Below are 144,179 nucleotides of genomic sequence, written 5' to 3'. Positions count from 1 at the left end.
GCCTGTCCCGATGAAATAGACACTAGTGTTTTACAGCAGTTCTCAGATGGTCTTGATAGGGTATAGGCCTAGGCATTTCAAAAGAAAACTCACACTTTGAAGAGACACAATTCCTAGCATTGCCAGCAATCAAGTTGAAGAAACGTTTCTCCTACCTACAAAAGTACCTGAAAGCCACGTTGATATTTGTTCACCTGTCCCAATGGGATTTTCTCTTAGTAAATCTGCCCTCAGGTATCTGCTATGCGGATCGATTCAAAAGTGGACGATCACTTCATGCGAGGAACTGAGGAAAGCAGGTTGGAACCAGTGACTCGGTTATTTCAAAACACCAAGAAGATAAGATTAGAAGACACAAACCAAGGAGACTTTACAAGGAGTAAAGAGACTGGCATGGGATCTTTTCCAGCAAAAGCTTGGGGTTCAGTGACATATGTTAAAGAAAGTGATGGAATAGAAATGACATGTGGAATGAACTTATCTGAACACATTACAAAGAAGCCAAAATTGCTTTTGATTAAGAGAGGCTATTGAATGAAAACTCAACCTCATTAGGAAAACTTAATCAAATGATGGAAAACTACTGCTTACATTTCACTATGTATGAATCAATTTAGCTTTTTTTTTTTTTTTTGAGGCTGCATATTCAAAAGACAGTTGCTTTAGGGAGAACGAGCCTTCCAAAATTCAAAACATATTTCTCTGTTATATTCTATCCTTCTAAAAACCGGAGTTTACTAACAATATTTAAATGGCACCAAAACATACAATGTACTTATAATGCATTTCTTTAACAACTGATAGAAAAAACAGTTCCTAGACAGTTTGATAGCAGTATTTCACACTATTTCTGGGGTACCAGTTTTGCAAATTTCCAGTTTGGGAGTTTGCACTAGGGCACTCATTTTTGCATTTCTGTTCTGCAAAAGATCAGTGCAGATAAATTTGTAAATGACTGGTAAATTACGTTATCTTCATAAGCATCTTGTATTTTAAATCTTCCTTTAAAAATGTTTTTTCCCCACATTGAATCCATTTGAGTTAGAAAATAATTGTCCCCAGGTATAATAGTTTATCCTTCAGTTGCTATCATTTTATAACACCAATAATTGCTATCCTTATTAAAATATCTAATAGTGTGAAATAGCAGTATTATCTCCAGCAATGTTAGATGAAATTAAAACTATTTTGGACAAAATAAAAAATAAAAAATAAATAAAATGTGTCTCTTGTAAACAGCATACACTTGGATCTTGCTTCTTGATTCATTTTGCAAATCTGCCTATCTATCGGAGTATTTAATACATTAACACAAGGTAATAACTGAAAAGACAGGACTTACTTTGGACATTTTGCTCTTTGCTTTTTGCATATCATATACCTTTTATATCCTGCCTTTCCTCCATTATTTCCATCCTTTTCATTTTTAAGTTCTATTGCAATGAGCCATTTGGAATGACCTCTCATAAACCTTTCTGTAGCTATTTTTCGTATTTTTGCCTTTGGTTGCCATGGGGATTGTATCTGATATCCTAAGTTTATTACAATTTAGTTTGTATTGATATCAACTTAACTTCAATAGCTAGATATACTCTGTTCCTATATACTCCACTTCCCTCTTTCCATTTGATGTTATTTTGTGAGAATTATGTTTTTAAACAGTATCCTCAATGTATAATGTATTATCCTAAATATTTGTGGTTGTTTTATGCACTTGGGTTTAAGCTATATAAAAAATAAAAGACATTATTTCAAATGAAAAAAGTGGAAAATAATATTAGCGTTTACATTAACTCACGTAGGTATCTATAATGGAGGCCTTTATTTCTTTTTATAGCTTGCAATTAATGTCTTATATTCCCTCCCCTCAATATGTAAGACTCCTTTTAACATTTATTAAAAGGCAGGTCTATTGGTAATGGACTCCCTCAGATGTGATTTATCTGAGATATCTTCATTTCTCCCTGATTTTTGAAAGACTGTTTTTCTATTTATCATATTATTGGTTGGCAATATTTTTCTTTTAGCACTTTGAATATGTCATCCCACTAACTACTGGTTTCCATGGTTTCTAAGAAGAAGCCACAACTTAATCTCACTAAGGATCCCTTGTGCATGCTCTATCACTTCTTTCTTGCTATTTTTTTAATTATCTTTTTTTAAAAGATACATAGATCACACAAAATATTACATTAAAAAATATAAGAGGTTCCCATATACCCCAATCCCCCATCCCCATCCCTACTCCTCCCACATCAACAACCTCTTTCATCAGTGTGGCACATTCATTGCATTTGATGGATACATTTTGGAACACTGCTACACATAATGGATTATAGTTTACATTGTAGTTTACTGTCTCTCCCAGTCCATTCAGTGGGTTATGGCAGGATATATCATTTCCTACATCTGTCTGTGCAATATCATTCAGGGCAACTCGAAGTCCTGAAAATGCCCCTGTATCACACCTCTTCTTCCATCTCCCTGCCCTCAGTAACTCCTGTGGCCACTGTCTCCACATCAACGATACAGTTTCTTCCATTGCTAGAGTCACAATAATTCTATAGTAGAATACCAGTAAGTCCACTCTAATCCATATTTTATTCCTCCATCCTGAGGACCCTGGGATGGCAATGTCCACTCCACCTCTCAATCAAGAGGGGGCTTAGGTAGTACATGGCTGATGGATGGGATTCTCCTGCTTGCAGTTGTATACTCTCTCGGTTCTCTGGTGTGGTGGTTGACCATACTCACCTCCCTGTTAGCTGACCTGGTTAGTCCAATGAACCAGAAAGTAGGTTTTGCTACTCTGCTGAGGCTCAGGGCCCAGCTGGCACATGAACCATCCAGAGATTCAAGTCTCCTGAGCATACACCAACCCCAGGGCCAACCACAAGTTCAGTAAAAGTGACAGAAGAGGCATGTGTAGAGAGGTCACATCTGAGTCCAACTCCATCACACTCTGGAGCACAAATTCCAAAGTACGGCCCACTGGCAAGGCACTGGACTCCAGAGCCATCTGTCACAATCGTAGGATCTGGGTGTCTCAGTAGCCCTCAGGAGCACCACTACTTGGGATTGTATCTACTTTAGCTGTCACTGAGATCCTGCTGAGATGTTCATAAAACAACCCCTCTAAAGTCCTCCTGACTCATTTTGAAGTCTCTTAGCCATATAAACACAAACTGAAGGAGTGCTGAGTTCCCATTCCAGGGAACTCTGTCCCACTCCCCAATGGAGAAGCAGCAATCTCTTGCTATTTTTAATATACTCTTTTTGTCTTTGGGCTTTGATGATTTCACTCTAATGTGTCTTGGTGTATATCTCTTCGAGTTTTTCCTGTTTGGAGATCATTGAGCTTCTTAGACTTGTATATTCGTATCTCTCATCAGATATGGGGAGCTGTCAGTCATTTCTCTAATCTTTTCCCCCATTCTCACACTCTTCTCTCTCTGGGACTCCAATGATGGGTCTATTTTCTCCATTGACGTGTCCCACAGGTTGCTCAGGCTCTTTTCATTTTTTCTTTCATCTTTATGCTCTTCGGACAGGATAATTTCAGTTGTCTTATCTTCAAGTTTACTGATCCTTTCTTCTGCATGCATCAATTGGCTGTTGAAGCACTGTCTTGAATTGTTCAATTGAATTATTGTACTTTTATGCTTCAGAATTTCTATTTGGTGCCTCTTTAGAGTTACTATCTCATTATTGAAATGATCACTTTGTTCATATATTGTTTCCCTGAAATCCTTTCATTCTTTCTTGATGATTTCCTTTACTTCATTGATCTGTTTAACTGAGTTATCTATAATCTTTGATTAGTATTTCCAGTAACTGGACTTCCTCTGTTATATTTTTTGTTGAATTCTCTTTTCCTGTGACTGGGTCATACTTTCCTGTCTCCTTGTTTTTTAATTTTTCTTGATAACTGGACATTCTGAGTATTATATTGTGGTCATTCTAGAAACCTAGTTCTTCCACTCCTCAGTCTGCCAGACCAAGAAAAAGAAAAGAAAAGGAGGGGAAAAAAGGAATGGAAAGAGAGAAAAAGAAAAAGAAAAAGAAAAAAAACTACAAAGAAACAAAACAACCCTGTGATGGTTAGGCTAATGTGTCAAGTCGGCTACGTAATGGTGCCCAGTTGTTTGGTCAAGCAAGCACTGGGCTAATTGTAATACAAAGACATTTCATTGACCTTGATCATCAGTAGTTCATTGCATAGATAGATGATTATTACTGCAATCAATAAAGGAGATTGAGGTCAGCAATGAGTGATGTCTTATCCAATCAGTTGAAGGCCTTAAAAGGGAAGTGATTTCAGCATTCAGAGAGAGCATTCCCAGCTCTACTTTGGACAGCCACCATCTCCTGGGAACTCACAAGGAGCTTCATTGGAGTCCCTGATTTGCAGCCTGCCCTGCAGAATTTGGGCTTTTGAATCCCCACGGTCATGTGAGAGAATTTTATAAAATTTCATACACTATTTACAGATCTCTCCTGTCCATTCTATTTCCCTAGAGAACACTGACTAATACAGCTTGGTGCCAGGAGTGGTTCTTGAGGAACAGAATCTTAAAAATGGGATTTCTAAAGTAGTTCTGGGAGTTTTGCAATTGGCTCTCTACTCTGATTGGATTCAAGGACAATAATGACTCCCTTTCCAATAATCAAGAGGCCACTGACAGTCCATGGCAAGAGTTGGCAATAGAGATATACAAAATATCACCACTGGATTCAGCTATTTCCATGCTTAGAAGAGGCAAGGATCTGGATGAGAGTGTTTTCAACACCGTAACAGAGTTTTGTGGAGTCAAAAGGTACAATGATGTTGGTTGGTCATTCCTAAATACTCTGTATACAGTTACAGAAAAAAAAAAAGGAATGATTAAAGCTTCAAATTTGCAACATGATTTGAAAGTTTCTATGCATGCTCTGAAAGAAAACCTTATTTCATGCAGCCACAGACTTGAGATCTCTGAAAACCAGACCCAGAGTCTCATCATACAAGTGCTGAGTTACAATGGAAACTAAATCTCAACCTCGCAGGGTGTCTGAGGGCAATGATTGGAAAAGAGTGGAATCCTGAGGATTGAGTTGGAGACATATGGGTTGATAATTATGGTAACAGTGGGGACACTGAAACCCTAAATTCTGCTGAGACTTTGCCAGATATATCTGTAATGGTCTGCCCTGTGAAGACCACTAAGTGTCAAGCTTGTATTAGACAGCCTCTAGCCTGTCCCAGGAAGTCCAGACCTCTTCCCAGCCCTGAGGCAAACCAACCAAATTCCAGCCTGCACTACCCAACCTCCACCCTGCCCTGAAGAGTCTGCCATCCAACCCCTGCCTGAAGAAATTAATCCTGTATCACCAGACAAAAATGAAAATGAATGTCCTGAAGTCAACAGCTTGCAAGACATTTCTGATCCTTCTTCTTATCCCCCCCACCACACCTCTTCTCTTCAAGACCTATTAAAAGACTAAAATCAAAACAAGTCTCCAAAGGCAAAGTACAAAGTGTGACCCATGAGGAAGTACGCTATACTCTAAAAGAACTACCTGAGTTTTCCAATTCATATAGACAGAAATCAGGGGAATATGTGTGGGAATGGATATTAAGGATATGGGATAATGGTAGAATGAATATAAAGTTGGATCAGGCTGAATATATTGATATGGGTCCACTAAGCAGAAATTCTGGATTCAATACTGTAGCTTGAGGGGTTCGGAGGGGATCCAACAGTTTATTTGGGTGGTTGGATGAAACATGGACCAAAAGATGGCCTAGGATGTCTAAGGTCAAGATGTCTGATTTACCCTGGTATACTGTAGAAGAGAGAATTCAGAGGCTTCGAGAGATTGGAATGCTAGAATGGATTACCATTTAAGACCTGTCCACCCAGGAAAGTCCAGGACACACCTTTAACCAGGACTGTGAGGAATAAATTTGTAAGAATAATTCATCTTCCCTGAAGAACTCTGTGGCTGCTTTTCTCTTTAACCCAGATATTACTGTGGGAATTGCTGTCATGGAACTAGCATCCTTCAACATTATGGGGATGATTGGATCTCTGCCTGGTGAAAGCCAAGAATCAGCAGTTAATCACCAAAGGCAAGATGGGTGTGGCTACCACAATGAAAGGCAGACTCAAAGCAGCAATCAAAAGAGTCTGAGTCACATAGAGCTGTGGTGTTGGCTAATAGAACATGAAGTATACCTAGAAGTGAAACACACGGGCAGTCTACAAAATTCCTACTTGATCTGTATAAGCAGAAGAGTTCTAGGCCGAGTGAACAAAACCTTAACTTGAACTGCAGATGCAGAGAATCATGGCCCCTAAATCAATTCCCAGACTTTACAGACACAGAGTCCCTTGAGTGAGGAAAAGACCAGGTGCCCTTGGGGAAGGTACACTGGATCTCTGACTTGTGGAGTAAGGGCTATTATGATAGAAAAGGCCAAGTGGAATCCACTAGAACTGTCCCTATCTAGCAAAACAGTAAATCAAAAAGCAACACCAGATTCCTGGAGGGATTATAGAGATTGGTGCCACCAGCAAGTATCTGAAGGATTCAGGGGTGGTGATTTCCACCACCTCACCATTCAACACTCCTATTTGGCCTGTGCAGAAAACAGATGGATCTTGGAGGATAACAGTAGATTACCATAAACTTAACCAGGTGGTGACTCCAATTGCAGCCACTGTCCCAGATATGATATCATTGCTTGAGCAAATCAACACATCACCTGGAATCTGATATGCAGCTATTGATCTGGCAAATGCTTTTTTCTCAATTGTCATTAGTAAGGACCACCAGAAACAGTCTCCTTGCAGCTGTCAAGGTCACTAATATACCTTCACTGTCCTGCCTCAGGGGTATATCAACTCTCTAGCCCTATGTCATAATATTGTACGTGCGGACCTTGATCATCTCTCCCTCCCACAAGACATCACACTGGTCTATTATATTAACGATATCATGTTGATTGGATCTACTGAGCAGGAAGTAGCAATGAGTCTAGACTTATTGGTAAAGCACTAGCATGACAGAGGATAGGAGATAAATCCAACAAAAATACAGGGCCCTCCATCTTGGTGAAATTTCTAGGTGTTCAGTGGTGTGGGGCTTGTCAAGATATCCCTTCTAAAGTGAAGGATAAGCTGCTGCATCTTGCCCCTCCTATGACCAAAAAAGAGGCACAATGCTTATTTGATCACTTTTGGATTTTGGAGACAACACATTCCTCTCACCCATTTACCAAGTGGCCAGAAAGGCTGCTAGTTCTTAGTAGGAACCAGAATAAGAGGAGCCTCTGTGACAGGTCCAGGCTGCTGTGCAAGCTGCACGGCCACTTGGGCCATAAGATCCAGCACATCCAATGGTGCTAGAAGTGACAGTGGCAAATATACATGCTGTCTGGAGCCTTTGGCAGGCCCCTATAAGAGAATCACCATGCATCCACTTAGGATTTTGGAGCAAAGCCCTACCATCCTCTACAGATAACTACTTTCCTTTTCAGAAACAACTTTTGGCCTGCTACTGGACTTTAGTAGAGGCTGAATGCTGAATCATAGGCCACCAAGTTTCCATGAGACCTGATTTGCCTATCATGAGCTGGATATTGTCTGACCCATCAAACCATAAAGTTAGACATACACAACAGCACTCCATCATAAAGTGGAAGTAGTATATACAAGATAGGGCTCTAGCAGGTCCTGAAGACACAAGTAAGTTATATGAGGAAGTGGCCCAAATGCCCACAGTCACTCTTTCCATGTTACCTTCTCTTTCTCAGCCCACAACAATGGATTCTTGGGGAGTTCCTTACAATCAGTTGACTGAGGAAGAGAAAACTCAGGCCTGTTTTACAGATGATTCTGCACAATAGGCAGGTGCCACCCAAAAAGCTGCAGTACTGCAGTCCCTTTCTGAGATGTCCCTGAAGGACCACAGTGAGGGTAAATCTTCCCAGTGGGCAGAACTTGGAGCAGTGCACCTGGTTGTTCATTTTGCTTGGAAGAAGAAATGACTGAAGGTGACTTTATACACTGATTCGTGGACTGTTGCCAATGGTTTGGCTGGATAGTCAGAAATTTGAAAGGAATATGATTGGAAAATTGGTGACAAAGAGATCTGGAGAAGAGGTTTGTAGATTGATCTTTCTGAATAGGCAAAAAAACAAAAACAAAAACAAAAACAAACCAACATGAAAATATTTGTGTCCCATATGAATGCTTACCAGAGGGTGTCTTCAGCAAAGGAAGATTTTAATAATCAAGTGGTTAAAATTACCTGATCTGTGCCTAGCACCCAGCCTCTTTCCCCAGCCACTTTTGTCATTGCCCAATGGACTCATGAACAAGGTGGCCATGGTGGTAGGGATGGAGGTTATGTATGGGCTCAACTACATGGACTTCCTCTCACCAAGGCTGACTTGGCTACAGCCACTGCCGAGTGCTCAGTCTGCCAGCAGCAGAGACCCACACTCAGCCCCTGATATGGCACTATTCCCTGAGGAGATAGGCCTGCTACCTGGTGGCAAGTTGATTATATTGGAGCCCTTCCATCATGGAAGGAGCAGTGATTTGTTCTAACTGGAATAGATACATACTCCAGATATGGCTTTGCTTTCCCTGAACATAATGCTTCCCAAACTACCATCCATGGATTTACTGAATGTCTTATCCACTGTCATGGCATCCCATACAGCATTGCTTTTGATCAAGGAACCCACTTCGCAGCAAATGATGTGGGGGGAATGGACACGTGCTCATGGAATTCACTGGTTTTACCATGGTCCCCATGATCCTGCAGCAGCTGAATTGATAGAACAGTGGAATGACCTTTTGAAGACTCAATCACAGCATCAACCAGGTGGCAATACCTTGCAGGGCTGGGGCAATGTTCTCCAGGAGGCTGTTTATTCTCTGATCACTTTATGGTGCTGTTTCTCCCACAGCCAGGATTCATGGGTCCGGGAATCAAGTGGTGACAGTGGGAGTGGCACTGCCCACTATTAATCCTAGTGATGCACTAGGAAAATTTTTGCTTCCTGTCCCTGCAACCTTAATCTTTGCTGGTCTACAGGTCTTAGTTCCAAAAGGAGGAGCGCTTCCACCAGGGAACACAATAATATTTCCACTTAACTGAAAGTTGAGACTGCCACCTAGCCACTTTGGGCTCCTCTGAATCAACAGGCAAAGACGGGAATTACTGTACTGGCTGGGTTGGTTGATCCTGACTATCAAGGGGAAACAGGACTGCACCTAAATAATGGAGGCAGGGTAGACTGCCTGGAAGGGCCTTTAGCATGTCTCTTAGTACTACCATACACTGTGATTAAAGTCAATGGAAAACTGCAACAATGCAATCCAAGCAGGGCTAAAATAGTTCAGAACCTTCAGGAATAAAAGTTCGGGTGATCCCATCAGGAAAAGAACCACAGCCAGTTGAAGTGCTTGCTGAGGGTGAAGGGAACATGGAATGGGTAGTGGAAGAAGGTAGTGAGAAATATGAACTTCAACCATGTGGCCAATTACAGAAATGAGGACTATAATGGTCATGAATCTTTCTTCCTTGTTCTGTTATGAATATGATTGTATATGTACATAAAATGAATATGTAAAAGGTTCTCTTTCCTGACCTTTTCCCTCATCATTTGGCATAAGTTATATTAGTTTCTTGTTATAATATTTAAGGATGTCAAGTTTAAGAGTGAATATTACCCAAGGACTTGCACCTTATTCTGGAGGGAATTAGTATGTTTCTGGTTGTACACAGGGCAATTGAATATTGTTGGTGGAACTATATATGTCTGCCATTGTTTTTATTTAGAGACTTAAGTATGGTTTAAGGTAATGTGTTTGGCTGCCAGGTTAACAAGTGATGGACTGTGATGGTTAGGCTAATGTGTCAACTCAGCCAGGTAATGATGCCCAGTTGTTTGGTCAAGCAAGCACTGGGCTAATTGTAGTACAATGACATTTCATGGACTCTAATGATCAATAACGTGATTGCATAGATGGCTGATTACATCTACAATCAATAAAGGAGATTGCTGTCAGCCATGAGTAACAATCTTCCCCAGACAGTGGAAGGTCTTAAAAGGGGAAATGATTTAAGTATTCAGAGAGAGAATTCCCAGCTCTACTTTGGACAGCCACCATCTCCTGGGAACTCATCAAGGAGTTTCATTGGAGCCCCTGGTTTTAACCTGCCCTGCAGAATTTGGACTTCTGCATTCTCACAGTTGCATGGTAGAATTTTATAAAATCTCTTTCTATTTACATGTCTCTCCTGTCAGTTCTGTTTTCCTACAGACCACTGACTAATACAAGCCCCCCTCCTAATTAATCTACTCCTTCTCCAAGTCTCTCAGTAGATACCAGTAGGAAACTAGAACCTGCTGTTGCATGAGCTGAAACTAAGCTAATCTGCTTGTTCTTCAGGAATCCACAAGACAAAGAAACAAAAAAGAGAAAGGAACCAATATAAAATAAAGGGGCCCTGTCTCTGTTCATCTCAGTAGATGCTGTTGGAAGACCAGAATCACTACCGGAGAGAGGGCTGAAAATGAGGCTAGCAAGTCCCTTGGAGATACACCAGACCAAGAAACAGAGAGAGAGAGAAAATGAGAGAGAGGAGAGAGGAGAGAGGAGAGAGGAGAGAGAGAGAAGTAACCAGCCAAAAGAAAAGGAAGGAGAAAAAAGGTGCACTGGCTCTTTATGACCTGATAGATGCTGGTGAGAGGTTAGAGGCTGGTTCTTTTAAGGTGACAAAAACCAAAGCTGGCATATGTGCTGGTCTCTCAAGGATCCCTAGATCAACCTCAAGCACAAACCCGAGCTGTGGAGGATGAGGTTTCCTCTGCCCACTATGGCCACAGCCAGCTGCTCCTGGAATCCTGGCTTTGTTTTTATAGCCACCACCATTTCTGCTAGCAGTGTGTCCGCTGAGGAATGGAGGCTGGTTGGAACTTGCATTTATAAAAGCTGAACTCAGAGTAGGCTTTCCCTTCATCTTTAACACCTGTGGTTATTCTAAGTGTCCAATCTGGTTCCAGGGTTACCATCTAGTTAATTCTATTCTCTTTTTCAAGCTTACTCATTTTACTGGTGGAGAGAGAAATCAGTAAACTATTCTACTTTTTTGCCCCTAATGACTCATCCTTGACTTCTTAAGGGTGGAGAGGCAGCATAAGATTCCCTAGCTACCCTTGGAAGGCAGAGGAAGAGGAGAAGCAACTCAAGTCCCTTGTGCCCCAAGATCAGGCCTCAGGATTGAGGCTGCTCTACAGGCCCCCCCCCCCATTGTTAGTCCTCTTATTTGCCATTCCAGCTGACCAGGACAGACTGCTACTGAATTCTGCAAATGGAGGGCATGCTGAGGTTGGCCAAGAACAGCCCTTGCATAGGGATATCACAAGCTCCAAGCTTGTTTGTAGCCAAAGAGGGTCAGAGGAGGCTTATGCAGACCACGGTAGACTCCTTAGCCCATGGGCCCTGTGCTCATCCAGGTGGACATGAAAGATGGGATGCCAACTGGATGAAGAAGTGCTTGGAGGGCAATGGCATCCTCCTTTTTGTGGCTGCCTGGATGAGCATGTGGCCAGGGGTGCTATCCACTACTCCAGGAAAGAGGGATTATGACCACTTAGAAGGCAGCCCCAGCACTGGAGATGGAGAGACCTGGCTGACTGGCCCCATGGCATTCAGCAAGTTGCTTCATCTCTCTGCATCACAGAGTCCCCATCAGTAAATACCTGCCTTGCCAGATTGTTCCAAGGATGAAGGTGGTTTGTAGGTAGTTTACCTAGCATGGTGACTGATGCAATATTGGAGGGTGAATATGGAGCAAACTGCCAGGGAGGCAGAGACACAGACTTTGGGAAATGGGAGGGTCCCCTGAACCAGCCATGACTCCTGGGCTCAGTCCTCCTCCCACATGCCACCAGGAGGCAGGATGTAGGGTTTATAGTGCCCCTGCTGGAAATTGGACCTGGACTCAGGTCAGGCACACCCAAAGTGCTCTGGGACCTTTTGCCCATGGATTACACAAGTCAGTTCATTTGTTAATTCCTTGACTCACAAATTATTGCTGAACATCTCTTTCAATATAATTCAGTATAACATCTCATCAGTCAATAACTGATTTAGGTAGCAAGGAGAAGGCAGTGTCAAAACCAGAAAAAGTCCCTGTCCTCATCGAGCTTTAATTTTATTGGGAGAAAATAGAAATAAATATATACTAAATACATGAGAAAAATAAACAGTGTGCTAGAGGAGGATATGAGGGGAAAACCAGGAAGAAAAGGGGGGGGGGCAGAATGCATTCTCAACCAAGAGCTGAGGTGTTACTCAAGTGTCTAGTGATCTTTGTCTACCCATTGTCATCTAAGAATGTGGCATTAAAATAAGATTGTGGCTCTGTGTGCCAGGAGCCCTTCATAATTTGTGTATTCCATGCTGGACTTTCTCAGGACTTTGGGTTTCCTGTGATACATTCTATGGGCAATGAGTACTTGCTTTCTTCACTGTTCTAGAGCCTAGACACTCCTTCCAAATCATCTCAAACTGGAAACTAGACAAGGTGTGGTGAGCTGTAGACTACTGCTTCTCATATACTTTTTCTAATTATTCTTCTTTAGGAGGTCCTTTTCACACAGGGCAAAAAGAGAAGAGGAATAAAGAGAAGTTAAGTGAACAGTGTTAACATTAGCTAGGAAAAGGAATGGTGTTATACATGGTACTAGGGACTGCCAAGGGTAAAATCTATGTTGTGGGTGGGTTTTCAGAAACTAGTTCTTTGCTATTTCTCAGATACTGGGGTAAGATCCAGAGTGTTTGTGCCTCCTGCAACGGGCAGGACAGGTGCTTTGTGACTGGAGATGGGTTCTTATCCAGGAAGTATAGCAAATGAACTGACCTGCCTGAGCCACACCTTTCTCATCTGCAAAATGAGAGTATTGCTTGGATCCTGGGGTTGGTTTGGAATTGGAAATTGTGCATGTAAAGTGCCTGGGACATAAGCACTAGTGACATTAGTGGCAGTCCTGATAGAATTAGAATAATATGTCCTTAGTTTCCTCATTGACTGCTGGCAGTTTTAGATACAGCCTAGAGGAGGCAGTAAAGAGGGTGGGGAGGAGACAGTTTCTCTTGGGTGTATGGCAACACATATAAACAGGACATTGAGAATTGTTTTAGTTTCCTCATTGCCAAATCAAATACCATACAATAGGTTGGCTTAAACAATGAATGTTTATTGGCTAATGATTTTGGGGCTGAGAGAAGTCCAAGTCAAGATGATGCTTTCTTCCCAAAGGCTGGTGTTTTGGGACTGGCTGCTTATATCTTAGATCCTGAGCTCCTCTGTCATGATGCAATGCACATGGCAGCCTCTCCTGTCTCCTGCTTCTCTTCTAGGCTCTGTTGACTTCCACCTTCTGGCTGCTCCCTTTATGGCTTTTTCTCTGTGCCCTTACCTATAAAGTCTTCAGTAATAAGATTAGGACCCATACTGGACCACATCCTACCTGAAGCAACCTCATCAAAAGGCACTGTTTGCAAGGGTTCAAACCCAGAGGAACAGATTTAGTTTAAGGAGATTTCAATCTCTGGACTGGCTATGTGCCAGCTGGGCCCTGAGCCTCAGCAGAGTTGCAGCTCCTACCCTCTGGTTTGTTGGACTTGCACAGGTCAGCTAACAGGGAGGGGAAGATGGTCAACCACCACACCAGGGAACTGAGAGTGCCTACAACTCCGAGCAGGAGAATCACATCCATCACCACTGTGGGATCTATGCCCCCCTCGATATAGAGGTGGAGTGAACATCACCATCCCAGGGTCCACAGGATGGAGGAATAAAATATGGATTAGAGAGAACTTACTGGTATTCTACTATAGAATTACTGTGACTAGTAATAGAAGAAACTGTAGCATTGATCTGAAGAAAGTGGCCATGGTATTTACTGAGGGCAGGGAGAGGGAAGAGGAGATGAGATGTGGGGGCATTTTGGGGACTTGGAGTTGTCCTAAATGATATCTCAGGGACAGATGCTGGACATTATATATACTGCCATAACCCAAGGAATGTTTTTATGGGACACATAGCGCCAAACCACCAGAAGGGTGCATGTGTTCATGGGTATGGTGTTTGCTGGAGGAGAGAGGAGGGGCCTCCAGATGGTTGGGCCCTCTGATGCGTGGCTTAGGAGAGACTTGAGCAGTCACAGATCCAAAGAGAGAGCCCAGAAGGGCACAGGAAGCCTGGGACCACCCCATCTCCATGGCACTATGCAGGTCGACAGATCTGTGGGCTTGCAAAGACCTTGAACCCTGAATAGAAACACAGATGTGAGCAGCTTCCTACCTGGCCAAAAACTTCCTTCAACCTCCTCACTCTCCTTCCAGGCAGTGAATATAACCTGGAGAAGCTTCTCCATTTGCTCAGTGGGAGAAAGAGTCTGAAAGTGGGGGCAGGAGTGGCCTGTGGCTTTCCCTGCTGGGCAGCACCTGAGGCAGCAAGGCAGTTGTCTGGGTCTCCTCCTGCTCACCCCCTGGCATTGACAGCTGGAGAACTTCCGTGCCAGGAGTGCCTGCACTGTGCAGGTGGCTAAGAAAGAAGGGAGAGAAGAAGGTCCAATCTGCCCCCCTCCCTTCTGCAACAAGGGTTCCAGAGTGAATGTCTTCTGTAAGGGGGAGGTCGGGGAGAGTCTGAAACCCAAGAATGCGAGTGTCCAGGGCAGCACGTCTGCATCAACCGTGCCGTGACCTGCTGAGCTGGGCTGTGTCCTCCAAGGGACTTTGGATGGGACTGATGCAAAAAAGCAGACACTGGGAATGGCCATTGCCAAGTAGGGGTGGACCCAGGAGAGGAGGACCTTCAGAATCCACTGGGGCTTTGCTGGCCAATCCATCGCCCCCATTCCTGGGCCTCTCGGCCCCACCTAGGGTCCACCCCTCCTTTGGCCTGGGACTGACTTGGGGAAGGCCCAGGTCCAAGAAGCTCCACTGACCTGGACAAATGGACCAGGGGTCACCCCCTGCCCTGCTCACCAGATGCGCCTTGGTGCCTGAGGGCCGCTGCTCTCCAAGGCTGTGCCAGGGAGGGAAGAGAGTGTTAGAGAAGCTGCTGGAATTGGGGGACACATAGACACTCTGCTTGCCAAACCAGTGTACCTCGTCCCCTGACCTTGCCTTTTTGTTTTCAGGTCGGGCAGTGTGAACAACAACTGGCTGGACATTTACTACTGGGTGGAAGATTTAGTGAAAAAGTTCCAGAAGTACGGCTTCTCCGAGCTGCGGGCCCCTTGGGCTGTGGGAGCTTGGCCCCGGCCAGGCAGAGCACACATCCCTTGGAGCCTCCAGGGGCCTGCACATCCCTCGGGTGGGAGCCCCGAGCCCAGGGCTCTGAACCAGAGCAGAGGACAGATGGACAGATGCAGATGCCAGTGGATGTCCCCTGTGGTGGCCAAGGGGTGGTGCCAAGGGGGGGGAGCTCAGTAAAGTCCATCCACGGCCAGGACAGGGAGGTGGTCACCAGCTCCCCAGAGGGGCTAATTGGTGGAGGAGGGAGGAGGGGAGATGGGGGAGGGGAAGGAGGGACAGAGCTGCAAGAATATCACAGTAGAAGGGAGACGCCTTAGGGACGTGAGTGCAGGTCTTGATGTCACTTTCAAGTGTGTGCAGGTGTGTGCAGGTGTGTGCAGGTGTGCACAGGTGTGTGCAGTTGTGCGCATGCATCTTCTGGGGTGTTGGGCTCTAGGGGTGGGCAGAATGCCATCCTGGCACCTGCTCTTGCGTGAAGCCTCCAAGTCCTTCACTGAATGAAGCTGTGGGCACTGCCTGGTGGGGAGTGGGCCCAGACGTGAGACGCAGTGGGGAGGGGGTGGCTGGCTGGGGGCCTGGCCTGGCTGCCTGGGTGTGCAGCTTCCAGCTGTGAGCCACCTCTCACGAGTGGGCACTTCCTCACAGCCCAAAGCTGAGGATATCCTTCATCTTGTACTCCGATCATGGCACTACCCTCTTGCCGCTCACAGCAGACAGGTAAGTGGCACCTTGCCTTCTCCAGGCAGAGGCAGGAGGAGTGGGGCTGGCGGGGCACCTGGTGGGCTGCAGGGCTCAGGGCCCTTGGGGATGCCAGTGCCTGGAGCCCCAGCTGGGCTGAGTGGGGAGCCAAAAGACTGGGGGTCATGTGGGCCTGGGGGTGGCGTGCAGAGAGCCGTGCTGGGAGGCTGGCACTGCCTCTCTGGGGAGAGGGGTTGTGTGTGTATAACAGGAATGGGGGGCTGGGGAGTGCAGGAGATGTGAGCTTGCAGGGGGGACACATCCCGGGAGCCCTGAGTCCTCAAGCAGCAGCCCTGGGGGCGTGTGGCCTGCAGCAGAGCTGGGGCAGCCTGGACTGATGCTCCCACAGGACTGAGGAGGGGTGGGGCAGAGGGGTGGGGTGGGGCCTGAAGGGTCCCTGGGCCTGGGAGCAGAGGGAGCCCGACCCCTTTGGGGGGTGTGGGGAGCGTGTGGCCACGGGCAGCAGGTGCAGGGTCCTGGAGGATCTGCTGTGGGGGCAGAGGCCAGAGCACAGGGGCTGAGCAGCCCCCGCTAGCCTGTCAGGACAGTGAGATGGGGAGGGGGAGGGGGTCCTAGGGGAAGAGGCACCTGCAGGAGGAGGGGCTTGCCTAGAGAGGCGGAGCCTGCACACCAGCCTCCAGGGGTCCCAGCCCCACCTCCTAGACTGGGTGGGCCTGTGAGGCCGCCCCCACTGCCCCCCCACCACAGCCCACGCTCCTCCCAGCTTTCAGCCTCTCTCCCCCAGCAGCCCAGGAACCCTCTCTGGCCTGTTGGCTACTTCCTCTAGCGCCTACACAGGCAGCTCCTGGGGCTGAGCCCCCCAGGGGGTTGCGGAATGGGAGGGGGAGGGCGGCCTAGAAGCAGGATGAGCTTTCCCAAACTAAACCTCCCATGGGCCGCCTGCCGGGGTCCCACAGGAGTTCGTGAAAACACCAGTCCCTCATGAGGCTGACTTGCAGCTGCACGTGCAGGGACGGTCAAAGGCAAGACCCCCTGGGACTGGGGGCCGTGGGCCAGGGACAAGCTCCGAGCAAGCCAGGCTGAGCCCATGGGGACAGCAGGGCCCTGTCTGCGTGAGATGCACCGTGTCCTTGCACGTCCACGCAGAGCGACTGTGGGAGGCCACGCCCACCTCCACTGCCTTTTCTGTTTTGTTTCAGGAAAAAAATCCAGGAAGGTCTTAAGGAACTTAAAGCTGTAGTACCTGTAGGAGCTATGTACATGGATAAAGGATTTGAAATGGTACAGACTGCTAGAGCTCAGAGAATTTTTCCAGATTGATTAAGTTTTCGGACTATTCCTTGGATCATCTAATGCCTCTCTCCCAATGTTCCTTCATTTATTGCAGGCAAATGACCAAATTGCAAAAGCCACCGCTGGAGGTAAGCCCCCTCCTGCCCTTCATGGTCTCAGGGGTCAAGGGCAAGGCCAGGCTTGGGCATCAGCGCATTCCAGGTCCCGATCCCTCCCCCACGTTCTAGCTCTGAGCTGGAGGAAGTTCCTCACGGTCTCCGAGTTACAGATTCCTCCTCTGGACAAGGAGGCTAAGTTAATACCCATTTTGCCTTTATGAGAACTAAAGTGCCTGCTTGCACCTTTGGTCTTGAGAGGCTGCAGGTGCGTCCAGGTGAGGCCACTTCCCTCTCTGACCTGCATTTGGGAAAAGAAAAGGAAGCAGCCAATGTTCCCGCACAGACGTAGGGTTTGGTTTACAGAACGTCTTCTCGATTGCCACCCTTTGCTGCCCACTGTGGCCTCTGAGCTGCACTGTGGCTTTCGGCTCTTCTTCCTTCCACCCTGTGCCTCCCTCCCTGATGGTGCTGGGTGCTGTCCTCAGACCAGGACTGACGTCCTTCCAGGTGTTACTGGATTTTATTTAGGTTCTTTGACTATGCTGCAGAAACAAATTTCAAGAACATGTCAGGGGAGTTAGGCTAGTAATTTATTCAGGTAGGGAGGAAGGAGAAGTGGGAGAAAAATAACAGATTAGGGGTTCCAGGTAGAGAGGAAGGGGCTGAAAAGTGATAAAGAGAGCTAATTTACAAGCTACACTTCCCCATTATAGATTATAAATGCCCAGGTTTACTTGTGTGGCCACATGGCAGAGGGAAAATGGTGAGATCAGTGCCCAGAGGGCAGGAACAGGTCCAGGGCCAAGAGGAGAGTAGAGAGTGAGAACATGCATTCAGGCCCCATGCCTGGCTTTTTGAACTATTAATTATTCTGCCCCTTTGCTAATGGCAGGGGAGGGGTTCCAGCTGTTTGCTCTTTTGACTGATTACCTCACTAATCAATTCCCCTGTGAGCGCCCAATGACAAAGTCCTTGGAGAATATCCGGGGCTTCTCCTGGCTTCCAGAAGAAGTCTTTGTTCTGAAAGGCAGAATCTTGGGGAGGGTCCTCCAGCAGCCGTCTTGGGGGTTACTGATGTCCACGTGGGCTTCTTGCCAGGTTCCAGACCCATCTATTGATTCCCTATCTTACGAGCCTGCTTCATACCCCCTTCAGTGAGTTTATACTGTCAATCTTAAAGGGGTGCTGAAGGGAGATGATCATTTTTCTGTAGCTACATTCTACTGGTTAGGGGCAGTAGGCTCTACCTGACAAGTGTAAAACTCCCTTGCTCTTCTATCTCAGTTGGAGGAAGATGGATCTGGCATCCTGTATGAAGCTGGATGAAATCCTCATATGGCTAACAAGATATTGATTCTGGAAGAAATAAACTTAATTAGAATTTTTAGAATATATGATCTCACTGAGAGAACACTGGACCACAGAAGTAGAAAAGGCCAGGTGTCTGTAAAGGCTGCACTTCTCTGACAGCAGTGGGTTTTATTTTGCAGGTTTTGAATACTGTTTAGGACTGTTTTAGAGTAATTAACATAGAGATGACTTTCTTCCTTAAGGAAAGGACATACTATTCCCGTGCTGTAGTTAGCATGTCAAGTGCCCTGCGATTTTGCATCACCACAGCAGCAAGAGTCTGCTTGCTGTTTTGGAGCTTCTAAGGCAAAGCTGGTTTCATTTATGATGTTAGGTAGCTCTAGGGAGTAACTAAAACAGATAATGGGGTTTGGTATAGATTGCCAACCCCAGTTTTCAATGGAGGTGGTTATGCCTAAAGCAGCCAAGAGGGAGATGAGAAGAGACATTGCCTTTTTCAAATGAAAACAGACAAGGGTTTTCTTAAGGTGATGGGTTAAAGACCCAGATGATACTTAGCTTTGTCTCTTGAAGAGGTATTTTAGGCCATCCAATGGCTGGCACTCGTATGACCCATCAGGTGCTTCTGGTGAGTCAGTACGTCCTTGGACCCCTGGCTTCACTCGGGATAAGTGTACCCAGCTGGCAATGCCTTTAACTTTAACAGCGGTGGGAGTGATTAAAACCACAAGCTAAGGTCCTCTCCAGTTAGGCTTTAATTGAGAGTGAGGCCTGTTTTCTTGCCAGGTTTTGATCAGAACCTGGTCTCCAGGTTTACTTTGGGTAAAGATAATTCATGGGTAGGAAGAATTTTGTTTCCAAGCTCCTGGATGACTTTTGATTTTTCCCTAGGTTGATAAAATATTTTGTGAGCTCTTGAATTTCTGGATCTAGTACCAGGTCCTGGATAAGGAAAGGCTGCCCATAGACCATCTCAGAGGGGCTAAGCTGAAGTGGGTCTTTGGGAGCTAAACATAGCCTTAGGAAGGCCATGGGCAGACTGGTGACCCAAGGGGATGCCGTTTCCTGGCAGAGTTTAGCTAGAATCTGTTTTAAGGTGCAGTTAAATCTCTCTGCCTTCCCTGAGTATTGGGGCCTCCAGGAGCCACGGAGATGATATTTAATTCTGAGGACAGCTGATAGGCTTTGGGTTAGTTTACTAGTAAAGCCCATTATCACTTTGGAGGGACTTAGGAAATCCAAACCTGGAACTATTTCCTTATGAGAGCTTTAGGCACCTCATTTGCTGTTTCTCTTCTAGTGGGAAAAGCTTCCACCCACCCAGTAAAAATATCTACCACTACTAAGAGGTACTTAAGCCCTGCAAGATGGCATGTGGGAGAAGTCTATCTGCCAGTCCTCTCCAGGGTATGATCCCTGCACCTGGACAGGGAGGTTTAAGGGGGGAGGATGGTGAAGCCTCCCATTGTCTGAGTTATTAACTGCACACAGGGAGCAACTCCCGGTAACTTCTTTGACTGTCTTCACCAGGCCCTGTCCTTCGAAAACCTGTTTGGCTAAGCTGGTTAGGGCTTCCCTCCCCAGACGAGTGGCTTGGTGAAGTCCATGAAGGACTTTCCACTGCACTGCTCCTGGCAGGTAGACTTGAGTATCCTTACCAAGCCACCCATCAGCCTCCAGGGTGAAGCCCAGGCTAGCTGCCCTGGACAGTGCATTACTGTTATTTCTTGAGGTAACACTATGGCTTCCAATAAGTCTAGGATTTCTTGCCTGTGCTTAATAGGTGATCCACTGTTTGTAAGCAGCTTCATTCTCACCATATAGTAGAGTGAGCATGAAGGACAAGGAAAGCATACTTAGAGTCTGTAAATATTAGCCTGTTTCCCAGCTATTAGCTTTAAACTTTGGGTAAGGGCAATCAACTCTACTTTCTGGGCTAAATTTCCAGGGGGGAGAGATTTGGCTTCTATGGTTTCAAATTGAGAAACCGCTGCATAGCCTGCCCTTTTAATTCCTTCTTTAATAAAACTGCTTCCATCTGTGAACCATTCAATGTCTGAGTTCACAAGAGGCACATCTTTTAAATCTGGCCTGCTTGCGTAGTTTTGGTTAAGAGTTTCAAGGCAGGAGTGGAGAAGGGGCCCCTCAGGATCTGACTTTGGCCGTCTACTGGTAGTAGGGTGGCTGGGTTGAGAGTCTGATCTGTTCTTATCTGCACCTTAGGGGTCTCTAGTAATCGAGCCTGGTATTTAATTAACCAAGTACCTGTAAGCCACTTGTGGCTCCGGGTCTCAAACATGTCCTTCACCTGGTGTGGGGTGAAGACTGTGAGAGGTTATCCCTAAGTTAGTTCGGTGGCTTTCTTAATTAAAAGGGCTGTTGCCCCCATTGCTCTTAGACAAGGTGGCCATCCCTGTGCTGTACTGTCCAGCAGTTTGGAGAAATAAACTACTGGTGGAGAAATTTCACCCAGTTTCTGGACTAACACTCCTAGACCCATCCCCTTCTCAGTTATGTATAGAAAGAAAGGCTTCCTTAGGTTAGGAATTCTAGGGCTGGAGGGCCAATTAAGGCTTGTGTTAGGACACGGAAGGCAGCTTCCTGGCTTGTTCCCCACTCTCAGTGTTGGTTATCAGCCTCTGTAATAGCACTGTGAGTGGCTGGGCTATCTCCCCAAACTTAGGTGTCCCCAGTCTACAGTAGAGAGCCATTCTAGGAAAGTCCTCAGCTGTTTCTTTGCTTGAGGTGGGGAAGTACTAGTGATGGCTTGAACTCTTTCTGGGGAGAGAGACCTTTCCCCTGGGGCAAGGAGGAATCTAAATAGGAGACTTTCTGCTGAGAGATGTGTGCCTTGGATGCTGACCTCCTATAGCCTCTATCAGCTAGGAAATGAAGGACTGAAAAGGTGTTGACATCAGAAACTTCCTTCATTGGACTGCAAAGCAATAGGTCATCCATGTATTGTAAAAGGACACTGCAGCCAGTGGAGATCAGCTAGGTCCTGAGCTAAGCATTCTCAAAAATATGGGGGCTGTCTTGGAACCCTTGAGGCAACACAGGCCATGTAAGCTGGCCTGGGGGCCTAGAGTTGGACTCCTGCCATTCAAAGGCAGAAAGAAATTGAGAGTCCAGGGGGAGAGGAATGCAGAAAAAGGCATCTTTCAAGTCTAGATAAACCAAGACTAGCCTTGTCTAGTTTTGGTTTAAATAGCACTGTACAGCGGCTGGGCTACTGTACACCAGTTGCAGTTTCCGGGACCTGATTTAGTAGAGTGTAATGGTTGGGTACAACTGGATGAATGGGTATTACAAAGCTATTGACTGTTCGGCTTTTTCACAGGAAGAATCAGCATGTTGCTGGGAGATTGGCAGGGAATTACTAGGCCATTCCCCAAGAACAATTTAACCGTGGGCTGGAGGCCTTTAACAGCCTCCTCCTTGAGGGGGTACTGCTTTCTATGAGGGTATGGCTGGTTAGTATCATAAGAAATGGAAACTAGGGGAACTGGAAGAACCCTTCTGGGTATCCCAGTTTCCCAGACAATAGAATTTACTCTTGATTGCCTGGGGAATAACTGCTGATGAGACACCTGATTTTGATGAGGGAACCCTGGCTAAACACAGTTCCACATTCTTCCTTTGAGCCCTGGGCTGTAGGCACCTTAGAGGTTCCATTGATCCCTCCTAGTTGAATGCAGGGTCCCAGGGTACAAAGCAAATCCTGCCCCGGTAAGGGGTTGGGACATTTAGGGACAATTAAAAATTGATGGCTTATGATTAGGTTTCCTATTTGGCAGAGAAGAGGCTCAGTGAAAGATCTCATTTTAGTTTTACTGTCAACACCCGCTACTGCATAGGTTCTGGGGGAGGGAGGTTTGGAGTAACAAGTCAGAACTGAATAGGTGGCTCCTGTATCAATTAAAAAATTAATTTCTTTTCCTGCCATGTCGAAGGTCACCTGGGGCTCCTCTAGTTCGACGTTCCATAGAGTCATCCAAGGAGCTGCTCTTTGCCCTGGGCCCCCTCAGTCCTCCATGTGGGGAGGGGGGCTGGTGCCACTAGGCCCCGGGCTGGGCGCCACCTCCCCTTCAGGATTCGGTGCTCTCCTGAGCCCAATGCCTGTTTTCCCAGACTGGGGCAGGGACTGGGGGCTCCTTACGTAGTTCAGGGCAGCTTTTCTTCCAGTGTCTTCCACAATTGAAGCAGGGTCCCAACAGTCTGGAGCCTGAGCTGGGGTGACCCTGGGATGGTCGGCTGCTCTTTATGGTAACTGCAAGTAGCTGAGCCTCCTGCCTGTCCCTCTTTGCCCTCAATTCCTCAAAAGTCTGGTCACAGTTGTCAAAGATGGAAAACGCTACTTTTAAAAGAGAATTCATTTAGGTCCCAGGACCTAGAGCTAGCTTTTGGAGTTTCCTTTTCATATCTGGAGTTGCCTAGCCGATAAAATAGGTTTCCAATACAACCTGTCCCTCCAGTGAGTCTGTATTAACTTGGGTATACTTTCTCCTAGCTTCTAGTAGTCTCCCTTGAATCAGGGCAGAATTTTCCTTTTCCATCTGGGTTATTTCCTGCAGCTTATTATAATTAACAGACTTGACAATGTACTTTTTCATTCCCTCTAGTAGGCATGCTATTGCATGGTCTCTCTTTCTTATGTCTGCTTGCCTTCTTTGGTAGTTCCAGGTAGGATCAGCCTCTGGAACTGCCACAACCCCTATAGCTTATTGCTGGGGCTGCTGGGCAGCCTTCCCATCGGCATGCCCCTGGGCTGCTTCCCAAATTCAGCAGTTTTTTGCAGGGACATAGCACAAGACTAGGATGACATGTGTGTCTCCTCACGCCAGCTCAAAATTTAGGGTTAACTTCTGGAATTCCTTGGTAAACTCATCTGGGTCTTCTGAAAATCACCCCAACTGTTCCTTACACTGAGTTAAATCTGTCATAGAGAAGGGAGTATGGACTCTAATTGTTTCTGCTTCCCTTATTGTGTAGAGGACATTTTTGCATCCCCTATTAAGGTGGAAAGATGCTCCACTTCTAGTGACTCCCACTGGGGTAGCTATAGGCACATGAGGCATGGAAGCAGGGGCTGGAGGGGGAAACTGAGGAGGGGATCATGTAAGATACTCACCCTCCTTTTCAGGGAGTGGTTTCACTTTCTGAGCATAACATAACTTACAAGATCCACTTAACCTTGTGTCCTGATATAGAGCCGTAAAAAGCTGAACATATGAAACCTCTGACTGCTTTCTTTCCTTCTCACACAGGAGGTCTGTCTGCAAAATATGGTCATAATATAGGGCACCATTTACAGGCCAAGTTTGGCCACCTTCCAGGCTATACTGTGGCCACGCAGTGTAGCAAAAGAAGATCAGTTTTTCCTTCCACCCTTCAGTTGGTAGGGTTGTCCAGTTCTCGAGAATACCCCCCACTGGGGAGTCTGCTGGTATGCTAGCAGCTGCACCCATTATTCTAGGAAGAATGAAGAAGCACCTTTTAGTCGACGGTTCTGGCATCCCAGAGTCCTAGTCTGACTAAAATGTTCACCACTCCACATAATTTGGAGCTGAAGCTCTGTCTCAGTGTCTCGAGAATTTCAATTTTCAGAGCCTGCCTGGCCTACAAGCATCCTTGTGGGCGACCTAGGTCCTGGGTGATATTTTATTCCAGATATCAAATCAATGCACCCAAGCCGAGTTGGTGGGAGACTGAACAGCAGCCCCAAATCAAAGCACCTGAGATATCTGTCTCAGGGGATATTTGACTGCTCTCTGAATGGATGGGCCCAAGGAATGGGGGCCCTTCAGTTTCCTGCTCTGGTTCTCAGCACCCCGACTTTCCAGGGCCCAAGACCCACTGCACTCGACATACCCAAGCCTTCAAAAGTCTTGGGGGACATGCAGAGTTACTTCCCACCACCCGGGGAATCAGGGGCTCTGATGCCAGACATTTCCGGGGCCACCTGGACTTGGAAGACAGATCAAATAGATCAGATGCCCTCCAAGCCCAAGAGAGCTTCCTCCTCCTCTCCTTTCAGAAGCTCAAGGCTGTCCTAGTTCTATGACTTTACTGTCTGATAGTTTCCCAGTTAAACCAGCCATCAAAAGGCCATTAAGTGATTGATGATCAATTGCTCTAGCTAACAGGCTTTGGGGCCCTGGGGCAATAGCTTCCTGGCTAGACAAAGGCACTTTCCATTTTTACTGTTTTTAAAACATTCCAAAGCATTCTAACACAAACCTGTAAAGAGAAATTCATTAGCAAGAAGTAGAAAGGTAAAACATGGGGTAAAGGTTAGATCAGGGGTATCCTGGCCTGTGGCCCCCAGGGAAGGGAAAAGCATCTGTCTTGGCTCAGCCCATCTTGGCTCAGCCCACTGCCTTCCCACTTCATGCCCCAGGTAACTGGGTGTGGCCAGATAGGAATGCCGTTGGCAAAGTTGTGGATGCACTGGGAGGGGCAAGCCCCCTGCTCCGCCACTGCCATGCACCTCCTAGGGGACAGGGCAGGAGAAGGCAAAGGCAGGCAGGCCTGAGGACAAAGACTCTGGCTGTTAAAAGGGCTTGAAAAAGAAGCTTTGCAGGACCCAGTGCTCTGCCAGAACCTCCGTCTTGGCAGGGCCATGATTTAAGCCACTGCCCTATGACACAGCCGTCCTGGCTGGGGTCAGGTGGCACAAGGCTGGGTGCGTGGCAGTGACAGAGCCCCAGTCTCTTCCCTCCAAGGATTATGTCCTGTGGGGGCTCGTAGGCAAACCCATTTAAAATGGGGAGCCCAAGGAAGGCATTAAGCAAGCTGTAGGCTGTAGCTTCACTCACCAATAAACTCTAGGACTGGCTCTGCCAAATATGTTAATGGATTTTATCTAGGTTCTTTGACTATGCTGCAGAAATAAATTTCAAGAGCATGTCGGGTGAGTTAGGCTAGTAATTTATTCAGGTAGGGAGGGAAGAGAAATAGGAGAAAATAACAGATTAGGGGGCCCGGGTATAGAGGAAGGGGCTGAAAAGTGATAAAGAGAGCTAATTTACAAGCTACACTTCCCCATTATTGATTATAAATGCCCACGTTTACTTGTGTGGCCACGTGGCAGAGGACAAACGGTGAGAGCGGTGCACAGAGGGCAGGAACGGGTCCAGAGGCAACAGAGTGGAGAGTGAGAGCACCTCAGGCCCCCCACCTGACTTTTTGAACTATTAATTATTCTGCCCCTTTGCTAATGGCAGGGGAGGGGTCCCAGCTGTTTGCTCTTTTGATTGATTACCCCACCCATAAATTCCCTGCGAGGGCCGGATGATAAAGTCCTTGGGGAACATCCTGGCTTTCTCCTGGCTTCCAGAAGAAGTCTTTGTTCTGAAAGGCAGAATCTTGGGGAGGGTCCTCCAGCAGCCATCTTGGGGGCTATTGATGTGGACTCTGCCAGGTTCCAGATATTCCTTATCTTACTAGCCTGCTTCACAGGCTTCATAAGCAGGATGCACTGGGGTTTGCAGAGCCCTTAGCTGGGCACATGGTCCCCCGTCAAAGGCCTTGGCCCCAGGGCCCTAGGACACTGGCGGGAACCCCCAGGCCTGATGGTTCACTGTCCCCTTGCCCCAAACCTGCAGCCTACCCATTACGGTAGGTCAGCCTGCAGCTCTCTTTGCTGTTCTGGAGTCTTCCACCTGTCAGGTGTATGAACCGGGTTTCCCTTCCTAGCACGGGTGTTACCATCAGGTGGGGGTGGGTGGGGCAGCCAGGCACCTGGGGCACCAGGTGGGTGCTGGGCTCAGGCCCTTCTCCCTCTGGGGTCTGCTGCAAAGCATGCAGAGTAGGGTGGCTGGCACATGTGCCTCCCTGTGAGCTGCCCACACCTTGCCTGCGAGGACTTGGTGTGGGGCCCTGGGCTGTGTCCCACATGGGCAACCCTGAGGTTCTGCCACCTGCAGCCCCCGGGTGCAACCCAGGTGCCTTTCCCATCTGGCCCCTTTTTCCTTGTCCCTCAGGTAAGAAGGTTTCCAGCATGATCATAGCCTTCACTGATGGGACGCTAGAGCCAGCCGTGTTTGCAAACACTAAGGTTGAAGTGAGTTCAAGCCACAGTCATGTGCATTTTGCTCCACATCTTTGGATGAATTGTACTTAACACCTTCTCTCTCTCAGGCTCGAAAGGCTCGGCATATGGGGGCGACTGTTTATGCTGTGGGTGTAAAAGACTTTTTGCAATCACAGGTAATCAGAACTGGAATGCAGGGGCTGCTCTTGAGCCTGGGTGGGGGAAGGTGTCAGAGGCTGCTTTCCCAGGCTAGCCCAGGGATGATTTCCTAACCCCCTCCAATTACTCACGGCCACCCCTGTCCACTGCAGAGGATGGTAACGGTGGGCTTGGGCACACCCCAGCTGAGGGTGGACGGGCCCCCCCATGAGTTCTGCTGCAGATGAGAGGATCTAGTACAAGGGTAATGGGCAGTCTGTTGCCTGTGGACCCCACAACCCTCTCGGGCCCCTGGCTGTGGGTCCCTGCCACCTCTCCTCCTCATAGCTGGAAGGGTTTGCAGACACCAAGGAGCATGCGTTTGGGGTGCTCGGAGGTTTCAAGGCCCTGCAGAGCATCACTGACAAGGTGAGTGGGAGCTGGACACGAGGAGGGGTGGACTTGAGCGGCTGTGGGAGCTGGACACGAGGAAAGGTGGGCGTGAGTGGCTGCGCTAGAGGAGGGGCCGCTCTCAGCCTGCCCCTCCACCCTGCTCTGTGTTCTAGCTGGGGGAGAAGAGCTGTATTGAGCTCAAGTCTCTGGATCCTGTTGTTGCCTGCGTGGGAGGTAAGAGCTGAGGAGTCACCGCTGTGGTCACAGGTGTGTGTGTGGAAATGCCTGTGTGTGGGTGAAAGGACATGTGTGCCCGTGGTGTGCACATGTGAGTGCTTATGTGCATTTCTGCATGTTTCTGTGTGCCTGCGTGTACAATAATGTGGCGATGTGTGCATATGTGTTCTGTGGATTGTGTGCATGTTCACATGTGCCCGCTTGTATATTTGTATTTTGTGTATACGTGTGAGTGTGTGTGTGTATGGGCATGCTCTGCCATCACCCGTCCTGGTTGTGATGCGTGTCACAAGGGTGATACCAGCCTGCTCCTCTCCCCAGGCCTGGGGCCAGCTGTGCTCCACGGGGCCCATGTTGCTCACAGCCCCTGTGGGCGCTGCACACACCCTAGGTGGACCAGTGGGGGGCAACAGAGGCAAACATGTGTGTGCCCGCAAACACCATCTGGCACAGCCCCTCCCAGCTCACTGCCTCCCCTGGAACAGCTCCTGTGGGATTTTGTCACATGTTGTCTGTGTCTGAGCCTCCTGGGTCCCCAGGCAGCCTGTGCTCTAGAGTCTACTCCCTGCATCCACCATGCGTGGGACCCACCCATGCCATGTGTGTTGGGTGTGCCCTGGAGGGTGCTTGAGGTGGGCTCTGGGCATTTGCTCTCCTGTCTGATACTGGCTGTGTCCTGGCACGGGCAGCCCTGTGGTTCTTGGGCTAGCTTCTGAAACTCACTCCGGGTGCCATTCCCAACCCAGCCACTCCTTGCTTTTGAAACCCTCTAGGGTTTTTTTTATTTTTTTTATTTTTATTTCACCCTTATTGTTGACTTCTATCCAATATTCTGTTTGGCTCCATTTTATCATTTCTATCTCTTTACTGTAACTCTCATTTGCATATTGTTTTCTTGATATCCTTCAGTTCTTGGTCCCTTTTCCTTTACTCTTTGATCATATTTAAGACCATTTTTGATGTCTTATTCTAGTATCTTCTAAGTCTGGTCTTCTTTGTTGGTGTTTTCTGATGTTTTATCTTGTTTCTTTGTATGCCTTGTAATCTTTTGTTGCACATTGTAAATTTTAATATTTCAACGTGTTGCCTCTAGAATTTAGTCACTGAGCTGTCTCTCAAGTTTGTATAGTGCTACTGATATGACAGATTACCTTGAATGTAAGGAGCTAGCAAAAACAAAGAAATGCAAAATGCACCTTTCACAGTCCTTGCAAATTAGCTCTGGGTGGGTTGGTGCTCTCCTTTAGAAATCAGTCCTCCTAAGGATGAATGATGAACGTGAAGAATAGCCCAGGGCAAAAGCGTGGAGTCTCTCCAGACTTTTCTGAGCATGCATCTTTTACTGGGCATGTGCTTGTGGCCTTAGGAACGCCTCTATTTATAGGGATCGGAATTCCCCCTCTTTTCTCTATGAAATGATCTTTCCAGTCCTGGGAACTCTAATTTATTTCTTGAAGGTGGTAATCCTTTGCCCCAGGCTGCTGAGGTTTGATTTTTGTTTGTTTGTTTGTTTTTTCAGGTGTACATAATCCTTTATTTTTCTTAATTATTTGACATACATGCACATGTAGATTCAAGTATCATGTCTTTTTATAAGCATTGGCATAAAGTTGGCCTACTGAATGGAAATTTTTTTTTCTCTTATCAATTATATATTTCACCCCAGGTTTACTTTCAATCAAGGGAATATTTAATGCTCCAATGATATAAAAAGCATATTCCAGAAGTAAACTTAACAAGTCATACCAAGAAGGTTGAAGAGCCAAAAGACTTATTAGTTCAAGAGCTCAACTGACTTGATTATACAAGTTATAGCCATGCTTGATGTATATTGGTCAATGTAGATTGCTCTAAGCCCTGAGGATTGCAAAGTGAAGCATAAAGGATGAATGCTTTCAAATGGAGTGACTTTTATAGATCCAGAATGAGTCAAACCTAACTATTCTTTTTTTATCTTCTTTTTTTTTTAAAGATACATAGATCACACAAAATAATTTTTCTTAAACTTAGTTGTCCACTGTGTGCTTCTGCATGCAGGGCAAGTTCTTGGACAGTGAGCCAGAGAAAAGAGTCCTGATTCAATTCTTCATGCTGCCACCTGATACGTTGGTATATACATACATGTACCCCAATATGCAAATAGAGGTCATTATTTCCTTTCCAGAATTGAGACAGAGAACCACACTGAGACCACGGACTATCTCCAACCTGAGCCAGGAAGTGGGTGGGGGGAGGGGTTATTGAGGATGTCAGCAGCTTTTCCTACTGTTTTTATTATTTTATTGAAACCTATTAACAAAGCATAAATCCATCCAAAATGTGTAATCAATGGTATTTGGTATAATCACATTGTGCATTCATCACTTCAATCATTATTAGAACATTTTTTGTTATTCCAATAAACAAAAAACAAACAAATAAAAACTCATCACCTCTCAATCTCTCTCTATGCTTCCCCTGCCATACATAGCTGCTATTCTGTTTCTCTCGAGTTTATTTGTGTTTATGTTTTGTAAAAGCAATGTTATATAGCTGCAATATCACCCATATTCATATTTCACATGTTTCACTATGTTATATAGCCCAATGGTATATTTTTTAGCTTTCCTTCTGGAAATATACATGTCCTTAGACTTTCCCTTTCAAACACTGTCATACCTATATAATAGCTCTGCTAATCACAGACACCATGATGTGCTCTCATAATTTCCATTCATTTACAAAGATTTACAAAAAAAAAAACTGTTCATCGATTCTGAAAAAGTTAGTCCATAGCTTTCCATTCTCTACCCTCATTCCTTTTTCTGGTGACCTATATTCAAATTAACTCCATGAGTTTACACAATATATTTAGTTCATAATAGCACAATCCTACAATATTTGTTCTTTTGTGTCTTGCTTGCGTCACTCAACATAATGTCCTCCAGGTTCATCTTTGTTGTTATATGCTCTTACCACTGCATAATATTCCATCATGTGTATACATCAAAGTTTGTTTATCCATCCCTTGGTTTCTGGACAGCTGGATAGTTTTCATCTTTTGGCAATTGTGAATAATGCCACTACGAACATTGGTGTGCAGATGGCTGTTTGTGTCACTTCTCTCAGTTCTTCTGGGTATATACCTAGTAGCAGTATCACTGGTTCACATGGCAAGCCTATATACAACTTCCATAAGAACTGCCAAACAGTCCTCCACAGTAACAATACCATTCTACATTTCCCACCAACAGTGAATAAGTGTTTCTATCTCTCCACATCCTCTCCAACACTTGTAGTTTTCTGTCTTTTTAATAGGGGTTGTTCTAATAGGTGTGCAACAGTATCTCTCACTGTAGCTTTGATTGGCATTTCCCTAATCTCTAGTGATATTGACCTTTTTTTCATGTATTTTCCCCATTTTTATTTCTTCTTTGGACAATTATCTATTCAACTCCTTTGCCATTTTTTAATTGGGTAGTTTGTCTTTTTATGATTAAGTTATAGTATCTCTTTATATTAATATATCATGGATATTAAACCCCTATCAGATATGTGATTGTGAAATATTTTTTCCCGTTGAGGTGACTGCTTTTTCACCCATTTGGCAAGGTCTTTTGAGGTGTACAAGTGTTTAATTTTGAGGAGGTCCCATTTTTCTACTTTTTCCTGTTGTTGCTTGTGCTTTGGGTGTAAGGTTTAAGAAACTACCACCTATCACAGTGTCTTGAAAATGTTTTCCTACATTTTCTTCTAGGAGTTTCATAGTTGTTGCATTTACATTTAGGTCCTTGATCCATTTTGAGTTAATTTTTGCATAAGGTGTGAGATAAGTGTCTTCTTTCTTTCTTTTGGATATGGCTATCCAGTTCTCTCAAAACCATTTGTTGAATAAACTATTTTGATGCAGGTGGGAGGGCCTGACAGACCTGTCAAAAATCACTAGACCATAGGAGAGAGGGTCTATTTCTGAGTTCTCAATTCAATTCCTTTGGTCAATCTATCAGTCTTTATGCCAGTATCATGCTGTTTTTACCACTGTAGCTAAGTAATAAGCTTTAAAGTCAGGAAGTGAGAATCCTCCAACTTCATTATATTTTAAGACATATTTGGCTATTCAGCACCCCTTACCTTTCCAAATAAATTTGCTTATTGCCTTTTCCATTTCTGAAAAAAAAAAAAAAGCTGTTGGAAATTTTATTGGGATTGCATTGAATTTGTAAATCAGTCTGGGTAGAATTGATATCTTAATGATATTTGCACTTCCAGTCCATGAAAATGGAGTGTTCTTCCTGTTATTTAAATCTCTTTGGTTTCTTTTAGCAATGTTTTATGGTTTTCTGAACATGGGTCCTTTATATCCTTGGTTAAGTTTATTCCTAAATATTTGGTTCTTTTAGTTACTATTATAAATGGAATTTTTTTTCTGATTTCCTCCTCAGATTGCTCATCAGTAGTGTATAGAAATGTTATTGATTTTTGCTTGTGAATGTTGTATCCCACCACTTTGCTGAACTTGTCTATTAGTTCTAGTAGCTTTGTTGTAGATTTTTCAGGTATTTCTAAATATTGGATCATATCATCAGCTAATAGTGAAAGTTTTACTTCTTCCTTTCCTATTTGGGTGCCTTTATTTCTTTATCTAGCCTAATTACTCTAGGTAGAATTTCTAGCACAATGTTGAATAATAATGGTGGCAGTGGGCATCATTGTCTTGTTCCTAATCTCAGCGGGAAGGTTTTCAGTCTTTTAATTTTTTATTAAGGCAGTTGTATTTTTTTTATTATCTTTTTTTTAAGATACATAAATTACACAAAAGGTTTTCAGTCTTTCGCCATTGAATACAGTGCCAGCTGTAGGCTTTTCATATTTGCACTTTACCATACTGAGAAAGCTTCCTTCTATTCCAATCTTTTGGATTGTTCTTATCAAGAAGGGATGCTGTATTTTGTCAAAAGCTTTCTGCATCAATCAAGAGGATCATGTGATTTTTCTTCTTCAATTTATTAATGTGATTGATTACACTAATTGATTTTCCTGTGTTGAACCACACTGGCATACCTGGGATAAAACCCACTTGATCATGGTGTATAATTCTTTTAATGTGTTTTTGGTTTTGGTTTGCAGGTGTTCTGTTGAGAATTTTTGCATCTATATTCATTAGAGATATGGTCTGTCATTTTCTTTTTTCAAAATATCTTTATTTTTTATCTTCTTATTGATATTTTCCTTCAATTTCTTGAGTTGATTTAGTGGCTTTCTGATTATTATTGATTAGTTGTCTTAAATACTGTTTCTCTTCAGAATATTTGTTTTGTTTCTTTGGCCTGTTCATCTCTTCCTTTTTCCTAGTATGGCTTGTAAATTTTTGCTGATGTCAAAGCATCTGAATATGTTGTTGAATTTACTCTGGTGGTCAATTCCTTTCTCTTGCCTAGTGTTTTATTCACAGCTCTTTTTTTGCTTTTTGGTTCAACTTATTCTAAGTCTTTAAAATTGCCCAGCTTAAGTTATAAAATTTAGGCCAGGGGCTCAATTAATAGGGTGCAGATTTTCTCCAGGGATGGGATAAAGGAGGAGACCTAAAAGCAGTTTTTCTCCTTGCAATATCCTGGCCAGCCAGCAGATGGCACTCATTGCTGAAACCTTTCCTCAGAAATGTTTCAATCTCTGCTTTTCCATGTCTCTGGTCTGGCCAGAATCAAGATTCAAAGCAGGATCTGCTGACTGAATTCACTGAAGAGCAGCCCTCTGCCTCACCCTCCCTCATCCCTTGTACCAGCTGACAGGGAGGAAAACATCTGCCCCCCTTGCAGTAGGCTGCAGTGTGCCAGGGGTTTTATCCAGGCCTAATGTCTCAAGCATGGGGAATGAGAGCTCTATTGGCCACCGTCCGGGTTTACTAGCTCACATTTGTTGTTTCAGGTTCTTTGTCTCTCTGTCGCTCACCATCCTGAGAGTTGGGCAGAACTGCCTGGTCTGCTGACCCCCAAAGCAGGTCTCTCAGATGGTTTTGGCTATTTATATGAGAATGTTGAGCCCTCCCTGCCTATTCCAATGCCATCTTCCTGGAACTCCCCTATTGTGCTTCTTTTTTTTTGTTTATTTGTTTTTTTAAGATTTATTTTTTATTTATTTCTCTCCCCCCCCCACCCCATTTGTCTGCTCTCTATGTCCATTTGGTGTGCGTTCTTCTGTGTCCACTTGTATTCTTATCAGTGGCACCAGGAATCTGTTTCTTTTTATTGCATCATCTTGCTGTGTCAGCTCTCCTTGTGTGCAGTGGTGCCATTCCTGGGCAGTCTGTACATTTATCACACTGGGTGACTCTCCTTACAGGCCACACTCCTTGCATGTGGGGCTCCCCTACGTGGGGGACACTCCTGTGTGGCATGGCACTCCCTGCATGCATCAGCACTGCATGCAGGCCAGTGCACCACATGGGTCAGGAGGTCCTGGATTTGAACCCTGGACCTCCCATGTGGTAGGCAGATGCTCTATCCATCGAGCCAAATCTGCTTCCCTCCCCTACTGTTTTTAAGTTGCCTTTTCTTGTTTTTGGTGCACTCCCATTTACTACAACTGTTTACCTGTTTTCCCAAACTCTGAGGAAGATGGTTTTGCCAGTTTTTGCAAGTTGTTTGAAGATCCTGTGGGGGAACAGAACTCTAGAGCATCTATGCTGCCCCCTTGGTCAGTTGGAAAGCCACCACTGTCTCTTAGCCTTGGTTTCCCTTTGAAAAAAACTGAGATAGTGACGCCTGATGTACAGTGTTGTTGGGAGGTATAGGGAGAATGTTTACAAAAAGCCCAGCACATAGGAGGTGCTCAGTCAGTAGGGAATGGTATTTTGGATGAACGTGCTAGGTACAGGCCTTGGCCTGGTAAGAGGTTTGCCCATTTATGATTTCTCTTGGGGCAGGAAGGCTCAACCTAGCTCCCTTTGCCTCATCTACAGCCTGATCTATTTGCATTCAGACAGCTAGACTTTCCCTTCTCTGGCTAACTGCAATCACTCATGCTTTATTAAATTCAGGTTCTGCCTTGCAAATTACCTCTTTAGTAAACACTCCTAGGATGTAAATGGGAAATGACCCATCCATGACACTGGGGCACATCCCTACTCAGTCTGGCCTGGGTCAGCTCTTCAAAAAGGATCTATGCAGGGAAAATAGGCCCAATGTTCCCTCCAGGGCAAGGATTGCACCTGTGAACAACTGGGGTGAAGGGACCCTTGAGGAAAGGTAGGAGTTAGGAGGCTGGGATGCAGCCAGGATGCATCGATCCAGAAGAAGCTGTGTGCCTTCCCTTCCTTGATGGGAAAGACTGCCACTGCTGAGTGACACACAACTTATCCCTGGGGCCTGCATACAGGTCTTCTCAGCACAAGCCACCAGGCTGACATGGCCTTGCCACCCACATGGCTCAGGAGCTTCCTAAGGCAGGGCCAATGCCACAGAGTACTTCCATGGGTAGGGGTAGGGTGGTGTGGGCCAGACCAAGACAATGAAGACTGACTATCCACATTAAGGCGAGTGCTGCGTCCTTCCCTGGGAAATAGTAAAAATGTATGAATGCAAATCTACTGAGGCCAGACCTTCCCATCTTAAAAAAATTCAGAAATCTGTATTATAAGATTAAATGTCCAATCACCATCCCAGGGTCCACAGGATGGAGGAATAAAATATGGATTAGAGTGGACTTACTTGTGCCCTACTATAGAACTATTGTGACTCTAGCAATGGAAGAAACTGTATCATGATGTGGAGACGGTGGCCACAGGAATTGCTGAGGGCAGGGAGAGGGAAGAAGAGGTGCGATATGGGGGCACTTTTGGGACTTGGAGTTGTCCTGAATGATATCACAGGGACAGATGCTGGATATTATATATCCTGCATTAACCCACTGAATGGACTGGGAGAGAGTATGGACTACGATGTCAACTATTAACCATGCAGTGCAGCAGTGCTCCAAAATGTATTCACCAAATGCAGTGTGCCATGATGATGAAAGAGGTTGTTGATATGGGAGGAGTCAGGGTAGGGTGGGGAGTGGGGTATATGGGAAACTCCTATATTTCTTAATATAACATTGATTGTGATCTATGTATTTTTTTTAAAAAAGGACAATTTTAAAAATTTGCTATTAAAAAAAAAGATTAAATGTCTGGGTTGCTAAAAGTGGGCCCCCATATTTTGAAGACTTCGATACCTACCAAACACATCAGCAGGCCAGCTTTGGCCCAGGAGCCCACAAGTCTCTTTCCTTTGCTGCCGGTGTTTGCACCCTCTGCCCTGGAGGGGTGGAACAGAGGGGCAGAACTCTGGGAGGCAGAAGGAATCAGAACTTCCAGGGTCAAGGTCACACCAGGGTTCAGGGGGAAAAGGCCCTCAGGTTCACTTCCCTGGAGCCCCTCAAGCTCGGGGCTGGAATTAGCGGGCCTGGGTCAGGAGGCAGTGCCGTGCAGAGGAATGGGTTTCAGGCAGACAGACCTGCGTGGAACAGCGATGGCCGGGGGACCCCCTGCCCTCCCTGCGGCTGCTGTAATGTTTGCCAGGGGCGAGGCCCCGGACGGCCCCTACGTGTCAGCCCTTCTCACACAGGGACGGATGTGCACGCTGAGCCCAGCGTGGGCTGGGGGTGGTCCCTGGTTGCCAGGGAGAGGCAGGGGCTGGTGTAGCTGACTCAGGGCTCTGCACCCAGAGCTAGGACGGGACTGCCCCTGTCACGAGGGCTTCTGAGGAGCAGGGTCCTGGGGACTTCCCTGCCGCCCTGGGCACCAAGAGGACAGGGTGAAGGAACAGCCCCTGTGTGTACAGAAGCCCATGGCTCCAGGCCTGGGGGCCCAGCTCAGGCAACCTGGGGGCCTCAGGCCTGCCTGGGCCGAGCTCTGCTCTCACCTGTACCCAAGGGGTGACTCCACCCTCTGCCAGCATCCTGTGGCTTTAGGGAGCCCCGTGGGATTTCGGGGTCAGAAGTCCCTGACTTGCCACTGGGGTTGGGTGATGGTGGAAGGAGCCTGAGGACACAGGGCCAGCCCAACCCCTCCCAGTGGAAGATGCACCTGCACGGGGTGGTTCCCACAGTGCCAGCAGCCTTACCTGAGCAGCCTTGGATGTCTGTTTTCGGGAAAGCCCACCTTGAGTGGCAAGATTAGAAGGAACTCAGCCCTGCACTCTTCCTCACACGCCTATGTCATGTTGTCCTTGCAGGCGAATACCGAGTGGTGGTTCGGGGAAGTGGCTTTCAGAACACAAGGGACAAAAGCTCAGTTATTTGCAGATTCAAGTTCACTGACAACAGCATTTTGGGTAAATATCCTCTTTGGTTCATTGGAGTGAAAGGACCCCACACAACGCTGTGTCGCCTCTCAGCCAACCTTTCCCAGCCCTCGCCCCACTCTGCACTGGGGTTAGAGGCAGCGTGGGCAAGCAGGGGGTGGGCCAGGCCAGTGGGGGGCTGGGGGCCTGGCCCCCTCCCACCCTGACTGGAAACAGACCCCGGGCACCTGGAGCAAGGCTGAGCTCCGCCTCTCAGGGTGCCCTCCCCAGGGCCAAGGACGGAGGCTGCAGGCGGCTCTGAGGGCATGGGCAGCCAGCCTGGGCCCTGCACCCTGCCTGGTCCACTGACCCCTGCAGGGAAGGTGGCTCATCCTGAGCTGAGATGAGGAGCCCTGGCCAGGCCTGGGTTCCAGAGTCCGAGGCCCAGGCCCCAGGGCCTTGGCTCCTGAGCCTGTTTTCTTTCCTGTAACACGAGCGTGCTGGTCACAAGATCTCGTACGGAGAGTGGGAGGTGCCCTTGAGGGCATAATAATTGCATGAAAATGTAAGAAGCAGCCTATTACTTGGTGGCACTGAGGTGCCAGGCATGTGGCCGAGGGTGAGTGGCCTCAGGAAGCAGAGGGCCCGGCAGGCAGCCCCCTCAGACACAAATCCCGGACATCGCTCAATTCATCTGCAAAAATTCTAATTTCTCTAAAAGAGAACTTGTTCCTGTAAAAGTTAGGGCAGTCCACACGTCCTAAGTAGATGTCCCTTCACCTCTAATTTCCATGCCTTCCCAGTTTTTTGTTGTCACAGCACTTTGCACTCTCTGACAATTATTTCATTTGTAATTTCACTTTGTTGGATCGTCTGTTTCTCTACCCAGGCCCTAGAATGTCCCTCCCTTGACAGCTCTCTGCCCGCCTTGTTTCTGTTAAATACTGTCTTAGTTTGCCACAGGGCTGCTGATGAAAAGCACCAGAAATGGGTTGGCTTTTGAAATGGGAAATTTAGTGGGATAAAACTTCCAATTCTGAGGCCATGAAACATCTACATCAAGGCACATTCCGAGACGCTTTCTCACCAAAGTCAGCCGCTGGTGAGCCCAGCACCCTGCCACGTGGCAAAGATGGTGGCCATCCCTGCTGAGGTCCCCGCCCTCCCTTCTGGGCTCACCATCTCCTCAACCTCGAGCTGCTCCATGGGCCCAGCCCCCTGGGGGTTTCGCTGCCAGCGGCCCTCGAGTCCTCTCTCATGTGGCCGGATCAAAATGGCAGAACTCCTTTTTCCTGTGTGTCTCTGTCTGTGTCTCTTTTATATAAGACCCAGAAAGAGGGCGGAGACCCAACCTGAGTCAGGCCTCACTCACGTGATGCACTTGAAAGGGTCTCACACCCACAGGAATGGATTATTTCAAGGCATAATATTTTAAGGGGTTTCACCAAATGAAAACTCACAAATACCACAGCTACCCAGCATCTTGGGCAGGGCCAGGGATCCCCAAGTGTCTCTAAGGAAATGAAGGCTGAGAGAGAGGCCAATTGTCAACGTGAGTTCAGCTTGCTGAGGGCCGCAGGAGGTGGTGGCTGGATGAGCTGGCTAGTGCACTCACCTGCTCATGGGATTTGCCTTTTAGATGAAACAGCAATCACTGTGGAAGAGAAATTCATAACTTGCCCAGGAGTAGAACTGAAGGAACCTGGAGAGTAAGTTCCCTGGTCTGGGGACCCTCGTGGCAGGAGACCAGATGGGCAGTGCTTAGGGGTCCTGGGTGAGGACACCCTCAGCTGGGGCACCCGGGGATCCCTCTGTACCTACCCTGATGGGTGGTCCTGGAGGTGGGCAGGGATCCATGTGGCCCGGCTCTGCTGGGGACAGCAGGAGGTGGAGGGTGCCTGCCTTAGTTTCCCCACTGCTGTGACATCTACCAAGCCATGGGTTGTCTTGACAAGAGGGATTTCTTGGCTGCCAGTGCTGGGGCTGGAAGCTGGCTCCCTACAGGGTGGGCAGCGCTCTGGTGCTGGCAGCCGGCAATCCTGGGGTCCCGTGGCTCCCCCACCACACGGCCACGTGCTCTCCTCTCTCTGCCGGGTTCCCAAGGACTTCCAGCGTCTTCTCCTCCAAGTGGCTTTCCCTTGAAAGCCCCCAGTCACTGCACTAAGGGCAGTCTCATTCCCCTGACTGCAGTGTAACGATGTCCTCAGAAGGTCCACTGACAATGGGTTCCCCCCCAGGACTGGGTGCAGGTCGTGAACGTGATTTTTTCTGGGGCACGCGCTTCAGCCCATCTGGTTCCAAAGGGCTCCTGCCACTCGCTGGAGCTGAGCCCACGTGCCCTGTCCACACGGAGGAGCCCAGGGAGCCCCCCCGTGGCTGCCGCTCACGTGGCACGTGGCCACACGGTAGGCAGACGATGCCAGGCTCCTGGGACCGGCCATGTCCCTCGGGGCCTCCAAGCCAGGCCAACCTCGTGCTCTGGGGAAGGAGAGCTTGCCCATTCTCTCCACTTCCCCAGTGCCTTGCTGGCAAAGTCACTGCACCCAGGAGAGCTGGGGGCCAAGGTTCAGCCACGGGGAGACCTGGTTGTCACCGGCCCACCCCCTCTGTGCTTTAGGCCCATCTTCGTTGAAATCAGCCTCAACAAAGGCATAACCTTCATCGCCAACAACCTCAAATTCAGAGGAAAGGACTGCGTGAGTACTGGGTGGGGGCACCCCCATCACGGGACCCATCGGCCCAGCCCTGATGCAGACACACTGGGGGGCAGCTGGCAGCCAGGGCAAGTGGGTGGGGCAGGGGTCCACCAAGACCAGAGTCCAGGCCTGCAGCACCCCTGGCTGTGTGGGCCCCAGGGCCCACCCCTCCAGGTCAGGGTTCAGGCAGGGGGATGGGGCAGCCTCCGCCACACATGGTGTCCATGACCCTGGGCTCTGCCGAGGTGGTCTGAGCATCTGTCCATGAACTCCTGGCCCCCCTGGGGTCCCTCAAGGTGGAGCGCCTGAGGAGAGGAAGAGGCTGGGGGTGGAATGCCAGGAGATGGGAGCTGGGAGGGGGCCACCCAGCCCCAGCCCAGCCCTCGGCCACACCTGTTCTCTGGCAGCCAAGGCTGGATGGTGACGGTGGCCCTTCCACAGGGGGAGAATCCTGCTGCCAAACCCACCGAGGACAAGGCAGGGAACCCAAGCAAGGTCAACAGCCAGCGCCTCATTGAGCAAACCCCTGAGAAAGCCCCTGAGATGCCCCTGGAGGTTGCCCCAAAAAACCTCCCTGGAAAGGCCCCTGAGCAGGCCCCTGGAAAGCCTCCTCAGAAGCCCCCCGCAAAGCTCTTCAAGCGTCTTGCAGCCAGAGCCCTCAAGTGGCTTTCCAAGTACCGCTTTCCAAGTAGTGATGTGGACAGCAGAGATAAGCGCACTGAGCAGGAGGGGAACCCTGAGGGCGGTGGCGAGGAGGCGGAGCCCCGTGGCTTGGAGATACCCTTACCACCAGTTGTCAAAAGCTTCATCAGCACCGGCAGCAGCAGCAGCGACTTCCCCTGGATCCCCGTGGTGGTTGGCGCAGCTGCCCTGCTCTTCCTCCTGTTGCTGTGCTGCTTCTTCTACCTGTGGTGTTGGGTGAGTGCCCTGCTATGTGAGCAGGCAGGTGAGTGCCCCTGCTGCCTGAGCAGGCAGGTGAGTGACCTTCTACGTGAGCAGGCAGGTGAATACCCCTGCTGCCTGAGCAGGCAGGTGAGTGCCCCTGCTGCCTGAGCAGGCAGGTGAGTTGCCCTGCTATGTGAGCAGGCAGGTGAGTGCCCCTGCTGCCTGAGCAGGCAGGTGAGTGACCTGCTACCTGAGTTGGCAGGCGAGTGCCCCTGCTGCCTGAGCAGGCAGGTGAGTGCCCCTGCTACATGAGCAGGCAGGTAAGTGCCCTGCTATGTGAGCAGTCAGGTGAGTGCCCCTGCTGCCTGAGCAAGCAGGTGAGCGCCCCTGCTATGGTGGCAGCTCCCAAGACTGACCAAGGCTCAGGCTCCGCCCCCCCTGGGGCCTAGAGGTGCCCTGGCCTCCTGCCCTGCCTGCCACAGGGTGCTCAGGGGGAGGCTGTGCATGCTGGGCCAGGCTGCTCTGGTGCCCACAGCCCTTCTAGAGGTGAACAGAGGCCAGCATGCAGCAGGGCAGCAGGAGGACAGAGAGGAGTGCTCCTGGGTTAGGAAGGAGGGGTCTTTGCGGGGCTGGAGGACCATCCTGAGGGCTGCAGGGAGGAGGAGGAGAAAGCGGGGGGGGGCAGAGAAGGAGCAGGTGGGTCCCTGACCTGGAAGCACTCGAGGGAAAGCCTGAGGGGACCATCCCACGAAGGGCTCTTGGCTTGGGGCGGCCTCAGCCTGCCTGGCCTGCCCCAGCCCTCCAGGGAGGGGCGGTGTCCCTGTGAGAAAGGAGGAAACTGAGGCTCAGAGGCAGCCGTGCTGGCCGCAGCCCTGCAGGCATCAGTCTGTGCCCCACGGCTCTGAGCAGGGTCCCCACCTCTCCCAGGGGCTGAGGCTGAGCCCAAACTGCATCTTCCAGCACAGGTTATGTCTTTTTAAAAAATATTTATTTTAAAAGAAGCTTTATATTACATAAATGCTACATAAAAAATATATACATAAGGGATTCCCATAAACCTCACCATCTCCCCCTCCCACACTTTCCCACATCAATAACAACCTTCCTTAGTGTGGCACATGTGCTAAAATTGATGAACACATATTGAGGCTTTGCTACTAACCATGGACTCTAGTTTACATTACAGTTGACACTCTGCCCTGCACAGTTTCATAGGTTATGGCAAAATCCATAATGCCCTGTACCCATCATTGCCCTGTCCTGGAGGACGACTCCAATGTCCTGAAATTCCCCTCATGTGACACCTCTTCTTCCCTCCCCCCCCCTCAGAACCTCTGGTGGCCACTGCCTTTATATCAATGATAGAAGTTCTTCCATTGCTAGAATAATGTCTATAATAGAATAGTAATAAGTCTACTTTAGTCCAGTGTTCATTCCCCAGTCTTGAGGATTTGACAATGGTGGTGCAGTTTCTGATTGAGAGGGGTCCTGTTTCCCAGGCGGTAGGTGGATGTCACTCTCTTGCTTGCAGTTGCAGACACTCTCTGTTCCTTGGATAGGCATTGTCCATCATCATCTCCTTGTTAGTTGTGCTGGATGAGTCCAATGAACTGGAGAGTAGGTGCTGCAACTCTGCTGAGATTCAGGACCCAACTGGCACATGGATGGACCAAAGATTTTAAGTCTCTGGAACATACATTTAATAAGTAGAGTGCTAATGATATTTCAAATAAAAGGGGCAGAAGAGCCTTGTTTAGGGAAACTATACAAGAGTCTAAGTCTGTTACACTGAGGAGCATAGATTCCAGAGTAAGGCCAGCTGATAGGGTGCCTAACTCCTGAGCTGCTCTGTGCTGCTTTTGGTGTTTGGGTGTCTCTAGCTCTTAGGAGCCCTGCTGTTTGAGGCATTGTTTACCGTGGCAGTCAATGGGATCCTGCTGAGCCTGCTGAGATGCACAGAGTGTAACCTCTGGAATGACCTTCTGATTCACTTTGAAATCTCTTAGCCACAAAAACTCATTTGTATTGAATATTTCCCCCTTTTGGTCAAGGTCTTTGCATGTGTTGTTGGTTGTTGGTTGGTGTTGGTATTAATCCCTTGGTGCCAGGGGGGCTCATCCACAGGCATCATGTCCCATGCTGGGAAAAGGATAGTGTGTTTATATGCTGAGTTTGGCTTTCAGAGAGGCCACATTTCAGCAACAAGGAGGATTTCAGGAGGTAACTCTTAGGCAATGTATAACACTAGGCTAAGTTTCAAATTCACAAGGACAGGTCTGTAAGTACGGTCGTCAATATCGAGGGCCTAGCATCATGGTCTCTCCTCCTTCACTAGGCACTGCCCTTGTACTTGGGAGATTCTTGCCATGCTGTTAGAGAATGCAGCAGCCCTCCCCAGCATGGGAGTTCAATATTCTTTGGTTATTGTGTGGGTCCTCAACCATCCAGACAGTGAACGCTTGAACATATTCATATGCCTTCGAGGCATGCCCCAGGTGGACCTCTTCCCACATTTCTGTAACCTAAAGCTTCTTTGAAAATAAAGTGGAAAAAATAAGACCCTGGGGGAATATACAGGAGAAATTATTACTGTACATACAAGACAACAGACCTTACAGTGATGAAAGAAACAATGTCTAAAAAATTTTTATACTATTTTTATTTTTAAAGTTTTTTGTATGTTACTTGTTATTTTAAATGCTAGTATTATTTCTTTTTCTTATTAATCTTATTTGGCTATGTCTTTTTAACATTCTAGTGTAAAAAGAAGCCACCGGACCCATGTAGGGTAAGTCCTAAGTGCGTCCTGACTTCCTGTGAGCTCATCTGCCATGCACCGAGCCTCCTGCAGCCCATGGAGGGGTCCGCTCCCACCCCAGGAGCTCCACCGCCTGTGCCAAGAGCCTGCAGAGCAGGAGGAGGGGGATGCAGGGGTAGGGGGACGGGGACTGCTAGGGAAACCAGGCATCCCCCTTCCCAGGCTCCCACCAAAGGGGCAGTGTGGGCAGCCTGTGGGGGGTCTGCCACAGACCCTCCTGAGACAAGTGGGACACTTGGCCCCTGCTGGCTGGCAGGATGGCACTTACCCAGGACTTGGGGAAGCTTCTGGAAAAGGAGCCTCATGTTGCAAGGACCCAGCTCTGGAATCTTCCATGCCCTTGTCTTAATCACGGTCTCCTGGTGGGCAGAGGGGCCTGGCCAGGTCAGCCCTTGGGGCCTGCATGGCTGAGAGTGGGCGAGGGAGCTTATCTGGCACAGAGCTGTGAGGGACACCCACCCAGGGGAGCCCAGGGCCAGGTTCAGGGCAGCAGCCATGGGACCAGGTGGGCCTGGGGTGGTTGCGCTTTCAAAGCTGGAGCCTGGTGGCTGAGGGGCGTCCCCTGCCCATGCGTGGACCCCTGGCTGGCCCAGCACATGGTGTCTTCATTTGCCAGGGCTGCTCTGACAAATGCCATGCCGCGGGTGGCTTGAACCCAGAGGTCACTGTCTCTGGTCTGGAGGCCAGAAGTCCAGCTTTCTCCTGGGTCCACAGGTTCCGGTGCCAGTCACTGCAGCCCTCAGGGTCCTTGGCTGGCCTCGTGCCTTGACCACACGGTGCTGTCCTTGGTCCCCTCTGTCCTCTGCCTTTAGGCTCCTCCTGAGTCACGTTTCCTCCTTCATGAGGCTCCTGGAGTGGACAGAGCCCCCACTTCTCTGTGGCCACCCATCCAGTAGTGACGTCCTGGGCACGTCCTGTTACAGACGGCTCCCCCCAGAGAGCACGGCTGCAGGCGTGAACCCCTCTCTTCTGGAGCCCTCGGTCCAGGCCCCACACAGGGCACAGCCTCAAGGAGGCTCTGCCAATGGGGGCGTCAGAGGAGCGAGGGGACAGGGGAGCTTTGCAGCACTTTGGGGATGAGCCAGATGCCGTCTTGTTTGCCCCAGAGGATGCTCCCTGGGGGCGTGGGTGCTGCTGATGGAATCCGGGGTCCCTCACTCGATTGTTCCTTATTCACCCCACAAACATCGGCTGAGTGGCAGCACCAGCCCTCCCGGTTGTGCCACCCTGGAGCAGATGCTTTCTCTTCCTACAGACAGTGTGCTGCTGCCTGCCGTGGCCCATGGTGATGCCTGCTTGTTGCGACTGCCTGGACACTGGGTGTCTGAGCCAAATGGAGGTGAGGAGGGCCCCTGTCATGCTGAGCTTGAGGTGCAGAGGTCCAACCAGAAGTCTCCACTTGTGGGGTGGCGAGGGTCCTGGGCATCTGGCTTTCTCCCTAGGTGCCAGGGGCCAGGGTGGGCACAAAGCAGAGGGCCCCATGCCCCCAGGGGCTGCAAGGCTGCCCCCCTGCCCCTCCCCTCCCTCTACCTTGGGAGCACAGGCCTCCCTGCCCCTCCTTGGGCTGCTGCCCAGCACCCTGTGCCCCCATAATGCTCCCCTCAGGGACCTTTCCTGGCTCCTGGTGTAGCTCCTCCAGCCTGTGGACTTGTCCCCTAAATGAACCACTGACACCCCCACACCAAAAGAGTGTCTTGTTCCAGATTCTGACGCTGTGACCACAGTGACCACCACCCCAGCAGGCACGCAGGCTGCCAGGCTCCTGCTCCCAAGCTCTGCGTGTTCTTGGGGTTCAGCTGGGGTGCCTGACCCTCTCTGGCAGTGTCACCCCACCATGCCATGTCCTCATGCCATGTCCCCTTTGCAGGGCAAACTGGAACTCCTGTGTGCTCTTGCTAGGGAGAACTGCAGCTCTGTGCAACTGATGCGGCCCTCGTTGGGGAGCATGGTGATCAGGCAGGGGTGCTGCCCCCATGGCGGGTGGTCACCCACAGTGCTTTTCCCTTGTGACAGTTGCCCACAGACGGAGTCCCCAGCCCTGGGAAGTGGTGCTCAGGAGCACATAGGCCCCAGGGGACTGAACGTGGCCACTAACATGCTCTTTGCCTTGTGGTCTTTATTTTTATTTTTTCTTTAATTAAAGCCATTCTCAGGATGTGTGGTGATATCTCATTCTGGTTTGGATTTGCACTTCCCTAATGGTTGGTGATGTTGACATCTTTTCATGTGCTTATTTGCCAACTGTGTATCTTCTTTGGAGAAATGTCCATTCAAATTATTTGCCCATTTTTCAGTTGGGTGGTTTAACTTTTTGTTGATAAGTTGTAGGATTCATTTATTTATTCTCGATATCAAACCCTTACCAGATACATGGTTTCCAAATGTTTTCTCCAGTTATGTAGATGGTCTTTTCACTTTCTTGATAATACCCTTTGATGAACAAATGTTTATAATTTTGATGAAATCCAATTTAACTGTTTTTCCTTTTGTTGCTCATGGTGGTGGTATAATGTCTAAGATTCCATTGTGTAACTTATTGTCTATCCTACAGTATGAGCCATATGCACTTGAGAAGAATGTGTATTATGCTGTTGTTGGATGAAGTATTTGTATATACATCAGGTTTGGTTGGTTTATAGTATTGTTTAAGTCTTTCTTTCCTTATTGATCTTTGGTCTAGAAGTTCTATTCATTATGGAAAGTGGTGCATTGACGTCTCCTACTATTAATGTAGAACTATCTACTTTTCCATTCAATCTCTCAATATTTACTTCATATATTCTGCAGTGCTGCTATTAGGTGCATATATGCATTCTCAACAAATTGACCCTTTTGTCAATATGTAGTGTACTTCTTTGTCCCTTATAATAGTTTTTTTACTTTGTCTGTTTTATTAGGTATTAGCATCTTAGTATAATATATGAGTATATTAATATTGTATATAAGTATACCCATACTGGATCCCTTTTGATAATCCTACTTGTGTCTGAATTTAAGGAGAGTCTCTTCTTAACAACATAAAATTGGACCATGCTATTTTATCCATTCTGCCAATCTCTGCCTTTTGACTGGAGAGTTTAACCCATTCACATTTAAAGTGACTACTGGTAACACAGGCCCTTCTGCCAGTTTATTTGGATTTTGCAATTCTTATTCCTTTTTTGTTCCTCAATTCTCCCATCATTGCCTTCTTTTGTATTATTTTTTCCTTTCATAGTGAACCACTTTGAACACTTTCTCATTTATTTCTGCATGCCTTCTTCTGATATACATTGAGGTTACCATGGAGTACACATTTTAATACCTTAACAAATGTGTACCATAGGGTATGCATTTAGCCTCTTAACAAAAGTGGTTACCATGGGGTACAAATTCAACATCTTCAATCTTTAACAATCTTGTTTGATTTATTACCAGCTTAATTTCAACAACATTTACAAACTATGTTCCATAGCCTTCTGCCCCCCATTCTTTATGTGTTCTTGTCACAAATTAAATCTTTATACATTTTAAAGGTTGGGTGTCCCAACCCATGGGTGTATCATTACTTTTATGCATTTGCATTTTAGATCCCATAAGAAGTGAAAACTGAGTTACAAATTGAAAGCACTGGTGTTTATAATTAACCATGCTCTTACCTTTATCAGAGATCCTTATTCTTTTATGCAGCTTTGTTCTACCATCTACTGACCTTTTGCTTTTAATCTGAAGAACTCCCTTTAGCATTGCTTATAGTCCAAGTTTAATGATGATGAACTCCCTATGCTTATGCCTTTATTTATCTTGGAATTTCTTAATCTCTCCCTCATTTTTGAAATACAGTTACTCAAGATAAAAGTTCTTGGTTGGCACTTATTTTCTGTCAGCATATTCAATATGTCATCTGTATTAGTCAGCCAAAGGGGTGCTGATGCAAAATACCAGAAATTGGTTGGTTTTTTAAAGGGTATTTATTTGGGGTAGGGGCTTATGGATACCAGGCCATAAAGCATAAGTTACTTCCCTCACCAAAATCTATTTGGAGCAGGATGGCTGCCAACGTCTGTGAGGGTTCAGGCTTTCTGGGTTCCTACGTTCCTGGGGCTTGCTTTTCTCTGCATTCAAGGTTCCTTTCTTCCTGGGACTGACTTCTCTTTCCTCTGTGAGCTTACGTCCTGGGACTCCAGCTTAAGCCTTCAGCATCAAACTCCAGCATCAAAACTCCAACATCAGAAGACCTCCAACTCTGTCCTTTGCAATGCCTTTTATCTGTGAGTCCCCACCCACCAAGGGTGGGGGCTCAATGCCCTACTGGCACAAGAAGATTAGCTAATTACTTAATTAAGTAAGCCTCTGAATCCAATATAGTCTAATATGCCCAGTGGAAAAGATAAGTGTACAAATATAATCCAATTTCTTTTTGGAATTCGTCAATAATATCAAACTGCTACACAATCCCCCTGCCTTCTTGCCTCAGTGGTTTCTGATGAGAAATTGGAACTTCTTATTGAAGCTCCCTTGAAGATGATGTGTTGTTGTCTCCTGTAATTTTCAGGATTCTCTGTTTGTCTTTGGCATTAGATAGTTTGATTATAATGTGGTGGTTGCGGATCTCTTTGAGTTTATCTTATTCATAGTTCACTATAATTCTTGGATATGTATATTCATTTCTTTACTTAAATTTGGGTAGTTTGCCTGCTTTATTTCTTCAAATAGTCTCTTAGTCTCTTTCACTCTGTCTTCTTCTAGGAATCCCATAATGCATATATTGGTAAACTTGATGTCCCACAAGTCTCCTGGTCTCTCTGTTTGCTTTTCTTCATTCTTTTTCCTTTCTGCCCCTCAGCCTAAATAATTTCAATCATCTTCTCTTCAGGTTCACAGATATTTTCTTCTGCCGGCTCCAATCTGCTATTGAACCCATACAAGGAATTTTAAATTCCATTATTGTGGTCTTTAATTCCACTATTTCTGTTGGGTTCCCTTTTATAATTTCTCTTTATTGAAATTCTCATTTTTTTCACATATAATTTTCCTGATGTCCTTTAGTTCCTTATACATGTTTTCCATTCTCTCCTTGAGCATATTCAAAATCATTTTCTAAAAGTCTTTTTATGTTCAAAGTCTGGTTTTATTTGTTGATGGTTTCTGATGTTTTATCTTGTTCCTATGACTGGGCCATCAGTTCCTGCCTCTTTATATGCCTTGCAGTCTTTACTTGCACACTGGATGTTTTAATAGTTTAAGGTGTTACCTCTGGAATTTATTCCCCGGGCTTTCTGGGGCTCTGGAAGGAAGTCAGGCCTCACCCTCACTCCCAAGTCTCCCAGTCCATGGAGGAGCAGCAGCCAAGGTCAGAGGCCAGAGCACCTAAGACTCCCTGGGGAGGGCAGGGGAGCCTCTATAGAGGGGGTGACAGCCAAACCCTCCAAGTGGGAGTAGAGGCTGGATGCCAGCACTCCAGGGAGAGAAAAAGCATATAGGACCCTACAGGTCCAGGTGGGGCCTGAGTCCAGCCCACGGGGCCAAGGAAACTGCAGCCTCTGGACCCAAATCAAATGACTTCTCCATGACCTCCTGTCTCTTCTCTACCTACAGGTAGAGAAGGCCTTCACCCCAATGAGGGCCTGGAGGGTACCGGTGATCTCTGACCCAAGACTGCGCCTTTCTCCCAACTGTGAGAGTGTCCCCTTCCCCGTGTGCCCGGGGTGCTGCCATTCCCCCGGTGCATATTCTCAGTCCTCCTGGATGCTGCCGCTGGTCTCGCCCTGTTCCCAGGCACAGGCCGCCTGCCCTCCATGAGCCCTGCCTGCAAAGCCCTAAGGCGAAAGCACCAAAGGGCCAGGATTGTTGACTTGCTGAGGTGGACACATAGTTTTGGTTTTACAGTAAAAAAGATGTTGGCATTTGTTGCTGATGATTAAAAGAGTTTATTACATGGTGAGTTTCTGTCCTCTCTGAGATGCATGTACGCTCCACCTGCTAGAATAACGCATCCCGGGGCCCCGTGGGGATGGACATGGATTGTGCCTCTCACAGCACCTCGTCTTCATCCATCTGCCAAATTCCACTCCATGAAAAAGCCCAAAGAGCCTGTTTCATGTGAATCCAGTCCTGTGTCTCCCTCCCTAACTTCATGCAAAGAGAAGCCTTTGAATTTCTCATCTCCTTTCTCCATGTCCCTGGTTTCCCACTTTGGAGTCCCACATTCTGAACGTGTCATAGAAGGTGGTGAGGAGACCCCAAGGCCACTAGCTGGAAGCACGACTTCTCTGTCCAGGTGCCCCGAACTGTGCCCAAGCCCAGAAGGATTCCACTGAACCGTGTCCTCTCCACTAGAGAAGAAAAACAACTCCCCATCTGGGTCCATCTGCCCCTGCTGGAGAATCCACGCCCAAGAAGGATGAGTTTTAGTGAGCAGCATCCTCCCACCAGGCGCAGCCCACGGTCTCTCTGTGTCTGTGAAATCACCAGGCCCACAGGCCCCCGGATCCTGGTGTGGGGTCCCTGAGCCCCTCAGGAGGGTCTGCAAAGTCAGCTGTGACTGAGGGTGCCCAGGCATCCTCTATTATATTATTTTTTCATTTAAAAAATTTATTGAAATATATCATTCATACATGAACATACATAAATAATAGGTATGTAGTATAAGTTGTACACTTACAACACATCATACTGGGCTCCCACACATCACCCCAGCACTAATACCTTGCATTGTTGTGAAGCATAGCAAACTATAACAGAGCATCATCAAAGAATTACTCCTAACTACAATCCGTATCTTACATTTGGTGTATTTTTCCCCAACCCACCTTATTATGTTTTTTATTCATAAACCTTACAATTTATCTAAAGTGTAAAATCCATTGGTATAATCAAGAATTGGGCATTCATCATTTCTATCAATTTTAGAGCATTTTCATTATTTAAGAAAAAGCAAACCACTGTCATACCTATATATTAGCAATTCTGATGACAAATTCTCTTATGTGCTCTCACCATTTCTATTCATTTCCAAACATTTCCAAACTACTTTTTACTGATTCTGCTCAGATTAAACCCAGCTTTCCATTCCATAACTACACTCTCTTCTCTGGTGACATATTCTAGTTAGCCATTCTTCATTTATTTATTTTTTTAAAGACTCATTTATTATTTATTTGTCTCCCCTTCCCCCCCACCCTGGTTGTTCTCTGTGTCTATTTGCTGCATCTTCTTTGTCCGCTTCTGTTGTCAGCAGCACAGGAATCTGTTTCTTTTTGTTGCTTCATCTTGCTGTGTCAGCTCTCCGTGTTTGTGGCACCATTCCTGGGCAGGCTGCACTTTCTTTTGCCCTGGGCGGCTCTTCTTACGGGACGCGCTCCTTGTGCATGGGGCTTCCCTATGCTGGGGACACCCCTGCGTGGCAGGGCACTCCTTGCGCATATCAGCACTGTGCATGGGCCAGCTCCACATGGGTCAAGGAGGCCTGGGGTTTGAACTGCAGACCTCCCATGTGGTAGACGGATGCCCTAACCACTGGGCCAAGTCCACTTCCCAGCCAGTCTTTATTGATCTTACTAGTTAGGAAACTAAACTCTCCACCTCAGTCCTGTCTTCTTGAAACTTTCAATTGAGTAAGGCAAGAACAGGTTTTGGTGTTTAATCAATACTGATTGAAAGAAATAACCATAATTTCTCCCATGTTTAAAAAAAAATTTTTCTGGAGGGGCCCATTTCTGCGTATGCAGGTTGTGTGTGCAGGCTTATCCTGGGACAAATAACCATTGACCTTCAAAGCCTTCCTGTCTGGTGTTGCTGCTGCTTCAGGGAGCCCCCTCTCCCCCTCCTGCCCCTCGCCCTCCTGTGCAGCCGAGTCCCCGTCTGTCCAGCCAGCTCCCAGGACGGGCTTGGGGAGAGCATTTCCCACTCGCCTCCCAGGCCATCTGTGTGCCAACAAATCCTCTCCCAAGCTGGTGGTAAGAAGGTTGCTCCTGTGACAAAATGCCGCATAAGGCGAGGCCGAGCAATGGGCCAACTCAGAGCCAGGAGCGAGGGAGAGGGGCTTAAAGCCCTGGGGAGGGGCTCGGCAGTCAGTTTAGGCCCCATTTGGAGACTCGATCCCAGGTCAACTGTGCAAGCGGCTTCCCCACACCGCACTTCCTGGCTTTCTCTGCAGGATGTGAAGCCTGACTCAGTCAACTCTTTTTTCTGTTTTCTTTTTATTTGTTTCACAAAGACTAAGAGCTCCTGGTTCTATAAATAAGAGAATGCTAACGAGGAGGAACAGGACATTGCACTGCCGGCTGTTGGAGACACTCATTCGGAGGACCTGGCTAGCACGTCCTCCACCCCAGGGGCAGGAGGGGCCACAGGGTCCTGACGTCATATGGGTAGGAGGGAGCTACACCCCTGAGTGTGGTGACCCGCTGGCTGGAGGCGCCAGCAGGCCACTGCCAGGTGTTCCAAGAGCCCTGACCACTGCAGGGGAGGGCGTGGTAGGACCCTCTGGACTTTGACACCAGCCTGGGGAGGGGGAGCCCCCATGGTGAGAGGGGGGCTTCAGGAGCTCGCAAGGCTGCAATATTTTTTTTCAAAATTAATATAGTTTTTTATTATTATTTTTAAATGTTACATTAAAAAATGTAAGAGTTTCCCATATGCTCCTGCACCCCACTCCTCCCACATCAACAACCTCTTTAATCATCGTGGCACAATCATCGCACTTGGTGAATACATTTTGGAGCACTGCTGCCCCGCATGGGTAATGGTTTACGTTGTAGTCACACTCTCCCCCACCCATTCAGTGGGTTACGGCAGGATATATAATGTCTGGCATCCATCCCTGCCATGTTGTTCAGGACAACTCCAAGTCCCGAAAATGGCCCGCATCACTATTGCCTAACATGGAAGCTTCCAGGGACCCAAGAAACCTGCACAACTCTCCACAGGCCACTTCCAGATGCCCCCAGCCTATGAGTCCCTCCGTGCTTCTGTCCAAGGGGCGTTTCCATGGAAACATCAAAGAGGTGCTGCCAAGAGCACAGGCCTGACCCGCCCCAGGCTGTGCAGAGGCAGAGACCCCAGAGCAGAGGACAGGGCTGAGGGGGCGGGGACTGGGTTTGAGCCGAGGGGGTGGGGCCTGGGGTTGAACTCTGGGGCGGGGCCTGGGGGTCACGCGCCACTGGGGGCGGAGCCGCGGGGGGAGCTGCGGCCGGCATCCAGGCCCAGGGCTCCAGAAGCTGGAAAGCCTTGGGAACCAGCAGCATTTCCTCCTGCAGGCTCCTGCCCTCTGGGTGCTGCCCGCACCCCCACAGCCCCTGCACGGAGGACAGAGGGGCTCCCAGGCAGCTGCCCGGCGCCCCTACTCGTCAGGGTCCCTCCTGGTGACCCACTGGTCATGTGACTCCAGCAGAGCTGCTGTCAGGGCCCAGACAGGGGGTGGGGCAGTTAGGAGGCGGCCCAGGGGCTGTCAGCGCCCCCAGAGTTGTCTCCACATGTTGGGGAGCCTCTGTCTCTGTCCTCACGGGAGGCCTTGGCATCAGGAAACCGAGAAGGGACGCGGCTGGAGATGTTGGGGTGCAGGGCCCTGCCCTGGGTAGGCCGGGCCGGAGTCTGTCTCAGATGCGGCTAAGCCAGGGGTGCAGGGCCTTCCTGCCTCAGCACCAGGCGCCCAGGCGGGGCTGGGGGTCGGGAGGCCCGTGAGGTGCAGATGGCTCCCAAATGGCGCTCCTGGCTTACATTCATCTCCTTGCCCAATGGCATGCCCAGGCTTTGTGGAGGATGGCTGAGGGGGCTGTGAGCAAGCGGGGAGGGTTCTGGGCGGGAGAAGCGAGCCCTGAGAAAGGCCCTCTTGTGTGGGAAATGCCTTCAGAACCTTCTGGATGTGGAGACTTTTGGACCCCAGAAACAAGGAGAGAGGAGCCTGTCCCTCACCGGCTGAGCCCCGGTGACAGGGGAGTCAGGGGAGCAGATCGAGGGCTTCCCAGAGGCCGACCGGGAAGGGAAGGCGACAGGAGCAGGGAGGCTGGCAGCATGCACCCCTCCTCACAGAGCCAGCCGGGGGCCCTGAAGGGGCCTTGACGGGGCGCCTCCCACTGGATCCTCACAGCAGTCTTGGGCGTGCCGGGACAATTCTGAAGTCGCTGTGTGCAAGTGTGATTTCCAAATTGGGTGTTATCGAGGTCTTCTTGTAGGGTTTATGCGCCCTCTTAATTCTGTGTGCGTCTTTGCCAGGCTCTGTTGCAGGTTCTGTGTGGAAACTGGGTCCATTTACACACATTTTACGTGTGTGGGTGAACGCATGCCAGCAAGCGTGTGTATCCCTCACCCTGTTTCTGCACAGGTCGCTCTGCTGGGATCTAGAGGCCCTGGGGTCCATCCCCGAGGTGCCTAAAGGATGCACAGCCTGCAGGCTGAGGCCGTGCCCCGCCCTCATGTGGTCCCCGCGAGTTCCTGTCCCCTGGCCTGGACAGGGCTGGCATCAGCCTCCCTCTCCCGCTTCTCGCAGGGGACTCGGTGCCTGAGAATGGGCTCTGCGGGCGTGGAAAGGAGCGGGCCCTGCACCAACGCCTCGGCTTAATGATTAGAGGGACGTTACCCAGCCAGTCCTGGGAGCATCAAACCAGGATGGGGCGAGGTCACCCACTACAAGGCTGGGCTCTGAGCCATGGTCCCTGCGCTAATGCCCTTCTCGGGCAGACGAGGGCCAGGCAGGGCCAGGAGGAGGTTTGGGTCTCAGCTCCCTGTGGGAGGAGCAGTCATAACAGCCCTGGCCTCGGGCAGGAGCCCTGCATGGTCAGGAAGGCCATGCTCTCCAAGAGGGGACAGAGAACAGAGCAGGGATCCCTGAGCTGAGAACTTGCCGCATCACAGTCTTGGGGGCACATTAGGGAGCTGGCGGTTCCAGCAGGGCCTGGCAGGAGCCTCTCCAGCGCTGGGCTCCTCCCATCCTTCCATGTGGGGGAGAACACATATTCCAGCCAATATTTTAAGTGACAGGTGGGAGGGATTGCTAATACTACATTATAAAGTACCTTAACTACCTGTGAGGACATAGTGTTATTTGAAGGTGGATTTGAAAATTCCTATTTCAAGCTTTAAAGAAAGTAGTAAAATAATTTTAAAAGAAATATATTTCTTATGCTAGGAGAGGAGAGAAAATGGAATCATAAAATGCTTACTCAAAACCACAGAAGGCATAAAAAGAAAGAAAAAGATGTTAATAGAGAAAAGTGGTGGGGGAGGAGGTAGGGTATATGGGAATCTATATTTTCAATGTAGTCTAAAGCTTCTTTAAAAAGAAATGAAAAAAAAGAAGTAAAAGAAAGAACAAGGACAACAGATAGAAAATAGTTACAAAATGATATATATTAATCCAAGCATGTCAATTGCTTTAAATGTGCATGGTGTAAATACAGCAATTTAAAAACAGACTATCAGCGTGGATTAAAAAAATAAAAAGATGACCCAACTCTTTGTTGTCTGAAGAAACCCATTTTAAATATAAAGACAAACATGAATTTAAAGTAAAAAGGATGGGAAAAGATGCACCACACAAACACTAATCAAATAGAAAGCTTTAATAATTCTGTTAACTTCAGACAAAGCAGATTTCACAGTAAGGAAAATTATCAGGGATAAAGAGTGGCATTACATAATGAAAAAGTGGGCAGATTTTTCAAGACACAACAATTCTGAATGTATTTGTGCCTAACAATAAAGCAACAATTACGTGAAGCAAAAAGGGTAGAACTGCAAGGAGAAAAGACAAATCTCTCTGGAGACTTCAGTGCCCCTGTATCAGTTACAAACAGTTCCAGTAGGCAGAAAATCCAGAAGAATACATTTGACATGAACAGCAACAATCAACTAGATTTAGTTGACACTAATGGAATTCTTCCTCCAAAAACAACAGGATACACATTCTTCTCAAGCATCCAGTGAACACTCACAAAGATAGCCCAAACCCTGATCCATAAAACACATGAACAAATTTAGAAGAATAGAAATAAGGTAAAGTATGCTCTGAGATCACAATGTAATTAAAGTAAAAATCAGTAACAGAAAGACCACTAGAAAATCCAAAAATATTTGAGGATTAAACAACACATTTCTAAAAAACCCATGTGTCAAAGAAGACATCTCAAAGGAAACATAAAATTTGTCTCAAATATCAGGACTACCTGCCAGATATTGAAGCTGTTTTCTTCTTTGCCTTGCTATCACTTTGATGGATAATTTATACAATCTTGGCAGAATCAGGAAATGTATTCGATTATATATATAATGTTTCCACTTAGGCCAAATGCATTCCTGATTGTCCTTTAATTAGATACCTCCCAGCAATTGGATACTTATATATGGTGGTAAATTACAGAAGCTTTACCTAGACCTTTGGGATCATAGGTTTTCTCTTAGAAATATCGAATACCTGTCTCCCTTCACTTAATTTTTTTTAAAGCCTATAGGCTAAAGGTTTAGATTCCCCACTAGTCCAGAAAATATATCCGTTTGGTTTGAAAAAGCAACAATTTTTTTCTCCAAACAGTACGTGAAGAATATGAAGGCCAACATGAATTTTTAAAATAAGGAAATCTGATTTAATTATTTTAGTTTATATACTTTTATTGAAACATATCTCTTAAATTTACAAATTTGAATACTGTTATGGATAAATTATATTTGTACATATTGCATAATAGGAACATACAGAAAGTTTCAATACTAACTTAAGTTTGTTTCTTTTTCTGTAGATACCTAGAAATGTGTCACCTTAAGTCTAATTCATGGCTTCGGAAAAGAGCGTTTTGCCTTTGCTTGTCTTTCATTATGAGCCAATCTCCTATAATAGATTGATCACCATTGGCAGTACTGATCACTAGAATTTTAACTGGATGGCAAAGTTTAAGTAACTCTTGCTTAATTGTATTTCTTCTAAGACTCGCTTAAATATCAAATCAAATTTACTTAACTTATGATTGAAGTAGTTCTATCAATTTCAGACATAACACTTTCTGGCATGTTTGAAACAAAGTACTCCCTAAAATATACCACTCTATGAATATCAGAAAATAGGGCACTCTCAAATACCAGGCACATTAAATTCTGAGTCTACTTAAGATTGAGAGGAAAAAAATGTGTCTGCTTTCAGGAGGAAAAATGGCTTCATTCAAACAAATTATCCAAAATTTCCTCCTGATGATGGTGCAGCTATCAAAATAAACATCATCACACTTGGCACATGTGCAATAGAATGAAGTTAGAGATGCCAATCAAGGTCTTAGTTTTCCTTCTCTGCAAAAAAACATGATGAAATGCATTTATGTTTCTAAGCTGCCAACTTTCAAATCACTGGTATCTTTTTATACCAAACATATATATTCAACTCCCACCCCAGTGCAGAGAATACCATAAACATTTTATGTATAATATATCAGTAATAGGTCACTTATTTAAAAATAGAAAATATTAACAGAAATCCATCACCATCTCATATTTCCTGTCCTTCCAAAGCAAAATAAATATTTCACAAAGCAATGAGTGTTTCATGCAATGCACATATACATTGTACTTGGGAAACTATGTATATGCTAGTGTTCCAATATATTTGTTTATAGATGTGCATTATTGCCATTTGCATGTGAATAATGGTCAACCATTTTCTATTTGAGTCTCTTTTCTTGGAGGGCAGCATTCATCTCTGTTTAAATTATATGCACTTTGTAAGATATTGGAAAGCTAAGCTGTAAGACAAAACTCTCACTGTTGGTTTTCCTTCCTGGAAAATGGGGCATAAAGCCTTGTTTAAGTGAGTGATACTACTGAAAATAGAATACATCCCTCTGAGCCTCTCCCATGACCAATCAAGAATGAGTCAAATCTGAAACATGAATCTAGAAGAATAATGCAAACGTCCAGCTTCAATTTACAAATTGAAATGTACAAAGCCCAATCTTTGGCAGATCAAAGGTATTAGAGACATTCTGACAGTAAATTGTGTGGCTGTGCCTGAATCCTGTGACCCACGAGGTAAGACAGTTTGTGAGCAAAGTGGCGAGGCACAGGAACACAAATCACACTCTGTAGGAGGAAGAAAACTAAGAGGAAGTTTCTTTTTTTTTTAATTTAATTTACATCTATTTTCTCTAGATTTACATTTTCACATTTGTCACATCACAGATTAAAACATAGGCATGCAAGTTTGACCCATTCATTTTACAGATCTGGAGGAAAACCGGGATCAGAAGATCCTTACTGGCAAGTTATAATACATGTGGCACAGCTTGTAAGTCAAATGCTCACTGTGTCTGGGGTCAAGCAAACAATGTCATAGATGACATTATAATGTGTGGGAGTAACAGTCCCATGTTTCACAGGCTGACTCACAATGAAGAAACCATACCTGGAATTATACAACATATGAGAATCAGCTCATTGTAGAAAAAAAGCACGTAGTGAGTGGAGGCTCTGAAAACATTTAGTCTGTTACTCAACAGAAACGCATTCCCCAAGCAGAAAGTGTTTCCTTAAATGACAGTCTGTTGAACAGGTAAACAATGACACAACTCCATAAAGGATATTTAAACCATTGGGATGGTACTGTCAGGTGCTTTAGACGAATAAGGTATACACAGATATCTAGACAGAAAAATAAAATTAGCACATTTGCTATTACCTACATATTATCTCTCAACAACATACATTTCAAAAATTTATATTTATATTGTGTGTGTGTATATATATATGCTGTATGTTGTATATGTCAAAAGAACTTTTATTTACTCTAGTTTAAAGATTTACCCATACTGTTGGATAGATCTTATTATCCAGAATTACATAATAAAGTGTTCCTAGTCCATTCTGTTGCCTGTTGAGTAATTCCCCATCATACACAGGCTTCAAAATTCATTATCCATTCTCTTGTTGATAGTTTCCTCCTAATTTTTTTTCCAGATTAAAGACATGAGGAAGATTCTAATGGGTGGTTTCTTGGGCACAAAACGCAAGTCTTTCTCTAAAGTATATAGCCAGATTGGAGCTTAGGTTGAGCACCTACAAATTCAGAATTGCTCTCTTTCTGGTGAACTGTTAGTTTCACTTATTTCTTTATATCAATATATCCAAGGCCAGAATTTTGGGTTAATATTCTGGTGTATTTTTCCATCCCTTTTTTCCCCCAATTTTATCATACTTTTAAGATTTATTAGGAGTGTTTCTTCTAAAGAACAACTAACTTACTGATTTTTCTCCAACCTGTGTTCTGATTTAAGAGGCAAGGTTAATCTGTTTAAATTATCGGGTTTATTTTATGTGGACCCTATTATTTTGTTCTTTAAATTTATGGTTTATCTGTGTTTTGCTTAATTCTTTCCTGTCTTTTACTAGATTGATCAATATTTCTGCCTTTCTTTCATTTTCATTTATCCCTCCCCCCACTCTATTGAGATGGAAGTCAAGTTTTATTTCACTTTATGGTTTCCCATATATTTTAATTTACATAGTCAACTTAGCAAGTCTAAAGTTAATCATTTAAACTTTAATTTAACCATTGTACCTAGCAACTGAGGATCTCTGGATTCTTTAGCCCTGATCCCTATTTTCCCATGCAAATGGTGTTTATGTCCAATATTTTATATCTACCTAGTTCTTACATACTGCCCAAATTTGACATTTATAAGGTCAGTGTTTTAAACTCCCAAATATTTTTGATAGCATTGCTTCTTGAATCTCATTCCTTCTTTATTTGTTCACTTTCCTTTCCCCTAAATATATACTTTAAGGTAGTTATATTTCAGTGAGGGTCTGATGGACATATACAATATGTATAATTATCTAAATCTTGTTTTATTTCACCCTCACCTTTGAATGATAGTTTAACTGGGTACCAAATTTTAGGGTGAGAGTTACATGTTAGCATATTGAGGATATTATTTCAATGTCTTCTGCTTTCTATGGCTGAATGGAATTTTTATTGTTTATCAATAATATATTTTCCTCTTCTGATTTTAAAATCTCCTGTCTTAGATATTTTGATGTTTCACTATGTGTCTAGGTATGGATTTATTTTAATTGTTCTTGCTTAGGTTCTATTATTCCTGAATCTAAGGAGTCAGGTTTTCAGCAATTCTCTCTTTAATATTGACCCCCTTCCTGCTAGCTCCATCTTTTTGAACTTCTACTCAACCTATAGCAAATCTGCTCACTTAGTTTTACATTTCGATAATCTGTATTCATACCTTCCATCTCTCCATGACTCTGCACTGAGTTCTGTGAATTTCTTTGAATGGATTTTGCATTTAATTATTTCTGTTCTTTTGTGTCTAATCTGCCCTTTAACCCTTCTAATTTTCTCACTTCTACCATCTTTATCATTGCTAGATATTCAATTACAAAGTTATCTTTCTATTCAACATTTATCAGTTCTCTTATGCTCTGTTCCATTATACATATATATAATCATTTAAAAATTCATTTATATAAACTATTTTTTTCATGTTTAGTTCTTTTTATTAGGGTAAGTGTGTTTTCTCTCCTGTAACTTGTTTCACTTGCAAACATATATAAACTATTTCTAACACTTTACCTGAAACTTGTGTGTTTAACCCTATGTTGTATTGCCTGCAGCTTCCCTCTAAGAGTTGCTTCCTCAAAAAAAAGACAAAGCAATTTCTGAATATCATTTTCAATTATTTCATGATGTCCATATTATCCAGTCCTGATTTTTAAAAATTAAACTCTGTATTTTGTTGCCAAATAACTGTGACTATTACTTTGGTATTGAATCACCCCGGTTCAGAGGGGATAGGTATTACATGCAGAAAGTTTGCACATAAGAGAAAGTGGGCTTTAGTTTAGTTTAGATGTTGTCCCCTAGAAATGCAAGAAAACATTTAAAAAGAATAAACCTCCTTAGTGTGTTAATTAAATACTGTGATTTTTAGGTTATATTTGCTAAGACCTGACTTTGATGATTGAGGAGTGTCAATATAAAACACAATTTACTCTCTCCTATAATCATAACATACAAATTAGGGCCCCACTAAAAAAAAACAATGTTTTTGGGTCGCAGACTCCTATGAAAGTGAGTTTAAGAAACCAATCCGGCCAGACCACCAAGCACAATTCCTATGTCCAAATAAAGACCCACAGTGTAAAAGTAATAATATAAGCTCAAATTGGTGTAAAGAACCAAAAATACTTTTTAAGGAGAAGTTATTTGAATTAAGTGACTTTGCTAAACTGAAGTAATTTAAGAAAATTATACAATCAGATCTTTAAAAAATGAAAATAAAACTACAAAAGGGCTTATCATTCCCTTCTGGGCAATCATGCCTGGAAGTGGAATTTGAATTCTTCCTTGAGACTCAACAAAAAATCTGTTGATACATTTCTTCATCACGATTACAGTTAGTTTGGTACTTTAAAAAACTGTGATAAGTGCTACTGTGTCTACTCAGTCTTATCATGGAAGCATTCAATATGTGAAAGATCATATACATAGGATCTCTTAAAAGAGTTTGCAGGGAGTGGGTGTAGCTCATAGGTGAGAGCTTGCTTCCCACATAGAAGGTCCTCCATTCAATCCCCAGTACCTCCTAAAGATAATAATCATATGGGGACAGCAGCACTCTAGGTACCCAATATCACTGTTTTAGGTTCATGTGTCTATTTCAAGATGTAAATAAAAAGGTGTCTACTCTGGTCCAGCCACCTACTCCCCAGGGGAAAGGTCCTTTCCTCCAGCCTTAGGAGCTATTCCTGCTATTCAGGCAGGACTGCAGGGCCAAAAGACACACAGATGGGGCTAGAGAAGCCAGCTGGGAGGGCTCCCCCTCCTGGTAACTGCAAAACTCTGGGTGAAGGGGAGAGGAGTGCAAACCACTGGCCAGGCTAACATCATGGATCTTGTGGAAATCTGAGGCCACCAAGCCTTCCTACTTCAGGGCTGGAATGGAGATTGAAAATGGCAAAATTTTTACCCTGGAGGTAAAGAAATATCTGCTCCTCCAATATTCCAATTCTCCCTTTTTTCCCTCTGACTCTGGTATGGGGCTCAAAGTCAAAAGCAGTAGGGTCTCTCTTCTCTCCTCCCCTTGCCTGAAGCCCACCATTGGTGTCAAGTTCCTGGTCCTCATAGTTAACACTTGGAATTCCTTTGGAAATATATATATATTTTGGTTTTTAGTTTTGCTTTGGAAATGTTAAAGACTCAAGTGCAGATCTCACATACACACATGCACACATACACATAAAGGTGGCCCTTTGCAATGTAGATACTTACTCAAAGGACTTAGCAACTAGTTTTAAGGAGGTCGAGCTGTGGTATTCCATAATCTAGCAATGCTTGAAGATGTCCATCTCCCACCCTATACCAATACGTGATAATAACAGATGGCAGGGCTCTTAGTCCAGGCCTTCATGGCAGCTGAAAAGAAACCAGACACCTGTGTTAATGAACAGTAACCATTGGTAGTTTCAACAAATTTGAGGCTCCTTTTTGACACTACAGCACTTAGGGTCTTTCACAGCCTAAACCTTCAGTCTAGTCCAGGACTTCTCACCACAGGACTGTCAACATTTGGGGGCCAGATAATTCTTTGCTGCAGGAGGTTGCGCTATGCATTGTAGGGTTAGCAGCGTCCCTGACCTCTGCGCACTAGAGGCCAGTCACCAGGCACACCCCCACCCCAAACTGTGAACCATGACATTTGGAAAGTCTCTAGACAAGGACCAGTGTCCTCTGGGGATGGGGGTTGGGAGGGCAGAAGGTTGCCCCAGTTGAAAACTATTAGTGTTGACCACACAAGCAGGTCTTCAGCCCATCCACAAGCTCTTGCCCTGATTTTTGGAAAACACATCGAGAGTACCATGTGCGCTGAGATTATAAGTGATTGGTTTGGAAAACAAGAGCTTTGGAATCTTACTTCCCTTCTGAATGAATCTATAACATCAACATCACAATCAGAATTGAGGATCTTATTAAAGATCAATTCTATATCCCCCTACAGAGCTCACCGAAGTCTTGGTCCCCTATGACATCAAACATTTTTACAAAACATTGATGTGCACAAAAGGAAGAGATAAGGGGGCATTTAACAGCAATACTACAGATTACACCCACTTTCACTATGCATGGCTGCGGCAGTTTCACCTATGGGAGAATGCAACAACAACAACAACAACAAACAAAGAGCCAGAACTCCTGGGGGCCTCCTCCTGGAGATGGAGTTCTCAAACTCTGGCTCATCTACAACCATCTGCTTTGAGAAAGCAGCTCTCTTGGGAATGGTGACAGCTATTGTAACAGGCACACAATATGTCAAGAAAAAGTCTACACTTCCCTCAAGTTTCAACTGTCTTGTTGTGTTTTAGTTTACTTCAGCGCATCTTGACCACTTGTCTTGGGATGTGTGTATTTGTCTGCCTGCCTCTCCACCAGAATTTAAGCTCCATAGGAAAGGGCAGGCATTTTTGGTCTACAGGTTAATGACTGCAATCTAAGTATTTAGAAAATGGTACTCAACAATATCTGTTGAATGAATGAAAGCTTAATTTGTCCTTATCACTGCAATATCATTCTCTAATTCCCCCCCAGGAAAACATAGCAAAAGAAGGTTTTCGTTTTGACAGAGAATATGGTGGCTGGTCAAGTTAATCATCTGTCAAAATAAAAACGGTTATTCTTGGGGAGCAGATGTCGCTCAAGTGGTTAAGCACCTGCCTCCCATGTAAAAGGTCCCAGGTTCGATCCCCAGGACCTTGTAAGGAAAAAATTTAAAAATAAAAAGGTTGCTCCTTAAAGAATACTCTTGGCAGTTATGCTTCACTGACCACAAATATTATGATGAAACAAAATGGTGATTTACGACAGTCATGTATCATGTAATGCAGAAGGAATTATGTACTGAAGTGTGCAAAAATTCATTTCAGGGAGCAGTGTGGTTTGTACCCAAGAGCAGAAAAGAAAAGGGCCTCTGGAGAAAAGGAAGGCCTGGTAGCTAGAAGCAGCCTTCCTCTTCTGGGTAGTTTATGCACAAATAGACGAGAACCCCCAGATCCTCCTTTCTGGCTGCCTCTGCCTCCCAGTTGGGTTTCCATGTTTGTCTTCCTTCTTGTACTGATGATCCACCTGGAGATGCAGGCTGCATTCCAACAATGGTCCCCCAAATGCCCTACTCCAAACCCAGATCCTGTGTATATGCCGAGTTACCACCCCTGGGATGATATATGCTATGGGGCAGAGTTCCCCTTAAAATAACATTTTCCAAGGAGGAATAATCTAATTACAGTAGACCCTCTAAAGCAGAGTGTTACTTCTGGCTGGTGGCAGAAAAGACAGAGGGATTAACATCAGAAGGAAGACTCAGTGTACCTAGGCTGGTTGGAGATGGAGGGGCCACTTAAGAAATGTGGACGTGCTCTAGAAGCTTATATGACCTGACAGCCAAACCCCAACAGGACCTCAGTCCCACAACAACCACAAGGGATGGATTCTGCCACATCCATGTGAGCTTGGAAGAGGACCCCAGGCTTCCAGGCAATGATGCAGCTCGGCTAACACACTTGGACTTTAAACTTGTGAGGCCTGCGCCCATACCGTGCCAGGTTTCTGAGCCACAGAACTGTCTAGTCACAAACAGATGTTACCTGGAGCTGCTAACTTTGTGATGATTGGCTAGGTAGCAATAGAAAACTTTGTGAATCCTTCCACTGTATTTTGGAAATATACAGAAGGGCAAAGAACAACTTTTCTTTCCAGCTCCTGACCTCTTGAGAAGCTGGCAACTTCTTGTTTGGCTCACCTCTCCAGTTTCACCCAAAGACAGCTCTCATTCTCTAGGCTTAACACCAACTAAACAACATCTGCAAACGCTTACTCACTGTGTTAAATCTTCATTCAAGCTTGACACAATCCTGCAATTGACTTCTGTCAATTTTCAATATCATGGAAACAATCAATACCAATAAACATTGCTTGCTTTAGCTTAAATTTTAAAATAAAGGTAGATTTAGTTATAACAGAATCCAAGCAAACTTTAACCACTGAATTAAAAAGAGTTCCTTAGGCTCTTGTCAAACCCCACTAAACACAAACAAATAAGGAGAAGCCAATGAGGGAAATGGATGTGGCTCACGTGATTGGGCTCCTGTCTAGCATATGGGAGGTTTGGGGTTTGATTCCCGGGGCTTCCTGGTGAAGCCAAGCTGGTTCACATGGAGTGCTGGCCTGTGCAGGAGTGCAGGTGCAACAAGATGATGCAACAAAAAGACACAGAGGAGAGACAATGAGAGACGTGGCAGACCAGGGAGCTAAGGTGGCACAAGAGAGTGATCACCTCTCTCCCACTCTGGAATGTCCCAGGATGGGTTCCCTGTGCCACCTAAAGAGAAGACAAACAGACACAGAAGAACACACCACAAATGGACAGAGAGAGCAGACAGCAGGGTGGTGGGGGGGATAAATAAATCTTTTTTAAAAAAAGAGAGTAGGCAACGAAATCCAACATACACCTGTGTCCACCTTCCAGAGCTCTCCTCCCATCTTGATAGCAATGCTCATTGGCATCTGTGATCTCTCTATGGTCCGCACCAGCAAGCACTGGCTCAGAATGGGACAGTCGGTACACAAGTATTTTTTTATGCTATCATACTTGTCTTCTCTGTTGTTGGACAGCATGCAGATGACCTTGAAAGCAAACACATGTGAGACTCCCAGAGAAACAGCAAGGCAGTGATAGGAGAAATGAAAACCATCAAGGAAGCAATTGAGGTGGAGCAATGACCAGCTAGAGTAGACTGATTAAGCAAATATTTGGGTCCAAGAGGGTGACATTCCTAGAGCTTACATGACAGCTGTGAGGGAGAGTGTGTGGAAGAGACAGGCTGCAATGTAGGCGATTTGGCAGTTGCATCAAGAGCTTAAACTTGCACAGGTCCTTTGGATCTAGTGTTTCAATTCTCTGGCATTTATCATGAAGCCAACAAGCAGGGTTAAAAAAACACTCACTGCAGGATTCCATCATAAGGATATTCATAAGGTGGCAGATTTGCCCCAGTGGTTAGGGCATTCGTCTACCACATGGGAGCTCCGTGCTTCAAACCCCGGGCCTCCTTGATCTGTGTGGAGCTCGCCCATGCACAGTGTTGATGTGTGCAAGGAGTGCCCTGCCATGCAGGGGTGTCCCCACATAGGGGAGACTCACATGCAAGGAGTGTGCCCCATAAGGAGAGCTGCCCAGTGTGAAAGAAAGTGTGTATGGCCCAGGAATGGTGCCGCACACACAGAGAGCTGACACAACAAGACGATGCAATAAAAAGAAACACAGATTCCCCTGATGCTGACAACAACAGAAGTGGACAAAGAAGAAGACACAGCAAATAGACACAGAGAACAGACAACTGGGGCTGGGGGAAAGGGCAGAGAAATTAATAAATAAATAAATCTTTAAAAAAAATAAGGATATTCACCTTTTACTGGACAACCATGATCAGTCAAGTACTTACCAAGCATTTCATTGGACTCAGTTCATTACTTCTACAACCTACTGAGTTAGGTACTAACCACAGAACAAGCTGGAGAGTTCTGGAAACTGCCTGTTTATAAGCAACAAAGGAGGGTACCAAATCTTCACTGGTCTCAAGGCCTGGGCAGTCGAGGAGAAAGGGCTTGTTCCTGATTCAAAAGGAAATTCTTCGAAATGTTTCTTATCACATCATGATGCTCACAGGATCCTTTGGGGAGGCATCTTTTATTAGACTAGGAAATTCTCTGATTTTGGGAGTGAGGGTTCAGTCCCTGTCCTCCTGGTCATCCCTCAATCTCTGGAGAACATAAGAAGAAAGATTCTGGGGCTAGTCCTCTCCCCATCTAACCTACACCCTTAGAATATGTAAAAGGAGATGACTTGATGTAGAGAAGAGTCTATTGTACCAGGAGGTAAACTAGTCAAGTTCCCCTTCAAGAGGTGAAACAAAGGGTGGGTAGGTGGGTTGGTTTGTTTTCAGAAATCCCCAAATTAAAAGGCAGACCTTAATTTTTTAGGCAGATGCTAAACAAGCAAAGAAATTCCCATTATGATAATGAGTTGAAATCCAAACACTGACCAAACTCCATCCCATTCACAGATTCTCACATGTAAAATGCCATGCTGTGAGAGCTCCCAACAGAAGATTTCTCTGCTCTGAGGACTTAAGGCCACAACACCAGATGACAATATAAGATGGCACGTGATCAAGAAATAGGAAGCGAGCCACAGCATTTGAAGAGAACAGGATTATGAAAGCGAGGCAGCTCATGTAAGAATGATAAGTACAAGGAATTCTTCAGCATAGCCTGAAAAGTCCTCCTTAGTGGAAATTGTGAAGGAGAGAGAAGTCTAGGTTTTAGGTACAAGACAATAGGACAAACAGCTTGGTCACGTGGTCGAGAAAGAACAAGCTCCTAAACAGCATGCTGGAAGAAGCAGAAGAAAGAGATGTGTTAGGAGAAAGAACTGAAGGAACAGTTGGTGAAGGAATTCCCATCCCAGAATGACAACTAGGTCTAAGGCACTGGCTAAGGGAGAGGAAAGGGAAGATTCCAAGAGAAATACTGAGCTTTGTAAGAGACATGCTGGAGGAGATGGGTCATAGATGTAGTGAGTTATAAGTAGGGAGAGAAGACTAACAATCACATTTGGAGATTAACATCACCCACAGCACTTAGAAATCTAAAAACACCATAGAAATTTAGAGACTTCTGTGACAATTTTAAGTCTATGAACCTCAGAGAATTAGCATGAGATGATACTAAAAAATAGCTAAACTGCAGCTGCCTGAATTCAGCTACACGAGAGAGGTAAATTCGCTTTCCTGGGCTGGTTTCAGAACCACTTGGCAACACTCTAGCTTCTAAAATGCATGAGTATGCAGCTTTAGAACTACTCAACTGCTAAAGATGGATCATATATCAAGTCGATATGTACCATCTGTATTTTTGATGAAGCATGTTCATCTAAGACTGTTAAATAGGATTCAATTGTATCACCCACATCAATCCTATAAAATACATATATCATCTATATACATAAGATAATGTAGAACAAAACATATAACAAGAATTTTACATAGCCCATGAAATGAATTAGAAAATGGCATAAGATACAATGCTGAGACAAGCATCCTAGGGAAAATTTTGTTTTTGAAAAAACAAGTTCAATTTTCTGAAAACATGATTGGGAGCTAGTTATTACTACCCATGCCAATTCCAGATCAAGTTGCTATTTCTGAAGCCTCCTTCAACATGTATTCCACTAGCCACAAACCATAGTTCACAAAATCAAGGTTCAACATATGTCTAAGGGAGACAAAACAAAAGACTTTTTGTTTACAAAATTTTAAAGGGTTTTGTCAAAGAAGGAGACACATTCCTACAAATTAATATTTCAGTTCCTCTGCTGCTGGATTGCCAGGAACCAACTTTTAAGCTGGAATGGATTTCTGCTCTACATACTTACATTTTGGACTTTTCATAGCTATGCCCATGTTTTTTGTCACTTTCTGCAGACTCCGTGCTCAAGACATGGCAGCGTTCTGATTTTTCCTGGTGCACAGCAAGGGCCAGTCATGGAGGGACTTTGTCCTGAGTAAGAGCCCACTTCTATTTCTTTTGACCAGTCTGCAAGTTGTGAATGGGAGTCAAGCTGGAAAAGAATTCCAAAGCACATTATAAATCTGAAATGTTTTACCAACTGCGACTTCCTAGTGAAATACTACAAATGACAAGCTCCAATGCTGACTGAATTACTCACTTTTCCTTAAAAATATGAGTTAGTAAAATTGGAAATCTCCCACGGCTTACAGTCTTTTAGATTGATTCTATGAATTTGTGTCTTCATGGATAAATTTGGATTATTATGCCTTGAAAAAATGCCCACATTATTAAGTGATAAAGCCATAATACAAAGCTTACTATGTGCCAGGCATTTTCTACACATTCCTATTGCAAGCCTGTTTGTTCCCTCATGGGGAAGGGATGGCTAATTTGAGAAGACACAGTGGTCACAATTATAGCAGGACCGAGTCCATTCCTCTGGCGTCATAATTCATTTGCCCCAAAATTGACACAACAATCTTGAAATGCTCTTACCATTCTTTCTCCTTGGATCATTTTTACTGATTTCAAAACTCTCCCTGAGAAGGACTGAAATTTGCTATCAAATTTCAGATCACAGCGTTGAAGCTCCCTTTGCACACACTCATCTCTGAAAATGGAAAATAGCTCATGAAAATAAGCAAGAAGCAACCCCATCATTTGCAAAAAGCAGGTCGACTGCCCTTTGAGCCGGCGCTCATGCCTGCTGCTGCTGTGGAAATGCTGTGGACAAATACCGTCCAACTCCAGCGCAGTCTCGGTTTCGTGCCACTGTTCGTGTAAGCACTTGAGAGCCTTTCCTTCTTGCCCCTCTTAACCTCTTTCAATATTCTAATGATGCAATAACTAGAGTTGGCCAAAAAATGTCATTTTCTTCCCAATTGTCATTTTCTAGTAGAAGAAGCTGAAATGCTGAGGATCTAGACAGGCCTTGAGTTTGGTACGCACAGCCAGAGAAGGAATACTTTCTTTTGTGTAGTAGTGATGAATTTTTAAAAATTCAGGTTGCCTCTTTTCTGGATCCAACCTCATATGGACCACCAAATCTTTCACCATCCTATAATAATTACACTTCTTGTCTGTTAAACTTTTAGAAAAGAAAATCAAAAGGTCTATCTGAACAAGCAAGGATCTACGTTTATGTCAGAGAAGACTAAACAGTGGCATCTGGGAGAGGAGGAACCCAGCAAGACTGGGCATCTAGTTCCAGGGGTATGGCGAGGTGCTGCCAGAAGCACACGTCTCCAGCCACAGGCCTGTGGGGCTCAGAGGGGCTCACTGTGGAAAGACCACGTGGCCCAGCAGTACCTGTCAAAGGGAAGGACTCAGGAATCAGCAGCACAGGTTCTCTCAGGTAGTTCCTCTGGCTCTTCTTCCACTTGACCTGGCTGATGAAGGGTGGCTGCCTGGGATCCATGACCTCTTGATGGTAGTGCTGCACAGGAAAAGCAAGGGGGCATGGCCACCATTCTCAGGTGGAACCTCACTGACAGCCACGAGCAGGTGCACAAGGGTTCACCTTGTTCTGCTTCTTTCCGAGCATGCATGGAGGTGAGGAGGTGCACTGGTGGCTGTTTTCTCCAAGTTAGAGATCAGGCTCTAAGTTCTGTTTAGAATTCTCTTACTCTACACCTCCAAGGAACCATCCCTTGCCTTTCTCATGAGCAGACATATGTGTTGCTGCACAATGCATGCCAAGGAGCACAGGGCCATTTTCAGAAGAGACAGAAATAGGTGCAAAAGGCCAGAGGTGGCTGGGCTTTTGTTGTTGGTGGTTTTCTTTTTGAAAGAAACCTAGGAGTGAGCCTGTGCTGCTGTCTGGAGCTTTCCCACGCAGGAGCACGGGGTTTACACACGCTGGTAGTAGAAGCACCACCACCTTTCACTGGTCCCCACTCCACCACCCAGCTGAACAGAGCTCGGGGTGTGCTGTCCTTCCTGTGGGAAGATTTGCATCTTGCACGCTAATCCTTACCCTTTTCATAAATACCTTCACGTCATCCAGTGCAACATCAACTTCTGTATCATACAAATATTGTTATTCCTATTCACATTATTAATAAGCTTCTATTGAAAGCCAGGGCTGAATTTCTCTTCCTGGGACTCATGTATAAATTTAGAGGATTTCAGGTTTTCATTACACTGTTAAAATTAAGCAGTTGCCTCCTTTTGTTCTGCCTTTCACACAGGGTCTCTAGACACGACCCTAACAATTTCAAATGTCACCCCCCATTTACTCAAGTATTTTACTGCAGGAGCCACCTCTTTATTTTTCATCCACAACCAAGTCTTCTACCTACTGTTTAAAGAAATAAAACAAAGTAGAGTTACTGTGGCTGTAAGACATTTAAAATGGAGCCAGCAGGTCACTCTATGGGGCACTCTTACAGAGGCCTGAATGAGATGTCACAAATGATACCATAAACTTCTAAGTCGGCAAAGCCTCAAGCAACAACGCTTCTCAAAACCCCAAGAACCTCTGAACCATGACATAAACCATAAGGTAAAGAACTCAGTTAACCATCTAACCTGAAGGACAAGAGCACCCCAAATACCCACCAACCACAAACAACTTGTCAAACTTCTTTCCTTTATAAACCCTGGCCTGGAAATGCCAAATGGGACATGATTTGAGGTGCTCCCTGAATCTGTGCTTCCCAAATTGAAATTCTAAGACTCCAGATAAATGGCTCTGTTGTCTTGCAGCTTAGTTTGCCATGTCTCAGTTGACACTACCGATACATGCAGGAAAGCAAGTTGCCCTATTGAAAATTGTGCCTTAACCCACTGCTCTGTGACATGGACACACATGAACTAGTAAATATTCCCAGCTAATTCTGGGGTATCTGATAAGTGCCAGGCATGTGATACTGAAGATATTACTAAAAGCAAAATGGACAGTTTCTGCCCCCAGAAAGTCATAATCTAAAAGGGAAGCAATTAATAAAATAATCACCCCCGTGTGCAGGTACCAGCTGAGATACCTGCAGTGAAGTACTATTACCTCCCTGGGGGGCTGTGGGAGGAAGGGCGCCCGGCTTGCCACAGTAGCAAACGGTGTGGCAAGAAGTGATACCGCCTCTGCCCACTGGGCCTAGATAAGGTGACCACGCCTGACTAGGCCTTTGCTGCTAACGGCTGGCTGGCGCTGCCCTCCCCTTTTTTATCTCCCGCCTAGCCCAACATCCGGCCAGCTCTCACTCCCCCTTTCCCCTCCCCTATTCCAAACCTCTCAGCCAGCCCTCTGCCTAGCAACCGCTTACAATCACCTATCAGGAAGCAGTACCCGCCCGCACCTATCAAATCCCTCCACGCAGTCCCTAACCCTATAAAGCTGTGTCCCCTTCCGCAATAAACCAGACTTGCGCACAGACCTGGTCTCCACGGCTTTCTTCCTCCCCTTGCCGTGCATCCTCCATGCCTGAGAGCCCCTCTGAGGCTGTCTGCCGCAGCCTCAGATGCCGCTGCGGTCTAGCCTGACCCCTCCAGACCCCCCCGTCAGCATCGGGGTGCAAGCCGCCCCAGCCGCAACTGGCGCCCGAACAGGGACCGGGGCCGGTCCGACGTGACCGCTGCCTCACCCCCGTGGGACCTCGCTCCCATCCCTTTGCCACGCTCTCAAGGTAAGGACCCCCGTTATCGGCCCCGGCAGAAAAATGGGCGGGCGTCTATCTTCCCGCCAAGAGCCGCAAGTCAGAGCGCTTGCTGGCCTACTAGCCTGCCACCAATGTAAAGTTTCGGGCAGGCAACTCCAGGCTTGCTGGGATCTACTGGTCCCCTTCAACCCCTAGGTTTCCACTGCCAATCTCTCGGACCCTGATACCTATCTGAAATTGGCCCCGCCTATCAACAAGGCCAGCCACAAGCCCGAAAATCCACACAAGCTTATAAGGCAATCAACTCTGTTCCAGCAAACGCCCACACCTGTTCACAACTCCTCAAGCTCCCTACTATCTACATGACAATGTAGCTCTGGGCTAGTAAAGGCTAATAATAGTTAATCCACTGGTATGAGAAAAAAACATGGCAACATTGGTGTTCTGTTTTATTTCCATGCTAATTCTAATTGGACTTCTTTAACCAAGATATTAAAATTAGTACAAAAATTTTATCAAGGTTTAAAAAGGAATTTTCAGTTTTAAATCAATAGTTTACTCCTGAACTTCAAGTCTCAGTATAGTCTTACAGTAATTATCCAAAAATGTGTGCTAATGGTCTGCCTAACTGCTGCTCAAGTTATTTTAGCTGATTGCTGATAACTGATAGGAATGTTTCCGAGTACAGGCTTTCGTGTTGCAGGCAGCATGGATTCCAGAGAAAATCTTGAAATGTACAATCTAAAATGTGCTATATAACAGAGGATTTAAAAGCAGCTATACTAAGAAACTAAGAATTATGAATTAATTGTAAACTGTATGTTTCTGTTACTGTGTTGTGATTGTTCTGTGTTTGTCTGTTCGTTCAATGTCAATGTATATTGTGATACCTCCGGATGGTAAATATAAATTACTAGAAATCTTTAAAAGAGCTCTATCCAAATGGCCAAAAATTAAATAAGCGCTTATATTAATACTTCAGTTTATTATATCAATACATAAGCTTAAATGTTAATAAAATATCTACAATAATAGAAATCGTAAGTCTTGATTGACAAGATTAACTGTACGTCTTCATAAAAGGTTGTTCTTGCCCAGATTAAAATGAATAACTTATTTTTCTTCACAGGATAATATAAAGAATGTAAAGCTTAAATGAATATTAAAAAAGGTTAAAAGTTTGTGAAAATGCTAACTGAAATGTAATAAGTTTTGCAAAAAGGCGTATTTTGTCCTAAAGTAAAATAGCTAATTTTTCATGAACTCTTGAAACTTAATTTGCAGATGGCAAGCTGTAAAAGGTATTGTGATAACTTTAAGTAAGGGAATGTGTTCTATAAACATAAAATTTGTCTTCAATAGTCTATATGGTTATAAATAAAAGGTTTAATAAAGCATTGTTTACATTAAAGTATTAAATGGCTAATTCCAAAAGGTCATTCTTAAATATATATAAAACTGAATTGATGATGATAATAATAAAAGGTAATTTTATAACAGGAAAGATTGGCAGCAACCAGCCTCCCCTGCCAACTTACTTCTAGGAAACTGTTTCTAATATTGCATGCTACTAAGTATTTAAAGAAAAGTTCATTATTTTAACAAGCTTGTTTAATGTTCACAGTATTGTTATAAGAGGTTTGCTTGATAACTTTGATGTAGGCTATATGGAATGTGTTTTTATTATTAAGGAAACAGAAAATAATTTTGTCCTGAAATAAAATAATTGACTATTGGAAAAAGTAGAATATAGGACGAAACCTGAGTGAATGCTAAAACTGCAGAAGATTAATGGACAAAGAATTTTTACAGTTAAAGTTAAAGAAAATTTAATGGGTCTATCTATAAAATTTTACAGGCTTTGGTGTCGGGTAGTATGCTGATGCAAAGTTGAAAATTTTTGTTCTTTCTCAAGGCCTCTCACCATTAATCTGTTTTAGTAAAAGTTCTTATCCTCAGTCAGTATACAAAGAGAGTCTGTCTTATGTTTCTTGTGCTTATCATTTCCTCGGTGTTCCAAGAAAGAAAGCTTTATCTCTTAAAGGAACATAACGTTCAAAACTGCTTTCTCAAGACCTAATCCTGAACAGTGGCCTTTTGTTCCAAACTAATTGTAGGAGATTTGTTCTTTTACCTTGAAAGAAAAATTAAAGTAATAATTAAGTTCATTTAATATGTTATAAGCTAAATAAAGGTGTTTTACAGTGTTATAAAATTAACAACTTTTTCTTCCCTTAAACCCTCTATTAATTAAAGTCGTATGGATAAAAAGTTTCTATGAATGCTTAAAAGTGTATAAAGTTACCAATATTTCAGCATAATATTAAAGAAAAGTACAATATGGTTAATTATAGTTTTAATTATTATAAAAGAGTATATGTCACAAAAACAACCCCTTACCATAGATTAAAGTAACAACACTAGTGTGCAGCAATCCCAAATACTGCTAGTTTGTTGCAAAAAGTTAAAGTCCAGCTGTGTTGCTATCACTTTGTTTTAAAACTTGCTGAGACTCTCTTTAGTGTCTTACACAAATCAAGCCAACTGCATTCCTTTATCTGTAAAGAACCCAACAATAAACTTTTGCAGTGCTTTTCAAGGCTATGTGCATAGCCCAACCATCTTGTACAGTATTTACTAATAGTAATAGTAATGAAAAAGCAGCATTAAAAAAAAAAAACAAAACAGCATGTGTTACTTTCCAAAAAGAACAGGTTTAGCCAACTCCTTATTCATCTGCTCAATGCACGGAGCTTTGAGCCATCATTAAAGTTTTACAAATGTTTTAAGAGTCCTTGAATATTGTCTCTGATTCTGAATATGTATGCCTTACTGATAAGCACACCACTGCCCTTTTCTCCGAAAACCCCCGTGCTCAAATTCTTCTAGAAATCTTCCACGGGACCTTTAACTGCCATTACCCCCCCCACACACAAGTTGCTCCAGGGCCTCACAAGGCTCCCCCTCTCCCCACTATACCACCCTTTCCCTGGCTCCAAGCCTCTCTCCAACTCCACTACTGTCTTCACGGACGCCTCTAAGACCAAGTTTACTTATATTGCCTACTCTCCCAGCCGTGACTTGCCAACCATTTACTGCCAAACCCATCCTGGATTGGTTCAGGTGGGCGAGCTACTAGCCATCCTCACTGCCTTCCAACACCACGGCAATGAGCCCGTCAACATCTTCACTGATAGTCAGTATGCCCTGCAAGTTTGTTCAGTTATTGCCCACGCTGTTTTCTTTCCACGTGACACACCCATTGATCAAGCACTCCATGCCTTGCAGCGAGAGCTCAAGCTCCGCACACAGCCATAGTACATTTCTCATATTCACAGCCATTCAGGGCTGCCCGGGCCTCTAGCCACGGGTAATTCTGCTGCCGACCAAACCATCTCCACCCATACAATAGCCACTGTCAGAGACTTGGTCAATCAAGCCAAACTTCTCCATTCTAAGTTCCACTTTTCAGCAGCCTCACTTCAACGTCTTTTGCCGGGCCTCCCCAAGGAAACGTGCAAGCATTTGGTGCGTGCCTGTAAAACATGCGCCCCCTTCTTGCCGCTTGGACTGTTGCAGCCACAAGGGGTCAACCCCCGCGGCCTCAAGCCAAACTCCCGATGGCAAATAGACATCACCCATGTGCCATCATTTGGGCGCCTCAAGTATGTCCATGTCACAGTCGACACCTTTTCTCACCTTTGCTACGCTGTCCCCTTACCGGGAGAAACAGCCAAGCATTGCATTAAAGCATTGCGGCAAGCCATCTTATTCATGGGGGTTCCTTGGGATGTTAAAACCAATAATAGGCCTAGGTATCGCAGCTCCTCATTCGCTGCATTTCTCCAGCTCTACAACATTACTCACCACTTCGGCATTCCATACAACCCCCAGGGGCAGGCTATAGTAGAATGCATCCACCGCCAGCTCAAAGTGCAAATTCAATAAGAGAAGGATCTACGCCCACATAGTCAACCAGGCGACATTATCACTGCCTGCCTCATTCACATAAACCTCCTCTCCTTTGATAAAAACGGTCTTTCCCCCCTCCATAAGCATTGGGGCCCCTCCTACGCACCAACAGTTGCCCCGATGGTGTTTTAGAAGGACCCAGAAACAAACAATTGGCAGGGACCCAGTCCCCTTCTCACCCAAGGCAGAGGGTTTGCTTGTGTCTTTCCAGAAAATGCCTCCCAGCCGCTCTGGATCCCCGAAAAAAATGTCAAACCCGCCACCGGCCAGCAGCAGGTTCCAACGATGGATGATGAGAGCACTCGCCCATCGGATGGAGAGGCTAAATATGGCCGCAGATCTAGCCCATGACACCCTCCTCCTTGGACAGCTAGTACAGCTTGCTGTCCGAGCCTTAGCTTCAAACAAGAAACCTAAAAATCTACACTCTCTCCTGCTTTTCATGTTAGCTCTGCTCCCCTCCACTACGGACCAGGCTAGTATAAGCCATCGGCCCTTTAACTGGACACTCTCTCTTTGGCAGCAGGAAAAGCTCCTCGCTAATAACATTACTGCGGGTGCTCCCTCCTTCACAGTGCACATATGTAATCTCGCCAACCTTCCTGTCATCAGTTCCCTCGTAGACGTTACACACAAGACTCACCGGTGTTGATACAGCTCACTTACAGGCCTTGACGGCCCCTATAATCATGAAGTCTCAGGCTTCTATATTTGTCCTTCCACGGCCAGAGGCTGCTATGACCCAGCGCACTATTACTGCCCCTCCTGGGGGTGCAAAACCATGGCCCACGGATGGTCGGGAGCTCCCAATAGGGACCCCTACCTCTCCCTTTCTTTTAAGGATAAAAGTCACAGGAGCAGCATTAAGCCCTACTGGAGCAGCATTACGCTCACTGTCAAAAACCCTGAAAATGCAGGCTGGCTACAGGGCCGCACCTGGGGAGCCCGACTTTACATGAGCAGCTATGATTACGGTGCCTTTTTCATTATAAAGAAAAATTCAATCCGCACACAATCCGCCGCCATGGGCCCAAATCAAGTTCTCAATCCTCCCCACACACGGCCTCCCCCTCCTCCCTCTGTTTCTCCTTCTCCTCCCGCTACCACCTTAAATCCTTCCATCACTAGGTATCCTCCCCACCGCCAAACCCTGCCACCCCCCAACCCTCTTGTAGCCCTCCTCAACTCATCATTTATCTCCTTAAACTTATCCCAGCCCAACCTTACACAACGTTGCTGGCTCTGCTTCTCCGCCGCGGCTCCCTTCTATGAAGCCATAGCTACCAACAGCGCCTATCGCACCTCCCCAGACTCCACTGGTACCTCTTGCAATTGGAACCAAACAAAAAGAGGACTCACCCTCCAATCAGTTTCCCAGACTGGACTCTGTATAATAAAAATCGGCGGCAAAGTTCTCCCCTCCATGCAGGCCCTCTGCAGCCTAACTCACACCCCTAATGCAGCCGCTAAGTTCCTAATTCCCCTTAATAATACCAAATGGCTATGTTCTTCCTCCGGCCTCACTCCATGTCTCAATGTTCAAACCCTTAACTCCACCAGCGACACCTGTGTGCTCATACTCATTGCCCCCCGCGTTCTCTTTTATACTGATAACCAATTCTTTGACTCCTGGCAGCACTTCAGCTCCCCGCAGCATGAGCAGAAACAGGAAGTCTTCACCGCCATCACAATTGCCACCCTTCTAGGTCTTGCCGGCGCAGCCACTGGAGCTGCAGCTCTCAGCCTCCAAGATAATTCCTTTTCAACCCTTAGGCAAGCTGTCGATGCAGACATCGCCCGCCTTGAGACTTCCATGGCCCACCTTGAAACATCTCTCAACTCCCTGTCCGAGGTCGTTCTCCAAAACCACAGGGGCCTAGACCTCCTCCTCCTAAAAGAAGGGGGCTCTGCACAGCATTAGGAGAAAAATGCTGCTTCTATGCTAACCACTCTGGCCTCATTCGAGATAACCTCGCACAAGTAGGGAGGGCCTCCGCAAGAGAAAGCAGGAACGTGAAGCCGGATGGTCTTTCTCTTGGGGGCTGCCCAATGGAATCCTTTCTTACTTTCTCCCCTTTCTAGGCCTGCTCCTCACCCTTGTCCTCCTATTAGCCCTAGGACCCTGGATCATCAGGCGAATTGTCCGGCTTGTCAAAAATCAAGTTAACTCTGTCCTTAGTAAGCCCATCCAGGTCCGGTACCAGCGAATCCGCACCACCGACGAAGACGCACCAGGAGTCTCCATTAATTGCCATCCTCCCCAAATGGCCAGCCGCCTCTCAACGCACCCAAGCCCCAGCTCCCCTGCCCCTACCCCTTCTCACTGCCCATCCTAACCCCTTACCCTTACCCTTTCCCCTCCCCTGCCCTGTTTATCTAAGGCCGCCAACATTCCATCGAGGCGCTGGACTGGTTAGCCAATGATGGGCAACGGGATCGGCCCGCCAGTCAACCTAAGGCAGGGACACGGCCTTTTGCTGCCGCGCTTCCCCATGACGGGTAAGACTGGCCACCTGTGTGGCACGGGCATTGCCCGGCTGGGCACAATCCCGACCTAAGACAGGCACAGTCCCCCTCCCTCCTCAAATCAAGCTTTTCGGAGGAGCTTAATGAAAACAAAGGGGGAAATGTGGGAGGAAGGGCGCCCGGCTTGCCACAGTAGCAAACGGTGCAGCAAGAAGTGATACCGCCTCTGCCCACTGGGCCTAGATAAGGTGACCATGCCTGACTAGGCCTTTGCTGCTAACGGCTGGCCGGCGCTGCCCTCCCCCTTTTAATCTCCTGCCTAGCCCAACATCCGGCCAGCTCTCACTCCCCCTTTCCCCTCCCCTATTCCAAACCTCTCAGCCAGCCCTCTGCCTATCAACCGCTTACAATCACCTTTCAGGAAGCAGTACCCGCCCGCACCTATCAAATCCCTCCACGCAGTCCCTAACCCTATAAAGCTGTGTCCCCTTCCGCAATAAACCGGACTTGCACACAGACCTGGTCTCCACGGCTTTCTTCCTCCCCTTGCCGTGCGTCCTCCACGCCTGAGAGCCCCTCCGAGGCTGTCTGCCGCAGCCTCAGATGCCGCTGTGGTCTAGCCTGACCCCTCCAGACCCCCCTGTCAGCATCGGGGTGCAAGCCGCCCCAGCCGCAGGGGCCTCCCCCAGGCCCAAGGATGCAGGCAGGTACATGCATGGAGGCGGTTGTTGGGGTGCCCAAATGACTCTTCTGAGTCAATGAACCTTGAGGTGAAAAAGTTAGACTGACCAGACCCAAGTAGAGGACACATAACCTTTGACCATGGTAAAAGTGTAGAAGTTTCCATCTCCCCCACATCGTCACCCCCTTAGCTCTCCAGCTGATATCCATGCCTTGTCATTCGAATCCCTTCATCAAAAATGCCAGTGATTCCCCTGTTTCCTTATCCCTTCACCGAGTCGTGCGGGCTCGCCTGTAACTCTGGTCACCAGAATGGGCTGTGCGGTGGGAGCACCCAGCAACAAAACCCTGCTGGTTATTCACACCTGCAGCCTTGGCACACTCTTTGAGGGGTGCTCCCCAGCAAAGCCCACCTCTTCTCAAAACTCCTACGTGTCCCCTAGTCTCCCCCCTCTAACCCACTCAGCCAATGACCTGGTTTATTTTCCACTGAGAGATACAAGAATTCAGAAAGAAACTCTCCCACCCCTTCTGTCCACCTTTGCTACCTTCCCTTCTACCAGGAGGTAGAGTACAATGGATGGTGTGTCCTGCTCTCCAGAAAGCTCTGTCACTCTGCTTGAGCTCTGGATTCTAGACAATGTCACCTCCAAGGGTGTGTCCATTATCACTTATTCTGCTTCCATCCTAAATTATCACTTCATTCTGTGCTATTTGAATATTCTCATCAGAATAAAAACATACTCTAGCTTTCCCTAACTTAAATATATTCTCCTCCAGCTATGAAACTATGCCCCTTCTCATCATTTTGGCAAAGCTGGCCACGGTTTTTCTTCAATAACTTCACAACTGGACTTCCATCCTCACTTGCAAAGGTCTCTTCTGGTTTTTGCCTTATTTAATTTCTTGGTAACATTCCTCCTTGAAATGTATTATTCTCATGGCTATATATTCTAGGTTATTCTTTATAGCCCAGGTAATGACATAATATCCAGAGGCACCTGGAAACAGCATCTCCAGCCTGTCCTCTCTCTGGAACTCCAACTTACCAACACACCCTAAAAGCAGTCTTCATCTACCCCTTGTAGCAGTACCTACGCCATGCCTCCTTGAAATCATTCCACCTCTAGGCACAAGAGGATGGCATTCCCAGCCTGTGGTCAGCTGCATTCAGTCCATAGGACTGAATTTGGGCTGATAGGAAGACAAGCAGAAGAGGGCATCACTGCCACTTCCAGCCAAAGGCACATACACATCAGTGCACCACTTCTACTGGTCTTTCTCTAACATGCCACTGTGGGACCACTTGTCAAGAGGGAAGAGCCACAAATGGTAACACCCTGGATCTTTGAGTCATGCCTTGGAGCTGAGTTTCCCTGAAGAGTTCACTCATGGTAGACTTGGTTCAAGACAAATTAAATCACTGATACAGGGAAGCAGACTTGGCTCAACAGATAGAGCATCCATCTACCACATGGGAGGTCCATGGTGCAAACCCAGGGCCTCCTTGATTCTTGGTGAGCTGGCCCACATGCAGTGCTGATGCGTGCAAGGAGTGCCATGCCACACAGGGCTGTTGCTCACATAGGGGAGCCCCACGCACAAGGAGAGAGCTCCGTAAGGTGAGCTGCCCAGTGCAAAAGAAAGTTCAACCTGGCCAGGAATGGTGCAACACATGGAGAGCTGACACAAGAAGATGACACAACAAAGAAGAGACACAGATTCCAGGTGCTACTGACAAAAATAGAAGCAGACACAGAAGAACACACAGTGAATGGATACAGAGAGGAGACAACTGGGGGGAAGGAGAGAGAAATAAATTTTTTAAAATCTCTAAAAATAATAATAGTAATAAAATAATAAATCACTGATACAGCAGTTTGTGATCCTTTCAGATCCCATCTTCTGCCCTTCTTACAGTCTTCCCCATCTTATCAAATGGCACCAAAATCAAACCACTTCTTCATAAAATATCCAAGGGTTACATCACACTCTCCTCATTTCTACACCCACTAATCCCAAGCCATCAAGTCCTGCCCATTCCCACCTACTTCTCCTGGCCACCTCCTCCCTTGCTAAACCATTTGACAGCCTCCTCGCTGGTCTCCTTGCCTCCATTCTTTTCCACACCTCTGCAATCCACTAGCAGACAGTCTACAAATCAATCAATTTATCCTTTCATTCATCTACAGGAAAAAGATTCAATGAATATGAAATCAAATTCATTTGTCCCAGGCCCCAAAACTTCCTACAAGGTGGCCCCCACCTTGTAGAAGTTCTCAGACTTTTTCCTTAAGTCTCCTGAGCCATGCTAGCAGGGTACAATCTGGATACGGCAGCTTCTGAGCTGAGGAAGCTGAGCTCCCAGGTGTGGAAAATAGTCACCTAAGGCCATCAAGCCACAATTAAAATAGCAATCAAGTGCTGAATCCCTTACTGTGATGGTGTGAGCCAGAGGCTCACAAGGGGAAAGGTTCTGGCTTACCTGTTCCCTTTCCCTCTTGAATAGGACTGGGTTGGATGGGGAGGTGGGGGGGTGCTGAGTCCTTGACTGCAGCTCCCACCGGAGAAGCCAAGGGCTGGCTGTGCACAAGTCTGGTGTGGGGAAGGCAGCGCTGCCAGGTGTGACCCCCAGGTAAAAGCCTCTGGGATCAGAGGGACCCCAAATCCGGGCAGTCCTGGACTCTCTTCAGTCCAGAAAGAGGATGTGGGCTCTGCCAGAATCCTCTCAGCAAGAATCGGATGCAGCAGATGGTCTAAAAAGATTCTGGGAGTGAAAAATCTCCACACCCCAGGGAAGACCCTCCCAGGGGGGCATAGTGTCAGGAAAACCTAACTGTAAATGTTAGAAGGGGAGCCTGATCACCTCCCAAGAGGACCCCAGTACCTCCAGAAATTCAGGGGAAAGTCATCTTCTCCAGGTCTGAAAGGAAAGAGGAAAAAAAAAAAAGAAACCTGATGTTTAGGTTCAGCTAACTGCAATTAGCATCTGGTTCCACCTTCACTAAGATAGTGGAGGTTTGATTACAGTGGGGAAAACGTTGATGGGTTTAAGTCTAAATGCATCCTGAAAATTGGTCTGGATTTGGAAAATCTTGGTTACAGGAAAATTGTTTGGTTTTTATACTACAGCTTGATCTGAGTATAAGTTCACACAGTGAAAAAGTTTAGCCAGAAATAAATCTTTGTTTTGGTGCTGAGTTGCAAATAAGCTTGCTCTGTAAACAGCAAGGGTAAACAGAAAGTCCTATTAAAGGTTTGGTTTGAAAGTTCCCTCTTCCAGGAAGCGGATTTGGCCCAAGGATAGGGTGTCTGCTTACCACATGCGAGGTCCATGGTTCAAACCCCAGGCCTCCTTGACCCATGTGGAGCTGGCCCATGTGCAGTGCTGATGCACACAAGGAGTGCCATGCCACACAGGGGAGCCCTACATGCAAGGAGTGTGCCCCATAAGGAGAGCTGCCCAGTGCAAAAGAAAGTGCAGCCTGCCTTAGAATGGGGACCACACAGGGAGAGCTGACAAAACAAGATGACACAATGAAAAGAAACACAGATTCCTGGTCCCGCTGATAAGGATAGAAGCAGTCACAGAAGAACACACAGTGAATGGACACAGAGAGCAGAAAACTGGGAGAGAAATAAATTAAAAATCTTAAAAAAAAAAAAAAGAAAGAAAGTTCCTTATTCCTAGGATTACAGTGGTTGCTCAGGGGCAGCCGAGCCGGAGGAATAAAGTTGTGGGTCAGATTGATGTGCTTTGTGCTTCTGTCTCTGTTGTTCAGAATGTTTTCATGCCTCTGGACAATGATGCTGAATTGTGTAATTGTGTGAAGTAGTGAACTTTGGTTAACCTGGAGCCCTCCCTTGTCACTGGCAAAGGAGTGAAATGATTGTAGTTTATAAAGCAAAACCATGGAGTCTGAATGTGCACACGCTCTGCTCTCTTGCCTCTGGGTCTGTTCGATTTGCTGGGGCTCGGGGGTCATCTGTGTCTACACCATGCACCCTAGTTTATTGGAGCTGGCCCCAGTCAGGATGGCTGGTGGAACAATGGCTTGAATCATGACCCTGCCAGGATAGGGGTCCCCGGGAAGGCACCAAGCCTGGAAAGTTTTCTCAAGCCATTTTAGCAGGCTGGAACTTGCTGCCATTACCTTCTCCCTCCTCCTCCCTTAGGAAGATGCATGACAGCGGTGGAAAGCCAGGGGCTGGCCTCTCCCAGTAAGTCCATACCTTCAATTTGTAAGCCACATTCCCATCTGATCATGCCCAGCTGCCTAGGAGGGGGGAGATGGAGGGGTGCTGAACAGAACCCGGATGAATGCAATAAAAATTCCTCTCCCAGGGTTTCACAGCCAAAATACATTTGCAAAATTAACTTCTGCCCAGATTCTGCCTCTCTGAATTTCTCTTCGCATTTCTCTGTAAAAATGCTTTGAAATGTTTTGAAAACTGTAAAACTGGTAAAATACCTTTGTCCAGAGAAAAAACTATTGCCTAGAACAAGAAACCTCTAATTACTTAATAGCCCTTTTAATGGTTTAGCTGGGAAACTGTCTGACAATAGTCATAAAAACTGCAAAGGAAAAGAACAATTTGGCTTGGCAACATCATGCTAAATTTAATCAGCCTATCTCCCAATACCCCGGAAATGCTAAAGATAAAAAAATAATAATTCTTCCATTTTAATCTGTATTTAACTTTATGTTCACCTTTAAAATCTATGCTGAACCTTGTCAGTTTGCCTGGTCCTAGAAAATAAAATTTAAAGTTCACTTGTTGAATAACAGTAAAAAAGTAGCTGGACTCAGATGTGATCTTTGTCCACAAGCCTCTCCTGTTACTTTTACCCGATCTGCATTTGGTGCTGGGTTTAATGTATACCCAGGGGACCTGAATCTCTGGACTGACCATGTGATAGCCAGGCCCTGAGCCTCGACAGACTTGCAACTCCTACACTCCTATACTCTGGTTTATTGGACTTACCCCACTCAGCTAACATGAAGGTGAAGAAGGTCAACCACCACACCAGGGAGACAAAAGTGCCTACAACTGAAAGCAGGATAATTGCATCCAGCATCCATGTGGAATCTAAGCCCCCTCATGATATAGATTTGGAGTGGACACAACCATTCCAGGGTCCACAGGATGGAGGAACAGACTATGGATTAGAGCAGACTTACTGATTTTCTATTCATGAAATATTGTGATTAGTAATCAAAGAAAATATGGCATTGGTGTGGAGAAAGTGGCCATGGTGACTGCTGGGGGTAGGGAGTGGGAGGAAGAGATGTGATGTGGGGGCATTTTTGGGGCTTGGAGTTGTTCTGGGTGGTGCTGTGGGGAGTTACTGGACATCGTATGTCCTCCCATGGCCCACTGGTTGGACTGTGGGAGAGTGTGGGCTATGGTGTGGACCAGTGACCATGAGGTGCAGTGGTGCTCAGAGATGTATTCACCAAGTGCAGTGAATGTCTCATGATGATGGAGGAGGTTGTTGTTATGGGGGGAGGAGTGGGGTGAGAAGGGTCGGGGGTGTATGGGGACCTCATATTTTTTTAATGTAACATTAAAAAAATAAATAAAGGCAAAAAAAAAAGTAACCAAGTAATGAATTTTTAAATACCAATACTGTCTTGCTGGTAAATTTAATGCATAACTCACGAATGAAATTTATTCAGTTACTAGAAAAGCAAAAAACTTCACAAGGTTGTTACTAATAAAATTCTTGTGACTTAATTAATAAATTCACCTTAAGGTAAAAACTTACTAAAAACTGTAACTAAAAATTAAAATCATTTTATAAGTACCTATATATATATAAATTTATAACTAAACTGCTATAGTGGAGTAAATATAAGCTAAATTTCAGCTATTTTAATAGTAATATTAAATTAATTTACCTCTGTTTATGGCTACTTCAAGGTTATCTAGTGCTTATTATAATAATAGTAATCATAACTCAAACTTATCTTATAGTTATTTTATAACTAATTTAACCCTTAAACTTCAACTATTGTGATAGTAATTATAAACTGCATTTGCCTTTGCTTACGGTTCCTGCAGTTCTGGCCCACCCCTTGACAATTCAACTTGATAATTAGACTATGGGAAACTTATAGTTGGATTTAGAAAAGTTTTATGTATATCAGTTTTCTGTCATTCTAAATAATTTTGTTCTTCGCATTTCTTTACCCTTTTAAAGGGAAAGTTGTCTTTTTCCTTGACCTTTCCCAATACTATAAATTAATTCTGTTTGGCCATTTCCACGAGGAATCAGAAATAACTGTTGCCAGGTTTTCCAAAAGTAAGCAGTGCTCTTCCCAGTGTACGAGGCCTTTCCTTTGCCCAAAAGGCCTTACTAAGCAACCCCCATTGTTCAGGCTGTCTCAGAAGGAAGTGAGTCAGAGCTACCAGATTTCTTTTCAGTCTAAGCAGAAGCTCCAAATGCTTGCCAGGTTCCTCCAAACAATGTAACCAGGAAAACCAGTGAGAAGATTATACTCTGGATTAGCCAGCAAAGAAAAAAAGTTTTAAACAACTAAGTGGTGTTTCTGTATCAAACTATGCATGTCTGCCTATTTGCTCAAATTGTTGAAGTTAAATATGCAGTTATATAAGTAATATATATATATTCCTAAAACCCAAATTGAACTAGGTGGTATTAAAAAATCATATGGAAATCTGAATACAAAAACTATTGGAAAAGTTATAAAAATCCTTATTAAGCTACAATTGGAACAAATTACATAATTGCTTTATATTCCAAAGCCTAAAAATCAGTATGCTTTAAAAATTATTCACAGTTTTAAAATGATCAAAAACAGAAGATTTTAAGCCCCTGTACAGAAAAAGAAAACAACATTCTTTGTTTAAAAAATAACAATTTCAATTTGTTTAGCTTAAGAATTATGTCTTTGGTTCATGGGATACCAGGTTAATAAGTTTACATTATATATATTGAATCTTTAAAATAATAAAAGCTGTAAGCTCATGTTTAATAAAATTATATTAAATATAGGCCTGCTTTCTCTTAAATGCACAAAGTAAATCCCATTGCTTACTAATTGTAATCTAAGGTAAATTTGCCAGTCTGTAATTGTTGTCAATTGTAAAGAGTTTATAAAAATATCTTCCAAACTGAAGCATTTAAATGGCTCTAGTTCTAAGGGCCATTATTAGCTAGAAGCCTGGATTAATATGAACAGCAATAAGTAACTTCATAGCAATGAAACCTGTCTGAAAGTCACCTCAATGTGCATATTCAAGTAGTAATAATAAAAGTTTCCTCTATTCCATTGGGAATCTTCTGTTTTAATTTTACCAATAAAAATAGTTTTACTTCCACTGCTAAATTAAAATGCCTGCTAATTAATGTCTTTAAGATAAAAGTGTAAAAGCAAAAAGCAAAGGGGAAGCAGGCATAGCTCAACTGATAGAGCATCCATCTACCATACAGAAGGTCCAGGGTTCGATCCCCAGGGCCTTCTGACCCGTGTGGAGCTGGCCCATGTGCAGTGCTGCTACGTGCAAGGAGTGCCATGCCACACAGGGATGTCCCCATGTAGGGGTGCCCCATGCCCAAGGAGTGTACCCTGTAAGGAGAGCCGCCCAGTGTGACAAAAGGACAGCCCACCCAGAAGTGGCACCACACACACACAGAGGTGACACAGCAAGATGACACAACAAAAAAGAGATGCAGTTTCCCAGTGCTGCCAGATAATGCAAGCAGATGCAGAAGCAAATGGACACAGAGAGCAGACAACCAGGGGAAAGGGGAGAGAAATAAATGAAAATAGATTTTGTTTTTAAAAAGTAAAAAGCAAAATACTAAAAAGTTAAGTTCATTTAATATGTAACACATTGCATTGAAAATGTTTAAAAGGTATATAAAAATCAAGAAATAAACTTGAGCATTGTCAAACTCTCTTTTACATTCAAAACAGGCCTTGAATACATTGTAGGCTGCCTCTCCATATGAGTTATTGGCTAGTTTGGTCACTGACCCCTAAAACAATAAAAATATCTATGACTTCTCTGGCTGTGCTTCTGAAGTGGATGGAAACTGCTTTGCAGTTTCAACCTCCTGCAGCAGCCAGCAGTGGCTCAGTATAGCCAAATGTGCAATGGACATCATCTTCAGACTGCACTGTCTCAGAGTGCCAAAGTGCACTAGGCACCAGGCCAGTGAAATGTACTCCCTAGTTTCTCTCTAGAGTCAACAGTACTGCTTCTGTGCAGAACATACGAAGTGGAACAATAAATACCAGAATACTGTAAGTAGAACTTGACACACAATTGACTTTATGGCCTGCTCCCAGGGAGAGAAAACATGTGAAGTATTGCAAACCTGAAACTTAAAACTATTAATTGAAGCTCAAAACCCTTATGCATTAAGTAACCACCATCTTGGCTGAAAACAGTGGAGTCAACAACCCTTTTAATCTAAAGGCCACCAAACTAACTTGGGGGCAGCCTCTCACAGCTAAGTACCTAAATTGTTATCTATTACAATTTCTCTCTGAGGGTTAACCAAGAACTTAAAATACATATATACTGTTCACCACCAACTTTTAAAAGAGGTGCCATCTTTACGGGCACCTAACCTTTTCTACCTCTGTAATCCAGTGTACTCTTAAAAAAAAAGTATTCTAATTAAATTTGTTTCTTTCAGAATGAGCATCTTATTAGCCATGTGAACACTTCATCCAGTTTCATACAAAATGCCAGATCCATCTTCCTCCAGGCAAAATAAGTCCAGGTATGAGCCCTGAAGCCAGGCTGAAGCCACATGCCTGTGTAGCTCTGCCACGTGAGAGGCGTTTGCCTTTGGCCAGGTTGCTTGACATCCTGTAAGCCTCATTCTCCCCCTCTCCAGCTGGGGCTTCCAGCATTGCCAGGCTCATAGGGCTGTGTGGAGGGGCCGGTAAGATGTGCATGTGGCTCTTTGGGTCCTTGCTCTCTTCTGAATGGAGAGAAGAGCAGAGAGAGAGAGAAATTAAAGGGACATTTACACCCCTTTTCTCCACTCACCATCTAAAAGTGGGTTGGACATAGCTTCTCAGAGACCACCCAGGCTCCAAGGGTGGGTTTCCCCGGTGACTGCCTCCGAAATAATAAAAGACGACGACATCCTCGTGTGTCTTGAACCCTTTGGGCGAGGTGGGCAGGTGCACACACATGCAAACACAGCATGCATGCAGTGGGAGAGTTGAAAGATAGACGCATCTTTTCGGAAAGAGGAGCCACCAGCCAGAGCTGCTCCTGAGCCTCTTGTACTGTCATTTGGGACTCTAGGACATGCTTCCCATGATGGATGCGACAGTTAAAACTCTGAGCCCAGATATGCAAGCATCTCAGAGAATTTGAGGAAGGGAGAGCTTTGAGGCTGGAACAGTGGACGAGGTGGTCACGGAGATGCATCTGGCCCTGCTCAAAGATGGTTCAAACAGCAACTCCCTGAGCAGAGGTAGGTGCCCCCCCCCGGGGCCCCTTTCCCACGGTGACCGGTGACTTGCTGAGTTTTGCCTTCTCCCGGGGATTGCTCCAGGCCTCTTGCTCCAACACCCCTTCTCCCCAGGACATCCCGCCAGGAGGAGAGCTCCAGGCAACATGCCCATAGCAAGAGGAGGACATCAGATCTGCTCCACGCCCCAGCTGCTGGGAAATGACGGAACTCACCAGAGAAGCATCCTGGGGGCTGCGGAGAAATTTCAGGGACAGAGAAACGACATTTAATGCCTGAAGGGAAAAACCTGTGGAAGCGGAGGAAGAGATTGCTGCTGCGGTGGCAGGACGCGGCGGGGCCCTGGCCCTGCTCAGGATGCGCTGTGGTTGCATGGATCCAAAACATTGAAAGCAAATATTGACTCTGACTCCTGAAAAGCCTTTAATTATTTATTTTGAATAATTTGATACTGGAGTAAATTAATGCTGAAGCATTTCTCTGTTTGTGCCAAATCGGCGCGTCTCAGTGGGAACCCGGCCCATCTTTGCAGGCAAGTGCGCACTCACAGTAGGCAGTCCATTGCTGCAGCGTGCCATTAAGTTAATTTCAAAAAGAACCAGTAAAGGTATATGGAGCAGGCAGTAATAGCATGGAAAATATCCAAAATTACTAGACCCAGCAACAGAACTCGGATGCCATTTTCATGCACTAATAATTTGTAGTATACATATTGAAGGTAACTACAAACGGGCTACGTTCTGTGCTAAAGCATTCAAGTAATTAAAAATACACCGTTAGCAGGCTCTGCCTTTCAGCATTTGGGAACCAGAGGCCTTTTATCCCCCTTTTTTTTTCTGGGTAAATGCAGTTTGCAGGCTGTTTTCCAGGGCCATGCAGAGGTCCTGTGTCACAGGGATTATATCCATTTCCTTGTTTTCCTTCAGGGGTTTGAGGTGAGTTTCCCCACCAGGTCAGAGAAGGAGCCCACGATGCCACAGGGAGGCTCCTGGGAAATCAATTTCATTTTAGGTGAATTACTATGTCAGGGTTTGCTAATGGGACAATTTTGAATAAGCCCCATGAAATTAAGCATCTGAAAGCCGAAGGGTCCCCTCAAAATATAGCATAGGTTTTTGCTAGGGTGGGGGAATGAAAACATTATGGACAAGAAAAACTGTCAAACAACAGATTTAACTTCTAAGGCCAAGTGGAAAGAAAAAAGAAGACAAAGTATTTGAAGTTTCCAGGGGCCTCACATGACAGAATATTTCCTGCTTCTTCATGGATTTCCAGGAGGAATTATCTCTTTTCACTTCTATTTCATTCCCAACAGCAACTGTTTAGGCTGTGTTCATAAGCTGCCCATTTCTACAGGTCCCTGTAGGAAAGAGATCAATTTAACCAAGGAAGGTTTCTTAAAAAAGGCAATCTTTTTACTATTCATGAAGGATATCGATATTATAGCAACCAGACTCAGGCAGAGCCATTGTTCCTTTTCTAACTCCTAGAGAAGGTATAATTTCAACAGTAAAAAGCCATTTAACTATTAATTGGGTCTAAGATATAACCATGCAATTAGTCAAGTGATCACTCCAAAGGACAGCGGCTTTGATCTTCAGAATGAAGGGACAAGATAATGACAAAGAAGCCAAGTTCCTTTTTAGGTGAGCAACTTGGGTTTACCTTCATTTGACGGTGTTGGTTAGGACTTAATTCTCTCGGGCTACCGCAGGGTGGCCACTGGGAGAACCAGGACTTCGGGACTCACCCTGGACCCCAACGAGGACCCAAGAACATCTGTGGAGGGTCCGTCAAGGCTCTCTCTAAAGTCGTCAGAGGCCTTGGGTAATTCTCTGGATAATTTACCCAAGAAAATTCAATTGCCTCTTGAGGTTTCAGCAGTCCCTGGAGAGGTATTTCAAAAGCCACCGCACAGAGGCCTTGAAATCAAGGAGTGGAAAAATCGGAGGCTGGTTCCCTGCCCACCCCCTGCACCCCTAGCCCGGAATCCTCCCCCTCATCTTCCTGTCCTGCCCCTGGGCGGGGGGGGTGACCTCCCCCTCAGCCACGCCCACCCACTCCTCTGCGGTCCCGGCAGAGCAGCTGCCACCTGCCCAGAGCCCCGCGACAACTGACTCATCTGCGATGACTGAGCCGCAGCCGGGGACTGTTTTCTAAAGGTCTTTCTGGACTCTGTCTTCAGGAGCTCCCTGACAAGCAGGGCTAGGAGAGGGATGCACGGAGGAAGTGGGAAGACACCCAGAGGCCGTGAGAACCACGGGGCCACCCCTAGCTTGGCCTGGCCAGGACCATAGACTCCGCCGTGGCCCAGGAGGCCCCACGAAGTCTCCCAGCACGGCCGGGCCGGGGAGCCAGGACTCGGCTCGGCCCAACGGCTTGGCGGGTGTCCCTCCCTTTTCCCAAGGCCAAAGACAGACAGCGGCTTCCTTCCTCACCAAGAGCCTGTGAAGAATTCTTTAAAAACCGTCTTGCTTGCAGAACATGTCCTGAGTTTCAAGCAGCATACAAGCCAGTTTACCTATGTGGAATCTGAGGGTAAGAAAAGGAGCCCCACACTTTCCCCGGGGTCTGGCCAAAAGATGCCAGGACTTGGTTTTCCTCCAATGGACGGCAGGGTTGGCTTCAGGCCGAGGCCCCGCTCTGCCCGCCCTCTCCTACTAGGCTCAGGTAAAACTTGCAAGAAAATGCTCCCTGCAGATGAGAGGGCCACTGGACCAAACCCAAACTTGGAAGCCAGGGAATCCCTTTCTCTATCATTTGCAAATAAAATGAGTTTCAGAAACACAGTGGCGTGTGTGTGGCGCATGAGCTTGGAGCCTGCAGGCCGCAGCTGCATTATGCAGATTCCCATCCACGGGAACACCAGGAAATGTGTGCCAGGGTTCATGGCACGCGAGAGTTTATAACTTCATTTCCTGTAACACATTTCACGCAAATTGTACCCCGACTTGCTTTGCAGAATTAAATAATGCAGTTACATACCCTCGGAGAATTCGCCCACTGAGTTAACGTGGGAGAATATTCTGGTCCCACAATGTACGAAGTCAACCCTTGGTTTCTCGCTGGAGTCAAACACGCACGCACGTGCACGCAGACAGGAACACAGGCAAGGGGAAGGCTTTCTTTTATTCAACGCTTTCACTGCGTAGTGACACATCGAGGGTTATATTTTATTTATACAACATTTTCAAACATTTTGACCTGCATTCTCATAACAGCAAAAATATCGGAGGTGGTAGGAAGCGAGAGTTCCTCTAAACACAGGTAGGGGACATGCTGCTAAAAATTTTGGATTTTGGATTTTGGGTTAAAAGATGGTGAGATGAGGGGCAAAAGCAGCACCTCCTCCCCGCACTCCCCCCCCATAGGCAATCCCTGTAGGCAGTGGAGAAAATGTAGTAAGTACAACTAAAATTGGATTTAATCATTGCTGCTAATAAAGGGCCAAGGCTAGATGGCAATTTACTGTGCTGTCGGCAAAATGAATTGCTTAAGGCACATTAGCAGCACATTAGATAACATACACACAGTAAGTAAATTATGATTAAAATAACCACAGAGTAAATACTGTACATGCTGTACCACAATAACTCTTTTCAAAAATCTTCTAGAGATACCTCCCCCAGTGAATCTGTTTATCGTCTCCTACAATTTTTATCAAACTCAATAAGCATATTTCTTGCTCTGCAAAATGTTTTTGATTGGTCTTTTTATTTTTCCACATTTGGTAAATGAAAGAATGATGTCATGCGACAGCATTAAATACTATTAAGCAGACCATAACTAACATTCGCTGCATAAATTATACGTAAGCTGACACTTTTATGCACTTTGTGAAGAATTGCTTCATGGGTTATGAAATCTTTCCCAAAACAAGCTCCAAAGAATAACATGCCTGGTTCTGTTTCATGGCTACAAATTGGTAACTGAATTAACCTTCATTTATTAAGTTTTCACAGGGAACCCTTCTCATTCAAATACTTGTAGATGATAATTTATTTTTATCTGAGGCATAATTTTTCATGTGGCGTTTTTGCCAAAATCAATATAACAAGAGCCAAACCCCATTCCCTCTTCTCCATTTATCCCCTCCTCCTCTTGGCCGCTCACCTACCTGTGTCTTTCCTAGCCGGGAAGGTAAACAAATGAGGCTGCATCGTAATAATGGCCTGTGCCAAAATGCACAGTGTATTACACCAAACTTAGGAGTCTTCACACGCTTGCCTAAAACGGCTTTCACATGCTCAAGCAGGGAGTGCGGGGTCATTTCATGGCAGAAAGCCTGCATATTTCACTTCTGATTCCCAAGGAAAACGGGTGCCAAAAGTGACGATGACAAGCCCAGGTTTTGAGATAGACCAGATTAACAGAAAATGAAATTGCAGAGGGGCTGGGGAAACACCCCCTCTGGACACAGCAGGTCAGCTCCGCTTCCCAAGTGCAGTGGGCACTGGGACATGGCTCTCAAAACCCAGGCAGACAGCTGCTCCCTCGTGCTCGCGGGCAGCTTTCAGAGAGCGCAAGTCCAGCAGGAAAAGCACTGCGGGATCGCTAAGGCAAGGGAGGCTAAGGACCACCGACTGTCCTCTCCGCATAATCCTGACGATGTCGCAGGGAGTTTGCGTTCTAATCGTTCACGAAGGAAACTCATTTGCTGCTTCAGGACTGAAGGATTGCTCTTGTTTTTTATTTTCTGGAATTCAGACAATAGCATGTATATAAGCAAAATAGGTATCAGAAGAGATCAGTTTTGCTAATACATGTGACCTGCCCAGTGCCTGGGAGCTCAGCAAATACATAATCATTGCTGGCATTATTAGAATTTTAATTGATATGTCTGTTACGGCTAAAGTTTAAATTCTGGGTAATGTGACTCTAGTTCAACAGATTTGTGTCCCACCTCTAAATTCATGAGAGTAAGCTACAAGTATGCTGGTGCATTGTAGCCCATTTCTTTATACCTTTCACTCTGAGCCAAACTGGTCTAGCAAATTCTGACACCAAGCCTGTTAGGAGTTTGATTTAGTGGAGACGTTCTGCATTGGCATATACCTGAAGACTATCCTGTTAACTTATCCTGTTCACTGTCCTGTTCACTGAGTTCCTGTGGCTGGTTAGCCCAGGCCCAACCTGGGCCTCAGAACTCTGTGACTACCAAACTGTCAACCATCCCAAGGTCAGTGTCTAAAGCAGAGCGGATGGAACAACCCGTTTTCTACAGCTCCATGTGTTACGGTGTCGAGACAGAGAGCTTTGCTGTGGCCGGCCAATGAGAATTTCAAATATTAAAATAGAAGAGCAGATTATGTGCAAGAGGCAGCTCCCATTTCAGGGATATTTTATATCTGTGTAGACGTGCGTGTATGTATGTGTGTATACAGCAGATAAAATAATGGCTTTTTATTCCCGCTGCAGCTCGTTGGGATGTTTTGCCAATTGGAGGCACAGTTCTCTGGGCTTTGCCCACCTGAGCTGGGGCCAAGTTAGGAAAGACTGCCTCACTGCCCTGCTGGAAGCCACCCCAGAACTCCACGTCAGTCATCGGTGGCGTTTCTTTGGAGTTGCTGAATTGGGATGAGCAGGACACAGGTAGGGCACAAGTAGCGAGTGAATGCAAAGCTGAGGCAGGGCTGGTGAGTGCCTCGATGGGTCTAAAGATGTGGACAAGTTGGACTACGAATGCGGGAGTGGAGCTCCAGTACGAATGCCCTCGGGGCATCAAGGCGCCTCACGGCACAGCCCGCCTGAGTCCTGCCAGCAAGGTCCAGGGAGAACAGGGGCAGCTGCGCTCCATGCCCAGCAGCACCTGTGACTCCAGCTACCATCTTTGCTGATGACTCATGAACGTACGCCTCACCCCAAAGCTCTCTTCTCGTCTCCAGACAGGCATGTGACTGCCGCTCTCACCCTGGAGCACTTGCCTGTGCCTGGAAGGTTCTAGGTGCTTCATGAGTCAGCATATCCAATCCCAGCACAAGCTGGGAGGAAGCAGAGGCTCAGTAATGTCCAGGCACCTGCCCAGAGGCAGCAAAGCAGAGGGCTGTCTGGGGCCCTCGCTGCCAACCGTCCTGATGGTCAGAGAACCTGCCCTCTCCACCCGAAGTCCCACCAGCCCTTCTCGCTCCACCTGTCTCCAACCTCACCTCTTCCTCCTTCGCCAGCCCGGCCGACCTCCTCTGCATACCTTAGAAGATGCAACTGCCACACACCTGGCCAATTTCAAAGGTTTACCTGCATGCTACAATTCAGGGCTCACCTGTCCACTGCAGCCACGAGCCACCTCCTGCCCCAACGGCCCTATTTGACATCACGAGTTTCCTTTGTCTGTGTAACAACTCACAGCAAACTCCACTCATTGATCACCTCATGGAGTCCATGGGCCAGTAGTCCTGGACCGCATATAGCTGGGACCACTGTTGGGGTGTCAGCCAGGCCACATTTTCATCTGCATCTTGGGGCCTCACCCAAGCTCCTTCTGTTTTTTCTGTTCGAGCTTGTTTTCTTGTGTTGCAGGACTGAGGCCCACAGCAGCTAGAGTATCCTTCTCTGCAGGCAGTTCACAGCTGGTTATCTGCCCCTTGGAGACCAACAAGGGAGACACTCTTCTGCTTTGAGCTTCTTTTTTCAAGAAAGGCCCGGGAGCCTCTTGGGCGGGGCTTGCCTGATTAGGTCAGGCCCACCCGGGATAATCTCCGTTTAGATTAACTCAGCGTCCTGAGATTATGGACCCCAGTTCCATCAGCAAAGTCCCCTCACCTTTGCTGTCATAGCTCAGCACCCCCTCGGGTGGAAGGAAACAGGCAGTGCAGGAGGAAGCAGGCAGAGCAGGCCCAGGGTGCAAATCTCGGGGTCCATCCTCGACGGGAGGTGGAGGACAGGATGTAAGCCTCTCCATTGACAGGCCAGTGCTCCTGGGCTCAGGGGTGGGACTCACTCCCGAGCAAGATGCTCCAGGAAGCCAGAGCCATGGCCACCCTAGGCCCAAAGCCGCTGGTGCAGCGGCATGCCGGGGCCTCCAGACACCCTTGTGTTTTCTAGAATCCCCACCCAACGAGGCCCAGAGGCCAGCTCGTGGCTCTGGGTGGCCCACCTTCTCTTCCCCAGAAGAGCCCTGCTGCCTCAGAACCAGGATTTCTCGAGTCCGGGGAGGCAAACCTCCCCGTCAAGGGCCACGTGGTCAGTATCCCAGGCCCTGGGACTCAGTCTGCTGCTTCTGCTGCCGAAGCTTGAACGCAGGTGCCGACAGTGAGAAAACGAATGAATGTGGCCACATTCCAAGAAAACTTGATTTCCAGAAACTGCTGGATTTGGTCCTGGGGCTGCAGCCGGCAGCTCCGGTGGGCAGGGGCTGTAGGGGAGGGGGCGCTGGATGCCTGGCCTCCTTGTTCTCAGGCTTCTGCCACACTGCCAGTGCTCACCCACCCCGCAATCGCCACCACACTTTCCTCTGCCTTCCTTCTTGGCCTTTAAGCACTTGCAAGGCAGGGAGGACCCCCGATGCCTAACGATATGGCATTTTATATGTGCTCAAAAACTATTTGTGGACTAAACGAATGCATGAAAGGCTGACCAACCCTCCCAAAACGCTACAGATAATCCAGTAAAGCCCTAGCATCCGTTCTTAACAGAGGGAAATCTCCACCATGAAAGCACATTGGTCGGGTTCGGCCCCCTGTTCCCACAGGGCCTTAAAGAGTCCTTGGTGGGACCTCCCAGCCGGCTGTGAGCCGTGGATTCAAGGCCCAGATTTGCTCATAAAGGACTCTCCCTGCCCTCCCGGTGCTGTGCTCCTGTCTTTCAGAGCAAGGGAAAGAGCAAGCAGTAACCTGACTTTCATATTGAACTGCAAAGCAGGTCCAGGAAGAAATAGCTGTCCGCCCAGGTGTGCACCCCAGCCTGCGTTTAATACACAAACTCAGGCTAGGGCCAGCCACGCAGAAGGGGTTCAGCCTCTGCAAGGAAAACCAGGACTCTGGGCGCCTTGGGCAGAAGGCCAAGGCGGAAAGGATTTCTGCTAAAACCACTCTTCTCACCCACTTCAGCAGAACACCAAGGCACTCAGACGAAAACCTGCCTCTTAGAGGAGTGTGTGTGTGTACACATGCATGTGTGTGTGTGTGTGTGTGTGTAGAGGAAGGAGGGGCTCTGTGCAGGGAGAAAGTCTTCTAAATGCATGAGGCACCTCATGGGTACATCCCAGGCCTGGCTGCTCACAGAAGGCCTGCACCTGTCCCTCAGCCCCGCGGCCTGTTTCCACGTGGCAGGGGAGCACTCACTGCCCACCAGGTGCTCTCCTGGTGCCCCAGGTCGTGGAAAAAGGGTGGGAGGCAGACAACCTAGGGTTGACCTTTTCAAGGTCAAATTACAACACCTTTATTTGGATATTGATCCTTTCGTGGGGAACTTTAGACTTCAGGAGAGTATTGGATGCTTTGGAAGCTTCTGGTTAGAAAAAAAAAGAATGTGAGTTGGTGTTTAGAATTGTGGCATTCAAGAGATGCGGGTTTAATTCTCAACGCCTCTACTGCATCACTGGGAGATTCTGGACACGGCAGTTAATATCTTCAATTTTCCATTTCTTCATCTGTTTGCAAAAGGTGAATTGTTGAACTCGAAAGTTTGTGCAAACTCAAAATTCCATTTTATTTTATTTTTTTATTTTTTATTTTTTTTTAGTGTGATGATTTTATTTTATTTTATTTTTTTGACTTAAACAAATCAATTTTATTAATACATACTAATAAAACATACGATTCATCCAAAGTGTACAATCAATAGTATTTGGTATAATCACATATATATGCATTCATCACTTCAATCATTATTAGAGCATTTTTCATTATTTCAATAATAATAATAAACAAAAACAAACAAACAGGAAAATTCTTCACCTCTCAATTTCTCTATGCTTTCCCTGCTGTACATAGCTCCTATCTCTGGCTATTTTTGTACCTTTATTTATTTATTTATTGAGCTGTTTTATTGAGATATATTCACATACCATATGATCTAGCCAAAGTATATGATCAATGACTTTTAGTATAATCACAATGTGCATCCATCACCACAAAAATTTTTAGAACAATTTCATTATTCCAAACTCTATACCCCTTAGCAGTCCTTACCCAGCCTTACATAACCACTATGTAATTTCATCCTTATAAATTGATTTACATTTATATTTTATATAAATGGAATCATACAATATGTAGTACTTTGTGTCTGGTTTCTTTCACTTAGCATAATGGGTTTTTTTTTGGTCTGATATGATAGTTTGTATTATTAACATATATTTGTTCAGTATCAAGGAAAAACGGTCTTATATATGCAATTTTACCCATATTCATATTTCTTTTTTTTAATATTTATTTATTATTATTTTTTTAATTACATTAAAAAAATATATATGAGGTCCCATTCAACCCCACCGCCCCCGCCCCCCACTCCCCCCACAGCAACACTCTCTCCCATCATCGTGATACATCCATTGCACCTGGTAAGTTCATCTCTGAGCATCACTGCACCCCATAGTCAATGGTCCACATCATAGCCCAGACTCTCTCACGTTCCATCCAGTGGGCCCTGGGGGGCTCTACAGTGTCCCGTAATTGTCCGTGAAGCACTATCCAGGACAACTCCACGTCCCGAAAATGCCTCCACATCTCATCTCTTCCTCCCGTTCCCCACACCCAGCAGCCCCCATGGCTACCGTTCCCACACCCATTCCACATTTTCTCTGTGGACATTGGATTGGTTGTGTCTATTGCACACCTATGTCAAGTGAGGGCTTAGATTCCACATGGGTACTGGATGCACTCTTCCCGCTTCTAGTTGTAGACACTCTAGGCTCCATGTTGTGGTGGTTGACCTTCTTCAACTCCATGTTAGCTGAGTGGAGTAAGTCCAATAAGTCAAAGTGTAGGAGCTGAAGTCTGTTGAGGCTCTGGGCCTGGGTGTCATATTATCAGTCCAGAGATTCAAATCCCCTACATATATCTTAAACTCAGCACCAACTACAATTCCAATAAAGTAGCATGCAAGTCTTGTGAAAAGAGATCCCCTCTGAGTCCATTTCCATCACGCAGAAACACCAGCTCCAAAGAAGGGCCATCTGTCATGGCAGTGAACCCCTTCTGCCATGACCATAGAACCCGTGGGTCTCTTTATCCCTCAAAAGAACCAATACCTGGGGTTGTATCTACCTTATCTGTCTCTTAGACTCTGTTCAGTTGTACATAGGGGTATTCCCTCTGACAACCTCCAGACTCTTTTTTGGAGACTCACAGCCTTATAATCTCATTTCTCCTTTCCATTTCCCCCTTACATTAGGTCAAACCGCTTCCCGAAGTCATGTTATTATATGTAGACAGGTATATTCTGCTGTTCCGCATTGAATCTTTAATTCAAGGTCATTTTCTAGTTGCTTCTTCAGCCGGTATGTGGTAGTGATCCCTCGGTGCCAGGGAGGCTCATCCCCAGGTGTCGTGTCCCACGCTGGGGGGAATGCATCACATCTACACGCTGAGTTTGGCTGTGAGAGTGGCCACATTTGAGTAACATGAAGGCTGTCAGGAGGAAACCCCCAGGCACAATGCTACTCTAGGCCTTGTTCTTATTGCAGGTGCATAGGCTCAAAAGTGTAGCCATTAGTATCAAGAGCCCACTGTTGGGCCCTCCTTCCTTCCTGGTTCTTGCCGTTGCACCTGGAGGATTGCCGCTGCTCTCCCAGGGCCCACAACAGTGACCCCCCGGCCAGGAGCCCAGTATCCCTGCAGCTGTTGTTTTTAATTGTTTCCACTATGAGTATATATAGACATTACCATATACCCTGGGCATATGCCCTGTATAACTCCCTGTCAACCATATATATCCTGTCAATAACATCCCATATCAGTATTCCTCCGCTGCCATTGTTGAACCACTCTGTGATCCAAAACTTCCCGTAAAGTGAATCCCAACATAATGTCAGCTTCAGAAGAGTCTTAGATCACCAAAATTCATATATACAATATACAGTATTTCCCCAGATCCACCATAAAACCTTTTCCCTTCCACAGCAATAATCTTTTAACTTATTCATATCATATTTCCTGAAACTGATGTACAGATTCCGAAACTATAGTTTTCAAACAAGGTAACATTTGTGCTTACTATGTGGCCCATACTTTAGGTTGTACAGTTTTCTACATTTTTTAGTTATCCTATGTTTTGTCTTATGGTTTTCATTATCAGTCTGTCGTCCCCTATATGTTTTTGGTGTAATATTAGCTGTTTTATATTCATCCTCGTGTACTCTCACATAACTCCTCTTTTGCCCCCTTATTTACCTTTGTTCTATCCATTGCACATCCATTTTCCCCTCCCCTTAGGGCCCACAACGCCTGCCAATCTAATGCCCTGGGAGCCGTCCTTTCTCACGAGAGATACAGTTCTCTCTATTCGACGGCATTAGTCTTCCCCAGGATATGGGTCCACCCCACCCAATGGTAGAACCCACCTTGGCAAAATGAGCCTTCAGCTATTCCCTCCGGAGTCTGTCCCGCATCAGACCATGCCCCCTGAGCGTCCTAACCAGGTGACCCTCCTACTTATACTTTGATACGTTTTACTCAATGTTTAGTTCTCAACGAACTTCTGGCACTCTCCCATGTTTGTATGTTGCCCCTCCCTTCCACCTATTTCTTGGACCATATTACCCCTCTTCCCATCCCCAGCCCCCCTCAAACCCAGAAAACCCCACCCAAAGGTAACCCCTTGCCCCCATTTTGTCCCTTCTTTGTGCTCATACTTACCCCCAGCTCATCACAGATTCCACCCCTACAGATATTAACTCACATCCTTCCTCCACCCCCCGATTTCCAGTAAGCCACTTTTCCAGACTCTAGCTCTCTGAGGCAGTTAACTTATTTCATATCATTGGGGTCATATAGTATTTGTCCTTCAATGCCTGGGTTGCTTCACTTAACATAAGATTCTCAAGGTTCATCCATGTTATCACGTGCGATTGTAGTGTATTGGTTCTTACAGCTGAGTAGTATTCCATTGTGTGTATATACCACATTTTATTGATCCACTCATCTGTTGATGGACTTTTGGATTGATTCCAACTTTTGGCGATGGTGAACAATGCTGCTATGAACATTGGTGTACATATATCGGTTTGTGTCCTTGTTTTCAGATCTGATGGGTATATACCCAGCAGTGGTATTGCTGGGTCATATGGCAAATCTATGGATAATTTTTTGAGAAACTGCCAAACTGTCCTCCAGAATGGTTGGATCCTTCTGCATTCCCACCAGCAATGGATGAGTGTTCCCCTTTCTTCACATCCTCTCCAGCATTTGTATTCTACTGTTTTTTTCATGGCTGCCAATCTTATGGGAGTAAGATGGTATCTCATTGTAGTTTTGATTTGCATTTCCCTGATAGCTAGGGATTTGGAGCATTTTTTCATGTGCTTTTTAGCCATTTGTATTTCTTCGTTGGAGAAGTGTCTGTTTAAATCTTTTTCCCATTTTTTAAATGGGTTGTTTATCTTTTTGTTTTCGAGATATATGAGTTCTTTATATATGCAAGTTATAAGTCTCTTATCAGATATATGGTTGCCAAATATTTTCTCCCATTGTGTGGGTTCCCTTTTTACTTTCTTGACAAACTCCTTTGAGGTGCAGAAGGCTTTAATTTTGAGGTAGTCCCATTTATCTATTTGTTCTTTTGCTGCTCGTGCTTTTGGTGTGATATTCATGAAGCCATTTCCTATTACAAGGTCCTGTAGATGTTTCCCTACACTGCTTTCTAAGGTCTTTATGGTCTTGGCTCTTATATTTAGGTCTTTGATCCATCTTGAGTTGATCTTTGTATAAGGTGTGAGATGGTAATCCTCTTTCATTCTTCTACATATGGCTATCCAGTTCTCCAGGCACCATTTGTTGAATAGGCCATTCTCTCCCAGTTGAGAGGGTTTGGTGGCTTTATCGAATATTATATGGCTATATACATGAGGTTCTATATCTGAACTTTCAATTCGATTCCATTGGTCTGTGTGTCTCTCCTTATGCCAGTACCATGCTGTTTTCACTACTGTAGCTTTGTAGTATGTTTTGAAGTCCGGAAGTGTGATTCCTCCTATTTCGTTTTTCTTTTTCAATATGTCTTTGGCTATTCGGGGCCTCTTTTTATTCCAAATAAATTTCATAGTTAGTTTTTCTAGTTCCTTAAAGAAGGCTGTGTTGATTTTTATTGGGATTGCATTGAATGTGTAGATCAGTTTTGGTAGGATAGACATCTTAATAATATTCAGTCTTCCTATCCATGAACAGGGAATATTCTTCCATTTATTTAGGTCTTCTTTGATTTCCTTGAACAATCTTGTATAGTTCTCGATGTATAAGTTTTTTACCTCTTTAGTTAAATTTATTCCTAAGTATTTGATTTTTTTATTTACTATTGTGAATGGTATTTGTTTCTTGATTTCCTCCTGATCTTGCTCATTATTGGTGTATAGAAATGCTACTGATTTTTGTGCATTGATCTTATAACCTGCGACTTTGCTAAACTCATTTATGAGTTCTAGAAGCTTTGTTGAAGATCTCTCAGGGTTTTCTATATATAGGATCATGTCATGTGCAAATAATGAAATTTTGACTTCTTCCCTTCCAATTTGAATGCCTTTTATATCTGGTTCTTGTCTCAGTGCTCGAGCCAGTACTTCCAAGACAATGTTAAATAGGAGCGGAGACAATGGGCATCCTTGTCTTGTTCCTGATTTTAGAGGGAAGGATTTCAGGATTTCGCCATTGTAAACAATGTTGGCTTTAGGTTTTTCATATATACTCTTTATCATGTTCAAAAAGTTTCCTTGTATTCCGATCTTTTGGAGTGTTTTTATCAGGAAGGGGTGCTGTATTTTGTCAAATGCCTTTTCTGCATCTATAGATATAATCATGTGGTTTTTTTCTCTCAATCTGTTTATATGGTGTATTACATTGATTGATTTTCTTATGTTGAACCATCTTTGCATACCTGGGATAAATCCCACTTGGTCATGGTGTACAATTCGTTTAATGTGTTGTTGAATACGATTAGCAAGTATTTTGTTAAGTATTTTTGCGTCTAGGTTCATTAGAGAAATTGGTCTGTAGTTTTCCTTTCTTGTGGTGTCTTTGTTTGGCTTTGGTACTAGGGTAATGTTGGCATCATAGAAGGAATTAGGCAGTGTTCCTTCTGTTTCGATTTTTTGGAATAGTTTCAACAGGATTGGTGTTAGTTCTTTCCGGAATGTTTTGTAGAATTCACCTGTGAAGCCGTCTGGCCCTGGGCTCTTCTTAGTTGGGAGATTTTTAATGACTGATTCTATCTCTTTGCTTGTGATTGGTTTGTTAAGATCATCAATTTCTTCTTTCGTCAGTATGGGCTGCTTATGAGTTTCTAGGAATTTGTCCATTTCCTCTCAATTGTCATTTTTGTTGGAATATAGTTTTTCAAAGTATCCTCTTATGATAGTCTTTATTTCTGTGGGGTCAGTGGTGATATCACCTTTCTCATTTCTTATTTTGTGTATTTGCATCTTTTCTCTTTTTTTCTTTGTTAGTCTCGCTAAAGGTTTGTCAATTTTGTTGATCTTCTCAAAAAACCAGCTCTTGGTCTTGTTTATTTTTTCAAGTGCTTTCTTATTTTCTATTTCATTTAGTTCTGCTCTTATCTTTGTTATTTCCTTCCTTCTTCTTCCTGTTGGGTTACTTTGTTGTTGTTTTTCTAATTCCTTCAAATGTGCAGTTAATTCTTCAATTTCTGCTCTTTCTTCTTTTTTGATATATGAATTTATGGCTATAAATTTCCCTCTCAGTACCGCTTTTGCTGCATCCCATAAATTTTGGTATATTGTGTTATCATTATCATTTGTTTCAAGGTAGTCATTGATTTCTTTTGAGATTTCCTCTTTGACCCACTGTTTTTCTAAGAGTGTGCTGTTTAATTTCCAAATTGTCGTGTGAAGTCTGGGTCTCTGTCCCTTGCAAATTTCCAGCTTCACTCCACTGTGGTCAGAGATATTGTTTTGTATGATTTCGATCTTTCTGAATTCATTAAGCCTTTCTTTGTGGCCTAGCATATGGTCAATCTTGAAGAATGTTCCATGTGCGCTTGAGAAAAATGTATATCCTGCTGTGTTTTGGTGTAATGATCTATATATGTCTATTAGATCCAGCTCTTCTAATATACTGTTCAAATGTTTTGTTTCTTTAGTGATTCTCTTTTGAGATGTTCTGTCCAGAGTTGATAGTGGTGTATTAAAATCCCCCACTAAAATTGTAGATGCATCTATTCTTTCACTTAGTTTTTCCAGCGTTTGCCTCACATATTTAGAGGCGCCCTTGTTAGGAGCATAAATATTTATGATTGTTTGATCTTCTTGACAAATTGTCCCTTTCACTAAAATATAGTATCCTTCTTTGTCTCTCACAATTGTTTCGCATTTAAAGTCTATTTTGTCTGATATTAATATAGCTACTCCTGCCTTTTTTTGGTTGTTGTTTGCTTGTATGATTGTTTTCCAGCCATTCACTTTCAACCTCCATGAGTCTCTGGGTCTAAGATGTGTCTCTTGTAGGCAGCATATAGATGGGTCGTATTTCCTTATCCAGTGTCCCAGTCTGAATCTTTTGATAGGTGAGTTTAATCCGTTGACATTCAGTGTTATTACGTTTAGAGAGTTATTTATGGTAGCCATATTTTGGTTGGATTTGTGTTTGTTATATTTTGTTTGTATTATTTTATTTTCCCCTTCTATTTTTGTCTTTCCTGTTGCTTTTACACTCTCCTCCATCTCTGACTGTCCTGTTTTTTCCTTTCTTCCTGCAGAACTCCCTTAAGAATTTCTTGAAGGGGAGGTTTCTTGTTGATATACTCTTTCCGTTTCTGTTTATCTGTGAATATTTTGAACTCTCCATCATTTTTGAATGCTAGTTTAGCTGGATAGAGTATTCTTGGTTGGAGATTTTTTTCCTTTAGTACCTTGACTATATCATACCACTGCCTTCTTGCCTCCATCGTTTCAGATGAGAAATCAGCACTTAATCTTATGGAGTTTCCCTTGTATGTGATGGTTTTCTTTTCTCTTGCTGCTTTTAGAATTTTTTCTTTGTCTTGAGCATTGGATAATTTGACAAGTATATGTCTTGGGGTGGGCCTGTTGGGGTTTATGACCAGTGGAGTGCACTGTGCTTCTTGGATATGTACATCTGTCTCTTTCAGTAGATTTGGGAAGTTTTCATTCATTATTTCCTGCAACACTCCTTCTGACCCCTTTCCCTTCTCTCCTTCTGGAATGCCTATAATACGTATGTTTGAGCATTTTGTGTTATCATTCAGGTCCCTAAGTCCTATCTGGATTTTTTCTACCTTTTTATTGACCACTTCTACTATCTGTTTGATTTCCAATGCACTGTCTTCCACATCACTAATTCTCTGCTCTGCCTCTTCTAGTCTGCTGATATTTGCTGCAAGTGTATTTTTGATTTCTTGAATTGTGGTGTTCATTTCCATCATATCTGTTATTTTTTTGCGCATGTCTGCAATTTCCCCTCCAAGTGTTGTCTTCACGCTGTTAACCTCTTTCATTACTTCATTAAATTTGTCGGTGATAAATGTTCTGAGATCTTTCATTGCTTGTGCGAAGTCCTGCCCCCCTTCCTGATTTTCAGTTTGTTGATTGGATTCAGCCATGTTTTCCTGATTACTGGTTTGGTTTGTAGATTTTTGTTGCTGTCTTGTCAACATTTTTTCTTGACGGGTTTAATCAGTTCCTTAGCTTCTTTGTCTAGTCTTGGAGATTAATTAGCTGTTGTTTTTGCATAAGTGTTATATCTTCTCTTTGTCACTTTGTTCTTCTTATTCCAATTTCTTATTGCTAGTTAAGCTCACTTTAAAGGAAAGTATTAGTGCTGGGGAAAGTCAATTGTGTAAGGAAGGAAAAGTGTGAAGTAGTATTGGTGATATATGTTTACAAAGCAACAATATGAGTTCTGGGAGGATGGAGGTTAGATCATGTAAATTGTGTAGAGTTATAGTAGTAGGAAAGTACCTATAATGAGGTAGACGACTGAATATGGGAGGAATGTGGTACGTACTAAGAGGCTATTGTTTTCGTGAGAGAGGGAAAGAGAAAAGAAAGGTAATAGTTTCAGGGATGAATACCAGATGGAAAACTAAACAAAGGTATTAGAAATTAAGAGTTATACACTTTGTGGATCAAAGAAAGGGAGATGGAATATAGGAGAGATAGCAGATGGTGGAGGATATCAAGTTGTAGGGGAAAGGGGATAGTGCAGATAGGCTAAATCTATTCACAGAGAAATGAGGCAGTGGAGGGTGAGGAAACCCAGCAAATGTGAGGTATTTCCTGTAGGACCTATTGTATTGTTAAGGTAAAATAGTATAAGAAGAATATTGGGGACAAGAAAGAGAGGATTGAAAAAAAAAAAAGAACAACAACAACAACGAAAAATAAAAAAATAAAAATAAATAAAAAAAATTAAAAAAAACCAAAGAACAGAAACCCCGCCGCCAGGCTCGGCTGGGCTCAGCTGGGCTCCGGTCCCCCGCCCGCCGCCCACCGCGGCTCGGCTGGGCTAGGCTGGACTCGGCTGGGCTCGGGTCCCCCGCCTGCTGCCCGCCGCGGCTCGGCTGGGCTCGGCTTCCCCTCCCGCCACGGCTCGGCTGGGCTCGGCCAGGCTCGGCTTTCCCACCTGCCGCCCGGCGCGGCGCAGCGCGGCTCGGCTCTCCCGCTCGCCGCCCGGCGCGGCACAGCTGGCCTCGGCCGAGCTCAGCTGGGCCCGGCCCCCCCACCCGCCGTGGCTCAGCCGGGCTCGGCCGGACTCAGCTTCCCCGCCCACCGCCTGCCGCCGCGGCGCAGCGCGTCTCGGCTCTCCCGCCCGCCGCGGCGCGGCTAGGCTCGGCTGGGTTCGGCTCCTTCACCCGCCGCCAGCCGCGGCACAGCGCAGCTCGGCTCTCCCGCCCACCACCTGCGGCAGTGCTAGCTGCCTCGGCTCCACCTACCCAAGGAGGGAGTCCTCCACACGTAGCTGGGATCTCCGTGTATATTTCACAGATGGATCCTCTCTGTTACCTTCCCTCCAAATCGATGTCCACACACCTCCGGACCAGGAAAAATCCCAAAATAGCCTGTCCCAAAGAGTCTCCGACGCCTCCCAGCCGATTCCCCCCAGGAGCTAGTAACCGGGAAGTTCACTCAGCCGCCATCTTGCCTCCCCCTCCTGAAAAGTCCCAAATTATATCTTATAGACCAGTCCTTTCCATTACCTTCCCACCAAATCGATGTCCAGACACTTCCTGCCCTGAAAAAATCCTGTAAAAGCCTGGTCCTGGAGAACCTCCAGCGGTGCCCAGCTGCCTCTTCCCAGGAGAGACGGCAAGGCAAGTTCACTCAGCCACCATCTTCAGTATATTCTCTTAAAAGCCTGAACTAAGCAAACAATTGGGACAGGTTGCAAAGTCCCTGCTGCTCTATCAAATTCCTAAATGTGGTTTGGTTGGATGGGATAAAACTATGCCCTCTTGTTGTAAATGATGGAATGCAATCATGTTAACAGAGTTTGTAATAATGTTGAAGTGCTAAAAATCTTTCATCTCTCACTTAGTCTCAAATATTAAAACCATTGTATGTATTAATTGGGAAAGGTCCTTCAAGGAAGTAGGGAAACCTCCAGCAAGCTGCTTTAAATAATAAAAAGAAGGTAAATTTTGGACATTAACTCAGTCTATGAATTGGATGCGGCAAGCACCCATATTGGCTTTGGGTGGAGTTTGTGAAAAAGCAAAATTCTAAAAGTAACCCTTGGGTTTTAACCACAATTCTGGAAGGTCAAAAGTGCAATATAAAAGGCAATTGTATGCAGCATGGGAGACCCTGCTAAAAGTGAAAGACTTAACCCAATAATGTCTGGTCACTCTAAAGATGGCCATCCCTATCCAGGGGTAGATTGCAAATACTGAAAACAAGACAGAAATGATGGACTTTTATAAATCACCCTCAGATTATGAAAAAAAATCCAGGATACCTGCTGTTAGTAACAGGTGACTGTCATGTCCCTGCCACTCCTCTAACATCCCTTTTAAGACTGTTGACGCAGATGCCTTTGTGAAGATCCTGGGCCTACAACTGAAACCTGAGAAAAGGCAGAGTGGCTCTACCAGAAAGGCGAACATCATCGAGTACCAAACCTTGTGGTGCCTAGCCCAGCAATTATGGTTACTCACCAACAGCTAATAAACATCCCCCGTAAGTTCCTTCCTGCTTACTCCAATGACTGTGACATCAGAGCCCTCCTGCTCTTGAGAGGAATGAGCCCTCAGATGCACTATTCAAACCCACTGAAGCTGTATTCATTACTAAAACAAAAAGGGGAAAATGTGGAAATATGGCTGGAGATTAAAATACTTTACTGAAACCTGTGGCAATTTTAACTTTAATCATAAAAATTTTTCAATTGCTTCCATACATCACATGAACTTTACACATTCTGGAACTGTGAACTTGCAGCTTTTGTCTGCCTATGGATTTTGGGCCTGTGTGCTCTTATGCTATTGTGGCAGGAACTGTTACCGTCACAAAGGAAAATGGATACCGGCCCCTTGGACCAATGGCACTCAGTCATAACCTGCAAAAGAATTTGTGGAAAATAATTTTTGGAATTGCCCCTCCGTATGAATGGCTGGGAAATACATTTGATCCTTAAACATACCATTTTAAAACCTATGTCGAAGATCCATTTGTTTTCATAACTGGTAAGATAACTATTAAGAATGTTCCACTGTTTTATGAAAATGGTACCTTGTATACATATCAGGAAGTGTGTTGCAGGACGGAAAAACAACAGCCATGACCAGAAGAAGAAAATGCATCTGGATACTGGTGAGAATGATGTTCATTTGGCAGTCATCTTCTGAAAGTCAATTATTGCTGCATGAAAATTCTTGAAATGGACTGAATGCTTTATTGGACTGCTCATTATAAGCATTTTGGGACTGATTGGAATCATTACAGCTTCTGCTACTGCTATGATAGCTTTGCGTGAAAGTACAGACTCAATAATACGTGCATGATTGGCACAAAAATGGTAGTGATTTGTGGCATAGCCAAAAGCACAATTGATGAACAGTTAAATAATTGGGTTAATAATTTAGAATCTGCTGTTTTGCATATTGGAGATCAATTGTATAATTTAAACTTGTTAAGGGGATTGAGGTGTGGTTGGAAGGAAAGTAATTTCTTTGACTCTGCATATAATAAATCAGATATAGTAGAATCATTTGATAGGTCATAAAGGTAATATGTCAATAGAAATAGAAGAATTACAGAAAAAGATAATTAGAAATCCCTTAATCAGATTAATGTAGCTGATGATAAGGATATGTCTTTAATGATTTCATTTCTCATTTCAATAAGTTTAATCCAGTAAATTGGTGGAAATCACAGAGTTTTCTGTCAGCTTTAGGAATAGTGCTAATCATACTTGTTCTGTTGCTCATTATTCTCACCCGTGCCGGACAGTGCTTTCAAAGAAAATTGCAAAGCGTAACAGCCATGGGACATGTGAATAATCTGGTGCTAGCAAAAGCACCTCAATAATTTCCCCAAGTTGAAGAGCTTGGACGGTAGTCAATGATGGGTAAGACCCTTAGAGGAGGGCAACCTAAGACAGGCACGGTCACCTTGACTAAAAAAGGGGGAAATGTTGGAAACTGAGGCACAGTAGCCTCTCAAGGAGAGACATGCTGTCTCTATGACTACCCTTGCAACCTAAGGAATGCAGTGATTTGGGAGTTCCCAGCAAATGGGCTGAAGCTGTTAAAGGCTGAAGGAAAAGATGAGCTCATACCTTTTGTAATGTATAGAACACTTAGACTTTGCACCTTGAGATAAGATTTTTTTAAAAAGAAAATTCTTTAGACTATAGGTAATGTTGATGGTTAATAAGTGTTGCTCCTTGATGTCACTCGGACACTATGTTAATGCTAATGTTTATGCTTAATGGCATTTAGGCTGCTGTGGGCCTGCTTGTAGACACATACACTGGTATATAAGAGCCCCTTGTAATAAAGTTGTTTGAGTCTCTACTCGCAGATCCTCTGATCCCAGCTCTCTCGTTCTTTCTCTCTCTGCTCTTTCTCCTTGTTTCCTTCCCCCTTTTCTCTTTATTTCATTCCTGATACCCTCGGGTCACTGATTAAGACTCTGACAATTGGGATAGATTATTAGACCCAAAATGATAGGTGCAAATAAAACTTGATAGAATTACATAATGAATTCTATTGCAGTACATCCCCCTCTCAATTATTGATAAATCAAAAATAAAATTCTTTAATAAAAATCTAGGAAATTTCAAGTACAAATTGCTAATCTTAAAACAGTGTATACAGAACTCTGAGTCAATATTTAAAAGAATTACAAAATGTATAATCGATCATGTTTGTGTTCTAGCCCATAAGAATAATTTTAATAAATATTGGTGAATTTATTCTATTCAACTCACATTCTCTCATGTATGCTGCGGTATTTGGGATGAATTGGATAAGATTTGCTTTAATATGTTCCCAGCAACAAATGCACATTTGTGTGTTGGGGGATTGATAGATGAAGCACAGATAACAAAACGTAGATAATGGTTGAGAGTAGGTGAGGGGTTCATGGGCATTCTTTATACTGTTTACTGTGCTTTTGTTTTTATTTAAAAATGTGTCATAACAGAATTTTTTTTTCCCCAGGAGGTCCTTGGTATTGAACCTGGGACCTTGGATATGGGAAGCTACATGTGCTTTCCTAATAATTTCTTTCTTTCTTTTTTTTTAGGATTGACTGGGGTTTGAATCCAGGACCTCATACATGTAAAGCAGGTGCTCAGCCACTGTTCTGAACACCATCATGTTACTAAATTTGAAAACTTAGAGTGGAAAAACTTCTAGGAAAAAAACAATACAAAGCTAAAATATTTTAAGAATTGAATCAGTTGTTCAGAAATCTTTCCAGAAAGAAAACAATATTATAATATTGTTTCCTGGGAAGGTCTACCATATTTTCAAGAATTAGATAATTTTAATATCATGTGAATTCTTCAAGTGATTAGAATAAGAATAAACACTATCCAGAACTTACTTTGAAATAAATATAATCTTATAAAAAAATCTTACAAGGTAAGAACAAGAATGGAAGATTCCAAAATTAATCTCTAACAGGAAATTTTATATAATAATGAGTTAAAAAATAAAAAGATAATAAAGCATGATCAAGTAGGCTCCACTCTATCAATGTAAGGTAATTTAACATGAGACAGTATTTCATTGTAATTTACCTCATTAATACTTTAGTAAAACCCCTGTCATCTTAATGTAAGTAAAACTGGTAAAAATCAACACCCATTTTTAATAAAAATCTCACTAAAATAGAATAGAAAGGGGACTTCTTCAGTCTCAAAGAGAGAGACAGGATCCCAAATCAAACATCAGAAAAATCTGATCTCCACTCTCACTACTTGTATTTAATAGTTTTGGGGGATCCTACCCAGAGTAATAAGCCAAAAATGAAATTAATAAGTGTTTTACAACAATGGAAAATCAAGCTCATATACAGATATTATGGTTATTCTTATGAAAAAATAAAGGAATCTGTAGACAAATGATTAAAAATAGTATGAACATATAGCAAGTTGGCTTAATAAAGATAAATTGATCTATTACATTTTTAAGCACCAATATTCTTTAGAAAACACAGTTCAGCAAAATTTAAACTATTTACAATAGCAAGACCTTTAATGGAGAAAATAGGAAAAACTTATCTTAAAGGAAATGTAAATGTGGATTTAAAGCACATGTTGTAATGACAAGTCCACTCTGAAATTTACCTGTAGATTCAGTAATTCAAACCACCATGTTTTGTTTTGTTTAGGATTTAATTTGTTCGTTGTTACCATGTAATGTGAGAGTTCTAAAATTTGTATGAAATAAAAATAAGAAACAAGAAATATGTCAAGATTTATTTTAATGTTTCAGCAGTTAAGAATTTGAATTTCTTGAAGTAAAATTCACTAGCATAAAGTTTAACATTTTAGCCATTTTGAAGTATGTAACTCAGTGATTCATAGTACGTTCACAGTGTTGTGCAACCATCAACGCTATCTAATTCCAGAATATGTAGAACTCCCCCCCCCCCAAATACCATACCCATCAAGCAGTCATTCTCCAGCTCCCTCTTCTCCCAGTTCCTGGCAGCCACTAATCTGGTCTCTCTGTATGGATTTGCTCTTCTGGAGATTTCATATAAATGGTATCATACAATATCTGGCCTTTTGTGACCAAGTTCTTTCATTTAGATAATGTTTTTAAAGTTTATCCATGTTTTGGCATATACCAGTACTTCATCCTTTTTTATGGCTGGAAAGTACTTCATTGTATGGATGTACCACATTGTGTTTATCCATTCATCCATTGGGCATTTGCATTGTTTCCACATGTTGCTGTGAACATTCATGTACAAACTATTAGTTGAACACCAGTTTTCACTTTATACCTAGGAGTAGAATTGCTGGACCATTGGTATTCTGTGTTTAACTGAGTGAGAAACTGTCAAATTGTTTCCCTCAGTGTTAGCACCATTTCATCTGCCTACCAGCAATGTACAAATGAGGGTTCCAATTTCTCCCATCCTCACCAACACTTGTTTCTTTCCATTTTAAAAAATTATTTTATTATAGCCATTTGTCCTGTTGGGTGTGCAGTGGTATCTCAATGTGGTTATTTGCTTTTCCCTAATGAAAAATGGTGTTTAGAATCTTTTCATGTATTTATTGGAAAATTAGTATATCTTCTTCAGAGAAATATGTATTCATGTTTTTGCTCATTTTTAAGTTGGGTTATTTGTCTTTTTGTTTTTAAGTTTTAGTTGGTTTTGTATTATATTCTGGATACTAGCCTCTTATTAGAAATATGATTTGCAGATATTTTCTCCCATTCTCGAGGTTGTCATTTCACTTTCTTGATAGTGTGCTTTCCATGAAGAAAAGTATAATTTTGATAAAGTCAAATTTATATCTATTGTTTCTTTTGTTAAGTTTTTGGTGTCATATATAAGAAGCCATTGCTGAACTGAGGTCATGAAGATTTACCCATGTGTTTTCTTCTGAGAGTTTTATATTCTTAGCTTTTATATTACATTATATTTATATTATAATAGTTAGGTCTTTGATCCACTTTGAGTTAGTTTTTGTATATGGTATGAGGTAGTGGTTCAATTTCATTCTTTTACAAGTGGATATCCAAATACCTCAACCCATTTGTTCTAAGAATAATTCTTTACCTGTGGGTTTATTTCTGGATTCGCAGTTCTATTTCATTGATATGTTTATGTTTATGCCATTACCACTTTTTTTTCTTTTTTGAGATTGTTTTGGCTATTCAGGGTTCCTTGCAATTTTGTATTAATTTTAGGCTTAGTGTTTCCATGTCTAAAAAACAGGCATTTGGGATTTTGATAGGGATTTCATTGAATCTGAGGTCAATTTTGGGAATATTGCCGTTTTATACGTTGTGGTTTTCTATGTGTAAGTCTTCACACCTCACTAGTTGGATTTATTCCTAATATTTTTAATCTCTGGATGCTGTTATAAATGGAATTGTTCACTTAATTTCATTTTGGATTTTCCATTGCTGGTGTGTAGGAACACAACTGATTTTTAAATATTGTTCTTGTATCTTGCACCTATGCTGAATTTGTTTACTAGCTCTAATAGAATTTTTGTGGATTTTTTTAGGATTTTCTAAATATGTAATCATGTCATCTGTGAATAGAGATAGATTAGTTTCTTCCTTTCCAGTTTTAGATGCCTTTTGTTTGTTTGTCTTGCCTAATGTCGTGGCTATAACTTCTGGTACAGTGTTGAATAGAAATGGTGAAAGCATCCTTGCTTATCCCTGATCTTTGTGGAAAAGCTTTTAGTCTTTTACCATAATTGTTGTTGGCTGTGGGTTTTTCATAGAAGCCCTTTATCATGTTAAGTAAGTTTCCTTCTTTTCCAAATTTGTGGAGTGATTTTATCATAAAAGGTTATTGGATTTGTTAAATGCTTTTTATATATCAATTGACATGGTCATGTGTTTTTTTCCCCCTTAATTCTATTAACATGGTATATTACATTGATAGACTTGCATCGGTTGGACCACCTTTGTATTTCTGATCATGATATAGAGTAGTAGTTTTTAAATAAAATTCTATTGAAGTAGATCATTCATGCATGAGCATACATAAACAATGAGCATATATAGTATAATAAAAGTTGTGAACTTACAAAACAAACATGCATAGCACCATACAGTGCTCCCAAATATCACCCCACCACCAAAACTTTGCATTGTTGTGAAATATTTTTTACAAACTGTGAAAGAATATCACCAGAATATTACTAACTATAGCCCATATCTTACATTTGTTGTATTCTCCCCCAACCCACCTGATTTTTATTATTATTTAAGTAAATTTTATTTTATTTTATTCCCTCCCCTCCCCTCTACACCAAGATGGCTCCCTGGTCTTTTTGCTCATTGTTTTTCTTTATTGTCAGCTTCTTCTTGTTGTTTTTGCTCATTGTCTACTCATTGTTGTTTTTTTTTTTCTTGAGGAGGCAGTGGGAACTGAACCTTGGACCTCCCATGTGGGAGGCGGGTGCCAATCACTTGAGCCACATCCACTCCCCCCACCTGATTATTAACACCCTGTACTAGTGTTATAAGTTTGTTATAGTTCATGAGAGAATGTTCTCATATTTGTTTTGTTAACCACAAACCATTTTCTGCCACAGAATTCCTTGTGTTATACAGTCTTATGCTTTGTACAGTCCATTCAGATTGTACACTCAGTGGTTCTCATTTTCATCAGAGTTGTGCTGTGATCACCTCAGTTAATTTTAGAATGTTTTCATTACTCCAGAAGGAAAAATTGCCTATCCCCTATTGTCCCTTAGCATTGAAATATCTTCTTTGCCATTGCTGCAAAAATAATACAATAGTACAGTTAACTATTGTCCAGAAGTTATATTTGTTGTAATTTTCCTGTGTATCATCCTATTCTTAACTTTGTAAATGAAGAACATTTGTTACATTTAATACTGTTAACTTCAGTCTTCACCTACCACTGAAATCACTGTTACACATTCCCTAGATTATTTCTACCTTCCTTTCAATTGACATTTATGTCCACAGACTACTCTTCAGCCACAATCACATTTATAAAACATCAGTGTTTGTTATGCCCACTGTAATATGTTACCATCAATTCTATTCATTTCTACACTTTTACAAGAAACCTTACTAAAAGTCTACATATATTAAGCATCAGCTCCCATTCTCAACCCACATTCTCCTCGTAACCTAACCTATGTTCTAGAGTTTACCACTGTGAGTTTACTCATTATTTAGTTCACATTAGTGAGACCATACAATATTTGTCCTTTTGTGTCTGGCTTATTTCACTCAACATAATGTCTTCAAGATTCATCTATGTTCTCATAAGCATCCCAATTTCATTTCTCCTTACAGTTGAATAATATTCCATTGTATGCATATAGCACATTTTGTTTAGCTAATAAATATAGTTGTTCATATGCATAGAATATTGCTATGAACATCAGTGTGCAAATGTCAGTTCACATACTTGCTTTCAGTTTTTCTGAATATATTCCTAGTAATGAGATTTCTGGATCATATGGCAGTTCTATATCCAGCTTCTTGAGGCACTGCCAAACTAACTTCCACAGAAGCTGCAACATTCTGTATTCCAGTGAAGGAGTGTTCCTGTTTCTCCACATCCTGTTTAGCACTTGTTTTCCATTTTTTTTAAATTAATGGCCATATATGAGTTGTGAGATGACATCTCACTGTGGTTTTGATTTGCATTACCCTAATAACTAGTGGTATTGAAGATTTTTTTCATGTGCTTTTTTGTGATTTATATTTCCTCTTTGGAAAAATGCCTATTTAAGTCTTTTGCCCATTTTATAACTGGATTGCTTGCCCTTTTATTGTTGAGTTGTATGATCTCTTTATAAGATATGAAAATCAAACCCTTATCAGATATGTGGTTTCCAGATACTTTTTCCCATTAAGTGGACTGCCTTTTTACCTTCTTGTCAGTCTTTTGAAGCATAAAAGTGTTTAATTTTGATGAGATCCAATTTACTTTTTCTTTCATTGCTTGTGTTTTGGGTTTAAGGTTTAAGAAACTACTGCCTACCACTAGATCCTGAAGATGTTTATCTACATTTTATTCTAGGAGTTTTATGGTGTAGCTTTTATTTTTAGTTCCTTGATCCATTTTGAGTTAATTTTTGTATAAGGTGTGAGATAGAAGTTCTCTTTCTTTCTTTTGGATATGACTCTCCAGTTCTCCCAGCACCATTAATTGAATAAACTGATCTGGCCCAGCTGGATGTGCTTAAAACAGCCTTTCAAAATATCACTTGACTATAGATGTGAGGTCTATTTCTGAGTTCTCAGTTCAGTTGCATTGGTCAATCTATCTGTCTTTATGCCAGTACCATGCTGGGTTTTTTGTTTTTTTGTGTTTTTTTTTAACCACTGTAGTTGAGTAATGTGATTTAAAGTCAGGAAGTGAGAGTCCTCCAACTTCATTCTTCTTTTTAAAGATGTTTTTATTTTTATTTTTTTAATTGCCTTTTTTTTTAAGATTTATTTATTTATTTCTCTTCCCTTCCCCCCACCCCCCAACCCGGTTGTCTGTTCTGTGTCTATTTGCTGCGTCTTCTTTGTCTGCTTCTGTTGTTGTCAGCTGCACAGAAATCTGTGTTTCTTTTTGCTATGTCATCTTGCTGCGTCAGCTCTCCATGTGTACGGCACCATTCCTGGGCAGGCTGCACTTTCTTTCATGCTGGGTGGCTCTCCTTACAGGGCGCACTCCTTGTGCATGGAGCTCTCCTATGCGGGGGAAACCCCTGTGTGGCTCGGCACTCCTTGCGCTCATCAGCACTGCACGTGGGCCAGCTCCACGCAGGTCAAGGAGGCCGGGGTTTGAACCGCAGACCTCCCATGTGGTAGGCGGACACCCTAACCACTGGGTCAAGTCCGCTTCCCAAGATGTTTTTAACTATTTGGAGCCTCTTACCCTTCCAAATAAAGTTGATAATTGGCTTTTCCATTTCTGCAATAAAAGCCATTGGGAATTTTATTGGGACTGTGTTGAATCTGGAAATCAGTTTGGGCAGAATTTACAGCTTGATGATATTTGGTCTTCCAGTCCATGAACATGGAATGTCCTTCCATTTATTTAGTTCTTTTTTGGTTTCTTATAGCAATATTTTGTATTTTCTGAATACAGGCCTTTTATGTCCTCAGATAAGTTTAATTTTAATATTTGATTCTTCGAGTTGCTATTATAAATGGATATTTTTTACTGACTTTTACTGATTGCTCATCATAGTGTATAGAAATGCTGTATATTTTTGCATATTAATCTCATATGCTGCTACTTTGTTGAACTTGATACTTCTAGTATCTTTGTTGTGGATTTTTCAGAATTTTTTAGATATAGGATCATATCATTAGTAAATAATGGAAGTTTTACTTCCTCCTTTCCCATTTGGGTGCCTTTTATCTCTTTTTCTGGCTTAATTGCTCTAGCTATAACCTCTAACACAATATTGAATATCAGTGGTGACAGGGGACATCCTTGTTTTGTTCCCAATCTATACAGGGAAGCTTTTAGTCATTCACCATTGAGTACAGTGCTAGTTGTGGGTTTTTCTTTTATGCACTTTACAATATTGAGAAAGCTTCCTTCTATTCCTATATTTTGGAGTGTTTTTGTAAAAAATGATGCTGTATAAATAAGTAAATAAGTGCTGTATTTTGTTAAATGACTTTTCTGCATCAATTGAGAAGATCATGTGATTTTTCTTCTTTATTAATGTTGAAATAAAACTAATTGATTTTCTTGTGTTGAGCAACCCTTTTATATCTGGGATAAAACCCACTTATGATATACAATTCTTTAAATGTGCTTTTGGACTTGGTGTGCAAGTATATTTTGAAGATTTTTGCTTTATATTCATTAGAGAAACTGGCCTGTAATGTTCTTGTTTTTGTAGTATCTTTATCTGATTTTGGTATTAGGGTGATGTTGGCTTCAAAGAATGAGTTTGGTAGCATGTCTTCCTGTTCATTTTTTTGGAAGAGCTTGAGTAAAATGGTAGTAGTTTACCTTGAATGCCTGGTAGAATTCACCTGTGAAGTCTTCTGGTTCTGGGCTTTTCAATTTTGGGAGATGTTTTTCTTGTGATTGATTCGTTGAGGTCTTATATTTCTTTTAGGGTCATTGTAGGTTGTTGGTGTGTTTCTGGGAGCTTGTCCATTTTGTCTGTTAGCTAGTTTGTTGGCATAGAGTTGTTAGTAGTATCCTCTTGTGATCTCTCTTATTTCTGTAGGATCAGTGGTAATGTTTCCCATCTCATTTCTAATTTTATTTATTTGGATGTTATCTCTTTTTTTTGTCAGTCTAGCTAAGGGTTTGTTGATTTTGTTGATCTCAAACCAACTTTTGGTTTGTTGATTCTTTTTTTTTTATTGTTGTTATCATTCTCAATATCATTTATTTCTGCTCTGCTCATTACTTTTCCCACTTTGTCTTGGTTTGGGATTAATCTGCTGTTCATTTCCCAGTTCCTTTAGGTGTGCAGTTAGGTCTTCATTTTTAGCTCTTTGTTGTTTTTTTTTTTAATGTAAACATCGAGGGCTATCAATTTCCTTCTCAGCACTGCCTTAGTTGTATACCAGAAGTTTGACATTGTGTTATCATTTTCATGTCTCAAGACATTTACTGATTTCTCTTGCAATTTCTTTGACCCCCTGATTATTTAAGAGTGTGCTGCTTAATCTCCATATATATGTGAATTTTCCCTTTTTCTGCCCACTTTTGATTTCCAGCTTCATTCCATTATGATCAGAAAAAGTGTATCATTCCAGTCTTTTAAACTTTATTGCAAAAAATGTTATACTGCTGTTTGGGGTGTAATACTCTATAAATGTCTGTTAAATCTAGTTCATTTATCATATTTTTCAAACTCTGTTTCCTTATTTATCTTCATTTTTCTATACTGCTGGATTTGGTTGCTAATATTTTGTTGAAAATTTTTGCATATAACTTTATAAGGGATATTGGTCTGTGGATTTCTTGTGATGTTTTTGTCTCCCTTTAGTATTAGGACAATGCTAACCTCAATGAGTGGGAAGTGTTTGTGCCTCTATTTTTGGGAAAAAGAATAGAGGACTGATATTAATTACATGTTCCTAGAATTCACCAGTAAAGCTATTTGTTCCTGGGCTTTTTTTGTTGAATATTTTTGATTACCAGTCAATCTCTTTACTTAGTAAAGATCTATTTGTATTTTTTATTTTCTTGAGTCCATTTTGTTAATTTGTATCTTTCTAGGAATTTGTTGATTTCATCTAGGTTGTCTACTTTGTTGGCCTAAAATTGTTCATAGTATTTTCATATTATTCTTTTTATTTCTGGAAAGTCAGTAGTAATGTCCCACTTTCATTCCTGATTTTAGAGATTTGAGTCTTCTCTTTTTTCTTAGTCATTTTAGCTAAATGTTCATATATTTTATTATTTTTTAAAACATCCCTGCTTTTCTTTTTTTTTTAAGATTTATTTTCTATTTATTTCTCTACCCCCTCCCCCAGTTGTTTGCTCTGTGTGTCCATTCGCTGTGTGTTCTTCTGTGACCACTTCTATCCTTAGCAGCAGCACCAGGAATCTGTGTTTCTTTTTTTAAAAATTTCTCTCCCCCTGCCCCCCAGTTGTCTGTCCTCTGTGTCTATTTGCTATATGTTCTTCTTTGTCTGCTTCTGTTGTTGTCAGTGGCATGGGAATCTGTGTTTCTTTTTGTTGCATCATCTTGTGACAGCTCTCCGTGTGTGCGGCACCATTCCTGGGTAGGCTGCACTTTGTTTCACGCAGGTGGCTCTCCTTACGGGGCACACCCCTGTGTGGCACGGCACTCCTTGCGCACATCAACACTGTGCATGGGCCAGCTCCACACGGGTCAAGGAGGCCCCGGGGTTTGAACCGCAGACCTCCCGTGTGGTAGACGGATGCCCTAATCACTGGGCCAAGTCTACTTGCCTCATATATTTTATTAATGTTTTCAAAGAACCAACTATTTTTCTGTTCTCTGTTTCATTTAACTCTGATTTAATCTTTCTGCCACAAAGCTTTCCTATCAAGATTCTTTTTTTAAAGACTCCCCCTACCATTTTTTTTAAAAAAGAAGCTTTAGATTACATAAATGTTACATCAAAAGTATAGGGGATTCCCACATACACCACCACCCCCCAGTTGCCCCCATTAACAACATCTTTCATAACTATGGTAGATTTGTTATAGTTGCCTATCAAGATTCTTAATTAACCTTTGCCTAGTTGCTGTAGACCTTTGACTAGTTCTAGAGCTCTGATGAAGTTGATTCTCATAGTGTTTACCTATTTATTCACTGTTTTTGTGGAGGGATGGACCCTTGGCCTTCTCTACCCTGATGTTTTTGTGGACATTGTTCTAAGACAATGACTTGTCTGCATTGATGTGTGGGGCAGAATCATAAGCCAGAAGGACCTGCACGTCAGAAACTTGGTATAGTCAGTTTTGCTATAACATGTCATATGCATTCTTAAAATTTGCTGTGCTTTTCAAAATTGTACAGTAAAAACCAGATAGCTTATATTGGAGAAATGAGGTGAGAGAGACAAAAGTCAAAAATTTCAGTGACACATTAAAAAAAAGACTGGAAACTTAATAAAAGTGGCAGCAGAGTTTTACACTTGTTAAATGTTTAAGGTATACATAATAGCATAAAAAATATTTACTGTTAAAGAGATCTTCCCATTGCTGGTGGTAGTATGTATTGAAAGGATTGCAAATTTTTTTGAACTGGTAGAGGATTTTCTGAAATCAGACAAAGTTTTAATACCATACATGGATGCATGTAGTTCATAATTCACAGTTAACTGAGATGTTTGACATGTGTGCATGTGTACATTTTATGTATTCCTTTGGGGCGCTGTTCAGCTTGGTACAGTTTTCTGTGTTCACCTAGTGTTTTCTGAAGATGAAATCCTGCATAAGCAAATGCAGAATTTGAGTTATGCTCAAGTTGTTCCCTAATATTTCAGTTGTTTTAGAACAAATAAGTACTTTCAAAACTAGTGTTATAGCTGAACTGACTGTGACAGAAACTGAGGAATGTCAGCATTGCTCAGTAAATACTGATAGGGAAAGTGGAATTAAAAATGTCATCAGATTCCAACTCATCCATAAACAAACAGTAATACCAGCTGTATTAGCAGGTAAATATGAAAGCTTTAAAATGTGAAATACAAAAAAAGTTGTACTTCCTTAACAATCCCATTTAAAATTGCAATCTTATGCTCAGTTAATCCATGTTTCCTTTTGACTGCTTTGTTTTTCTCTTCATCAAGCAAAACAGTCTCATATACTATATTATTTTCTTGTCTGAAAATTGTCTGAGTTACTTCATTGATATATATGCAGTACCAAGAACAATGCTTGAAATGAACTAGCCACTTAATATAAATATTTATTGAATGAGCAATTAATAAGGAGTCAAGCAATCTATTGAAAAACAGTAGGCATTTCTGTCTGAAAGAAACATGAATGCTAATAATGACTATATAAGAAAAAGCCCAACTTTACTGTGATCAAGGCAACACAAACTGAGACTGCAGTGAGACAGTCTCAAAAGGACAAACATTAAGAAGTCTTAGAATACCAAATGTACCAGAAACTCTTTCATAAGCTTGACACACAACCACTTTGAAAACAGTCCTACTTCCCATATGATGCTGAGCCTGCCCATTCCCTCTGACTCAGCAATTATGCTTCTAGGTGTATATGCTGGAGATACCAGGAAATATGTAAAAACAGATCTGAGGTGTCATTGTAATGACAAATAACAGGTTCCCTGGTGAATGGCTACTTGCAGAATGGTTGATGACTATGTTGTAATATATCCATGCTGTGTGCTGCAACAGTGTGAATGGATCTGAAATAAAGTATTGCATTAAAAAGCAATTCTGGGTGGATGGAGGATATATGGTAACCTCTTATATTTTTTATAATGTATCCTTTTTTGTGATGTATGTATCTTCAAAAAATACAATTTACAAAAATGATGGGGTTGGGGGAGTGGGGTGTAGGTTATACGGGAACCTCAAGTTTTTTTTAATGTAATGTTCTATGTGATCTATTAACTTTGAAACAATCTATTAAAAAAATAGTTGGTTGAAAGCAAACCAGACAATAACTGATCAGTAAATGTTTAAACAATGAATAAACCCTCTAAGAATGAATGCTATGCTTAAAGGGAAAAAACACGAAATATAACTGTGACTGAAAAGGTGATTTTCCATTCTCACCATTGCTGTTAAAATATGCACTAACCATTAAAGAAAAAGTTGCTACTTAAAAAAAAATAAAAAGCAATTCTAGGTAAGTCCTACAGACTGTAGAGTAGGTGTTGCAGCTCTGCAGAGGCTCAGAGCCCAGCTGGCACATGGACAGTACAGGGATTCAAGTCTCCTGAGTATACACCAACTCCAGCGCCAACCACAGGTTCAGTAAAAGTGACAGAAGAGATGTGTGTAGAGAGGTCACTTCTGAGTCCCAACTCCATCACACTCAGGAGCACAAATTCCAAAGTAGGGCCCAATGAAAAGGCACTGAACTCCAGAGCCATCTGCCGTGACCGTAGGGACCTGTGTGTCTCCATAGCCCTCAGGAGCACCACTACCTGGGGTTGTTTCTACTTTGGCCATCTGGGAAGAAGAGGTAAAATATGGGGGCATTTTTGGGACTTGGAGTTGTCCTGAGTGATATTTCAGGGACAGATGCAGGACATTATATATCTTGCCCATAACCCACTGAATGGACTGGGGGGGGGGTGTAGTGTAAATTACAATATAAACTATAATTCATGCTGTGTGGCAGTGCTCCAAAATGTATTCATCAAATGCAATGAAAGTGCCAAACTGATGAAAGAGGTTGTTAATGTGGAAGGAGTGTGGAAGGGTGGGGAGTGGGGTATATGAGAACCTCATATTTTTTAATGTAACATTTTGTGCGATCTATGTATCTTTTACAAAAAAGACAATAAAATATCTTTTAAAAAAGCAATTTTAGGGAAGTAGCTGTGGCTCAAGAAATTGAGCTCCCTTTTACCATATGGCAGTCCCAGGTTTGATCCCTGGGACTTCCTGGTTTAAAAAAAAAAAGCAATTCTAGAAATATACATATGGTATGATTCCATATTAATGAAGTTCAAAAATACATATAGGAAAACAATATGTGTATTAAAACAAAAAGCAATAGAATGCTAAATCACTGATTTTAATAGGGTTTCTTCTGGATTGGGGGATAGGATAGGTAGGTATTCGCATGTAGATTGGAGGATATTGGTAACATTAAGTGAGTTGTGGGTTCATTGTTGTTTGATTTTCTTTTTTCATTTTTTTCTTTTTTTGTGTTTTATTCCTCTTTTTAACAATTTTTAAATTTTGCATCATTTTTTATTTGATTTTTATACTTCATAATATACACATGTGTGGCATGCCTGATTTTTTTGGGTATCAAATGTTAAAATATGGGTAGAGAGAGTGGAGGTGGTGGTGATTATATTCTGTTATTCCAAGATGTGACTTCCAGTAGATCTCATCTCCTGTGTTTCCTTCTGCTCTCTCATGCTTTTTCTCTGTGAAATAGTTTGTTTTCTGAACCATAGGGACTTTTCCTAACCTTTCCTTAATCCCTGCAGTCATACTGAGCGCCAGAATTTCTTTTAAGCTCTTCTGTGTCCTTCATCTCTCCTCCCTTGGATTGGAGGATTAACCATTAGCTTCTTTGACCCTTCTTCCCTAAGTGCTTGTTCACATCTTGACTGCCATGCTTAGAACTCTATACTCTGTGCCTGGAACAAAGCTTGGCTCATCTAGTGGATGGAAGAAATCATCTCATCTACCTTCTGTTTGTCTCTCTTTATAGTACCTCTTCAGTGATTCATAAATTTACAAGACTTGAAGCCTGTTACTCCCAAATTATGTCACAATCTTATTTGGTCCCTTTGCTCTGGAGCCCCTTACTATTCCTTCCTACAGTAAATTCCTCCTGGGCTCTGATTCCTACATTTTCAACAAAGCAAAAGCTAAAATTATATCTCACAAATTGAAAATTCTTCTCACATCCTATTTACTTATTAGGTTTTTATTCATTAGAAGTACTTCAACTGACAAAAATGAAATTCCTTTAAATCTTCCATCTCTGCCATTCTCTTGCAGTTCTTGTTTCACCTTTGTAAACTGACTTCAAAATCCTTCAGAATCTCACTTTCACCTGACATCACTCACAAGCAGATCCATACACTTAGGTTTATGTTTTGATTCCTCTAATGTATAATATGAATTAGACTGTAAAGCTTCTGTGTGACTAGCCTGACAGGGTAAGTCTAAGACTGCCCCTAATACCTAACACATCAAATTTAAATTCCTCTTTGATGAGTATCAAATATGGCCCCATTTTGCCTGCCTAAATTAATTTTTCTCTGGTGTCTGAAATTTCAGCTCAGTTCTGTTCGGTAAAGTCTTCTTGATGTCTCTCAAACATACTGTTCCTCCCTTATTTACACTTCTTATTCCATTGTGTCTTGCCTGTCCATAGTTAAATGAACCAATGCATGAAAAGTGCTTAAAACAATACCTGGCATATAGTAGTCCTATTGCTAAGTTCTTGTTTTTGTTGGTTTATACACTTTTTAGGTTTGAGCTCACGTTTTCTATTCTCTTCGTGAAATATTTTTTGACTATATTAATCGTGTCCACTTAATGACTGGCATTTTAAGAAATTAAAATTTGGTCATAAATTTTGATACTTGACAAGATGTGTTTCTTGCCTAAGGCTTTTTTCCCCCATAAATTTTGATATCCCCAAAAGAAGGACATCTCTTTTACTCTTCCTTCCTCTGCTAGGTAACATATAATAGATATTTGATGATTACTTTGTTTATTGTGTAGCCTGGGAAGAGAGAGTTCTTTCATATTTATTCATTCAGAAACCTAGGAACTCTATAAATTGGCATGCTCAGGTCAAAATCTTCAGCTTATGAATCATTAGATATAAGGTGGCAGTGAGTCTGAGAGATGTGTTTTGAGGCAGTTTTCCCAGTAACTTTGGTGCACCCACTTACTTGTACATGCCGAGTGATTTATTATCCATTCAGAGGAGCGCAAAGGAAATTGGAAATATGGTAATACCTGCCAGGACATTAGGTTGTATTTGTGATAAAATAACAAAAGCAGCATCAAATATTTCAGAATTCTATGTTTAGAAAGGAATGCTTTTATAGAGTCATGGTATACAACGTGATATAGTTAGTATTGATAACTTCTGTGAGAAGGCTTGTTTTGGATAATATAGAACAGTAGTCATTTCTTGAAGGGTTTCTAGCTTATAAGTCAAGCTGACTGAAAGGCTTACTACTAACCCAGTGGATGGATATAAGGGCAGGCCTGTGGTTAGGCATGAGAGAGTTTTGGAGGAAGTCTGCTTTGTGGAGAGTAAAGGGTAGTCATTGCAGCCATGAGGAATGATAGTTATCACCACAAATAGGATTCAATTGTAAGGTTTTATCTGTCAGAAGGCAGATTTGTGTCTGTCTTATTTCTTGGTCCCTTCAATGTTGTAGGTCTTGAACATAGAACTGATAATGATGTTTTCAATGTAGATAGCTGTCATGTTCAGAGAAAAGCTTTTCATAATAAATAGAAAAAAGATAAATATTCTTAAAACTAGGTTGAAAGCTCTCTTTAAGATTCACACAGGAAATGAAACCAGAAATGGTGAAGTACGTGTGTGTGTGTGTGTGTGTGTGTGTGTGTGTATCTCCCTGCAAAGTAAAGAATTATTATGTGAGGTATAAGTTTATTTATGACAGAGTGAAATCAACAGGTAGAAATAGAGAAACTTTGATTTGATGACCTTGATAGGTTAGTAGTGAACAACTCTGGTAGAGGTGAAGGTATAATAGCCAAATAAAACTTTGCATCTGATCTTGTTTCAAGAATAACCTAAATGTGTGCTTTCTTTGGACATTGGATTTCCATGTGAATCAGAGCTGGACTGAAAATTACACTCCAGGCAACAGGGTTGTTCTATTGAACATGAGGAAATTTTTGCTTTCTGAAATTTTATTTGGCATTGGTAAGTAGAATAGAAAAGAGTGGGGAAATGGACTTTGCCCAGTCGTTAGGGCATCTGTCTACCACATGGGAGGTCCGTGGTTCAAACCCCAAGCCTCCTTGACCCATGTGGAGCTGGCCCATGTGCAGTGCTGATGCGCACAAGTGCCGCGCCACCCAGGGGTGTCCCCCCGCATAGGGGAGCCCCACACGTGGGGAGTGTGCCCCCTAAAGAGAGCCGCCCAGTGTGAAAGAAAGTGCAGCCTGCCCAGGAATGGTGCTGCCCACACTTCCCATGCCGCTGACAACAGAAGCGGACAAAGAAACAAGACACAGCAAATAGACACAGAGAACAGACAAGGGGGGGGCTCATTAAATAAATAAATAAATCTTAAAAAAAAAGAGTGGGGTGAGATTGAAAGCATATATATTAGTGAGGATCCTGAAGTAAAAGAGAAGCACCCATATTTTGATGTGCCTCCTCTAAATATAATTTTTATTGTGATATCTCCCCTCAATACCATTGCCTACTAATTTTTCTTGTGGGTCTACATATTATTCATTTAGGTCTCAAGCATTCATCTAAGCAGTGTCTTGTTTGAAATATTTTCTGTTTATTTAACTTTGTTTATTTTTTTAAAAGATTTATTTCTAACCTCCCCCCCCGCCCGTTTGTGCTTGCTGTCTGCTCTTTGTGTCTGTTCGTTGTGTGCTCTCTGTGTCTCCATGTTATTAGGAGGCACTGGGAACTGAACCGGGGACCTCCCTTGTGGGAGGAGGGTGCCCAACTGCTTGAGCCACATCTGCTTCCTGCTGTTATGTCTCTTGTGTCTCCTTCTTGCTTCATCTCGTTATGTCGTCTTGTTGCATCAGGTCATTGCGTTAGCTTGTTGCGTCAGCTCACTGTCTTGCTCATCTTCTTTAGGAGGCACTGGGAACTGAACCTGGGACCTCCCATGTGGGAAAAGGGTACCCAACTACTTGAGCCACATGTGCTCCCCCTGTTTATTCAATTTTGAAGATCATATTTCTAAAGTGTCAAATTCCTGTTTTTTTTTCCTGGACTCCTCTCCCATTTTCCACTACTGCAGACTGTTTGTTTTGTCTAAATCTAGGGGAGCAAGAAGTATGCCCTTGGGCTTACTTTCAGGCCAAAAGGCAAAGCTATACTAGGCATTTGTAGATTAAGTCCCCTTTTCACATTAAATGTGTTAACAATTATAAGGTATGGTAAATTATTTTCATTTCTAGAATTCTGGAAAGTTGATGACCTGATGGAGAAGATCCAGGAAAACCAAGACCAGCCTTTATGGAAAGTTGATTTCATTAACAAAACACTGTCTAAGGTGAGAAATAGAACATTAGGAAAAATATTTAGTGTGAACCCAAACCCAGTGTGAATGGAAAAATACCTGATAAATCTGACTTAGGTGGAATGAGCTTGCACTATATTTCAGAATTAATTATTAGTAATAGAAACTCCATTGTAAGGAAGTTTGATCAGTTAAATACACATGGGAAATTACTCCTCGGTATAAGGCATAGGAATCCTCATTCCAGAGAGGAACATTTTGTGTATGACAGAATTGTGAAGGCCATTAGTCAAAGTGAGGTCCTATTCCAGCATCAGAATATTCAAACTCTGAAGCAGCTTTTTGAATGTAACAAATGTGGGAAAGCCTTTCATGAGGAGACATCATTACCCATAAGAGAGAATACTCATGGGAGAAGTACATGAAATGTGAAAACCTTTTCTAATAATTCAGCCCTTCTTGCCCATCATAGAAATCACATAAGGGAGAATGGCTATGAATTTAATGACTGTGAGAGGAGGTCTGTTGGGGAAAAGTCAACAAAAGTCAACTCTGAATAAACTCTATAGAGTTCCCTTGGGAGAGAAACATGATTGTAATGTGAGTGAGAATAGTTTTAGCAAGAAGTCCCTTCCCATTCATACTGAGAGAACTCAACAAGGAGAAACCACCTTTGAATGTGATGAGGGTGGGGAAGTCTTCAAGAAACCAAATCTCTCTCATTATCAGCAAACATATGCAGGAAAGAAACCCTATGAAAATAATCAGTATGGGAGATCCTTTTGGCAGACACTAGTTCTTCCTTAACATCAGCAAACACACATAGGAAAAAACCTCTATGAATGTAGTGATTGCAGGAAAACGCTCAGCCACAAATCATCTCTCATAGTTCATAAGAGGATACACAAAAGGGGAGAAAGCTTATGAATGTAGTGAATGTGGGAAAACATTTACAAATAGATCAGGCCTCACAGGATACACACAGGGTAGAAACCACATGAATGCATTGAATGTAGGGAAACATTCAGATATAGGTCAGGCCTCATAGTGCATCAGAGAACACACACAAGGGAATGTAATGAATGTGGATGTAACGAATGTGGAAAAAAATTCAGTGACAAGTCAAATATCTGTGTGCACCAGAGAACTCACAAAGGGGAGAAGCCCTATGAATGTAATGAATGTGGAAAAACCTTCCTCTACAATTCATTCCTCATGGTACCTCACAGGATACACACAGGAGTGAAACCCTATGAATGTAATGAATGTGGGAAAACATTTTCCCAAAAGCCAAACTTCATTAACCATCAGAGAACTCATACTGGAGAGAAACTCTATGCATGTAATGAATGTGGAAAATGGTTCTCTGTGAAGTCAAAACTTAGCGTGCATCACAAAACTCACACAGGGGAAAAACTCAATGTGATTGTGGGAAACCTTTTTCCAGAAGTCATCTCTTATAGTACATCAGAGAATACCTACAGGGGAGAAACCTTGTGAATGCCATGAATGTGGGAAAACTTCTTCCCAGAAGTCATCCCTTAGAGTACACCAGAAAACACACAAAGGGGAGAAGCCTTATGAATGCATTCAATGCAGGAAAACCTTTTACCAGAAGTCAGGTCTCACTAAACATCAGAGAACTCACATGGGAGAGAAACTTCATAAATGTAATGAATGTGGCAAAACTTTTTACCGTAATTCATCCCTTAGAGTACATCAGAGAACACACACAGGGCAGAAACCCTTCTGCCAAAAGTCATCCCTCTCAGCTCATCAGAGAACACACACAAGGGAGAAAGCCTGTGAATCTACAAATGTGGGAAAGCCTTTTACAAAAATTCAAAATTGATTAATTCAAGAACCTACACAGAGAAGAAACCCCTGTCTACATCCTGAAAGTACAGAAACCTTTTCTTATTTCACTTACTCAGTTTGCATAAGAAATAGCACAGGGGAGAAACTTAATATAAACATGAGAAGTATTTTACCCAGAGTAAAGTCACATCCCATTGAACAGCAGATATTTGGAGCACCTTATGAAAATTTTGAATGTGTCACAACTTTCAAAATGATTCATTTTTGATCATATGTCAGAGGATTTATCTGAATGGAAATTAATCACTTTGGGAAATGAAAATAATATTTTTTCCAGGAAATATACTAAAACTCCTGTTTTATATATGACACCAAAATTGTTACTGAAAATATTCAGTTAGAGGCATGACCAATTTGCTATAGCATCTAAATTTGAAAAGCATGATTAAGTCGAGTAATTAAAAGTACTGTTTTTAAGCATAAATATGAAGAACCACTGAGTTGAGTATGCTTTATCATTGAAATAGTGTGTATATATGTTTGCTTACTGGAACCTATATAATCCTAGGTAAAATGTACCCCAACTTGGTTGATAACTATGACATGTTGTAAATATTCATGCTTAAACACCTGTGTCTTTTTCAACTGTAAAACAAAATCTATATTTAAATAAAATATTTGTGGAGTGTAAATCAATGTACTCATATCTTTCTTGGCATTCTCTTGGTGTATATCAATAAATATAGCCATTGTTCTTAAGCACCCTCTCCAATAAAGAATCCAAACAGTGTGTTTGTAAATTTTTTAGCTGACTAAATGGCTAGATGGGATAATATTTTATGCCAGAGTTAAGTATAAAATTATTGAAAAGATTTATTGTTCTACAAACGAACTTTTGCACAAAGTGCTGTCTCATTCTAAGCTACTGGAAAACTGGACACAATATATGAAACAACTAGAAAACTGGAAAAATATTAAACAACTTTTAAGCAATTGGACATTAGGGGTTGTGTGACTGATTCCTTAGAGAGGAAAAAAAAAAAAAAACATCCCTGTGATGTCCCCAGCTTCCTGTTGAGAGAAAAGCCCTGATACGGCATATGTAGGGAAAATGCCAAATATAGCCTGGCTCAATAATGGAGAGACGTTTCAGAGTTCAGTGTGGTTAAATCAGCTCTGATTTGGGGAGGAGACTACTGGAGAGGGAGGTAGCAGAGAAAGAGCTCAAGAAATCTGAGAATCATTCTGCATATGCTAAGGGAAGGCTCTTCCAGTCCAGGCACTAGACAGCTGCTGAGGCAGGGACAATTATTGGGGAAACTGTATGATAGACAGTTCTCAGAGTTTATGCAGAGCTGGGAATCATTGCTTTCTAACTAGCCAAGACCCCTGTTCCCTCAGATCCTAAGATCTCATACTCTTAAGTTCCCTTTTGGGATCACGTTTGAAGATCCCATTGGTATATTGGGAGCAGACAAGAGTGGAGGTTTGCCATGATGCCTAATAATCAGCCTTCCAGACTCTGAATGTCTTATTCCCCCTGGCATCCAAGTGGAGCCTCCATCTCCTTATTTATCTTTATAAAAATGGAAGAGTAGAACTAACACTGAAAAAATCTCCATGAATATACTAATAAGGTACTCCCTGCTGACTTCATGGGGAGGCAGGTCAGACGATACGGCTGCACAGTTTCAACAGAGCTCATGGGTGCAGTCATTCTCTACAATCTAAGAGTAACATTCCATTAAAAAGGAAATTGGAAGAGATTAGGAGCCATGGTCAATCTCTGGGGGCTTTTAGGGCCCCCACAGCTTGCTCAGCATTGAGAGATCCTGGATTTATGACCGCTGGCTCAGGATCAACAAGTCTGCTCATCCTGGAAGAGACAAGAAATCTGTATCCCTTGTAGAAGAAGCAATTGAGAAGAAGGTCTCGGAAGACCAAAGTAGCTATCTCTGCTGGGGGACCCTAGGCAACTCATTTCCCCTCCCCATGTTTATAGCCTCCTCTGGATGGTGATAGGTTCTTACATAAATTTCTTGAGTACCTTTTATGCACCAGACCTATGCTAGGAATGTTCAAATTTTAGTGAGCTGGATATGTTGGATAATGGTGTCCTTGACATAAAGATAAAGAGAGTGGGTATCGGAGAGGGAACTGACTTATGTAAGAGTTCCATAGGGAGACTGGTGAGGTTAGCCTATGCATCTAAAATAGAAATATGAAACTGTGTACTGTGAGATCTGATTGTTTTTTTCATTTCACAAGTACTACATAACATTCTTTTTCTAAATGAATTAGTAACAAGTAAAGATAAGATCTGCCATAATGTACAGTTCCAGTATTGAGACTTGTCATTCAGGAAACTGGTTAGGTCAGTGTGCATCCTTCCTGATCATTTTCTATGCATTTAAATCCAAATATAAGAACATGCACCAAATATATAAAACAACATTGGCATTTTGTGGGAATTTGAACCATGAAATTTGAAATTTTCCCTTTCACTTTGTTGTAAAATTTTAACAAATGCAGCTTCCAAATTATTTTATAATTATTTGGTATCACAAAGCCTAAAGCTGACTTGCTCAGTTGATTATGAATTGTGGTTTTCACTGCATGGTAGTGGCACTTTAGTAAAGAGAAACTTATGCTAAAAATGGTATTGTTTACACACTTTGGAGGTTTTGAAGTTGAATTAATATTCAGTGCTATAGTTTAAAATTCCATGAAAACATCATCTGGGTGTTCACGAGGTCACAAAAAAGATATGCCTAAAATCACTGCTAGAGGTCTGAGAAGAAAATTTTAAGTATTGCTATGACTAATTGAATAATGTTTATAACATACACAGCAGCATTAAGAGTATGCTGGAGTGGTTGTAGATTTATGCTCTAGAAGAATATGTCCTCATTGTGTTTCATTCAGTCCTATGAGAAAATTGGTATGGAATCATATAATTAAAACATTTTAAGGGTCTAAGAATTTTTGTCATGCAGACTGTTCTGGATTGCTCTATGCCGGTATATTTATTTTGCATAGTACAGATTTTTTTGTTTCATACATTTCAGTGTTGAGATTTTAGGATATGTGCTTGTTTTTTAAAAATAAGATACCTTACCTATTCTTGTGTAATTTGCATTTTTAGTTTTATGGTATGCTGTGGACTCTTCTTCCATTCCCCAGTGTTAGCTTGATAATATTCTTAGTGACCAAATAGTTTCCCATTGAGCATAGACAAGATTAGTTTGACCAATCAATGTACTGATGGAAATTGACAAAGTTGAACAGAATATTTTAAAAAAATCTTCCAAGGAGTATCAAAGAACTATAAAGACAGTAACTACTGGAATGTGGTATGGAAGAGGGCAGGAATTGTAAGATGTTAGTTCACCATGTCATCCTGCTTTTGCCCTTGCAGCACAGAATGATCTGAGAGAGTAGCCAGCCTGAGATTTGCTTTTGGGAGTGTTGTGGTACTGATGGGAAAAAAGAGACACCTGTGGTCCATAGGGCAGATGGACTATAATAATAATCTCATCTTTGACTTGGCCCTTGGAGGACTTTCTTACATGATGAACAGGAAGTAAATCAGCCCTCCTACAAATTTTAGCCAGATTTCAAGATGTTTGGGAGGTCTAGAACATTCCTAGGCCCTGAAAGTCTGTTAAAAATACCAAGGAGTGTTGGAGCCCCCAAATTCCCTGTCAGAAGCAAGAAAAATTCCTCTGAAGGCAGAAAAATCATCTTAGACCTCAGATAAGTTTTTGAAAATAATTTTTCAATTACTATGCTCGGCACATAATCACAGATAGCCAGGCCAGAAAGAGATAGTAACCATGTGTAAGAACCAGCAGAAAGAGCAGACACAAGGGACTCTATGGAAGATTCTTAACACACGTAAATGATGAAACAAAGTTAGTGGTTTATCTCCCTTACAGGAGATACAAGACTGGAGTTAAATATTTTGGCTACTGAAAACAACAAAAAGTGTCCTCGTCATTCTGAAAAATTAACCAAATAGGCATTCTAGAACTGCTTAACACTAATTGGATGGTTTAACAGATTAGACACAAATTGACCTGGGAGATAGTTCAGAGGAAATCATTTATAGTAAAGCACAGAGAGGCAAATGGATGTCAAATATAAAAGAGACTGAAAATTATAAAGGATACGTAGTATGTTTTATGTATTTATTTAATTGAGTTGCAGAGGATGTAGAGAATAGTATTTAAGAGATAAATGGTGAGAAATTTCCAGGAATGATTGAAAGACATTTATCACAGATATCAGAAATGCAGTAATACCAAGGACATAACATAAAATGAGCTCCTGGAAGCCTGATAAGAAAACTATAGAAAATGAAAGATGAAGGTCGAATACTAAGACATCCAGGGAATGAAAAGGTTACATCAGAGGAACAAGAAATTGTCTTGTCATGATCATTAGTGAAAGAAAAAGTGAAAGATAACTCTATGTTCCTTTTTGTTCCAAACAAAAATAACTCTTAAGAAAGAGGGCCAAGTAAAGTTTTGAAGACAAAAATGAGAATTTTCTGTCAGAAGTCTTGGGTTAAACAAATAAAAGGGTATTATTCTTTGAAGGAAAGCAAAACAATGCCAGATGAATGACCCAGATTAAGGAAGGTGTGGAGTGCAATTATTGTGGTAAATATGTTGCATAGATAAGAATGAATATTGACTACTTAAACCATAATAATAATTTTTGGTAGGGACGTGTAGATATATAGGTGCAAATTATACAGACGTTACATGAATCTGGATTAAAACAAATTTTAAAAATTGTGTGACCATTAGGGAAATTTGAGCAATGATTGGATATTCCGTGAAAGGAATTATTAGTTTCCAGGAATTGTAGTTATGTTTTTCAAGAAAGTTCTCAATATTTTAGAGATACATAATAAAATATTTACATATGCAGTTATATGATGGCCGAGGTTAGCTTAAAAATCATTCATGTCAAGGTTTGGATGAAACTACATTGGCCACTATTTAGTAAATACTGAAGCTGAATGATAGGTACTTGCGGGTTCAGTGTACTGTTCTTCCTACTTTTGCATAGGTTTGCTAGTTTTCCATCATAAAAGTTAAAAATCAGCATAAGCATAGGTGGAGGGCAACAGTATGACAAGTACCTGGTGGTTCATTATGTGGTTCTTTTTACTTTTGTATATGTTTTATTATATTTTCTATAATGTTGAGATGATATAAAGTAAAACACAAAAATAACATATACATACAAGTGTGTGGAGAATTGAAATGTAGCCAATAATACTGAAGTCTAGAAGCAGGTAAATTGATGTATAGAATGTGTGAGAATTACTTAGCCCCAAATAGGAACAACCCAGCTGTCTATCAACAGAATAATGTATACATTATGGTATATTCATACAGTGGAATAGTAGCTAGCAGTGGAAATTATCTATAGCTACACATGAAGCTTAAATGAGTCTGACAAGTTGATGCCAATCCCCAAGGAAGTCATTCTTAAAATTTTTTTAAATTATTTTTTTAAAATATTAAAAATATATTTTAAAAAAATCACAAGTGCTTACTGTAAAATTCATGATATTGGCTATATTTCAGGAAACAGATACATAGAGTGCTGCTGTGGTCCTGGCGATATCCTAATTCTTATTTGAGTGGCATATATTTGTTTTATCCAGGTCTCTGTATGTGTGTTATATTTTGTAATAAATAGCTTTAAACAAAATTTTAAACACCTTCGTAAATTTGTAAGTTGCATGATCACATTTGGAAAAAATTAGGCTTCATAGAAGTAATTTGGCCAAACTAAAAAAATCAACAAAAAAGTGCAAAATTATTCAGTTATTTAGAATTAAAGGTATATTTTTGGCAGAATATATACCAGCACAGTTTATCTGGTTAGAAAAATAAGAAGCAAAATTAAGAACTATACATACAAATTCATTGCATTAAAAGTTCATAAATATAAACAAATGATTGTTGTATCACATTACATTTTGTGGATGTTGTATCACATTACATTTTGTGGAAGTTCTATAGCAAATAATTGATGTAGACTGCAATAATTTCTATAAAGGCAATATTGGAAAAATTAGAAGGGAAGAAATTGTGCAGAATAGAAAATTCACTCAAGATTGAAGTGGCTTCACTATTTTGCTGCAGAAAGTCCTTTCTCACAGCAAGTTCATCAATATATGTTTTAAATTTTAAACTTCTTTTATCAGGAAATACTTTCAAACTTACAGGACAGTTACAAAAATAATAAAAACCCCATAGAAAACACCAACATGTCCCTAACCCCCTCAATTACCCCCAAACCACCAATTTTAACATGTGCCCACATTTGTCTTATCATCCCAGTTATCTATCCATCTGTGTCTCTTATCAATCCATTTTCTGAACCTTGGGGTGTAGGCTGTGTATATCATGTTCCTTGAACACTTAATACTGCCATATACATTTCTAAGAACAAGGGTATTCACTTATATATCCACCTTAAGTGTGGTTTTCAAGTTCAAGAAATTCAACATTGATATAAAGCTTACAGTCTATTTTCAGGTTTTTTCATATGTCCCAATAATTTTCTTATGAATCTTCTCACATCCCTTGCTCATTCCCATCCAGGATCATATGTTGCATTTACTTGTCATTGTCTCTTTAGTCATTCAAAATTAAGCACTATATGTATAAATAATAAATTCATTGCATTAAAATGTCATAAATATAAACATTGTGGGAAAATATATACAACATAAACTTTCCCATCCCAGCCATCCCCAAGCATACCATTCAGTGGGATTAGTCACATTCACAATGTTGTGCAGTTCTTGCCACCTTTCATTACTAAAACTTCCCCATCTCCTCAAACTCTACTTTCATATTGCATTAACTCCCCATTTCCTCTGCCTCCTGCCTATTGTAATCTGTACTCTAATTTCTGTGTCTCTGAGCTTGCATATTTTCTGATATTTTCTTTGTGGTCCCATGGGGCTTAAATTTCAAACCCTCAATCTGTACAAGTTTTGTTTGCTTTGATGTCAATTTAACTTAAGTATTTTACACAAGCTATGTTCCTATACCCTTCTCTCTGCACATGCATGTAGTTCTTGGCACACATTATGTGTTTATATATTGTGAGTTCAAAACCACTGATTTCTTATTACATCTGTGCATTTGCCTTACCTTGTAAGAAGTAATCCTCTAGGATTCACTGAGATTCGATCCTAGGAACCTATGATGTGGAGAGAGGTTCTCTGTCACATACACTGCCTCAGTTCCTGGTTTTCTGTTGTGTCTCACCTTGACTCTACCCTTCCTGTCTCTTGTTGCATCATCATCTTGCTGCCTGGCTCACCATGTGGGCACTGGCTTGCCACGCAGGCACGCCTTTACCAGGAGGCCTCAGGGACAGAACCCAGGTCCTCCCATATGGTAGGCAGAAGTCCAATCGCTTGAGCCACATCTGCTTCCTCCATTTTGCTTGTTTTTTTGTTTTCTAGGAGGCACGGAACCTCCTATGTGGGAAGCAGGTGCTCAACAGCTTGAGCCACATCTGCTCCCCATCTTGTGATTTTAATGCAATCTTTGTTATAGTCCAAATTCCCCCTTTTTTGTTGGTCTGCTTCTAAATTCTCTGTCTCCTGATCTATTTGTCTATCTCTAGTCCTATGTTAACATCAGATCATTTTATGACTACAATTTAAAAATCTCAATATAAGGCAAGCTATCTTAATAATTCTTGTTTTTCAAATTTGACTTGTCAAGTTTTACAAAATTCTCCCACAAGAATGGACCTTAGACAAGGTCCTAGGCCTAGGCCAGCCCCAGGATACTTCTGGGACATTGATCTTTCTTTTAATCAACCTTACGGTAAATATTTAAAAATATGACAGGATTAATATGCACGTTATTTGCTGGTACATATAAAAGTTATGTTTATACTATATAGTGTAGCCTGTTAAGCACTATGTCTAAATAGCAATAGCACTATGTCTAAAAAGATGTATATACCTCAATTAAAAACACTTTATTGCTAAAAAATGCTAACCATCATCTGAGCCTGATTTCAGGCATTAAACCTGATACTTAAAAATGCATATTTGTGAACTCATTAAAAATGTCAGATTATTTTACCTTTAAGTTTATATTCAATATCTATTTTCCTTAATGTCTTGTATTTTTTTTATCATATTGGAATTATATATATATATATATAGGTAAAATTATTTTTCACCAAGTCCCAGTAAAAACTCCAAATCCCTTTGAACATTTGTTAAAAAATTACTGGCATACCTCAGAGCTATTGCAGGTTTTGTTCCAGGCCACTGCAGTAAAGCAAAGATCACAATAAAGTGAGTTACATGAAGTGTTTGTTTTCCTGGTACATATAAAAGTTATGTTTATACTATATAGTGTAGCCTATTAAGCACTATATCTAAATAGCAATAGCACTATGTCTAAAATGATGTATATACCTCAGTGAAAAATACTTTATTGCTAAAAAATGCTAACCATCATCTGAGCCTTCAGCGAGTCATAATCTTTTTGCTGCTGGAGGATCTTGCCTAGGTGTTGATGGCTGCTTACTGATCAGGATGGTATTTGCTGAAGACTGAGGTAGCTGTGGCAATATCTTTTAAATAAGACAACAATGAAGTTGCTGCGTCGATTGGTTTTTCCTTTCATGAAAGATTTTCTGAAGTGTGCGATGCTGTTTAATAGCATTTTACCCACAGAACTTCTTTCAAAAGTGGAGTCAGTCCTCTCAAACTCTGCTTTATAAAGTATGTAATATTCTACAGGCTTTGTTGTCATTTCAACAGTGTTCATAGCATCTTCACCAAGAGTAGTTTCCATCTCAAGAAACTACTTTCTTTGATCGTCTGTAAGAAACAACTCTTCCAGTTTTATTATGAGATTGCAGCAATTCAGTCACATCTTCAGGCTCCACTTCTCATTCTATTTCTCTTGCTTTTTCTACTACATCTGCAGTTACTCTTACCACTGAAGTCTTGATCTCCTCAAAGTCATCCATGAGGGCTGGAATAAATGTCTTCCAAACTCCTCTTAAAGTTGAAATTTTGACCTTCTCTCATGAATTGTGAATGTTCTTAATGGCATCTAGAATTGTGAATCCTTTTCAGAAGAGTGTCAATTGACTTTGCCCAGATTCATTGGAGGAATCACTACCTATGGCAGCTATAGCCTTACCAAATGTATTTCTTAAATAATAAGACTTGAAAGTTGAAATGACTTCTTGATCCATGGGCTACAGAATGGATGTTGTGTTAGCAGGCATGAAAGCAACATGAATATCATTGTACATCTCCTTCAGAATGCTTGGGTGACCAGGTGCATTTCAGTGAGCAGTAATATTTTGAAAGAAATCTTTTTTTTCTAAGCAGTAGGTCTCAACAGTGGGCAAATATTCAGTAAACCATCTTCTAAACAGATGTGCTGTCATCTAGGCTTTGTTGTTCCATTACTAGAGCACAGACAGAGTAGATTTAGCATAGTTCTTAAAGGCCCTTGATTTACAGAACAGCAACTAAGCATTGACTTTAACTTAAAGTCACCAGCTTCATTAGTCTCTAATAGAAGACTCGGCCAATTCTTTGAAACTTTGAAGCCAGACATTGATTTCTCCTTTGTAACTTCAGAAGTCTTGGATGACATATTCTTTCAAAGGAATTCTTCTTGCCTACATTAAAAATCTGTTTATTGTAGCCACGTTCATCAGTTATCTTAGGTAGATCTTCTGGATAACTTGGTGCAGCTTCTACATCAGCACTCGTTGTTTGACCTTGCACTTTTATGTTATGGAGATGGCTTCTTTCCTTAAACCTTACATTAGTCGGCAAAGGGGTGCTGATGCAAAATACCAGAAATTGGTTGATTTTTATAAAGGGTTTTTATTTGGGGTAGATGCTTACAGATAACAGGCCATAAAGCATAAGTTACTTCCCTCACCAAAGTCTATTTCCATCTGTTGAAGCAAGATGTCTGCTGATGTCTGCAGGGTTCAGACTTCCTGGGTTCCTCCCTTCCAGGGTCTAGCTTCTTCCTGAGCTCAGGGTTCCTCTCTTCCTGGGGCTTACTTCTCTTTCCTCTGTGGGCTTACTTCTGGGGCTCCAGGTTAAGGCTTCAGCATCAAACTCCAACATCAAAACTTCAACATTAAAAACCCTCAGTTCTGTCCTTTGCCATGTCTTTTATCTGTGAGTCCCCACCCACCAAGGGGTAGGGACTCAACATCCTAACGACATGGCCCAATCAAAGCCTTAATCATAACTTAATCACACCCAGGTACAGACCAGATTACAAACATAATCCAGTATCTGTTTTTGGAATTCATAACCATATCAAACTGTTACAAACCTCATGAACCAACCTCTGCTAGCTTCAAACTTCTCTTCTGCAATTTCCTCACCTCTCTTAGCCATCATCAAATTGAAGAGAGTTAGGGCTTTGCTCTGGATTAGCTTTTGGTTTAAGGGAATGTTGTGGCTGGTTTAGTCTTCGATACAGACCACTAAAACTTTCTGCATATCAGCAATAAGGCTGTTTTGCTTTCTTATCATTTGAGTGTTGACTGAAGTCACACTTTAAGTGCTCTTGCTATTCTAGAGTTCCTTTAAGAACTTTTACATTTATAACCTGGCTTACTGTTTGGCACAAGGTGTCTAGCTTTCAGTCTATTTCGGCTTTTGATATGCCTTCTTCACAAAGCTTAATCATTTCTAGCTTTTGATTTAAAGTGAGAGACATGTGACTCTTTCATTTGAACACTTAGAAGCCTCTGTAGGTTATTAATTGGCCTAATTTCAATATTGTTATATATCAGGGAGTAGGGAGGCCTGAAGAGAGAGAGAGAGAAACAGCCAGTTGGTGGAGCAGTCAGAACACACACAATATTTATTAAGTTCCCTGTCTTATATGGTTGTGGTTCATGGTACCCCAAAATAATTACAATAGTAACAACAAAGATCTCTGATCACAGATCACCCAAACAGATAAAATAATAATGAAAAAGTGTGAAATATTGTGAGAATTACCAAAATGTGACTAGAGAGGCACAAAGTAAGCTCATGCTGTTGGAAAAATGGTGAGAGTAGACTTGCTTGACATAGGGTTGCCACAAACTTTTGATTTGTTAAAAATGCAATATTTGTGAAGTGCAATAAAATGAGGTATGCTTATATTATAATTTTCAATGGGTGTCATGACCTTAAAAATGCTGGCAGTGGGAAGCAGATGTAGCTCAATTGATTTGGCTCCCGTCTACCATATGGGAGGTACAGGGTTTGATTCCCCTGGCCTCCTGGTGAAGACAAGCTGGCCCGTGTGGTGAGCTGGCCCATGTGGTGAGTTGGCCTGAGCAGAGAGTTGGCCTGCATGGTGAGCTTGCCCATGTGGTGAGCTGGCCCAAGTGGAGTGCTGGCCCAGGTAGCAGTGCTGGCCCACGGGGTAAGCTGGCCTGAGCAAAGAGCTGGCACAGCAAGATGATGCAACAAAAAGAGACACAGAGGAGAGACAATAAGAGACACAGCAGACTAGGGAGCTGAGGTCCTCCAGAGATTGAGCACCTCTCTCCTCCTCTGGAAGGTCCCAGGATTGGCTCCTGATGCCACCTAAAGCAGACACAGAAGAATGCACAGCAAATGGACACAGAGAGCAGACAGTAAGGTTGAGGGTGGGGGGGAAGAAGTGAAAAACAACAAAAACCAAATAAAGCTGCCGGGAGTCATTGATATGTTGACCTGATTCTGGTGTCCTTTCCCATACCTGGAATGTAGGCACACTTTTTTCTCCATTTTACCACCAACCTAATTCCATCTGAACTATATAATTTAGAAATTCTGTGAGGATCTTTAGTCCTTATGCAAGTTCTCCTTTCCTTCCCCACAGATCACATAACACAAGATGTTCAGGAAAGGGTCAATGAATTTGTTGCCTGCATCTTGTCTTTAAAGTAGCTGCTGGAAGCTTCTCTCCCTGTCCCCTACATATTCACACAAAATAAAAGTTCAGTGATGTTAATCACCCTACTAAAACAAAGTAGATTTACCAATACTCTCAGAATTCCCCAAACTAATGTAGGCAGTCTGATTCGTATAGATGAGCACAGAAATGCCAGTGTTGGAGATGTGCTGATTGATGTGTTGGAGAACATGCCTCTCTGCAGACCTGAATCCTAGGTCTGTATGTGGAACGGACCCTCTCTCTCTCCCCCTCTTTAATGCACTTGGGGTCCTATAGTTGTTTAGTGAAAAAACATCTACCATAGAGAAGGAGGTATATATTCTTGATGGCATTTTCTTTTTTGATTTAGCATTCACTTGGGAGAATTGGTGGTGGAGGATTTTTCTCCCACTCCAGTTATGTAGAAGTTTCATTAGCTATTAGTGCTCCATAGAGAATGAAATCTCTAGTATGACACTTGACACTCCCTAGGATGACTAGAATAAAAAAGATGGACAATAATTGTTGGTGAGGATGTGGAGAAAATGGACCCTCATACCTTGCTAATGGAAACGTAAAATGCTTTGGAGAACAATCTGGCAGTTCCACAAAAAGTTCAACATACAGTTATTATATGACCTAACCATTATTACTCCTAGGATTCACCCAAGAGAGTTGATAATGTATGTCTAATATGTGTGAATGTGTTTGATGATAACAAAATGCCATACCTATGTCATCATAGCCAAAAAATGAAAATGGTAAAAGCCTGTCATTTGGGATAGACAAAATGTGGTATATATATATATATATATATATATATATATATATAAAATGGAATACTCTTGGGCCATATAAAAGGAATGAAGTATTGATACATGCTTGCAACATGGATGGACCTTGAAAATAAGTGCAAGAAGCCACACAAAAGGCTATATGTTGTATGATTGTAGGATTCCATTTATATGAAATGTCTATAATAGGTAACTCTATAGAGACAGAAAGCAGGTTAGTGATTGCCTGGGGTTGAGGGTGGAGAATGGGAAGTGAGTGCTAATGGGTTCTTTTTTGGGTGTTGGAAATGTTATAAAATTAGTGGTGATGGGTGCACAAAATATACCAAAAGCACTAGTGTGTACATTTTCAGAGGGTGAACTTTAGGGCATGTGCATTGTAATTCAATTAAGCTATTATAAAGAAACCTGAATATTTGGGCAGGATTCTGACACAACTGCCTGATTCCAGCGACTGAGTACGATTTATTGAAACTGATCCTCAAGTAGTGGAAATATAGAAAGTCTGAGTTCGGGCTACAAGAATCAAGTTTCCAGCATTTTGAGGTACCAAGCAGATTTTATTCAAGAGAACAAGAATAGACACATTATTTTTCATGTAAAGTAACCTTACATATTTACCACATTATAGGCTTTGAAATGATTGGAGAAATTAAATTTACTTCCATATAACTGGAAATCTTCTGTCTCAAAGTGGTTATATGTGCTGCTTCTACTGCTTCCATAATCTTTTTTTTATTGTTCAAAATATGCTTTTAGTGGGATTCTATGTGTTTGCTCCTATTGGTTTACTCCTTGAAAGCATTCAAGAAAGTTTTCCTATTCTGATGTAGGTTAAGTTCAATGTATCAAGAAACCCCTCAGGGGAGCAGATGTAGCTTAAGTGCTTGAGTGCCTGCTTCCCATGTACGAGGTCCCAGTTTCCATCCCTGGTATCTCCTAAAAAAGAAAGGAAGGAGGGGAGGGAGGGAAACACCTTAAATTCAGTTTGATTCTCTGTAAGAATTTGAAGCAAGATATTCAATTCCAAAGAGTCAAACAAACATAAATCTCTCTCTTCCCTCTCTCCTGGCCTTCTCTCAGCCTGGTCTGAAAGGTTCAAGTCCATCTTGATTCAGGTATTCTTACCTATCAATTTATTGCTCTTTATCTATATTCTCAATCAGATCATCCCCATTCCCTTTGAGAGCTAATACTGATTTAGGTTTCAGTTTCATCATGATTAACATACTTAAGTAGGAAAAAACTTAATTAATTTGTGTGGTATCATATACCAATACCATTTTGCTCTCCTGAAATTATACCTTAAAAACTTAATGGAGTTTCAGTGCCCCTGAAACTTTATCCATTCATTTACTGCCTATATCTTAGAGCATGCTACTTCAAAAAAAAGACAGATATCATCGGGTACATTTTAAAAAATTATGAAATGGTCTTTATTCAAAATATTAGCACATTTAAAAGCTTTTAAGATAATTAGAAAAATCTTTACAACACACAAGCACATTTAACATTTTCCTTTCATTCTGGTTTTTTTCTCTAGATAATATTAGATTTAAATATGCATAATTGCATAAAATCAGAAGAATTTTCCAGTTTTCAATATAATTGTAATTTCCACTTTGAATGGCTATACATGGACTTTAAAATATGAGCAGTTAGGCTGCACTCACATTTTCCCCACTTGACCAAAAAAAAAAAAAAAATCAGCATGGGAAGCTTGTGGAGCTCCTTTCCCTTAGAATAGGTCTTTAACATGACTGCACCTTTGAATCACTTTGGGCTTTGCCAATGAAATCAAAGGTCTCTTAGGCGAGATTTTCTTGAGCTGCACAAGTAGTACCAGCGGGCAGCTGTGTTTGAGAACATGCTGCTATAGCAGTGGTTCCCAAATGTGAGTGTGCTGCAGAGCCACCTGGAGGGCTTGGTAAAGGCCAGCGCATCGGGCCCCCTCCCCAGAGGTTCTGATTCAGAAGGCCTGGGCTGGGGCCCAAGAATGTTCGTTTTCTAACACATTCTCAGGTGATACCGTTTTTGGTCTGGGACCCCACTTTGAGACCCACTGCTTTACAGAGAGAGATTCCTGTAGGATAAGCTGCCTGTGAGATTTTATAAGATCAGAGGTAATATCTATTTTTCTGACAAACGATCTTAAATTGAATGGCTTTTAGGAAAAGCGTGCACCAACTTATACTTCCATTAGCAAGGGCTACTTGCTTCGCTTCAGTTTGCCGCTCATAGTTACAAGAATTGCTGATGGATTTAGTTTTTCTGATTTTACAGTGGGAAATGTTATTTGGAAAACAGTTTAATTTGGAGCCTCACCTCATGGTCTAAAGTCAGTTCCACGTGATTTAAATAGCCCATTGTGAAAACCCAGCTGTGTGTGGAGGAGGGAGTTGGTGGGAAGGAGGGACGAGGCGTTGCTTCATTGAAAATCATGTGTTCTGGGAGGTATTTCTGCCCTGCCTCGCCTGGTCGCTGGGACTTGTAGTTAGATTGGCTTCTTACATATTGTGCCTGGCTAATTGCATCCAGAGTGTGGTCCTTAATCTTTAGAGTACATCTCTGGAAGTTCAGGTTCAATTTTCTTTAAAAAAAAAAAAAAATCTCTGGACGATTCAAGGGGGCAGAGGGAAGAAGGCCCTGCAAGCTGTGAGTGGAGGGTGGCAGTGGCCCTGGGAGTCCTGCAGCATCACCCCTGCCTGCCCCGGGTAAGTCCACAGCAGGCACTGACAAAGGAGGGCCTCTGTCTGGTGCAGCAAGGAGTGGGCTTGAATCGGTGTTCTCTGTATCTAAAATTACAAAAATTGACAGGAAGAAAAACAGACTTAGATGTTCACTAGGTATCTGGGAAGGAGGTTGCAAGATGAGCTGCTTGTTTTTAGCAGGTTTGAAAAAGGTATGAAAACCCCAGCAAGCGCCTGGCATCTTGGTCGCCTACTTGCACGGAGCCCTGGAGGTCAGTACTGGGTCTCCAGGCGGGCATCGACGGGGTAGGTCCAGCCTGACACGGCT

General features: G+C 43.3%; 1 protein-coding gene and 1 pseudogene across 1 annotated transcript; both read left to right on the top strand.

The window, feature by feature from the left end:
• The first annotated feature begins 15,203 nt into the window (after nt 1-15,203).
• LOC101444558 (anthrax toxin receptor-like) lies at nt 15,204-46,013 on the top strand. The gene is made up of 15 exons (XM_071213631.1): nt 15,204-15,286; nt 15,978-16,049; nt 17,231-17,312; nt 17,419-17,452; nt 26,719-26,798; nt 26,876-26,944; nt 27,255-27,335; nt 27,473-27,533; nt 36,728-36,826; nt 38,355-38,484; nt 39,393-39,471; nt 39,913-40,389; nt 43,115-43,144; nt 44,430-44,513; nt 45,042-46,013. The coding sequence occupies exons 3-15, from the start codon at nt 17,286-17,288 to the stop codon at nt 45,309-45,311; spliced, it is 1,521 nt and encodes a 506-aa protein (XP_071069732.1). The 5' UTR covers nt 15,204-15,286; nt 15,978-16,049; nt 17,231-17,285; the 3' UTR covers nt 45,312-46,013.
• Nucleotides 46,014-69,224: 23,211 nt separating this feature from the next.
• LOC101430473 (putative zinc finger protein 487) lies at nt 69,225-127,423 on the top strand (annotated as a pseudogene).
• Nucleotides 127,424-144,179: the final 16,756 nt, after the last annotated feature.

The sequence above is a fragment of the Dasypus novemcinctus genome, unplaced genomic scaffold, assembly GCF_030445035.2.
Source record: "Dasypus novemcinctus isolate mDasNov1 unplaced genomic scaffold, mDasNov1.1.hap2 scaffold_225, whole genome shotgun sequence".
In the NCBI taxonomy this organism is placed as follows: domain Eukaryota; kingdom Metazoa; phylum Chordata; class Mammalia; order Cingulata; family Dasypodidae; genus Dasypus; species Dasypus novemcinctus.
The sequence above is the reverse complement of the archived record's forward strand: the minus strand, read 5'-3'. Positions and strand labels throughout refer to the sequence as shown.

Coding starts and splice junctions, on each gene's coding strand:
- LOC101444558 (XM_071213631.1), top strand. CDS start 17,286: ATGTACATGGATAAAGGATTTGAAATG. Junction 36,827..38,354: donor CACTGACAACAGCATTTTGG/GTAAATATCCTC, acceptor TGAGGGCCGCAG/GAGGTGGTGGCTGGATGAGC. Junction 39,472..39,912: donor AATTCAGAGGAAAGGACTGC/GTGAGTACTGGG, acceptor GCCCTTCCACAG/GGGGAGAATCCTGCTGCCAA.